The 144,179-nt window shown below is 40.7% G+C and overlaps 1 protein-coding gene across 7 annotated transcripts; it reads left to right on the top strand.

Moving 5' to 3' along the window:
* Window positions 1-49,014: 49,014 nt before the first annotated feature.
* Window positions 49,015-121,762, top strand: AP4E1 (adaptor related protein complex 4 subunit epsilon 1). 7 transcript variants are annotated; one of them, XM_036442134.2, is made up of 21 exons: window positions 49,015-49,223; window positions 52,150-52,221; window positions 54,454-54,577; window positions 59,306-59,379; window positions 61,923-62,044; window positions 66,901-67,060; window positions 69,402-69,568; window positions 72,893-72,966; window positions 82,510-82,632; window positions 82,735-82,844; window positions 84,351-84,490; window positions 86,416-86,528; window positions 86,636-86,754; window positions 94,537-94,839; window positions 96,741-96,855; window positions 100,306-100,429; window positions 108,301-108,556; window positions 110,843-111,397; window positions 112,597-112,787; window positions 116,375-116,532; window positions 118,720-121,762. In XM_036442134.2, exons 1-21 carry the CDS (start codon window positions 49,074-49,076, stop codon window positions 118,878-118,880), a joined length of 3,411 nt encoding a protein of 1,136 aa, XP_036298027.1. In that variant the 5' UTR covers window positions 49,015-49,073; the 3' UTR covers window positions 118,881-121,762. The 7 variants fall into 7 exon arrangements, with proteins under 7 accessions (XP_036298027.1, XP_036298033.1, XP_045438471.1 ...); XM_036442140.2 differs by lacking the exon at window positions 52,150-52,221; XM_045582515.1 differs by lacking the exons at window positions 49,015-49,223; window positions 54,454-54,577 and having other exon boundaries at window positions 52,181-52,221.
* The last annotated feature ends 22,417 nt before the right edge of the window (window positions 121,763-144,179 follow it).

The raw sequence follows: 144,179 nt of genomic DNA, 5'->3' as shown, positions 1-144,179 counted from the left end.
TATGACTATATTTCTGATGTCACTATTGCATAACTAGTCTTTATACAGTCTTTGCGAATTATACTGCTGGATAATGGATTTTAAATTGCATGTCTAAGTAGACTAAGAACTCTGTAGTTAGTGGGTTATATTTAAGTGACCACAGAATAGATAAGGCACACAATTAAAGAGTATATTTCTTCCAAACCCCTAATTTGTGTTGGGATATTCAATTATCACCCTCTATGTGCAGGCATGAATTCTGATCCAGGAGCAATGAAGTCCGGCCCAGAAGTGTGCAGATTCAAAATTATTTATCAGCAAGTATTATTTAACCCACACTTGACACAACTGCTTGCATTCACAGACAATTTGGGGTTATCTGGCTTTAGAAGTTGGCTAATCCTTGAGGTAATGAGTAGAATTTTAGGATAGAAATGTCAGTTTTAGCATCTTAATGGGTCTCATTTGATCACCCTATAAACTGCACCAGCGATTCTCAAACTTTTAAGTCTCAGGATCTTTATACTCTTAAAAAATATTGAGGACCCTAAAGAATTTGTATATGAGAATTTTATCAGCCGCAATTTTCCACATTAGAAATTAAAGTAGAGAAATTTTAAAAATATTTATTAATTCATTTAAGATAATAACTGCATTACATGTTAACATAAATAACACATTTCATGAAAATAATGGAAACTATATTTTCCAAAACAAAACAAAAAAATTCAGGAGAAGGCATTGTTTCACATTTTAAAAAAATATATTTTTATTGATTTTAGAGGGAAAGGGAGAGGGATAGAGAGATGGAAACATCAATGATGAGAGGGAATCATTGATCAGATGCCTCCTGCGTGCCCCAATCTTGGGATGTGCCCTGGCTGAGAATTAAATTGTGATCTCCTGGTTCATAGGTCAATGCTCAACCACTGAGCCATGCTGGCTGGGCTGTTTCACATTTTAAAAGCCTCCTTGCCTTAGCTGGTTTGGCTGAGTGGACAGAGCATCAGCCTGTGGGCCAAAGGGTCCCAGCTTTGATTCCAGTCAGGGGCATGTACCTTGGTTGCAGACTCCTCCCAGGCCTGAGCCCTGGTTGGGGCTGGTGCAGGAGGCAAACAATTCATGTGTTTCTCTCTGTCTTTCCTTCTCTTCCATTCTTCCTAAAAAAAAAGAAAAATCAATGGAAAAATGTCCTCAGGTGAGGTTTACAAAAACAAAACAAAACCCACAAACGAACAAAAACAAGCCTAGCCAGTTTGGCTCAGTGGATAGAGCATTGGCCTTCAGACTGAAGGGTCAGGATATTGATGCCAGTCAAAGGCACATGCTCAGGTTGCTGGATCAATCCCCACTTGGGGGTGTGAAGCCAATCAATGATTTTCTCTCATCTTTGATTTTTTTTTAATTAATGAATTAATTTATTTTTACATATTTTATTAATTTTTTTTTGCCCCCCACCCTTCCTCCCACACATCCCCTCCCTCCCCAGAGTTTTGGGTCCATTGGTTGTACTTATATGCATGTATAGAAGTCCTTCGGTTGATCTATTATCTCCTCCAGATCTTCCTCCCCTCCCCACTGTTATTTGACAGTCTGCCTGTTGCTTTACTTTCTCTATATCTGTCTCTTGGTTCATCAGTTTATAATGATCTTTATCATCCACCAATGAGTGAGGTCATGTGGTGTTTCTCCTTCATTGATTGGCTTATTTCACTCAGCATGATGTTCTCCAATTCCATCCAGGTTGCTGCAAATGATGAGAATTCCTTCTTTTTTATGGCAGCATAGTATTCCATTGTGTAGATGTACCACAGTTTTTGCATCCAATCATCTGCTGACGGGCACCTAGGCTGTTTCCAAATTCTGGCTATTGTAGATTGTGCTGCTATGAACACAGGGATGCAAATATCCTTTCTGATTGGTGTTTCTAGTTTCTCGGGATATATTCCTAGAAGTGGGATTACTGGGTCAAATGGGAGTTCCATTTTCAGTTTTTTGAGGAAACTCCACACTGTTCTCCACAGTGGTTGCACCAGTCTGCATTCCCACCAGCAGTGCACAAGGGTTCCTTTTTATCCGCAACCTCGCCAACACTTGTCGTTTGTTGATTTGTTGATGTTGGCCATTCTGACAGGTGTGAGATGGTACCACATCGTTGTTTTGATTTGCATTTCTCTGACAATTAGTGACTTTGAGCATGTTTTCATGTGCCTTTTGGCCTTCCTTCTGTCTTCTTTTGAAAATATTCTATTTAGGTCCATTGCCCATTTTTAATTCATTCATCTTCCTTTTATTTATTTGTATAAGCTGTCTGTAAATGTTGGAGATTAAACATTTATCATGGGTAACATTTGCAAATATGGTCTCCCACACCGTGGGCTTTCTTGTTGTTTTATTGATGGTTTCTTCATCTTTGATGTTTTTATCTCTCCCTCTCCTTTCCTTTCTGAAATCAATAAAAATATATTTAGAAAATAAAATAAAATAAAAGTCTCCTTAATGTCTTGTCTAATAGAAGACAGATGAATTTTCAGACCTGCTTCTGCATTCAGTCTTTTATGATAATGCACACCATGTGACCTCTGCAGGAGTCCAATATTCACTCATGAGAGAGAGAATGAATGTTTTTTCAAAAAGGCAAATGACATCTTAGTATTATTATGAAAATAATTTGACTTCATGAACTCACTGTAAAGGGTCCCTGGACCACACTTTGAGACTACTGAACTGGCAAAATGGGTTATACTAGTTCAAAGCTACTATTTGTAAAGCTAAAACAATATTAAAGATGATACTTTCTAATGGCCAATATTCTTCAAGTTTTTGTTAACATTTTTTTCAATTATTATTGTGGCAAAATATATATAACAAAAGTTACAATTTTAACCATTTTAAGTGTACAGTTTAGTGGTATTAAATACATTCACATTATTTTGAACCATTACCACCATCCTTCTCCAGAACTTCCTCATCTTTCTAAACTGAAAATTTGTACTCATTAAACTGTAACTCCTCATTCCACCTTTCCCCCAGCCTCTAGAAACCACCATTCTACTTTCTGTCTCTATAAATGTGACTATTTCTCATGTGAGTGGAATCATACAGTATTTGTCTTTTTGTGACTGGCTTAGTTCACTTAGCAGTGACTTCAAGTTGATCAATATCATATAGCAGGTATCAGAATTTCATTCCTTTTTAAAGCTGAACACTGTCCCATTGCATGTATATACCACATTTTTTATCTATTCATCTGTTGGTAGACTTTTAGGTTGCTTTTACCTTTTGACTATTATAAATAATGCTATTATGAACATTGACCTACAAATGTCTGCTCATGTCTCTGCTTTCAATTCTTTTGGATATATACCCAGAAGTGGAATTCCTGGATCATATGGTAATTCGATATTTAAATTTTTTTTTAGAAACTGTCTTATAGTTTTCCTATGTCAAAATTTTAAACACTACTATTTCCTGCTAAAACTTTTAAAATACATTTTTCATAGTACTAATTTTTTTTCTAGCGCTGAAATATTTTTTATTTTCTTTAGATTTTGTCCAATAACTAACAAAGATTCAAGGAGTAGTTGATGGATTTGATATCTACACTACTAAAAGAATAAGATGAAAATTGACCATATCTTTAAAGCATCCACCAGCCAATCAGGAGTGAGTATGCAAATTAACCTAACAAAAATGTCAGGTTAATTTGCATATGCAGGCACAGCTCTGTGCCTCTGGGCAGCATGGGAAGGTGGAAAGGCAGCTCCAGCCGAAACTAGTTTGGCTCAGTGGTAGAGTTCCGTCTGGGGACTGAGGGGTCCCAGGTTCGATTCTGGTCAAGGGCATGTACATTGGTTGCGGGAACATCCCCGGTGGGGGATATGCAGGAGGCAGCTAGTTGATGTTTCTCTCTCATCAACGTTTTTGGTCTCTATCCCTCTCTCCTCCTCTCTGAAAAAATCAATTAAAAAAAAAAAAAAAAAAAAAAAAGGTGGCTCCAGCTGGAGCAAGGCGGTGCTGGCAGCAGGGGAACGAAGGCCTGTTCTTGCACGAATCTTCGTGCTTCGGGCCTCTAGTATAATATAAACAATGATGCGTTTTCTGGAAGATAGCTTTCTTAGAGCCCTAGTTTTCAAGAAGCTCTTAAACTAGAATGTGAGAGTTAAATTCTACTATTAAAAATAATAAAAATAAGAAACAGCCGAAACCGCTTTGGCTCAGTGGTAGGGCGTCGGTCTGCGGACTGAAAGGTCCCGGGTTCCAGACACAATTCTAGGTGTTGGGATTTACCAGTCAACATATAGGAATCCTTGCCCTCAAAGGTGAGCTATAGCTAATTACAAAAGTTCTGAAATAGTGATCCTCAGGCCATGAGTGATCAATGTATCTTCAGGTGAACTGGGGGCTGTCAGAAAAATCAATAGTTTACCATTATGCCAGTGCCAATCCTTCACTAGTAGTACAACATTGGGCAACCTTAGTTGTCCCAGTACCATCCTGTCCAGCCAAGAATTTAAGGAAAGATATCCATGAAATGCTAAATACCTCTGCTTTCCAGGACCAGAGGAGGAGTTTCTAAAGTTTTTTCTAAAAAGAACAGGGGAAAAATAAAGAGAAAGCTTTTCAAAGGGAAGGACTGGGCCGTGGTTCTAGATATGTTCATGCTTCCTCTACCCACCTTCTTTCACCTTCCCTCTGAGGTTCCGCAGTCTGTCTTATGTACTAAATTCTTATTTTATAAAAAACGTGCTAGCACAAAGAACTCTTGCGTCTTTTCTCCATGTTATATTTTCCAGAATGCATTTGGCCTGCCATGTTCCTTTTCATATTACTGTTTTCTTGGCTAACTATATTTGCATAGTTGCTATCTGTTTTATTTTGTTTATGCTTAATGTTTATCTTTTCTTTTCTTCTGCTACACATAACATGAACAGACCTTTTCTAGACATGTTTTTCTCTGATATAGTATAGACAAATCTCTCTCAGCATTCTTTCTGCTTAAGTGAAAAGTGTTATCATTTCTATAGCTATGTTTGAAGATTAATTTCAGGAATAAATTTATTAAGAACCCTGAAATGAGAAATGAATAAATGGAAACCCAAAAATTTCCTAATTTCAGAAGTCTCTCTGCAAATATGGATTATGCTGACAGAGCATAGTCATGTTTTTGTTTTTAAAAATGGACAATTAAGGATAACTTGTATTAAGTATACATATAACTAAGTAATGTTCATTAAAAAAGCTTTTTCTTTATTTTTTAGGTTGCAAAAATAATGCAACCTCAAGAATAAAGAAAAGTGTGTCATACAACCTTGCTCTCCTTACTGCTTCTACTAACTGGACCACAACTATGGAGACTGGACTCTGGTTAGAGATTTATGATATAGTCTGTGTAAAAGCTCTGCCCAGCAAAGACCCCCAATATTGCATAGTGAATGTCCCAAACAATCAGATTCTCTTTTTGAGGGCATTTGAACTTGAGACATAAGAGAAATAGTTTGGTAATATTAGGAATAGTAGAAGCAGAGTTAGAGTATTCCAGTCTCCTTAAAGGCAGAGTACAAATTGGAATGGAAAGTTTAATGTTGCTTTGGTGATGACAATACAATTTAATGTCTTATGCCTTAAGACTTTCTAGTTCTGGGATTATGTCAACCTTATAAGCCATGCTGTTATGTCTCAATAAAACACCATTATAATTGTGGTTTGAAACTTAAGAGTTTAACTTTAAAAAAATTTAACTTGTTTCTGATTTTTCACTACTATATACCTGGTATGAACAACTTCATGCACATAGCTTTAATCTTCTGTAAAATTTTTTTCCTAAGTTATTTCTAATTATAGCCTAAGCTCCCCAAAGTAGACTTAATTTAGATTTCAGAAATAAACATTATGAGTTTTGCTACTTATGTTGCCATGTTACTTTCCAAAAGGATTAAAGGGATTTATCAGCAAGATTTAAATATGGATTTCACTATACTCCCATGTATTATTTTTTCTGTTAATTTTATATATACAATTGTATCTCAAAGCTTTCTTAGTTTGAATTTTATGATTTCTATCAATTATCATTGAGAAAAATTTTTTAAATACTTTATTGATTTCACAGAGGGAGAGAGAATCAAGGATGAGAGATAATCATTGATTGGCTGCCTCCTGCACACCCCACACTGGGGATTGAGCCCACAACTAGGCCATGTGCCCTGACCAGGAATTGAACCGTGACCTCCTGGTCAATGCTCAACCTCTGAGCCACACTGGCTGGGCTCATTGAGAAAATTTTGATGAACTTCGTGCAGACCCAAAAGTACATATAGCTAATTAATTATAATTGAAGAGTAGGGACAAAAGACTTTTTTCAGGTATGCAAATACTAAGATAGTTTATTATCTATAGACATATTATGAAAGAACTACCAAAGAATGTACATCAGCAAAGAGAATGAATCCAAAAGGAGTGAGACATGGAAAGACATTAAATTTAGGAAAAATCACAGCTGCATTTTAAAAAGTGTACAATTGTCAATTTAGCCTCGGGAAATACATTTCTATTTCATGTCAAATACAATGTTGAAAGACAAATTCTTGTCTCTGCAAATGCTTCCAGTAGACACCAAAGTTATAACTGTCATAAGACAGATAAAAAATGTTTGGTTTCCTTCACATAATGCCTGGACTTGTACCACAAGTATCACAAACTCTTAAAAATGAAAATTATATATCCACACAGTCATAATTAAGCCTACAGCTAGGGCTGAGTAAAAAGAAAGGTCAGCTTTTAATTTGGACTTACCTGTTATAAATTCCAGTAAGTGTTAATACCTGAAGTGAGGTGGAATTCTCAGTATTAAGCAAGAATAAATGACTTCAATCTCCAAACATCCTAAATTTGGCCTGAGCTGAGTCTATCCTCATTACCTTTGACTTTTTGTAACCCTTCAACTTTTTTCTTGAATTAAAGGGTTTGAAGAAGGCTACAATACTTATTACTGTAAGCCTATATTTCTGTGGTTGTGATGGGTATATTAGCAGTTCTGAGGTTGACCTCAACTTTTAAATACCTTATCATTTGATATCTCATTTTGAACATGTTATTTTCCACTTGCGCCTGCCATTATAATTTTTCTTTGTATGAGGTCAGGTGGTTACTTCAAGGTGAAAACCGTGGCTCAAATGAACGTTAGTCATTTCAGGCTAAGCACAGAGCATTTACTCAAATAATTTAGAAAATTTTAGTTGACTTAAGAAACACTGCCTGATGCTGCAATTTTTAACCCTGACATCTCCCAGGATGCTGATGAGGCGGTATGAGTGTAAGACCTGGTACCTATCTATGCGGAATCTATAATCTGCTGGGGAGATGAGATGTGGGAACTGTATGGGGCCAGTTTATAGTTGTCCCTACTGACAGGTTTGAGCAGTTTGGACTTGATCTGAAAGTTGGCTTTCCAGAGTAAGCAAGTGATGTGCCAAAAAAATAATGTTTCAGTGAATGATACAAGAATAATCTGAACATTATCTTATGATCTTTGCAATTACTGCCAGTTCTTTATGATCCATATCAAAGGTCTTTACCTATTGTGGGAATTAACTTCAACAGCTATTTAGACTATAAACTGGAGCCAGCCTGTCATTCAGCATGCTTGTGGCCTGCCTTCCCCACCAACTGTTAATACGCTCTTTGAAATGCAAATTTTGATATTTGTCTAACCAAAACATAATTAGAATGATAACATTGTCGTCAAAATCATAAAATCTAATATAAATGATTTCCTCACATTTCTTCCTTTTTGCCTAAAATCTGCACCTTTTTGGCATTATAAACCACGTTCTTTTATGGCTTCTTTATGACATAACACCATCCTGTTTTTCATTTTTAATTATAAAAAATAACACAAGGAAAATATCATTGTGATCTTGTTGTGGGGAAGGGTTTCCTAAACAAGATATACAAGGTGCAGTCCACAAGGCAAAGAGTCAGAGCTGTGTATGGCTGCATATGTCATACACTGCACAACTCCAGGGGTGAGATCTTTTTTTCCTCTAAATATATTTTTATTGATTTCAGAGAGGAAGGGTGAGGGAAGAAAGTGATAGAAACATCAGTGATGAGAGAGAATCATTGACCAACTGCCTCCTGCAAGCCCCCTATTGGGAGGCATGTGCCCTTGATCAGTATCAAACTTGGGACCCTTCAGTCTGCAGACTGATGCTTTATTTCACTGAGCCAAACCAGCTAGGACTACATAGATCTTAATGTGAATGCTTTCCCCAGAGTTTTGTGATGTGATGACACCATCAGCAAACTTAAGACAGAGGACAGAGTGAGAGAAGGTATTTTCAATGTCTAAAACCAGCTAAGAATTAATATCTTTAATAGCATGTCCAATAGTAATATAATATGAGCTACATAAGTAATTTTAAGTTTTCTAATAGCTACATTACAAAAGATAAAAATAAATGGGTAAAATAAATTTTAACAATGTATTGTACACAATACATCTAAAATACTATCATTTCAACATAGCCTATTTAATAAAAGGATAATATGCAAGTTGACCATCACTCCAACACACAAGATGGCTGCCCCTTGTGGTCAAAGATGGCCACCCCCATGTGGACACAAGATGGCCACCACAAGATGGCCAGCAGGGGAGGGCAGTTGGGAGGCACCAGGCCTGCAAGGGAGGGCAGTTAGAAGGTACCAGGCCTGCAGGGGAGGGCAGTTAGAGGTCACAGGGCTGGCAGAGGAGGGTAGTTGTGGGGGACCAGGTCTGCAGGGGAGGGCAGTTGGAGGGATCAGGCCTGCAGGGGAGGGCAGTTGGGAGGGACCAGGTTTGCAGGGGAGGTTCAGTTGGGGCAATTGGGCTGGCAGGGAAGCAGTTAGGCATCGATCAGGTTGACAGGCAGCAAGTGGTTGGAAGCCAGGAGTCCCGGATTGTGAGAAGGATCCCAGATTGGAGAGGGTGCAGGCTGGGCTGAGGGACACATACACTGCCCACCCTCCCCCACAACCCCATGCACAAATTTCATGCTTTGGGTTTCTAGTAATAAATATAAAATTATTAATAATTTACATGGTTTTTGTACTGAGTGTTTGAAATTGGGTATACATTTCACACTTACAGTACATGTCAGTTTGGACTAGCCATATTTCAATGAGATGCAACTTTATATCCATCACATTGGCACCTAACAATAAGTCATTAGCATCACCCTGTGTGTGTTATATAGCTCTATCTCATATTTTTTCAATATGTGCACGGTATTCCTTTGGAAACACTGCAAAAACGCACTCTTGCACGCATGCCTCTTTCTCCACCTGCTTTTCTACATGCCATCCCGTGAGACGAAAGGGGAAGCTACTTAGACAAAATAAGGCAGGAAGGGCTCTGCTGTCCCAAGAACATGGTCTTGCTGTTATCTCCCAACTGGCAATTTACGGTTTATGACGGCTTTCACGTTTCATGTGATCTTCGCACAAGTCTGTGCAGCAGATAGGCGAGACGGTTAAATTATCCCATTTCACAAAGTCTCAGAGATATTAACTGACCTGACTCATGCCTCACAGCTACGTAGGGGAAGAGTGAGGTTAGAATCCCCATCGTCTGTCTGGTAGCCCACCGCTTATTACAGTGCAGACAGCTGCTCCGCTGCCGCAGGGGGGAGGAGAAGAGGACTAACTGAAAAAAACCTGTGCCGTGCATGGTTCCCCAGACCTCGGGATAGTGGTTGTCAGGAATGTGCCCCGTCAGACAGCTAGCTGGTGTCACGGGGAGCAGTGCTGGGAGGGTAGTTTTTTTATATGGTTATGCAAAGAGAACGATAGTCTCTCCACGTGCTTCTAGGTTGATCACTGACTTCTGCCTTTGCAGCAGAGATAGCCATCGTGTGCCTATGCACGGATACTCTTAGAACGCAAGGCTGGGATTCTTAACCCTCTCTGTACATTGCAATCACTTGGAAAGCTTTAAAAAAAAATAGTTACCCTGGGGGCCTCAGACCGCAGGCAGTCTGACTCACCTGTCTGGAAGGGGCAAGCTTCTCAGGTGATCCTAACGTGTGGTCACCTGTGAAGAATCACAGCGGGGAAGGGCAACCTGGATTGTGAGGGAAATGAAGTTTTATTACGTTTCTGGGAAGAAACATTTGCCAGCTTTCCTGCAAGTCTGCCCCATTAGAAGGATTTCGAACTGCCTAGATGTTTGTTGATAACTGGCCTGATAAAGTCTTAGAAGGTTCGGCAGTCGGCAAACAGGAGAGAGAGGAAATAGAACCAGAGCTTCTGTTTGGGGAATTGGAGGCCAGGGTGGAGGAGACCTGTCACAAAGTGGGGAAAATCAAGATTTTCTTCCTAAGGAAAATTCCGTAAAGTAGAGTGGCTTTTTCTTTTGAGTAGACAATAGTCAGGTTGGTGGGCAATCTTTCCCGGGGAGGGGGCACATGTCTTTCCCAGGCCCTCCACAAGTCCTGTTTAACCCCAAGCTCACCTGCAGGGCTCAGCAGTAACTCGTTTCATTTCAGCTTCTGCTTGTGGTTCTGGGGTCTCAGACCCTGGGCCCAACACTATACTCTGAACTTCAGAATAGCCTGTAGCTAACATGGCACCCATTTAGAGAATATTAATCTTTTAACTAGGAGCCAACACTTGAAAGATACAGCTGAAGTGGGCTGAAGTCACCATAAGTAACCCTTAAAGCAAATTCGATATTCTCTTTACGCTAAAAATGTAGGAGAAACTTTCAGGTCCTGATTGTCCTGAGTGAATGGTTACTCAAAGATCCCAAGACAGGCAGTAGTAAGAAAATAACCTAGAACCCTAGCCAGTTTGGCTCAGTGGATAGAGTTTTTGGCTCAGTGGATAGAGCATCAGCTCTCAGACTAAAGGGTCCCAGGTTCAAACACAGCTGATTGATGTTTCTCCCTCATTGATGTTTCTAACTATCTTTCTCCCTTCATCTCTGTAAAAAAAAAAAAAAAATCAATAAAATATCTGTTAAAGAAATAATCTAGATTTTACTTTTAAAGAAATAATGTAGATTTTGCTTCCACAAACATTATAGACTTTAGGAAACATCTTTAAATATTACATGGTTTATATCTCCAGACAGGGACTGTGTATGACTTCTTCCCACTCTGGAAAGAAAATACCATGGGGTATGAATGCAAAACTACAACCAGAAACAAAGGCACTGAATGCAAGTAGATGGAAAGGATCTGACAGAAACCAATAGCTCCCAAGATAAAATCTAAATAGGTAGAGAGGAGCAACCCTTACACAAGCAGCTTAGTAAAAGAGAGATAAGCTGTTGTACCCATGAATTTTTAAAGACAAGCTTGTGGATAAATACCAAAGTAAAGGCAACTTAAAGGGCCGAAACCGGTTTGGCTCAGCGAATAGGGAGTCAGCCTGCGGACTGAAAGGTTCCAGGTTTGATTCCAGTCAAGGGCATGTACCTTGGTTGCGGGCACATCCCCACTGGGGAGTGTGCAGGAGGCAGCTGATCAATGATTCTCTCATCATTGATGTTTCTATCTCTCTTTTCCTCTCCCTTACTCTCTGTAATAAATAAAAATATATTATTTAAAAAAAAAGACACAAACTTAAAAAAAAAAAAAAAAAAAGGCTACTTAAATGGAGGCTAATCAGCCATCTCAGTTTTCTTAAAACTGTCCCGATGGAGCAGGCCAGGGCATAAATGTCCTGATGTCTCTCCTTCCTCCTCTGACCTCTACTAGTGCTTCCCACTGGCCACACCCGCCACGAATGAGAAGGAAGAAAGCCATGGATCAGCCTCCTGAGGTTCAGAGCAGGAGAGAAAAATGTAGAAGTGGATCTGAAGGACAAATGGAAACTATCTGACACAGAAACAAAGAATAAGTGTCTATACTTCTGTTGATCTATGGAAAATAAGGGGGATAGAACAGTAGCTGTCACCCAAACATAAGGCTTTGGGGAGAGAAACATGAATAAAAGCGATAACAGATTTGACCTTGGGGTTCAAAATGCTGAGGAGACAGAAACTCCAAATTCTTTAGGTACATGTTGTCCAATAAAACTTTCTGTGATGTCAGAAATGTTTTATATCAGCCCAGTGCTGTGACTGTTGAGCAATTGAAATCTGAGAATGTAAATTTTAAATTTTTTAACTGAAAGAGACACTGGTGAGGAACTGCCAGGCTCTTTTCCAAAGACACTGATTGGATGATGTAGGGCTATGTGCAGAGGTCATCTATGCCAAAGTACTGTTGCAGCTGGATAGAAGCCAAAATGAATTGTTTTTCACAACACTCTCAGCCTTATCTTAACTGCTATGAAATATTTTTCACTGATGACTATTTCTTCCTTCTTAAACTGTCCTTTGTTTTGGCCTTTTATGATACCACTAGAGGCCTGGTGCATGAATTCATACACTGGTGGGGTCCCTCGGCCTGGCCAGTAATTGGGGCCAATGGAGACCACGGGATGTTGGCCGGCAGCGGGAGGTTGGCTGTGGGAGTGCACTGACCACCAGAGGGCAGCTCCTGCATTGACATTGAGCATCTGTCCCCTGATGGTCAGTGTGTGTCATAGCAGCCTTGTTCGGCCAATAAGTTGTAAAGGTTGCTTAGACTTTTATATATATAGATATCCTCTGTGTGTGTTTTTTCTCTTATTTTTTCTGTCCATTCCTTCTCACTGTCTTTTGTAGGCTGGTCTTCACTTGTTCTTTAAATGTATCTCAGTATGTAAGGATACTTTGGTCTGCAAATATCAGAAAACGCAACTCAAAAAGATTTGAAAAATAAGGAAATTTATCTCACATTATAAAAAGTCCAGAATTCAGGTGACTCAAGGGTTGCTTCACTCAGCAGCTCAACTGAATCACTGAGGTCCCAAGTTCTTTGACATATTTTTTCTCTGGAATCCTTAGTGTGTCAGCTTTGCCCTTGGACTAATTCTTTTCATGGCTATAAGACAGCTGCTTTAATTCCAGACACAATGTTCAAAAGAAGATGTTTCCTTTCCTATAACTCTTGCTAGAAAGCTGTCCTAGAAACCCCAGAAAAACTATTTACATCTTGTTGGCCAGAGTTGCACATATGCCCATGCCTAAACTAATTCCTAGCAAACTAACCATGATTAGCTCAGACTAGTGGTTCTGTAGCTTTGCTGCACATTTGGGTCACCTGAATTTTTTTTAAAATCTTGATGCCCCCATCTAAATAAACTACAATCTTTGGGGATTCACAGAGATTATGCAACCATCACTATGGTCAGTTTTAGAGCATTTTTATCATTCCCCGAAAATGTTTTTTTTCCCCATTTTGTGGGTTGTCTTTTCACTTTCTTGAGGATATTCTTTGAGGCACAAAGGTTTTTAATCCTCATGAAGACCAATTTATTTTTTTCTTTTATCACATGTACTTTGGTGTCATATCTAAGAAACCATTGCCAAATCTGAGGTCATAAAGATTTACCCCTATGTTTTCTTCTAAGAGTTTTATAATTTCAGCTCTTAGATTATGTCTGTGATCCATCTTCAATTAATTTTTGTTTATAGTGTGAAAAAGGGGTCCAATTTAATTATTTGTAGGTGGATATCTAGTTGTCACCACACCTTTTGTTGAAGAGGCTATGCTTTCCCCAATGAATTGCCTTGGCATCCTGTAGGAAATAACTGACTATAGATGTGGGGTTTGTCTCTGAACTTTCAGTTCTATTCCATTGATCTATATGTCTAATATCACCGCAGTATCTCAATTACTATAACTGTAGAGTAAGTTTTGGAATCAGGGTGTGAGTCCTCCAACTTTGTTCTTCTTTAAGATTGTTTTGGTGATTCTGGGTCACTTGCATTTTTATTTAAGGCTTAGCTTATCAATTTCTGCAAAAAAAAAAAAAAAAAAAAAAAAAAAAAAGCCAGACTGGAATTTTGATAGGGACTATATTGAATCTGTAGATTAGTTTGAGAATTGATTACTCTCAACAATAGTGAGTCTTTTGATCCATGAACACAAGAAGTTTTTCCATTTATTTAGATCTTTTAAATTTTCTTTTAACAATGTTTTATAGTTTTCAGAGCTTACAAACTAATGCTGGGGGTTTGGAGAGTGGGTTGTTGTTAGGTGTATGTTTAGCTTCCCCTAATGCACATGAGATTCAAGGGAGAGAGGAAACTCCAAATACAGGCATACCTCGTATTATTGAACTTTGCTTTATTGTGCTTCATAGATGTTGTTGCATTTTTTACAAACTGAAGGCAAGACCCTCCACCAGCAAAAACTTTATTGTTAGTTGTAATCAATATCTCTGAGGTATGCCTCCTGCTACACTTATCAGGCTGTCTCAGGTTTCCTGGGTTTTGCTCTGATAGTAAGTATCCTGGGGCAGGCCTATAGTTCCTATAACTCAACCAGCATTCATTCAGCTAATCTCTCCTATTACAGCTAATCTCAATATCTATAAAGATTCTCTCCGTACTCTAGTACCTGGCTGGGGGGGAGGGTGATGGGGAGAAGGAAAAGGAGCAGCACCTTTAGCCCAATGACCTTGCATGGATTAGAAAAAGGACCTTATGCCATAAACTGATGAACAAAAACAAATCCAGAGAAAGAGAAGCAGAGATCAGACTTTCAAACCTCAGAGGGAAAGTAGGGGAGGGTGGGGGAAAGGGGAAGAGATCAACCAAAGTGCATGCATATGGGCCTAGCCAGTGGCCATGGACAACAGGGGGTTGGGGGCATATGTGGGGAGGGGTTTGGGATGGGAATGGGGGGGATGAGGACAATTATGTGATATCATAATCAATAAAAATTAAAGAGAAAAAAAAGAAAAAGGCCTTACTCCTTAAGATACTTTACTGCCACCTGCTGGAAAATTGTGATAATTCTATAAATGTTCAATGAGTGTGTAGTGAATGGTGCCCCCTGTAGTTGTGCAATGTACATTTAGCTCAGTTGTAAAGAGTATTCCCAAGAAGAAAAAGTCTCAACAGCCTTTGCTTCTGTGAATCCCTTTTAGTGACTCCTTTTCTACCCTCTTTTCTCATATTTTGATTACATGTAGATAAACAAGGGATTTACCTTTTTGTATACCCTGCAAAGATGTATTTAGCACATTTCCTTCCAATGTGGAAATCTTTATCACCCTTTGTCTTAAACTCTGTGGCCTCAGATGAAATTCTCAAATGATGGAAAAATCACATTTTGCATCTTATCATTGCCCTTGGTTAGCTGTTAGGCAGAGTGTCTAAGTCATTTATGAAGAATCCAGAAGATAACAGTTCTTTAGAAGTACAAAATAACTACGTAAACTTTCCTCCACCTACAGAGTTAGGAGTAAACAAACTTACCGTGGATAAGAATGTATCAAAGAATCTAAAAAGTCCCAATCATATTTAAAGCCATGTACATAGTAGATGTTTGATGAATGAATGAATGAATGAGAAAAGGAGTGAATAAATGACCAGATGGAGGCCATCTCAGAATCTGAGAGTCATTTGTTATCATTCATCAAGGTATTTCTGTGAGAGTATGCCTCATACCTGTTGTATTAGTTTTTTAGGCCTGCCATAACAAATTACCACAGACTGGATGTCTTAAAACAACAGAAATGTATTCTCCCACAATTCTTGGGGTCAGAAGTCCAAAATCAAGGTGTTGGCAGGGTTGGTTCTTCCAGGAGGCTCTGAGAGAGAATCCACTCCTATCTTCTGGTGGCAGCTAGCAATCCTTAGCATTCCTTGGCTTGAAGCTGTGTAACTCCAGCCTCTGCTTCCATCTTCATATGGCTTTTCCTCTGGGTCTCTCTTATATCTAAAATCTCCTTCTCTTTTCTCTTTTAAGGACATTGCCATTAGATTTAGGCCACCCTAAATCTAGGATGATCTTACCCTGAGAATCCTAAATATGTCTGCAACGACCTCTTTTCCAGATAAGGTCACATTCATAAGGGTTAGAACTTAGATGATCATTTTGGAGGGCCATCATCCAGCCTGCCATCCCAGTGAAAATCACTCAGACTGTGGTCCATACTTGTGTCCTGCAGTACAAATGAATGACTTCCCCCTAGTTGCTTTCAACAGACAGTAGGATCCTATTTGGCCAGTAAAAGTGTAGCTTTGACTTTCTACCAATGTCACCACTCATCACTGTACCCACACTGATAAGGTCATAGGGACCTTGCATGAGAATAAACTAAAGGAAATCGCAAATAGAAAATCATCTTGTCCCAAACATTCTCAGAGGTACAGTCATCAAACAGATGTAAAAAAAAAAATTGACAGTCTTGCCGAAACTGGTTTGGTTCAGTGGATAGAGAGTTGGCCTGCGGATGGAAAGGTCTAAGGTTCGATTCTGGTCAAGGGCATGTACCTTGGTTGCAGGCACATCCCAGTGGGGGGTGTGCAAGAGGCAGCTGATGGATGATTCTCTCTAATCGATGTTTATAACTCTCTATCCCTCTCTCTTCCTCTCTGAAAGAAAATCAATAAAATATATATATTTTTAAATGACAGTCTTTTTGAAAATACAGAGAAACAAGAGGCACCCTGGAAGATTCCTTCCTTGTTAGCTCAATGTTTTTTCCTGATACAGTATAATTTGGTATTCCTTAATTTTCCCATACCAACAAAAAGATAAACCTCTCTTACCCCCACAGCCTAGAGGGGCACTGTGTACTAGTTATTATGTATTTGAGTACAAGACTGGCTCTCCTAAGACCCTTTCCCCATCTCAAGAACTAGAACATTCCCAATTTATGCAAAGGATCTCTGCCTGACTTCCCTTGTTATAACACATGGCAGGTGGTTATGGAAGATGTTTTCTGCTCAGAATCATTGATTCTATTCAAAGTGAACATTGAACGGTTTTGGCCTGAAGGCAAAAGGTTTTAGTTCTTCCTCTTTGCTTTCCCTTACACAATGACCTGGAAAAATAGAGACTCGAATGGATGTGAATGTAGGATTATATACCTGCAAGTGAGGTCAGACCTCAAAAGTGATCATTTTGAGGTTAATGGGGTATCCTAGGATTTTTTTGTTTTCTCTTTTCCTATGGCCATAAAAACTGCCTACAGGACTGGCTGCAGCAGTATTTATCTGAACCTTTTGGGAAAGAAAGTCCAGTCTTCCATGCCAACAAAAGGGCCCTCTCTTTTCACTGGCATCTGCTCAATCTTAAATTCAGCACCTGTGTTGGAAAAATTGGACAGATATATGAAAGAAAGAAAGAAAGAAAGAAAGAAAGAAAGAAAGAAAGACCACCAACTTATACCATACACAAAAATAAACTCAAAATGGATAAAATACTTAAATGTAAGATGGGAAAGCACCAAAATCTTAGAAGAATCCATAGGCAGCAAAATATCAGACATCTCTCATAGCAATATGTTTATAGGACCTAGAACAATGAAAACTAAGGAGAAAACAGACAAATGGGACTACCTCAAAATAAAAAGTTTCTGCACAGCAAAAGAAACCATCAACAAAATAACAAGAAAGCCCACTGTATGGGAGAACATATTTCCCAATGTTACATTAGATAAGGATTTAATCTCCAAAATGTATAGGGAACTCATACAACATAACAAAAGGAAAATAAGCAATCCAATCAAAAAATGGGCAAAGCCCCTCTCCGGTTTGGCTCAGTGGATAGAGTATCGGTCTGCAGACTGAGGGGTCCCAGGTTCAATTCCAGTTAAGGGCACATGCTTGGGTTGCAGGCTTGATCCCCAGTAGGGTGAGGGGAGGGTTGGGGGAGGGGGCGTGCAGGAGGCAGCCAATCAATGATTCTCTCTCATCATTGATGTTTCTATCTCTCTAACCCTCTTCTTTCCTCTCTGAAATCAATAAAAAATATTTTTTTTAAATGGGCGAAGGACCTAAATAGACACTTTTTGAAAGTGGACATACAGAAGGTCAAAAAGCATATGAAAAAATGCTCAAAGTCACTAATCAGCTGAGAGATGCAGATCAAAACGATGAGATACCATCTCACTCCTGTCTGAAAGGCTATCATCAACAAATCAACAAATGACAAGTGCTGGAGAGAATGTGGAAAAAAGGAACTCTGGTACACTGCTGGAGGGATTCGGACTGCTACAACCACTGTGGAAAACAGTATGAAGTTTCCTAAAAACATTAAAAGTGGAACTCCCATTTGACCCAGTAATCCCACTTCTAGGAATATAGTCCAAGAAATCAGGAACACCAATCAGAAAGAATATATGCACCACTATGTTCATAGCACAATTTACAATAGCTAAGATTTGGAAACAGCCTAAGTCCTCATCAGCAGATGAGTGGATTGAAAAACTGTGGTGCATCTATTGTACATAATGAAATACTACGCTGCTGTAAAAAATAAAGAACTTTTAACATATGCAACAGCATGGATGGACCTGGAGAGCATTATGCTATGCAAAATAAGCCATTCAGAGAAAGATAAGTATCCCATGATCTCACTCATTTGTGGAATATAATTAAGAATATAAACTGATGAACAAAAATAGATTCAGAGACATAGAAGCATTGAACAGATCATCAAACCACAAAGGAAAGACAGGGAAGGTTGGAAGGGGAGTTAAGAAATCAACCAAAGGACTTGTATGCATGAATATAAGCATAACCAGTGGACACAGTAAGGGGATGAGGGCCTGTGCTGGGAGGTGGGGAGGAAGTGGGCTGGGAGAGATCAATGGGGTAAAAAGGAGACATGTGTATTAATAATACTTTCAACAATAAATTTTTTTAATAAATAAAATATAAATAAATAAATACAGCACCTACATTCAATTATGCATAAAGTGGCTAGTTTCAGAGCAGCCAAAGCAGGAATGACATTAACTTGGTGAATCTCAAAACACCACCATATGGGGAATCCATCCTGTGCTCACAGTAGGTAACAAAAGTTAGGTTTGTCTGAGATGGGATGGAAGTGATCAGAAAGAGAAAGACCAGTCAAAAAAAAGGAATGACATGAGTCATAGGATACTTTTGGAACGTGAGACAAATATTTCACCTCTGTGGTTTTGTTCCTTGTGTAATTTGAAGATGCAAAATATAATTCTCTCAACCTTAGCTCACTATCCTGGTTGCTACCCCTAATATTGGTTTCTCTAAATTAGGGGTGTCGAACTCAATCAGAGAAGGGGCCAAAATCTAAAATCCAGCCTAAATCGCGGGCCGAATGGTTTACTGAACAGTCATAAACTGTCATTATGATGGAAACGCAGCGGAGTGCAGTGATGACAGCGTGGTGCGGGCCACATTGCAAGGCCTGGCGGGACGGATTTGGCCCTCGGGCCTTGTGTTTGACACATGTGCTCTAAATGGTCTACTGTCTTTACCCAGGCTGAGAGAGACAGATTATATACAGGTCAGGAGAGAATAAGGATTGGGTGATGATGGGACCCAGGTCTGCAAATGGGCTTGTGAGCTCCCTTTAATTACAAGGTAGACTTGAGCATTAACAGTTTTCTTTCACAAGAAATTCCACTAGAAAGTGTCTCGTCCTTAATAGAACTGCTGCTCCATCTAGGCCACTCCAGTCCTGTGTATCTCAGCTCATTCCTTAGTGGTGATTCCTCCTCCAAGTCCTTCATTCTTCCAATCCCCACACCTGGTGTCCATCACACCTGTCTTCCCATTCCAAATTATTGCAGAGTGCCACCTGATTCCTGGAGGGTGGGAAGCATGCAGAGGGGAATGGGAATTGCTCCAAGCTTATCTCCTACATTCTCTCTATCACATGGATAGAATGTAAAAGCATAAACCCCAACCACATGTTAAGCAAGTCTCTCTTCTATATTTTACTGGCCATAATAGAATTTATCTGCCATACAAATATCACAAGTTGGTTTATACGTTCCTTCTATTATAGTAACGGGCTGTAGGAGTCACACACTCTCATTAAACTATTCTCAGCAGTGTACACAGTAACTTCAGTTTATGGCAGTGCCTACCTGCAACAGCCACCTGATACTCCCCTCTCTGAAAAGAATGTTCTTCTCTTGTGCTTCCTTTGCTGTTTTGTGTACAAACTTCTTTTTATACACGTTCATGGTTTGTCGGAATCATGCTGTCTACGCCCTCCCTTTTCCTCGCTGGGTTCAGAGGCTTGGGGGTGATGCGAGTCCTGGGCTCTTTAGTGGGTTCTTTGGTCCCCCTGTGCTCTCTCTTCTCCCGTCTTCTGCTCTCCTGTCCCTGGCATCTCCCACCTGCCTTTTCTTATCTCTGTCCTCCTTGCCCAGCCTTATAGCACTCCCTCAGAAGTGTGTTTAGCAGGAAGAAGCTGCCTGTATAGTTTCTTCTTTGGCTGTACAGTTGACTCTTGAACAATATGGAGGTTAAGGACACCAGCCCCCATGCAGTTGAAAATCTGTATTTCACTTTTGACTCCCCCTAAACTTAAGACTGTTTTCAGGACTACCACAGATAGTAATAAAATCAGCGGGTGCTCAAGTCCCCTACATAAAATGGCATAGATCAAGGTATATGTCCATCCCCCTGCATCCATGAAGTCTCAAAGGCAGGTCAAAAATCATTCAGATATTTATGTATTTAATTTTTTAATTGGTTTCTTTTTATTTGTTTATTTTATTTATTTTTTAAAATATATTTTATTGATTTTGTACAGAGAGGAAGGGAGAGAGAGAGAGAGAGTCAGAAACATCAATGAGAGAGAGTCATCGATCAGCTGCTTCCTGCACACCCCCTACTGGGGATATGCCCGCAACCAAGGTACATGCCCTTGACTGGAATTGAACCCGGGACCCTTCAGTCCCCAAGCCGACACTCTATCCATTGAGCCAAACTGGTCCTGGCTTTTTTTATTTGTTTAAATATGTTTATTTATTTGGAAGGGAGAGGGAGAGAGAGATAGAAACATCAATGATGAGGGAGAATCATTGATGGGCTGCCAAATGCATGCCCCAAAATGGGATGGAGCCCACAACCCCAGCATGTACCCTTGACCAAAATTAAACCCAGGACCTTTCAGTCTGAAGGCCAATGCTCTATCCATGGAACCAAACCAGCTCGGACCATAAATATACAGATATTTATTGGGAAAAAACATCCACATATAAATGGACTACACAGTTCAGACCTCTATTGTTCAAGGTTCAACTGTAGTTGTAGCTTTTGGGTAGGATCTGACATTTCTGTTGCAGTAACATTTCATGGAGGACAGTTGGGCAGTAAGGAACAGAGAGGGGAAGTTGGGCAAAGAAAGAAGAGTGAAGGGGTGGACCCCAAACAAGCTAACGTGGGGTACTTGGGAGTTAACCCCAAGAATAGACACACTTTTATGCCATTTATCATTGAGAAAATGCTTTTCACATTTGTTACCTGAATTATTTGGAGCATCCGTATGCTTCTTCACATTTTGTAGGTGAGGAAACTGGGCTTTCCATTAAGAATGCTAGAACTGTGGAGATGCAGCTTGTAACAGCAGAATGGGTCTTGGGACCTCAGCTCTGTTCCTCCGTTGGCCATTCCATAGCACCAGGAGAGGTGAGGAGGGAGAATCAAGTCATACAGGCTATGCTCTCCACAAATTTAAAAAACCCAGAAAGTCAAAACTACATTATTGTAATTAGCTTTTCTTATGGTAATCAGGTAATTTAAAAATTAGTCAGGATTGTTAGAGCACCACGCAGTGAATTGTTGCCCAAACTGGGAATATCTCTTAATAGTCAAAAGAATAAATAAAAGTGTGAAAGAGTAAATGTATCTATGTATGAGATAAGTGTGCTTAAATTTTAAAAATTCTTGAGACATTGACAGAGTACTAGACCTAATTTATGGCAGTAAGCTCTCTGTCCAGAACAGCTTTGCTGTAGTCCTGCGTAGAGGCAGAAAGATGGACATGGAGACCACTCAAGGTCGCTTTCAGCAAGTCAGGAATGGTGGACATATTAATGGGTCATTTTTGTAATTTCAAAAATCTTGCAGATCCTAGTCTCCTTCCTTTCTGTGCTGACGGCGTGAACTGCTTGTTCTCCTTTTCAGCGCCTCAGATCCACCAGGGCAAACGCTCTGAGCAAGGAGCTCACTGGACGTAAACAGGCAGCCCTGACACTGCACTTGGAAAGCAATCATTTTAAGAGTTTTCAGGTGGGCGAAAGAACCAGCAGGACAAACTGACAAGGCGGCCTCCGCAGCCAACCTGAGGGGAGTGTGTTCCCGTCAGGAACCTGAGCCGAGGCTCTGGCCCGGAGGCCTCTGTTTTGCTGGAATCCTGCCCAGATTCAAAGGTCAGATTGAATATAATACCAAAAATATTCGGTAATAGGCTGCACTGCGGAACTGAAAATTCCAACAGAGCACCAAAGTGTCTGAGATAAGAGAGCTCTTTGTAAATTAAGGAGAAAAATAAAGGACATCAGCATAATCCTATCTCTCAGCCCAATCTGGATAACGTGGAAGGACTTCCAAATAACTCCTTCTCTGCCAGAAGTACAAGAATCTGCCCCGAAAGGCATATTCCTTTTTTCCCCCTCAGCAAAGCAAGTAGCAACACCTCGTGAACTTACTGTTTAAACTAGAGGTGTCGAACTCAATCAGAGAAGGGGCCAAAATCTAAAATCCAGCCTAAATCACGGGCCGAATGGTTTACTGAACAGTCATAAACTGTCATTGTGATGGAAACGCAGCGGAGTGCAGTGATGACAGCGCAGTGCGGGCCACATTGCAAGGCCTGGCGGGACGGATTTGGCCCGCGGGCCTTGTGTTTGACACATGTGGTTTAAACGGTGGGGGAAATGAAGGAAAAAAGTAGAAATGGAGATAAAGTGGAAAAACAGCAAGGAAGTGACCCACTCTTAAACACCTAAAAAAATTGCAACGCCCATATTGGCTTAAAGCAGTGTTTCCCAACCTTCTCTCATGATGAGAATCACCTGGTGGAGTTGTTAAAACACAGATTCCTGAATCCCAACTAAGAAGTGCTAAACTAGAATTTTTGGGAACATATAGGTAAAATTGTATACTTAACTAGTGCTCTAAGACAGATTTTATATACAGAGCACTAAGTTAGGTATGCAATTTTAACTATATGTTCTCAAAAATTCTAGTTTAGCACTTCTTAGTTGGGATTCAGGAATCTGTGTTTTAACAACTCCACCAGGTGATTCTCATCATGAGAGAAGGTTGGGAAACACTGGCTTAAAGAATCCCCCCCATTGTAGCTTTACTTCCCTCCTTCCCGAGCCCTGCCCAAGGTTTGCAGGTGCATGCCCTGGGGGAAGGTGGGGCCAAAGGACAGCACCTGCTCAGGGCTGCCCGCGGGGAGCTGAGAGCCGCCCCGCTTTCTGGCGCTTCTGATGTCTGCCGGAGAGAGGGGCCATCATAGGACTTGGGAAAACAATATTGGCTATATTCATAATACCTACCACGTACCCGGTATCTGTTATGTGCCAGAGCCTTACGTACATTAGCTTACTTAATTCCCACAATCACATTCCACGGTGAGTTTCATTGTCCTTACTTTCTAGATGGGAACACCCTGTCTTCTCCAGGGCCTCCGTTTCAGATTTCTAGATAGCAGTTTCTCTGGCAAGAATATATATATATTTTTTTGTTTGTTTTTTTTAAAGGTACAAGCCAAGAAGCTGCTCTAATCCGGTTAGATTCATATGGAAAGACAAGAGACATTACCTCCACCTCAGAAGAGACAAAGCAGGCAGAGGGGAAGCACTATCTCAGACGTCAACAACCAGGTTACCAACGAGAACACCTCGTCCAGTTCTCCGCTGAGAACAGCTGCGTTTAGGTTCCTCAAAGTCTCTCCGTGACCCAGGGAGCTATGAGTTTCACTTTTTATAAAGGGTTCATTTCACTAGAACAAATGGACACATCGATGAGTAGTCACATTTTTGCCTCTTTCTGGACTGAAACAATAGCTTTTCCTCACCTTTTAAAAATCTTATAATGTCTGGGCATCCTGTTGAAAAAACTCCATTCCAAAGATTAGAAAACTGAGATTTAGAGGCTTAATATCTTGCTCAAGATCTGCCAGGACATGAGCCCAAATCTTTAGGTATACATATTCCATGAATTCTTCATTGTGGAATGCTGTCAAATTAAACTTCTATAAACTAAAAAAACTGAGAGACATCCTATATAATAGAGAGGTAATATGCAAATTGACCATTACTGTAACACACAAGATGGCCGCCCCCATGTGGTCAAAGGTGGCTGTCCCCATGTGGCCACAAGATGGCTGGCAGGAGAGGACAGTTGGGGGCGATCAGGCCAGCAGGGGAGGGCAGTTGGGGGGGACCAGGTCTGCAGGGAATGCAGTTATGGGTGATCAGGCCGGCAGGAGAGTGCAGTAGGGGATGACCAGGCCTGCAGGAGAGGGCAGTTGGGGGAACCAGGCAGGCAGGGGAGGGCTGTTAGGGGTGACTGAGCTGGCAGGGGAGGGAAGTAGGAGCAATTTGGCTGGCAGGGGAGCAGTTAGATGTCAACCAGGCAGGGGAGTTATTAGGGGGTGATCAGGTTGGCAGGCAGAAGCAGTTAGGGATAATCAGGCAGGCAGTCAGGCTAACGGTTGGGAGCCAACAGTCCTGAATTGTGAGAGGGATGTCCGACTGCCCATTTAGGCCCGATCCCACTGGGCAGTCAGACATCCCTTGAGGGGTCGCAGAATGGAGAGGGTGCAGGCTGTGCTGAGGGATACCCCTGCCCCTTGTACTAATTTTATGCACTGGGCCTCTAATTCCTTAATAAGGCCTCATGTTTGAATATGCCCCTGTGTATTTTTTTTTTTTTTCCTGTAGAAAAGAAACTAGCCCTAAATCTCCACGTGACTATCAGTGGAAAAATAAGTACTGATGAATTCTACACCATTGGAGCTTAGAGGTATAAGCAAATTCTAGTTATTATTTAATACAAATCATCATAAATTTTAAGTATAAGGAAAAACTCAGAATAGCCTTATTTAAATATATTTTATTGATATTTTACAGAGAGGAAGGGAGAGAGATAGAGAGCCAGAAACGTTGATGAGAGAGAAACATCAACCAGCTGCCTCTTGCACACCCCCTACCGGGGATGTGCCCGCAACCAAGGTACATGCCCTTGACCGGAATCGAACCTAGGACCTTTCAGTCCACAGACCGATGCTCTACCACTGAGCCAAACCGGTTTCGGCAGAACAGCCTTATTTAAAACAAAAACATGACTTTAGATAGAGATAATGCTATTTTCATTGACACATTATTGATACATGAATATATTGAGACAAAAATTATATTAGGATAAGATATCTCTGAGGCCATGTCTGGTCCTTTTTATATTAATGGTAAAATGACAGGTTCGAAATATATGTTAGGATGAAGGTGAAAAAAGTTACTTTATGAGGACTGAAAATATAATTAAAGTTTTGGCTTTCATACAAGGTTTGAATTTGTTTTGTAGATTCTTCCTTATACTTAGATTTAGGGTTTAGATGATTCCATGTGACTCTTATAAAAATAGAAGTTTTAGCCAAGCGCTGACAAGCAAAATATAAACAAACATCTTTTTCCTTTAAGAACTAACCTAGCTATAGTTTTAGCTGGAAGTTCAGTAATGCATACACACATAGATGGCAAGGAAATCTAGCTTCTAAGAAACTTAAAGTTAAGTTGTAATGTCCTTTTACAGCTGGATAATAAATAGTATGGGCATGAGTCATAGATGGAGACCTCAGTTTATCAAATGTCAAAAGATAGGACTGTTTCATACACTGCCAAGAAAAGGAGCCTTAGAAATCTTATCTAACTCTGCCCCTGTAGGTCCTTAGCCAAATCATTTAGCTTCTTGGTTTCCTCATTGGTAAAATATGATGGTTACTCTCGGTCATTGTTAACCTCGTAACTAATGTGTGTTTAGTACCTAAGTCTCCAAAGCTCTCCTCTGTGCATGGTTCAACTGAATCCTTTAATTCTGCGAGGTGAGGATGATACTCATGAAACAGATGAAGAGACGGAGGCTCACCGAGGTAAAAATATGCGGCCGAAGTCCTGCAGTATGACAGATGCAGCGCTCCAGGCACAGTTCTGTGCGGGTGAGTGCACACCGCACCAACCACCTCTAAAAGTCCGATATAATAAAACGGTGTTTAGTCATTACTCAATTATAACTGGGCTTTTAAAGCACCTTAAACACCATTCGCCAGGTACAGCATGTTCTCTAGCCTGCAGGACTGAATGCTCTTGTGATTCCACGGTAGGAGCATCCAATTAAGTACCAAGTTAATAGCCAACTTTATAGCCAAGCTAATAAGAAAAGCCACCGTACACTGGCTCCATCTTGTCACATCAGCCACTTGTAACACTTCGTGCTGATTGATGTCCCCTGGTATTTGCTGGAACCTCTACTAGGTTACTGGGGGGGGGGGGGGGGGGGGGAATAAAAGCCTTCTCCCATTGTTTTGTTACTAAGATGTGTTCAGTCACAATGGTAGCCAACTTGTTTAAGAAACTATGCCAGTTAAGCCCTGGCTGGTTGGGTTCAGTGGGTAGAGTGTTGGCCTGTGAACTGGAGGGTCCCTGGTTCGATTCTGGTCAGGGGCACATGCCTGGGTTGTGAGCTTGGTCCCCAGAAGGGGGCGTGCAGGAGGCAGCCAATCAATGGTTCTCTCTCATCATTGATGTTTCTCTCTCTCTCCCTCTCCCTTCCTCTCGGAAATCAATAAAAATATATTGAAAAAAACTATGCTAAATAAGTGTCTCCAAGTTCTTCCTCAGATATTTGACCCCAGGCATTTGTAAATCCTAAGAAGCTATTACTTCAGCAGTTCTTGGTTTCCACTTGAAGGTGAACTAATTATTACATTTGTGTAGCATATCTTTGTATTTTTCAAAGAGCTTGCACATTCACTATTTCCTTTTATACTTACAAAACACCAGTGTGTAGGTTACAGCTGTTCTCTGTGGTCTCCAAATAGCTATTCATTTATTTACTTAGGCTCTGATTTTCTGTCTGCTTTTAACCCATTGGGACATTCTAAATGTTGAAGAATGAATACAAGAGGGCCACGGAACTTCCATGAAGATAATAGAATGAAGAACAGTAAAGTGTGCTATAATCCCCCTAAAGTCTGTAGTGCTTGGAAGCAGCAATGATAAAATAGAGCAACACGTGTTTCAAAAGCTCTAAATCAACTTAAAAAATATAACTGAGGTTCAGCAAATGTGCAATTTGAAAGGATAAGAGAAAGTTGGTAGGGCCCTAGCTGGTTTGGCTCAGTGGATAGAGTGTTGGCCTGCGGACTGAAGAGTTCCCGGTTCGATTCCAACCAAGGGCGCATGTCTGGGTTGTGGGCTCGAACCCCAGTAGGGGGCGTGCAGGAGGCAGCTGATCAATGATTCTCCCTCTCCTTCCTCTCTGAAATCAATATATATATATATATATATATATATATATATATAGAGAGAGAGAGAGAGAGAGAGAGAGAGAGAGAGAGAGAGAGAGAAAGTTGGTAGGAATTGTCAAAGAACATCTTTGCAGAAATGCCAATAACAAAGAGGAGGCCAAAATAAATTTATACTAATTATTTTTAAAAGACAAAATAAATAATTGAACACAACTTTACCAAAATGCATAAATGGTCAAAGAAAGAGAAGAGAATGTGGCGTGAGGTTAATAGTTAGGTATCATGATTTACTCGGTAATCCTTTTTATAATAATGTTTTAAAGATTATTTGCAAGTCTTAGTTTTTACAAAGAAGAAACATGCTTAGGGGGGAAATATCTGAAGGCATACATACCACTTTATTAGCAGTAATTGTTAATTAAGGAGAGAATATTTATTTGTATGGGCTTTCATCTGATCTCACACAGAAGTTTCTAAATGTTCTTGAAATAAGTAAGAGTCTTCTCTTTCATTCATAAGACAGTAGGTTCAGTCTCCTTTAAAAATCCCAGCTGGAGAGCTACTGATCTGCTCGTGAACTTACTGTCCCTTGAGACGTTTTAAAATTCAGTGTGTTTCATTCGTGGGCCCGTCAGAATTTGGCTTTGTGCTTTTCTCATACATTCTAATGAGTGAGGGAAAAGGAAGAGAGGAGAGAATAAGGTCTAGAAGTCACAAAACGGAGGATAAAATATTATGGTCATATTTTAACTTATCCGGGAACAGAGCGAGGAGCATTTTAAATCGAATGTTCATCATAGTGTATTTCAGAATATTCAGGGCTTCCTAGCCATTTTGTATCTGGAAACGCTCCAGAAAAAGCCCAACGTGGTTTATAGCCTTTTGGGGACTATCTGGCTCCGGGTTGGAGTTGTTTTCCTTATCTGTCCTCTCTGAGTGCACCTAAGTGACCATCTAGTGGCTGGGTTAGGAATTGCAGCTTCCCTGTAACCCTGGGCAGTTGGGTCAATTCAAACGTGGAATGAGAGAAATTAGGTTTACAAGCCTCTCCCTAACAAAGATACTTTAATGATCCACTTTGCAAGTCTGTCTCTTTGTCCAGAAGCATCACTCAGAGAGCTTTAAATTCTCACATTGCCTAACAAGGGGATAAGCTGGAATTACATACATTGAACATATAAAAGTAGTTTTTAAAATTACTGCTATTGTTTTTGTTAGTCAAACCCTAGGACAAGGTCACTGAAGAGCCTTGTTAAGTGCAAGTATGTCATAAAATTAGAGATGCTACGGTAGGCAGGTTGAGAAACTGATTTCAAGAATGAGAAAGAGGCCCTAGCTGGTTTGGCTCAGTGGATGGAGCCCTGGCCTGGCCTTCGGTCTAGGTTTGATTTCAGTCTGGGGCACACGCAATCCCCAGTGGTGGATGTGCAGAAGGCAGCCAATCTGTGATTCTCTCATCATTGATGTTTCTGTCTCTCTCCCTTTTCCTTCTTCTCTGATATCAATAAAAAAGTTTAAAAAAAGAAAAAAAGAATGAGGAAGCAGAGGCTCAGAGAGGTAAAGAGGAGGGACCTTCTGGGGCCTTATATATATTTTTTTCTTTTTTAAAAATAAATCTTTATTGTTCATATTATTACAAATGTTCCTCATTTTTACCCCCCTCCATTGCTCCCCTCCACCAGATTCCCACCCCACCCTCTGCCCTTTCCCCACCCCCCATTGTCCTCATCCATAGGTGCACAGTTTTTGTTCAGGCTCCTTCCGCACCCCCAACTCCCCTTTTCTCCGAGAATCGTCAGTTCACTCCCCTTCCATACCTCTGATTCTATTATATTCAACAGTTAATATAGTTCACTAGATTTTTTAATTCCCTTGGTTTTTAGCTTCACTTGTTGATAGTTACATATTTGTTGTTCATAATGCCTTTGCTGCTGGAGTCATATTGCATCTCTAAGTGACTCCCCCTCTAAAGGGTTAGAATGGGCTCTCTCAGGAGATCACACAGTTAAGTTGAATAAACACCGACTTCTGGGCCAACTGTACCTGGCTATGAACCCTGGCTCTGCCACGTGGACTGTGTCACTCTTTGGGTCTCAGATCCACATTTGTGAAATGGGGCTAGTGCCAGCTACCTTGCTGGGTAACTTTCAGGAGTCCTGCCAGTGTCCACAACATGCCTAGCCTGGGCCTTGGCCCATAGGAGGTTCTCTGTAAGTTGTAGAATTTATTTTCAGTAAAAAATTAAATAGAAGGTGGACATCATCTCCATAAGGTGTTAGAATATGTATTCAAGCACTAGTCACTTTCGAGCCCAAGAATTTATGCTTCTTTGTAGCTTTCTTATAACTTTCCCAAGATCACACAGCTACTAAGTGGCAGGCCTTCTGTCCTAAGAGCAGTCTAGGACAGAGTCTAAGAGCAGTTGGGCTGCCTTAGGCAAGAGGATGACTGGCTGTTAATCAGTTAGCTAGTCACATCCACAGCAGGCCCTGAGGAATAGGACCCTGTTCCTTTAAATTTGAGTGTCCTCTGGAAAAGTTCAGAGAGGGGAAAACCTGGGAAGGTGGTTGAAGTGGTGGCTAAGGACACACAGGCTTGAGGATACATGGCTCTGGGGTGGGTGAGTGGGGAAGATGGGAAACTGTTCTTAAAAAGTGAATTGAACAAAAAGTTGGAAGGCAAACAGCCCACTCCACCATTTTTCAAGGGATTAGATTCATAAACCCTAAGGCATAAGTAAGAGATACTATTTGGAAAACCAGTTTCTTCATATTGCCAGGAAAGCAATAGATTCAATCCACATAGACAAGAAAAACCTGGGTTAGTTTTAGCACTTTGGGTTAAGTTTTCCCAAAGCCTCTTTTGTACCCTGGCTCTAGGCTTCTTTTTAAAATATATGTTTTCATTGATTTTAGAGAGGGAGGAAGAGGGATAGATAGATAGAAACATTGAGTAACTGGCTCCAGCATGCCCCATACTGGGGATCAAGCCCACAACCTGGGCATGTGCCCTGATGAGGAATCAAACTGGCAACCTTCTGGTGCAGGAGTCAATGCACAATCCACTGAGCCACACCAACTCTAAACTTTTTAACCTTTGCATTTCCAAAGAAAGACTTGTTGGAGTGGGACTTCTCACTTTTACTCTAGGCTCCCCTCCTGCCCCTGTTGAATACTTACTTCCTGAGGAAACAAACACCTATAAACAGTGTCTCTTTGTTTTAGGCCTTGTACACTGTAGCCAGACTCACTTTTTTTTTTTTAATATATATTTTATTGATTTTGTACAGAGAGGAAGGGAGAGAGATAGAGAGTTAGAAACATCGATGAGAGAGAGTCATCGATCAGCTGCCTCTTGCACACCCCCTACTGGAGATATACCCGCAACCAAGGTACATGCCCTTGACCGGAATCGAACCCGGGACCTTTCAGTCCCCAAGCCGACGCTCTATCCATTGAGCCAAACCGGTCTCGGCCAGACTCACTTTTTGAACTTGCTTATTCTCTACAGCTGCTCAAATGCTCTATCTTGGCCCATACAACTTTCATATTGGATGAAAACCAAACGGTATGAATTTAGCTCACTATAGCTTAGGCCTTAATTAAAGGACAGAAATACCAGCAGCTTCCTTCTGCAAGCAGCAACTTATTTTAGTATTTTCCCCTGTTCAGACTGAAACCTTTGGTAAAAACCAACATTACAGCCCACGCCCACACAAAAACCTCAGATTTTAGTCATATGTCTCACAATGACTAAAGGATGTTACATCATTTCTTTGTTTACTAAACAGAGACGTTTCCTGAAACACAGAGACTCACTGCAAAAGTTTGCCTAAGCCAGTGGTCGGCAAAATCATTAGTCAACAGAGCCAAATATCAACAGTACAACGATTGAAATTTCTTTGGAGAGCCAAATTTTGTAAACTTAAATTCCTTCTAATGCCACTTCTTCAAAATAGACTCGCCCAGGCCGTGGTATTTTGTGGAAGAGCCACACTCAAGGGGCCAAAGAGCCGCATGTGGCTCGAGAGCCACAGTTTGCCTGCCATGGGCCTAAACCACTTGGGGATGATCTGAAGCTGGATCTCCTTACTTAGTTATCCCATTAGCGGATATTTTTCCTCCCTGGGCAGTGGGGCCTGTTTTTTTTTCACAGGCAGAATACGAAGCACTTGACTTATGTTTGTGATCCCAAGAAGCCCGATGTTAGGTGCTGTGGAAACAATGGCACACTCAGCATGAGAAATCTGAGAGACCATACCAAAAGGACTATTTACAACGATAAACAGGGTTTTGGGGGAACATAACAAGGGATTGGACAGCCTCCCAGAGTTAGTAACTGCAAGCAAAGGAAAGGGAGTAGGTAGTGCCAGCAGTGGTTTCAAACTTCACACGCATCAGAATCTGGGCCTCACCCTGGGCCTCCTGCCTCAGTGGGTTTGGGGTAGGACTGGGGTGTTTGTGTTTCTCACAAAGTCCCTGGCGATGGAGAGGGAAAACAGAGTTTGCACCCCCAAAATATGCTTTTTCAGATACTGATTACTTTAAGCTGGTTAATTTTAGGAGACAAAAGACTCAGAAAGGACCTTGGCCCTCTCTCTTACCTGCCTACAGGAATTTAAAGATCCTGTTTCAGGGAACTGTTATCATAGATGAAAAGTACAGTTTAGTAGGGACTGAGTGTGATAGACAGGGAGGGACTTCGCAAGGTTGGTCAAAGTCCTCTGCGTGTCAGATGTTAAAGATGACCCGGCAAACATTTGTTTACCTAACTCATCTGAACTGCCTGCCTGCCCTTTGAAGTCCCAAACTACAACCCCTCCCCCTCCTTTCTTAGCTCAAGGTGGCAATGTAAGCCTCCACTGCCCTATCTGTCCTCTTCCCCCTTAGTCTTGTGGAACCCCTGTATGTACACACATAATAAACTTGGTTATTTTCTCCCGTCAATCTGCCTCCTCTCAATTTGATTATTAGACCAGCAAGAAGAACTTAGAAGGGCAGAAGGAAGATTAATTTTCCTCCTGCACAAGGGCCATGCTGCTGGGCTGGGAGAAAACAGTATGGAGAAGGCAGTGTGACCTGAGCTGTACCCTCTAGAGAGAGGAGCAGCCAAGCTGAGGAGACCCAGCAAGGAAGATGCTGGGGAGATCCAATCCAATCAGAGGAACAGCTGTCCCTCCAATCCCCTCTGTTGCTACTCATCCATTAAAATCAACCAGCAGCCAAAAGACAATGAAAGACCATGAGTTTCAGTTCGGAGAGAGCAGCCTGCAGGACACAGATCAGAGTGGAGAGTGAATCTGGAAGAGCAAATGGCAAATAGCAGCACTTTCACCCAAAATGTCTTCCTGTACCTCCTCCTCACCATTTTTTCATACTGTGTTATCTTTCTGTCATGCTTTCCAGTGTACATGAACATGCACGTACAAGGTATTGTGTGATTCTCACAGTAACCCCATGGGGAAGGTGGAAATGATAATTTATGCTAATAAAAGGGTAATATGCAAATGATCAGGACGCCCTCACGCATAATGACCAATCAGCTGGGGGTTGAGAGGTCAGCAGGCGCAGGTGGGAGGGAACTTGCAGCCTCGGGAGCCAGGGGTGGGGCTGTGGCCTCCTCCGGCTCCAACCTACCTCTTTGGGGCAATCCATTGAGGAGCCTATCTCTTTGGAGTGATGGATTGCAGGGCTCCCACACTGTGACAGGGCACAGGCCAGGCTGTGGGACCCACCCCCCTCGAGTGCATGAATTTCGTGTACTGGGCTACTAGTTTACAAATAAGGAAACTGAGGCAAAAATGCTGCACTTGAACTCAAATTTTCTGGTTCTCAATTTGACAGACTTCACACCTGGGATATGAGGGAGTCTGGTAGTGATGCTGGTCTCTCCACCCTAGGCCCCTGTGAAGCTATCTCTCCATCCCTCGTGTGCAAGCCCCTCAGGCTGCATTGTCTTCTAGAAGAGGTGCCTCCCTTCCTAACCCAGGAGCTCAAGGGCATTGGGTGAATTTCATCTCCGGCTAGATTCATTTCTTTGAGTTATTCTCTGGTTTTCAAACTTTTCTGTGGCAAGGCTACTACTTAAAGTCTTGCTTTGGGGGATTTGAAAAGTCCAATAAACCAAAGCTCTTACCCCTCTGTGCTCAGAACATTGTGAGAAACAGACACAAATCAGACACATGGAGATAAAAATGTCAGCTTTGATGGGGTGAGGCCAAGGTGGAGGAGACAAGCAGACTTTCTAAAACTCACCCCCTAGACCTTCTGGGGAAGCAGCAGTGTACGTGTATGAGGGGATCAGGGCTGGATGCACCTGTCTGGTGGGCAGACTCGTCCCAGGCGAAGGTGCAGAAGGGGCCGCACATGCTCAGCTCCTCTCCCAGTGCCTCCTGGTCCCGCCTTCCTTGGGGAGAACCGAGAAGGGAGAGACAGGAAGGTAAATGCTCTTCACAATTTTAAAATGGAAGTTTCTATTCTATGGTGCGAGGAGAGGGAGACAATGGCTTCCTCCAGCAATACTGCCCCTTGGGGGAACATCTTGCACTTAGCAGTGTGTAAGAACAGTCGACGTGACTGCTTCTGTCAGATGATCTAGGTACCGAATTTTTATTTTTAAAAACTCTTTACTGTTGAAAGTATTACGTATATCTCCTAGGCACTGGATTTTTAAAGACTTGACTCTCTTTAGTACCTTAGTAGAGCTTTGGGCCTCAACAGTACTATCGCCTTTAAAAAAAAAATTAAAAAAAAAAAAAAAAATATATATATATATATATATATATATATATATATATATATATATATAAATTTATTTTTTACAGAGAGGAAGAGATAGGGATTGAGAGTTAGAAACATCGATGAGAGAGAATCGTCAATCAGCTGCCTCTTGCACACCCCCTACTGGGGATGTGCCTGCAACCAAGGTACATGCCCTTGACCAGAATCAAATCTGGGACCTTTCAGTCCGCAGGTCGACGTTCTATCCACTGAGCCAAACCGGTTTCAGCAGTACTATCGCTTTTAACATGATTCATTTCTGGTCCCTCGATCACTTTCCACAATGCTTTGGGATCAGGGCCTATTTGTATATTGAGAAAGTTCCCATGGTTTCCTTCTGAGAAGATTCCCTGCTTATCAAATCTGCAGCATATCTCTTTTTCTTGTCCAGGATTAAGCAGACTATTGGGAAAAGTCCTTACAAAGTCTTCCTGGGAACTGCATTTTTAACACAAGTGTCTGTGGGAAAATACTCTCCAAGCACAGAGGGGGCTCTGCTTTTGCCGCTACTTATTTCCCAGGCTCCTTGGGGAAAAGAAAGTATGACAGGTCAAACCTTTTCACAAGTGAGCACCACCGGACTGTACAAATGCATGGCGTGGATTAGAATTTTGTTTCATTGACTACATAGCTCGAATTAGGTTAGACACAGACCCTGGGCTCTGGAGGGCTCCTCGGTAAAGATTTTCATTGCAAAGGGATTTTTTTGTAGCTCTCTCCCAGCTGATGTGTTTACCAGGCTGATTCAGAGCGGGAGCAGGAGTGGGAAAGCGCTGTGTACACAGTCTGCTGGCCGGCAGTCAGGGCAGAGGAAAGAAAACACAAGCAAAGGTCTGTGTGAAATGTGCATCTGAGTCACAGAGGGAGAGGAAGAAAATAGCATGTGTCATTCTGAAAAAGCTACTCTCGGGGCAGTTTCTTTTGGCTGTACCTGCTGCTTCTCCCCTGGAGAGTCACAAGGCCTCCCTTGGCTCTTCCTGCCGCATTTTCAGACTCAGAAGAAAGCCTCCCTCAGACAAATCCCTTCTCCTGCCCAAGAAAGAAAATAAAAGGAAACCGAGAGTCCTGGTCTCTGAAGAACCTGGGTTGGGTTTTGAATGAACCCAGGAGAGTGCCCTGACTTCAGGGGCTGGGAATGCCTAAGGTCACAACTGGGACCTGCTCCTCTGGTGCCCCCTTGGGCAAGAGAGTGGAACTGCGTTCTTCAATGTTGCCTAAATCTCCACCATTTCAGTCCCTGCAACTCTATCCAGGAAGTCTCCCTTTCTAATTCTTGCCTTTCAGCCTGGATAGTTTCCTCGCCAACTTCTGGCCATTCTCAAGGCTGATCTCTTGAAAGTTTTTTTCTGGTTGTTCTTCTAGACCACATGTGTCAAACACAAGGCCCGCGGGACAAATCCGTCCAGCCAGGCCTTGCAATATGGCCCGCACCGCGCTGTCATCACTGCACTCCGCTGCGTTTCCATCACAATGACAGTTTATGACTGTTCAGTAAACCATTCGGCCCGCGATTTAGGCTGGATTTTAGATTTTGGCCCCTTCTCTGATTGAGTTCGACACCCCTATTCTAGACCCTCCTCAGTATTCTATTTCTAAAAAAATTCTTTCTCTTTCCATTTCTGTAAGCATCTCTGGTCACTAAGTCCCAGAAAAAAGCCTGGAACAACCTGTCAATCAACAATGGACTAGTATTTCTGAAATTCCTTAAAAGTTTTATCATTTTATTAAGATGTAATTTATATACCATAAATTTCACCCATTGTAAGTGCATAGTCAATTATTTTAAAATAAATTTATAGTGCTGTGCAACCATTGCCAACAATCTAGATTTAGAACGTTCCCCAAACCCTATAAAGTTTCCCTCATGAGTATCTGCAACCAATCCTCAATTTCACCTCCAGTTTCAGGCAATTATGACCTGATTCTCTGGTCACAAGAAGCAAACAAAATTATAAAATATTAGTGGCCTGTTGCACGAAATTCATGCATGGGGGAGGGGGGGGCGGTAGGGGAGTGTTCCTCAGCCCCGCCTGCACCCTCTCCAATCTGGGACCCCTTGAAGGATGTCCTACTGCTGGTTTACAGGGATCAGGCCTAAACCGGCAGTCGGACATCCCTCTCACAATCAGGGACTGCTGGCTCCTAATCACTCACTTGCCTGCCTGCCTGATTGTCCCCAACCACTCTGCCTGCCTGCCTGCTCATCCCCAAATACACCCCCTGCCAGCCCAATCACCTCCAACTGCCCCCCCACCCCCCCTGCCAGCCTGCTCATCTCTCCTGCTCCCCCTGCTGGCCTGCTCACCTCCCATCTCCCCTCCCCACTGGCCTGCTCATCTCCTACTGCCCCTGCTGGCCTGCTCACTCCAAACACCCCCCCCTCCCATCCTGATCACTTCCAACTGACCCCCACTGATGACCTGCTCCCCCCCAATGGGCCCCCAGGCTGGTCTGCTTACCTCCAACAGCCCTTGATGTCCCATCCTGGCCTGATCACCCCCTGGGAAATCAAAGTCCCAGCCCCTCCTTTTTTTTCTTTTTCTCCCCCCCCCCCCCCCCCCCCCCCCCCCAGCATTTCCTTAAGTGGAGGCCAGAGCTGCTGGAAGCAAGTATCTAGGATTTATTTATCTTCTATAATTGAAACTTTGTAGCCTTGAACAGAGGCCAGGGCCAGCCAGGGCGGGAAACTTGGCTTCCTCCATTGCCAGGGGCAACCCAAGCCTCCTGCTTGCTTCAGCTCCATGGCCGCCTGCCCTCTTTATTGGGTTAATTTGCATACTCACTCCTGATTGGCTGGTGGGCATGGCTTGTGGGTATAGCAGAGTGATGGTTAATTTGCATGTTTCTCTTTTATTAATGTAGATGAGTTTTTGCAATTGGCTTCTTTCACTTAATGTAATGTTTTAGAGTTTCATTTGTGTTGTAGCATGTATCGATGCTTTATTGGTTTTAGGGCTGAAAGATAGTCAAGTGTATGGGTAAACCACATTTTGTTTATTCATTCATCAGTTGATGGATATTTGGGATGTTTTCAGCTTTTGGCTATTATGAATGGTACTGCATTGAACATTTATGTACAAGTCTTTGTGTGAACATACACTTTAATTTCTCTTGGGTAGATACCTTGTAGTGAAATTTTCAGGTCATATGGGAAGTTTGTTTAAAAAACTACCAAGATTCTTTAAAAAAAAAAAAACAAAAAAACACTGATGACAGAGAAACATCAACCAGCTGCCTCCTGCACATCCCTTACCAGGGATGTGCCCACAACCAATGTACATGCCCTTGACTAGAATCAAACCTGGGACCTTTCAGTTCACAGGCCGACACTCTATCCACTGAGCCAAACTGGTTTTGGCTACCGAGATTCTTTCACAATGTGACTGTTCATTTTGCATTCCTGCCAGCAATATGTGATTTCCCCACATCCTCTCCAACACTTGTTATCATCTGTCATTTTTATTAAAGCCCCAGTGGGTAATAAGATGTAATGCTATCTTATTGTGGTTTTAATTGGCAGTTCCCAAAAGACTAATGATCTTGAGAATCTTTTTAAGTGCTCTTTAGCTATTCATATATCCCCTCTGGTGAAATGTACATTCAAATGTTTCACTCAGTTTTTAATTGGATTGTTAAACTTTTTATGAGTGGTTCTTGGTATATTTTGGATACAAGTCCTTTATCAGATATATAATTTATGAATATTTTCTCTTAGTCTGTCTTTTCTTTGCAACTTATTAACAGTATCTTTTGAAGCACAAACATTTTCATTTTGATGAAGACCAATTTATTATTTTTGTAGGTGTGAACTATGCTTTTGATGTCATATTTAAGAACTCTGCCTAGTCCAAGGTCATAAAGATTTAAAAATATATATATTTTATTGATTTTTAACAGAGAGGAAGGGAGAGGGATAGATAGTTAGAAACACTGATGAGAAAGAAGCATTGATCATCCGCCTCCTGCGCACCCCCAACTGGGGATGTGCCTGCAACTAAGGTACATGCCCTTGACCAGAATCGAACCCGGGACACTTCAGTCGGCCGGCCAATGCTCTATCCACTGAGCAAAACTGGCTTTGGCAAGTCATAAAGATTTTATCCTATGTTTTCTCTTAGAGCTTTTGTAGTTTTACATTTAGGTGTAAGATCCATTTTGATTTAATTTTGTATATGATGTGAGGTTACTTTTTTTGCACATGAATTTCAAATTGTCCTGTTGAAAATAATGTTTTTCTCCAAACTGTAAGCTAGTTCCTTGAAAATCAATTGACCATAAATGTAAGACTCTAATACTGTTCCATTAATTCATATGCCTATCTTTATACCAATACCACACTGTCTTGATTACTGTATGTTTATAGTAAATTTTGAAATTGGCAATTTTAAGCTATCCAGATTTGTTCTTTTTTTTCAAAATTGTTTTGAATATTCTACGTAAAATTTAGAATCAGGTTGTCTGTTTGTGCCAAAAGGCTGCTGCAGCTTTGTTAGAATTTATAGGTCAATCTGGGGGAGATCTGCAATCATAATATTGGTTGTTGTCAATCCATGAACATGGAATATCTATCCAGTCATTTAAGTCTACTAGTATCTACCCTGTTTCCCCGAAAATAAGACAGTGTCTTATATTAATTTTGCTCCCAAAGATGCGCTAGGTCTTATTTTCAGGGGATGTCTTATTTTTCCATGAAGAAGAATACGGTACACATTTATTGTTAAGTGAAAATAAAGGAAATTTATTACCTGTATACAGTACTACGGTAGTATGGTAGTTGGCAACACAAACCAGACAAACTGAATCCTACAGTATCAAGAATTTACTCATTTATTCAATGACAATCATGTCATCATCTTCTGGAACATCATCATAACAATCCAATTCCTGAATTTCCTGGTGAATTTCTTGTGACTCCATTTCTTTCAGAATCAGTGGACCAAATCTCTCATGTTTAGCCTAGGGAGGGCCTTATTTCCGGGGGGATGGCTTATATTTCACTCAGAAGGAAACCTGTAAGTAGGTCTTATTTTCGGAGGATGTCTTATTTTCGGGGAAACACGGTATTCTTATAGAGAATACACTAATTTGTCTCTCTTTCCTGCCCCCTGCTCCCTGGCTGTCCTAGGACCACTGCATCTTCTCTTCTTAAGGAACATGCACCTTATTCACATTCAGAGTCACTTCTCTACCCTATTTTTAGCTCAGTAAAGTTGCCCTCCTGCCTGACTGGAAGATACAGAGAACATCCAGTTCTAGAGGGTTTAATTTACTAGGTGCAATCCCGTGATAGTATGGCTTTCTGAGCAAAATTACCTGGGAGAGAAGGAAAGATGGGAAAAGGAGGAAGAAGAGTCCATATTTACGGGAAAATGGACAGTCCAAAATTATAAGCTTAAAAGAGAACATCCATCCCCCCTTCATTTCAAGACAAGGCTTGGAGCCAAAGTCTCAGAACAGGAAGCCACAGGCAACCACTTACTTCTCTGTCAATAGCCCGAAAGTATGGGGAAAGGAAGTAGGGTAGGGTGTGGACAGAATCTCCGGCTCCAAGTCTACCCCTAAGGTTGTGTGACTTTGGTCAAGTGACTTCCAAAGCCTGAGTACAATATATCTATCTATCTATCTATCTATCTATCTATCTATCTATCTATCTATCTATTTACAAAATTAGGTAATTAGATGGGTTGATAACCTCCAAATTTTCTTTGAATTCCCATATCCCATCTTTCTAAATTATCTGGAAGTCCTGCTATATAATTTTATAGCTTTTCCTACCAAGAATTTCACTTCTGGGCTTTTGACATTTGTTCCTTGGCTTTAAATTTTTTACTTTTAAGGTAGAAGCTTGAGGAGGAATTGCAGGAACTGATGAGAATCCAACGATCTTTGTGTCTGGGTCACAGGGTAGAAAGCTCTGGAAGTTGCTCCAGCAACTTCTTCATAACTTGGTCCATTGGAATAGTTTTGTCTTTTAACCAAATCTCTCTTTTCTAAGAATTCCTTTGTCTTTTCTTGCAACCATTCACCTAACCCCTAAACTCTTTCACTGTTCACTAGCCTATACTCATATATCAATTGATGTGACTGAATGATAAATATAATGATTGTTTAAACAAATAATCGAGCACCTACTATGTACTAGATAAACAGTTTTCAAACTTTGTGATCTCACTGATCCTCCATTTTGTAACTGGACCCTAGCCCTCACCCAACCAATCAGGGTCAGCCAAAGCAGTGACATCACCACCCCTATAAAAACCTCTGTTGAAGCTCGCTCTCTTCTGCCACGCCGCAGTCAGTGTAAGTGGGACAGAGCCCATGCTAACATGGAACAGGCTTTCTGCTATTGCATTGGACTTGGCTCCCTTGTGGTCCTTGGGGATCAGGAAATCTGGCCGAGACTGGTTTGGCTCAGTGGATAGAGCACATGTGTCAAACACAAGGCCCGCGGGCCAAATCCGTCCCGCCAGGCCTTGCAATGTGGCCTGCACCGCGCTGTCATCACTGCACTCCGCTGCGTTTCCATCACAATGACAGTTTATGACTGTTCAGTAAACCATTCGGCCCGCGATTTAGGCTGGATTTTAGATTTTGGCCCCTTCTCTGATTGAGTTCGACACCCCTAGGATAGAGCGTCGGCCTGCGGACTGAAAGGATCTGGGTTTGATTCCGGTCAAGGGCATGTACGTTGGTTGTGGGCACATCCCCAGTAGGGGGCGTGCAAGAGGCAGCTGATCGATAATTCTCTCTCATTGATGTTTCTGACTCTCTATCCCTCTCTGTGAAAAATCAATAAAAAATATTTTTTTAAAAATAAATGCTTAAAAATTATTGAGGGCCTCCAAAAGCTTTTCTTTATATGGGTTATATCTATAGGTATTTATTGAATTAAAAAATAAAATGGAAAAAAATGGAAAAAAATAAATAAAATAATATAAAATGGAAAAAACTCTTGGCCCTGAAAGAAACTCACTACTGACTGATTCATATGCCTTTCAGCATAACGAGTTTTGCTTGTCTCATTTTTTATTCTTGTAAGTATATTTCCAGCAAGAATGATCTCACTCATCTAGGAGAAATGGTGAACAACTTAGACTGATGAACAAGCACAGACCTAGAGATAAGGAGACACGGGTCAGACTTTTGGACCTCAAAGGGAGGGTGGGGATAAAAGGGAGAGGTCAACCAAAGGACTTGTGTACACACATATGAGCCTAACCAGTGGTCAAGGACAGTAGGGGGGTGGGGACATGAGTGAGGAGGGGTGGAGGGATGGAATGGGAAGTTGAGGACAAATATATGATATCTTAATCAATAAAGAAATTAAAAAAATAAAATAAATAAGATAAAATGGAGAGAAATTTAAGTCATTAATTGACTTTAAAATAGCCACAATAAATCCATTATGTTCATGTAAAAAAACTCATTGAAACCTGTAAAGAATTTTTGTGAGTTTATGTGAGCCAAACTGTTGACATCTGCTGGGAAGCAGAACTTCAATGAATTGAGATAATGCTCTGAAGATTGGTGGGTTACATCTGTATTTATACATTGCAATCAAAGGAAAGGGATGTAGGTGGGTTACATGAAACCCATTGGTGATACTAGTGAGGTAGGAGACAGCAAAGCAGGGAAACCCCAGGGATTGGATAAAAAGTAAAATGATGGACACATACTTAGGTGGGTGCAGGAATAATTAACATAATTCAGTGAAAATACTGGCCTACATGTAACTACCCACCATAACTGCTTTTAGTTGAAGTTTAATTTCAGACCATCCTTTGTGGTTACTTCAGGTTTCTGCATTTGCAAGACTGCCATGCAGGCCTTCCCTGAGCTTGTCAGGTTAGCATTGAAACAAGAATTTTAGGGGAACATTGGCAGGTTTAGGGAATTTTTAGAATTGTGGTCCATGGTTTGAGGAAGGGGGGAAACCATAGGACTACAGATGGGGAGAAGTTACATTTCCAAAAAACAAGGAAGCAGCAAGTTTAATACATCTCCATAACATGAGGAAGCCAGGCACAGGGAGCAGCAACAGTTGCATTTACATAAGATCAGGGAGTTGGAAGTAGCCAACAAGGTCTGTATTTACAAAATAAAGAAGAAAGCCCAGAAGGAAAAGAGCAACAAGGGAGGAGGGCGTCACATGCGCCATGTGGTGTTTGACCTTTGAGTTCACAGTTCATGAATTGCTATAGTAACCAGTCTAAGGGAATAGTGACCAATCAGAGGGGACATCAAGGCACCAGGATCTGTAACCTTTATAAACCACTAGGAGCCCGGTGCATGAAATTCATGCATGTGGCAGGTGGGGGAGAGGACCTCAGCCTCACCTGCACCCTCTCCAATCTGGGAGCCCTTAGGGCATGTCCTACTGATAGCCTGCTCCCCATGATTCTCTGCCCTCTGCAGACCTGCCTGCTTGACGCCACCACAGGCCCTGATGTCTGCTCTCTGTGGGGGCCCTGCTGTCTGTTTGCTTGATGAGGGGGACTGCTTGCCCCTCGCTGCCACGGCCAGGGGCAAGCAGGGCCCTGCTGTCTTTCGCTTGCTGGGGTGTCTTACCTTGCCCCCAGCTGCTCGTTGCCTGCACATGTGCACACCGCCATGTTTATTGGGTTAATTTGCATACTCCTGATAGGCTGTGGGTGTTGCAGAGGTGTGGTCAATTTACATATTTGTCTATTATTAGTATAGATGGAAACAGGAAGTCGGCGGGACCTTTTCCCCCTCTCCACATGGGAGTCCCTTCTGTGGGACTCTTTCTCTCTCCCTACATGGGGGTCTGCATTTGTTCTTCAATAAGTTTCTACCTTTGCTGTACTCTCCTCTGTCCATGGATTCATTCTTTGATTCCAACTGCCAAAGAATCTGGGTTCCAGTCCAAAAATTCTGTTTAAGCATGTGGCTCCTTCTGACCACAATTACATGCCAACAACTTAAAGGAAAAAAAGGGGTATATATTCAAAACAGAAAAAACTTCAGTGAGAGGAGTGGCATTGTTCTTCAGTTTTGCAAAACTCTTTACTGTTAGTCTTTATATAAGACAGCTGGATTCTCATGCCTCATTCTGCATTTAATCTTTTGCTTTAGGGTTTGTATGTTTCCCGGGGCTGCTGTAAAAAAAATTGGCTCAAATTAAGAACACAAGATGCTTTAGCTAGTTTGGATCAGTGTTAGAGCATTGGCCTATGGACTGAAGGGTCCAGCGTTTGATTCCAGTCAAGGACACGAGCCCAGGTTGTGGGCTTGATGCCCAGTAGGGGGTGTGCTGGAGGCAGCAGATCAATGATTCTCTATCATCATTGATGTTTCTATATCTCTTTCCCTCTCCTTGCCTCTCTAAAATAGAGAAAGAATACTATCTAATAAAAAAGCAATATGCAAATTTACCATGTACAAGCCATGCCCACCAGCCAATCAGGAGCAAGTATGCAAATTAACCCAACCAAGATGGCAGCCAGCCATGGAGCTGGAGCAAACAGGAGGCTTGGGTTGCTCCCGGCGATGGAGGAAGCCAAGGTTTCCCTGGCAGGCCCTGGACTCCGCTCAAGGCTACAAAGTTTCAATTATAGAAGATAAGTAAATCCCAGATAGCAGGGCCTCCATTTGGGTTGCTGGGGGGCATGGCCAACCTGCAAACCACCACAGGTCCCTCACTCAGGCCATCCTACACCCCAAGGGTACCCTACCCTGAACAGGGACACCCTTCAGGGCAAATCAGCTGGTCTCAACCATGCACCAGGCCTTTATTCTATATAATAAAAGAGTAATATGCAAATTGACCATCACTCCAACACACAAGATGGCTGCCCCTATATGGACACAAGATGGCTGCCACAAGATGGCCAGCAGGGTAGGGCAGTTGGGGGCGAACTGGCCGACAGGTGAGGGCAGTTAGGGGTGACCAGGCCGACAGAGGAGGGCAGTTAGGGGCAATCAGGCTGGCAGGGGAGTGATTAGGAGCTGATCAGTCTGGCAGGCAGAAGCGGTTAGGGGCAATCAGGAAGGCAGGCAGGCGAGCAGTTGGGAGACAGTAGTCCTGGATTGTGAGAGGGATGACAGACATCCCTCGAGGGGTCCAGATTGGAAAGGGTGCAGGCTGGGTTGAGGGACACCCCCACCCTGCACAAATTTCATGCACCGGACCTCTAGTACTATCTAATAAAAGAGTAATATGCAAAGTAACCATCACTCCACGACATAAACGGCAGTGCCCATAGCCACAAGATGGCGGCATCCAGTCCTCTTAGCCGGGCCGGAGTCCCTAAGTCTGCCCAACGGGAACAGTGTCTAGCTAGGAGGTGCCTGCCCCCCAAGCAGTGATCCCTGTCCAGTGGTGGCAACTCGGGGTGTCCCTGGCACAATCCTAGCCGATCCCAGCAGCCTGGGCTGGGGTCTCAGACCTGCTGGTTGGCACCCCCAATGTGCGATCACCTGACCAGAGGCGGCAGCCTGGGCTGAGGTCTCAGGCCTGCAGAGCCACGCATCCCCGGGGGGCAATCTTCAGGCCAGCGGCAGCAGCCTGGGTGGGGGCCGTGCACTAGCACCGTGCTATCCCTTGGCCGAGGTGACAGCTTGGGCTGGGTCTCACACCAGCAGGGCCTCGCACCCAAGCTGCACTATCCCCTGGCCTCAGAGGCAGCCTGGGCTGGGGTCTCAGCCTGGCAGGGGCACGATCCCCTTCAGTGGTGGCAGCCTGGGGTCACACCAGCCAGCCAGATATGGAGGAATTTTAAATGTTTCTTTTTAAAAATATATATTTTTATTAGTTTTTTTTACAGAGAGGAAGGGAAAGGGATAGAGAGCTAAAAACATCTATGAAAGAGAAACATTGATTAGCTGCTTTCTGCACACTCCCCACTGGGTATGTGCCCCCAACCAAGGTACATGCCCTTGTCCAGAATCAAACCTGGGACCCTTGAGTCTGCAGGCCAATGCTCTATCCACTGAGCCAAACCAGTTAGGATTGTCCAATATGTTAAAGAAAAACCCCTATTTAATAAAGAGAGAATATACGAGGGAGGGCATTTGGGTTGATCAGAGTATCAGGGGAGGGCAATTGGGGTCGATCAGGCTGGTAAGGGAGTAGTTGGGAAAGATCAGGCTAACAGGGGAGCAGTAGGGGGTGATCAGGCTGGCAGGCAGAAGTGATTAGGGGCAATCAGGAAGGCAGGCAGGCAAGTAGTTGGGAGCCAGCAGTTCTAGATTGTGAAAGGGATGTCTGACTGCCTGTTTAGATCCTAAAGGGATCCCAGATTGGAGAGGGTACAGGTTGGGCTGAGGGACACCCCCCACCCCCCCAACTCCTGTGCATGGATTTTGTGCACCGGGCCTCTGGTTTAAAACATAAACACAAAAAATAAGAACACAATAAATGTTCTCTTACAGTTCAGGAGGCCATAGGTCCCATGTCAGTTTCACTGCGCAGAAACCAAGGGATAGGCAGAAAAGCGCTCCCTCTGGAGGTTCTAGAGGGAAATTCGTTCCTTGCTTCTGGTGGCTGATGCTCGTCTAATGACTGAGAACACTGGCCAGGGCAAAATTGGATTAAAAAAAAAAAAGTGAGTGTGTGGTGGTAAAGAGTACAGTCCAGAGCTTCTGCCTTGATTTGTGTTAAGCTGCCAGTGGTTTTTTTTTTTCTTTTTCTTTTAAAAAAATATATTTTATTGATTTTTTACAGAGAGAAAGGGAGAGGGATAGTAAGCTAGAAACATTGATGATGAGAGAAACATCAACCAGTTGCCTCCTGCACAACCCCCACTGGGGATGTGCCCGCAACCAATGTACATGCCCTTGACCGGAATCAAACCCGGGACCTTTCAGTCCGCAGACCGATGCTCTATCCACTGAGTCAAACCGGTTTCGGCAAGTTGCCAGTGGTTTTTAAATACCATTAGTGCAAATACCATAGTTCTTTCAAGATAAACTATGATATTTAAAAAAAAAATTGACCAACACTTATTTCTGCACCCGTGTCTAGTGCCAAACATTTATATAAAAGCTCTTCTTCAGGGATTTGTTGTTGCTTGTATTTGATAGATACAAACAAAGCAACAAGTCTAGCTACATCTATAATTATATAATTGTTGTCTGTCTGAAAGGCAGTATAATTCTGCAGATGAGATATTAATCCAGTCTTTGTGTTTGAAACAAATTTCCTAATTTGGTGCATTACTGCATCTTTGGAGAATAGTACTGCCACAATTTCTTTGACTTTTCATGTCCCAAACAATCATTGAATAATGTACAAACTTAAAAAAAAAAATTTTTTTTTATTGATTTTTTTACAGAGAGGAAGGGAAAGGGATAGAGAGTGAGAAACATTGATGAGAGAGAAACATCAATCAGCTGCCCCCTGCACACCGCCCACTGGGGATGTGCCCACAACCAAGGTACATGTTCTTGACTGGAATCAAACCTGGGACCCTTGAGTCCACAGGCCGACACTCTATCCACTGAGCCAAACCGGTCAGAGCAATGTACAGGCTTTATTAGTGTCTCAGTTACTGTGTGCTCCTCTCTAGCCGGTGCAATACAATCTTTTAACCTGAGAGAAGCTTCCGGTGTTTTTTTTTTCCTTTCTAGTTTGAAAAGTGGAAACACAAAAGTTTTGGCATTTAAAGATCTTGTCATGTTTAAAATCTTAAATTCCTTTTCCTTTAAATTGAATTATTGGTCGCAAAATCATGCCTCAACTTAACTGGAACCATAATACCCTGTTTCCCTGAAAATAAGACAGTGTCTTATATTAATTTTTGTTCCCAAAGATGCTCTAGGTCTTATTTTCAGGGGATGTCTTATTTTTCCATGAAGAAGAATACGGTACACATTTATTGTTAAATGAAAACAAAGGAAATTTATTACCTGTATACGGTACGGTAGTACGGTAGTTGGCAACACAAACCAGACAAACTGTGAATCCTACAGTATCAAGAATTTACTCATTTATTCAATGACAATCATGTCATCATCTTCTGGAACATCATCATAACAATCCAATTCCTGAATTTCCTGGTGAATTTCTTGTGACTCCATTTCTTTCAGAATCAGTGGACCAAATCTCTCATGTTTAGCCTAGGGGGGGCCTTATTTCCGGGGGGATGGCTTATATTTCACTCAGAAGGAAACCTGTAAGTAGGTCTTGTTTTCGGAGGATGTCTTATTTTCGGGGAAACATGGTAGTATTTGAAACTCTCTTGTTGAATAAGACAAGATAAGTTGTGAGCACTCCTAAGGCCAAGGAAAAGAAAGAAGCTTTTGTTATGCTTTCCTTACTTATTTGCAGTTTCCCTCAGATTCTACCCTTTACCCAAGTGAGGGAATTCTCTGGTACTGATGTCAAGGTAATCTTTTCAGCATCTTTAGATGTGGGAGGGTTGAGAAAGCAAGTCTTCTAATCTCCCTTTTGTAAGCCAATGAAATCCTAAAAACAAAACAAACAAAATTTTATTTTAGAATAAGACATTCATGTCTAAAAGGAGAACAATTTCAGGTAAAATTTAAATATTTAGAAAAGTTTTCAATAAATTTAAAAATATTCTTCTAAAACAAGTCAACAAAACAGACCTTTTTTCTTGTGTTTCTGTTTAGGTACTAGGACAATTTAGGGATTTCAAAAAAACATTTGTTGGAGATCTAAGGAGGTTACAGAGATTAGGAATAAGTGAAGATAGTGCATAAGATCACACTAGAAGTACTGAGGACAAACTGGGTTAGTTTCTGAAAACTAACATTACATAGATACTAGAGGCCCAGTGCACCGATAGGGTCCCTTGGCCTGGCCTGTGTGGATTGGCCGAAACTGGCTCTCCAATATCCCCTGAGGGGTCTTGGATTGAGAGAGGGTCAGGGAGGAACCACTGGAGGGTTCCAAGGCTTGTCGGAGGTCTTGCTCAGTCTCGATTGGCCGGACCCCAGCAGCAAGCTAATCTACTGGTCAGAGCGTATGCCCCTTGGTGGTCAGTGCCCTTCATAGCAACTGGTCCAATGGTTGGACATTTTGCATATTAGGCTTTTATTCATATAGGATATACATATATGATGTTAACCTTAGAAAATTCTACAAAACACGACTCAAGGACACATTTCACTTGCCAATAGAGTGATTGTATGTTAGCTATTCTCTTGAAAACTTCTCTGGACGCTCGGGAGAGGATGAAAGTAAAAACAACAAATAACATTTAAGTAAGATAAATATAGTTGTGATTTCACGGAACCCCAGGAAGGGTCTTAGGGACCCTCAGAAGTCATCAGACCGCACTTAAGAACCTCCCTGTGGGGAGATACATATTCATGCACAGCAGTGGTGGCTGCGATCACTGGGAAAGAGCTGGGACAAGGACACCCATCCCGGCTTGCCTGCGGGGCCAGGTCCACTCCAGGAGGCTGACCATGACCCTGCAACCCGCCAGCAGGAGTAGTCGCGGCGGGGCTGGCCTTCGATCCCTCGCTCGTCCTGGTTTCCTAAATCCCGGAGGAGAGAGGGATGGACTCGCAGGGCAGCCTGCCGTCTGTCACTCAGCACCGCAGGGGACCCGCATAGCCCGGCCCCTCGAGGTGCGGTGCAGGGAGTGAGCGGTGGCGCCCCTTGAGGCGGCCTCGGCGGCGCGAGGCTGCGAACCGGAGAGGGAAGCCGAGGAGGACGCGGTGTAGGAGGACCGGGTCCGAGCGGCCACCGGGGAGGACCACCAGGCACGGGACCCCGGCGCTGCCGCTGAAACCGCCCTTTCCTTCCTGGCCGGGAGTCAAACCTCGCGCGCAGGCGGTGCGAGCGCCTCTCCCCGCGGCCTCTCGCGCCCCCACGCGGCCGCTGCCGGGAACTGCACTGCGCTTGTCTGCGCGGAGCACCAATAAAGATTTCTTCTTCAAACAAACAGGAAGTGCCTACGGAGGCCGGGCGGGCGGCGGGCCGGGCCGGGCATGAAGCCGGGCGGCGGCCGGGGCGCGGGCGGCGGCGGCGATGAGCGACATCGTGGAGAAGACGCTGACGGCACTGCCCGGGCTGTTCCTGCAGACGCCGGGGGCGGGCGGGCCGGCGGCCGCCAGGGCGCCCTTCTCCTCGCGGCTGGGCGGCCTCATCCGCGGCATCACCGCGCTCACCTCCAAGCACGTAAGCGCGGGCCGGGCCGGAGGTCGGGGCGCCGGGAGGCCCCGCGCGGGGAGGCCGGTGCCCGCCCGCCGCGAGCCCGGGGCTGGCCCTCCGCGGGGCTCGGGCGGCGGGTGTCGGTCCATCCCTGCGTCCGTCCGTCCGTCCGGACGCGGCACGTTCCTGCCGGGACTGGGACCTGGGAGGCCGGTTTCCATGGGCCCTGACTGACACCGACTCCTGATCGGCGGGCGGATCTCTAAATTCTTGAACCTGCTTGTGTCTCCTGAACGTGGAGGTGGGAAAATACCAATGCGTGTTCCATAGGCTGTTGATGGGGTGGGACGACAAGCGAGTGGAAATCTGTAACAAGCGCAGAACAAGTGTCAGCACTCACCGCCTGCAGAATGCCTTCCCTCCCCAGTTCCTTCTCTGCCCCGGTTCCTCCGTCGCCAGATGTCACCCACTGGAGCAGCCCTGCTGTCGAATATCTGTGGGGAGTTAGACCGATGCGTAGGGCGAAGAAAAAAAGCATAATTCTTCCAAATTGTACACATTGCTGCGGGAGTCGCTGCCTCAGATGGGCTTGGAAGATGAGCAGTTTTTTTTTTTTTTTTTTTTTTTTTTTACAGGCGATTAACTTCCCGCAACTTTGGGTAGTTGCACAGGTTGTGTGAGATAGCTTCAAGGAGCTTATATCTTGACAAAACCACTGTTACTGTGTGAAAAGTAACTTACTGAGCTTATGTCTTAACAAAATATGTTACTGTGTCATAACTTGTTCGGATGTATTTATGAAAGAGGTTATGTGGAGGACACTTTCTCTTCCCAAGGAATGGGCCATTCATTTAGGCTTGGACCAGGGTAAGGGTACACAATGATATAAGTGCAGGAGAGAGAAAAAGGCAAAGAGGGAAGGCTTTTCTTCAGAGTGCTCTGCGTGTTTAAAAAGTTCTTTTAAAACTGAAATAAAATGCTGCTGAACTGGGGAGGGTCTGCTTCACATTAAAAGTTCATCATTTGTGGACTTAATGTTGTCTTAACTTTTTTGTCCTTTGCTAATTTTTATAAGATTCTGAATGAATGAAATAAAAAATTTTGGTCCCAAACTGAGGTTTGAAACTACAAGTATATGTAAAGTATCTATATGAGGTAGTGCTACCAGTAGTTCTTGGTTAGCCACCAAATGGATACCTGCTAATTCAATGTGTAATTTAAAGATAGCATTATATTAGCCAAAAGTGGGGCCAGTTTTCAGGTGCCTTTAAGAAGGTAAAATACAGCCAAAACCGGTTTGGCTCAGTGGGTAGGGCGTCTGCCTGCGGATTGAAAGGTCCCGGGTTCGATTCCGGTCAAGGGCATGTGCTTTGGTTGCAGGCACATCCCCGGTGGGGGTGTGCAGGAGGCAGCTGATTGATGTTTCTCTCTCATCGATGTTTTTAACTCTCTATCCCTCTCCCTTCCTCTCTGTAAAAAAAAAAAAAAAATTAATAAAATATATTTAAAAAAAGAAGGTAAAATACAATGCAGAGAATAGAAGTGAACACATTGATATATTTATTGCGTGTTAGAGATGAGAAGTGAGGGAAAAGGTATGAGAAATGAGGGAAAGATAGAGAAGAAAATAGTAAGGGAAACAGACTCATTTTGTTTCTGCCTTCCCCTGTTTCTCTATTCCATGAAGGCCTTTTAATTTTAAGGGAAAGATGTGAGAACTTTTTCATTGGCCAATACATGAAGAATTTTTTCTTTTTCTTCACTTTAAGAAAAAAATTTTTTTTTTCTACTAAACTGTCTTTAAGGGGTCAGAAACTGAGTGAAGAAAAGAGAGAGATTGGTTAGACTTGGAAATATTTCTTTCCAATAATGAGTCTAAGGACTGGATAAAAACCTTTAAGCAAATTCTTATAACGCTCCTTTAAAATAATGTTTATTTTTATTGAAAGCATTATAAATTATATTTTCCCTTTAAAAATACTGTTACAGCTCGGCCAATGTTGCTCAGTGGTTGAGTGGTTGAGATTTGACCCATGCACCAAGAGGATGCCTATTCTTTTCCCGGTCAGGGCTCAGATGGAGACCCCTTTCACGTCCCACGTGGCTCAGGGTTCCTGTTCAGGGTTTGGGTTCTGGTGAAGGGCCACACGCAAATTAAAGAGAGACTAGAAGAATTGGTGATATGGGGACCACGTGGAGCCACCTCTAGTGGAGGATTGTCACTGGGCTCTGGCCTTGCTATCCCTTTTATTGAGACAATGGGATACACCCATTACCCTTTAAAAAAAAAAAAATATATATATATATATATATATATATATATATAAATATATATTTTATTGATTTTTTTACAGAGAGGAAGAGACAAGAATAGAAAGTTAGAAAAATCAATGAAAGAGAATCATTGATCAGCTGCCTCTTGCACACCCCCTACTGGGGATGTGCCTGCAACCAAGGTACATGCCCTTGACCGGAATCGAACCTGGGACCCTTCAGTCCGCAGGCTGATGCTCTATCCAATGAGCCAAACGGGCTTCGGCTACACCCATTGCCCTTAAGCAGGTTTAGGATACCCCCATAGCTCTTAAGCAGGTAATAAGTGGATTATCATATTAGTAAGGATTTACATGATTACAAGATGGGGAAGTTGCCTCAGGAACCATTGTCTCAAATAGATAGGGAATGGTTGGCTCTGACCTTTCAGAGCTTCAAGGTTGACCAGCCTTTTATTTCTTTCTATTAGTGAGGCAAGGGTTGGTTTCTGGCAGGCACATGCCCGGGATTCAGGCTTGATCCCAGTAGGGGGCCTGTAGGAGGCAGCTGATTGATGTTTTTCTCTCTATCCCTTTCTCTAAAATCAGTAAAAACATATTAAAAATAAACAAAGTTTTAAAAATACTGTGCAATTTAAAAAGACAGTTGTTCATGCATTTAAATATTCTCATTTTTTCAGGAGGAAGAGAAATTAATCCAGCAGGAACTAAGTAATCTGAAAGCAGCGGTTTCTGCTCCCACAACAACACTGGTAAGTTTGCAGTCAGTGCCAGCACATTTGGAATTTGAAATCTGGTCCACTGTGGACTCCATAGTGACATCTAATTGATCACTTGCGAAAATCTAATTTATCACTGTTAGTTATGGATGGTAGCAAGTCAAATATTAAGTTTAGCCTTTTATTATTGACTGACTGCATGGAGCAAGACTTGGTTGACTAATGTCAATTTAGTGCCAGTGTGATGATACTATCTGATAAAGAGTGAATATGCTAATTGACCAGCACACCCTCGCAAAGATGGTGGCACCCACAGTCAATAAAGATGGAATATGCTAATTGACCGCAATGCCCTCAAATATGCCAGTGCCCACAGCCATAAGATGGCGGTGCCCAGTCCTTTTAGCTCCGCTGGGGTGGCAGGCATGTGGCACGGCCGAACCCGCCCCCAGGTGGGTCCGGCCGCTTCCTGCGGTTGTCTTAGGAGTCCCCCAATCCCCTTAGCCACCCAGAGCCGGCCTGAGGTGCAGGCAAGCCTCAGATGGTGGCTGCCCAGCCAATACCCGAGGTGCAGGCCAGCCTTGGATGGTGGCGGCCCACTCGACGCCCAAAACACAGGCAAGACTCAGATGTCGGCTGCCCAGCCAATGCTCAAGACGCAAGCAAGCCTCGGATGGTGGCTGCCCAGCCACCCAAGACCACCTGAGGTTCAGGTAACCAGGCCAGCCAACGCTTACACTGCTGGCAGTGGCAGCAGCAGAGGTGTGATGGGGCCTTGCCTTCCCCTAATTGCCAGGTCCCATCCTGCCCAGGAGGGCTCCCAGACTGTGAGAGGGGGCAGGTGGGACTGAGAGACTCCCTCCTCCAGGGCATGAATTTTCATGCACTTGGCATCTAGTAATTATATACCGTAAATGTGGCAATACTCCTGGGACCTCAGTGCTGATCTTGCTGTTTTAATGTTGTGCTCTGGGAAAAGGTGAGTATATATCATTTAAAATAATATTTTCAGATCCAAAGTGACATATTGTAGATCTCATTTTACTGTTATATATCTTGGATTGTAGGTTTATAGATCTTGTAGTATAGATTGACTGACTGACAAGGTTAGAAAATGGTTTTCTTGCTATAAAACTAAGTATATTGCCTAGCAGCTAAATCACAATCCAGTTGTTTTTAAACTTGGTTCCACATAGTTAGACTTTTCTTTTTTTTTTTTTTTAAATATATTTTATTGATTTTTCACAGAGAGGAAGAGAGAGAGAGAGAGAGAGAGAGAGAGGGGGAGAGAGTTAGAAACATCGATGAGAGAGAGCCATCCATCAGCTGCCTCTTGCACACCCCTACTGGGGATGTGCCCGCAACCAAGGTACATGCCCTTGACCGGATTCGAACCTGGGACCTTTCAGTCCGCAGGCCGACGCTCTATCCACTGAGCCAAACTGGTTTCTGCCATAGTTAGACTTTTCAAACAGCATTAATTTCATCAACTTTTTTTTGGTGATTCTCACCAGAGAAAATGCAATCATTTATTTATTTTAATTCTCACCCAAGGATATTTTTCTTTTCTTTTTTTTTAGAGAGAGTGGAAGGGAGAGGGAAAAACAGAAATATTGATGTGAGAGAAATATATTGATTGGTTGCCTCTTGCATAAGCCCTGACCAAGGCCTGCGTCGAGGAGGAGCCTGCAATTGTGCCTTTGACTGGAATTGAACCCAGGACCCTTCGGTCCACAGGCCAACCTTATCCACTGAGCCAAACTGGCTAGGGTACAATTTTGTTTTTAAATGTGAAAAATATTTTGTTACAGAAATTATTACCAACTTGTGGGAATTTTATGAACACTTTCAGTTGATAAAATATATTAAAATAATTGGCATTATAGAAGCCAACTCACATTACTATGGGCAATATTTTGTCTGAGGATCGATCATATATCTCACATTATGCCCAAGTTTTACATGAAGGTCATCTAGAATTATAAATAGCTACAGTTGATTTATTTTATAGTATTGCAACTAACAAAATATTGAAATTATTCATTTTACTAAAATGAATACTGTTGGTAGTTAAGTTAGGGAGCAACTTTTATTTATAAAGTCTGACTTAAGGTGATTAATTTATATCACACACACACACACACACACTCACACACACTTTTCAATGCCAAGATTAAAGGATTTCCTTGTTAATTGATTACAACATAATAAAAAAAATAAAATATTCTATTTATTTACACAGTTACTGGATATTTTTCTTTTCAGAAAATGATGAAGGAATGTATGGTGAGACTTATATATTGTGAAATGCTTGGATATGATGCTTCCTTTGGCTACATACATGCAATCAAGTTGGCACAACAAGGAAACCTTTTAGAAAAAAGAGTAGGTATGTATGTGTTCAAGACTTAATGTTGTCCTTAAAGTTCCAATTACTATATAAAATGAATGATGGCAGGTATCATTCATATATATATATATTTGAAAGCCTAAGCAACCATCATGACCAAACAACCGGTCGACCTGTTGATATGATGTGCACTGACCACCAGGGGACAGACGCTTAACACAGGAGCTACCCCTTGATGGTCAGTGCGTTACCACAGTCAACCTCCTGTGGCCCCTCCCCCCGGCCGGCCAGCTCTGATCACCCCAATCGGAACCTCCTGATTGTCCCTGATTGTCCCTATTGGTCCTGATCAGGACTGGGCGAGTTGTCCCAATCAGCCCCAATTGCCTGCTAGTTCAAGGGACCCCCCACCTGTGCACGAGTTCATGCACTGGGCCTCTAGTATAGTATGTTTTTAGAACATTGCCTTGTAGTTTCCAAGACTTTATACATGTAATAGTACTTTAAAACTCAGAGCCAATAAATAAAGTCAGTTTTCCTGATTCATAGCATTTTGGAGTTATAGAGATTAAAAAATGCCTATTGTTGCGATGGTGGTTGGATGACTATATATATATATATATATATATATATATAGCCATATACACATATATAATACACACACACATATATATATGTATATGACACATACATACATATACATATGTATGTATATATGTATTTGTCAAAACTATTAAAGTAGGCGTGGCTCAGTGGTTGAATGTCGACCTATGAACCGGGAGGTTATGGTTCAGTTCCCAGTCAGGTCACATGTCCGGGTTGTAGACTTGATCCCCAGCAGTTGGTGTGCAGGAGACAGCTGATCAATGATTCTCTCTCATCATTGATGTTTCTTTCTCTTTCTCCCTCTCCCTTCCTCTCTCTGAAGTCAATCCTATCTGATAGAAGAGTAATATGCAAATTAATCATTACTCTGCCACATCCACCAGCCAATCAGGAGTGAGTATGCAAATTAATCCCAACCAAGATGGGTGTGGCCACTGAGCAAGCAGGAAGCTTGGGTTTCCCAGGCAGTGGAGGAAGACAAGCTTTCCACACACTCTGGACTTAGGCTTCCACTTAAGGCTACAAAGTTTCAATTATAGAAGATAAATAAATCCCAACAAAAATGATGCAGCCACGGAGCTGGAGAGAGCAGGAGGCTTGAGTTGCCCCCTGCAATGGAGGAAGCCAAGCTTTTCCCACACCCTGGTGGGCCCAGGCCTCTATTCAAGGCTGCAAAGTTTCAATTATAGAAGATACATAAATCCCAACAAAATTGGCGGCAGCCACAGCAGCCATGGAGCAAGTAGGAGGTTTGGCTCCACTCAAGGCTACAAAGTTTCAATTATATTGGGTCTAGTAATAATTAATGTCGTTTTAAAACATTCGTTTAAAAATCTTGCTTGGCGTTGACTTGTATTGACATAACCTTCAAACACGTGGTATCTACAGAACGTGTGAAGTGCAATTAACAAGTTTTGCTTGAAAAAGTTTGTGTTTGATTTGGTTTTTGTTGCAAAACTAGGGCTTAGAAGATGGCGGATGAAGAGCATATTCGGCACTGCATGCTTTACGAGTTCCAATTAGGAAGAAAAGCAAGTGAGGCTGCAAAAAACATCTGTAGTGCTCTTGGTCAAGATGCAGTTAGCGCCAGAAAATGCCAGCGTTGGTTTGAGAAATTTCGCGAGGGAAATTTTTCGTTAGATGACAAGAGTGGTCAAGGCCGTGGGTCCAATTTTGATCAAGAAGCTCTTCAAGCTCTTTTGGTGCAAAATCCTCAAATTACCCAACAAGAGCTTGCGACAACTTTAAATTGTTCACAAAAAACAATTTCCAATCAATTGCGTGCACTTGACAAAGTCCAAAAGTTTGGACAATGGGTTCCTCATGAGTTGACCGACAACAACCGTAATCAAAGAGTCACAATTTGCAGTTCGCTCCTTTCTTGTCAAAACCGTTTGCCGTTTTTAGAGCAAATTGTTACCGGAGATGAAGAATGGGTGCTGTATGTTAATTTGAAAAGGCGGCCTCAATGGTTGGACAAAAATGAGGCTCCGCAGCCCACGCCAAAATCTGACTTGCATGCGAAAAAAGTGATGTTGTGTGTTTGGTGGAATTTTAAAGGAATTCTTCATTATGAACTTTTGCCATCTAACCAAACCATTACAAGTGCAGTGTATAGTGCCCAATTGGAAAGGTTAGCCCAAGCTTTAAGACAAAAAGAACCCGCGCTGATTAATCGGAAGGGCGTAATTCTTCACCACGATAACGCACGACCGCATACTGCAAGAATCGCTGCTGAAAAACTGCGCCAGTTGGAATGGGAAGTTCTCCCTCAACCTGCATATTCTCCTGATATTGCCCCTTCCGATTACCATTTGTTTCGTTCTTTGCAAAACTTTCTTCTTGGAAAAAAATTTAATAATGAAGAATGCCTCAAAAATGCATTGACCGAATTTTTTGCATCAAAATCACAAGAATTTTACAACAGAGGGATTAAAATGCTTCCTGAGCGTTGGGCACAAGTAGTAGAAAACAACAGCAACTATATTGTTGATTAAATTTTGTTGTATTGTTTAAATAAATTCGATTTAAAAAAGTATTAGAAAACGACATTAATTATTACTAGACCTAATAGAAGATAAATAAATCCCAGGACCTCTGCTTGTGTCACTGGGAGGCACGGTGAGGCTACAAACCACCACAGGCCCCTTGCCCAGGCCTCTCCATGCCCCAAGGGAACCCCAACCCGGACCTGGGACACCCTTCAGGGCAAAGCAGCTAGCCCCCACCTGTGCACCAGGCCTCTATCCTATCTAATAAAAGAGTAATATGCAGATTGACTGTCACTCCAATATACAAGATGGCTGCCCCCATGTGGTCAAGATCCTGCCCCCATGTGGACACAAGTTGGCCACCACAAGATAGTCAGCAGGGAAGGGCAGTTGGGAGGGACCAGGCCTGCAAAGGAAGGCAGTTGTGGGCAATCAGGTCAGCAGGGGAGGGCAGTTGGAAGGGACCAGACAGGCAAAAGAGGGCAGTTGGAGGCCATCAGGCTTGCAGGGGAGGGCAGTTAGGGGTGACCAGGACGGCGAGGATGGAAATTGGGGGGCGACCAGGCCTGCAGGGAAGGGCAATTGTGGGGTACCCAGGCCTATAGGGGAGAGCAGTTGGGGGGGGGACCAGGCCTGCAGGGGAGGACAGTTAGGCGCAAACAGGCTGGCAGGGGAGCAGTTAGGCATCAATCAGGCTGGAAGGGGAGTGGTTAGCGGGTGATCAAGCTGGCAGGCAGAATTGGTTAGGGGCAATCAGGAAGGCAAGCAGGCAAGCAGTTGGGAGCCAGCAGTCCTGGATTATGAGAGGGATCGGACCTAAACGGGCAGTTAGACACCCCTTGAGGGGTCCCAGAGTAGAGAGGGTGCAGGTTGGGCTGAGGGACACCCCATTCCCGTATGTACAAATTTTGTGTACCGGGCCCCTACTTTGTAATAATAAAAGTGTAATATGCTAATTAGACCAGATAGCTAAATAACCTTCTGGGCAACTTTCTGGATGAAGCTGGGACTGTGAGGGCCACCCCCCTTGCATGAATTTCCTTTTGTCCATTGGACCTCTAGTAAAAATATATTTTAAAAAAAACATCATTAAACAAAAATGGGTAAATTTTCTTGTGTGCAAATTAAATACACCTTAGTAAAGCTAATTTTTATTTATTTATTTATTTATTTTTTTAAAATAGATTTTATTGATTTTGTACAGAGAAGAAGGGAGAGAGATACAGAGTTAGAAACATCGATGAGAGAGAGTCATTGATCAGCTGCCTCCTTCACACCCCCTACTGGGGATATGTCCACAACCAAGGCACATGTCCTTGACCGGAATCGAACCCGGGACCTTTCAGTCCCCAAGCTGACGCTCTATCCATTGAGCCAAACCGGTTTCGTCAGTCAGTAAAGCTAATTTTTAAAAGTCAGTTTAACCTTATGAGCTTAATGATCAGAAACGTTTCTTTATAGTATAAAACTGAAATTGACTTGAATAATTTTAAATATCCTGTTCTTAGTTTCACATGTTAGCTATGAGGATTATTAAAAATTTTTATCTATTGATTTGAGAGAGAGAGAGAGAGAGAGAGAGCGTTTTGTGTGTTTTACTTATTTATGCATTTATTGATTAAGTGTATGTGCCCTGATGGGTATCAAAGCTACAACGTTGTAGTATGGGGACGATGCTCTAACTAACTGAGCTACCCAGCCAAGGCCTAGAGGCATTTAAAAATTTTTTTTGTCTGTAATCAACCTTTAGGGCTATTAGGAAAAATTCTTTCAAGGACAACACAGATAGCCAGTAACACACTATTAACTCTAGTAGCTCTTACTTTTTGAGTAACTCTGTGTTTGGCTACAGGACAGAAAATGTTTTGATAGATTGTGTAGAGATATGCACAAAACATAGTTTATATTTCTAGTGTCTACACAACTTTAAGTTGGTATACAGTTTTTTTTCCACTTTAGATATATCCTGTGAAATAGTAATTCTGAAAGATTTCAGGATGAAGAACTCATGAAATCTTCCTTACTAGAGGTTTTGACCTTCATATTTTACAACTTGTTTTCATATTTACCTACAACTGGTATCTTTGACACTTAATTTTAGAATATATGATTGCTTTGTTTCAATTCTTGGGAAACATTGTGATGAGACTTTTCCTTTCAAATTTTGTAGGTTATTTGGCAGTGTCTTTATTTCTACATGAAAGTCATGAACTGTTACTTCTCCTTGTGAATACAGTTGTAAAGGTACTGTATTGTATGTTGGTTATTATGAAGTTGGTAATTATTTCTGCAGGCATCTGACATTTTTCCTTAGTCATATTGAATTAGATATTTTTGGAAGAAGGTAGGTTTACAGAATGGGCATAGAAAAATATTTTTATTATTTATTTTAGAAAGATCTTTTAGATCAGTGTCTGTAACTGTAAGATGGAGATAATAATAGAACTTAACTAAGTTGTGAAGGTTGGATGAAACACTATGTAAAGTAGTAGTAGCTACTGCTGCTGTTATTGTAAACTTATAACTCACATCTCCAGACTCTTAGTTCTGGGTATTTACATGTTGTTGTCTCTTTCTCTGGGATCTGTTCTAAAGGGATGGAGATGTAAACTGAATAATTATTTTAAAGTTTAAAAGTAATCCTCCTTCTATATAATAAAAACCTAACATGCTAAGTGTCCAACTGTTTGATGGACAGTTCAACCAGTCATTGTTACGTGCACTGACCACCAGGGGCAGATGCTCTGACTGGTAGGTTAGCTTGCTGCTGGGCAAGATGGGCTGGACACGCCCTGGAGCCCTCCTGCAGTCCTTCCCCTGCTCCAATCATGCACCAATGGGGTCCCTCAGCCTGGCCTGCATCCTCTCACAATCCAGGACCCCTTGGGGGATGTCAGAGAGTTGGTTTCGGCCTGCTCCCTGCAGGCCAGGCCGAGGGACCCCATTGGTGCCTCTAGTAGAATATAATTGGAACTGGAATATACAGATACTAAAAACATAATTTAATCCATACACAATATTTTTTCTTATTAAATTAAAAAAATTATTTCTTTAGAAAATATTTTTATTGATTTCAGAGAGGGAGGGAAGGGGAGAGAGAGATAGAAACATAAATGCTGAGAGAAAATAATTGATTGGCTGCCTCCTGCATGCCCCCTACTGGGCATTTGTCCTTGACCCGAATTGAACCCAGGAACTTTCTTTCCACTGAGCCAAACTGGCTAGGGCTCCTGTTTAAATTTTTAATCAAAATTGGTAATGAAGGCCGAAACCAGTTTGGCTCAATGGATAGAGCGTCGGCTTGGGGACTGAAGGGACCCAGGTTCGATTCCGGTCAAGGGCATGTACCTTGGTTGCGGGCATATCCCCAGTAGAGGGTGTGCAAGAGGCAGCTGGTCAATGACTCTCTCTCATTGATGTTTCTAGCTCTTTATCTCTCTCCCTTCCTCTCTGTACAAAATCAATAAAATATATTAAAAAAAATTGGTAATGAAGGATAATTGAATTGTTGAGCATTTTAAAAAAATATATATTTTATTGATTTTTTACAGATAGGAAGGGAGAGAGATAGAGAGCTAGAAACATCTATGAGAGAGAAACATCGACTAGCTGCCTCTTGCGCACCCCTGCCAGGGATGTGCCCGCAACCAATGTACATGCCCTTGACCGGAATCTAACCTGGGACCTTTCAGTCCGCAGACCGATGCTCTACCACTGAGCCAAACTGGCTTCGGCTTGTTGAGCATTTTCATGTTTACTTTGTGTCAGTCTTTTGATGTGTGGGTCTGTGTGTGTGTAGTACTTTCTGAACTTTAAGTTTTATACTCTATTAAGATTACTAGTAGCTTAAGTTTTTCCAAGCTTTTAAAAATAGTTTTTAATTTTCTCTTAGAATGATTAATAAAAAATTTGTGCATATTTAAGTATGTATAAATTCATGCCTTTTATTGTATACTAGAGGCCTGGTGCACAAAATTGTGCACTGTGGGGGAGGGTGTCCCTTAGCCTGGCCTGCGGCTTCTTGCAGTTCACCTGGTCCTCCCCCAAGGATTGGGCCCAAGCCGGCAGTCAGATATCCCTCACAATCTGAGACCCCTTGCTCCTTACTGCCTACCTGCAGCAGAGGTGGGAAAGGCTCTCGCTACAGCTACTCTGCTCGCCAGCCGTGAGCCCGGTTTCTGACTGAGTGGTGCTCCCCCTCTGGAAGTGCACTCACCACCAGGGGGCAGCTCCTGCATTGAATGTCTGCCCCCCCTGGTGGTGAGTGCATGTCAAGGCAACTGGTTGTTCCACCGGTCGTTCTGCCGTTTGGTCGATTTGCATATTAGGGTTTTATTATATAGGATATTTGAGAATTACTTCCTTTTAAACTTTCACTCATTGTTTAACAAGGACAATTTATAAAGTTGGCTTGCTATTAGTTTAGAAAAGTTTTAAAAGCAGTTCTAAAGGAGACTACTTGGGCCAGTGTCAGAACAGAAATACAATTTCCTTTTGGATCAATTGCTTTTTCGCTGTGTTTATTTGTTGACTATTCAAGCAAATAAAACAGGCATATATATATATTTATGTGTATACATATATATATATTTTTTATATATATATATATATAAATAAATATATATATATATATATATATATATTTATAAAAGATGAGCTAAATATACAACTTAATTATAAAGTTAGGAGAAAACTATTAAGTAAGTGGCACCATTGCAATGTTGTGCTCGCTATACCTAATTTTGAACTTTGGACTGAATATTTTCTTTGCTTAATGATTGTGTCAGGACTTGCAGAGCACTAACCTGGTGGAAGTATGTATGGCACTTACTATCGTTAGCCAGATTTTCCCTCAAGAAATGATTCCAGCCGTTCTTCCATTAATAGAAGATAAACTTCAACATTCTAAGTAAGTAAATCCTTTTTGGATAGGTGTATATACTATATATTTCAAAACAAAAATTTGCACTAAAATTTATTATAACTTACTTAGTTTTACCAAGATAGAGGATATCCTTTGTCAGATAAAATACAAAAATCCCTGATAGTGTTGTCCTTTATTTTTATGTGGGTTTAGAAAAATACCAGGCAGCTTTCTGAAGTTAAACTGAGAGGCAGTGTCAGGAGTCCTTGGCTTTCCTTCCACTTCTACCGCTAGCCAGCTGTGGGCCTGGTTTTCCTTTGGTTGTGTGGGGTTGCTTGAAGCTCCTTAATTCTCACAAAGTTGTTTGAGGATAAAGTCAACTAATGGAAAACGTTTAGAAATGGTTGACTTACAGTTTTTTTAATTTTTTTAATCTTCATCCGAGCATATTTTTTCCATTGATTTTTATTTTTATTTTTATTTTATCTATCTATCTATCTATTTTTTTTTTAAGAAAGTATCTATATTTTTAAGTATATTTTATTGATTTTTTACAGAGAGGAAGGGAGAGAGATAGAGAGCTAAAAACGTCAATGAGAGAGAAACATCGACCAGCTGCCTCTTGTACACCCCTGACCGGGAATGTGCCCGCAACCAATGTACATGCCCTTGATCGGAATCGAACCCGGGACCTTTCAGTCCGCAGACCAACGCTCTACCACTGAGCCAAACCGTTTTGGCTCCATTGATTTTTAGAGAGAATGGAAGGGAGAGGCAGAGAGAAACACTGATGTGAGAGAAACACATCGATTGGTTGCCTCTCGCACACCCCCGACCAGGGCTGGAACCCTGCAACTGAGGTACATACCCTTGACCAGAATCAAACCCTGGACCCTTAGCCCGCAGGCCTACACTCTATCCACTGAGCAAAACCATCAAGGGCTGTTTGTTTTTTTAAAATATATTATTATTGATTTCAGAGTGGAAGGGAGAGAAAAAGAGAGTTAGAAACATCAATAATGAGATAGAATCATTGGTCAGCTGCCTCCTGCACGCCTCCTGCTGGGGATTGAGCCCGCAGCCTGGGCATGTGCCCTGACCAGAATCAAATCATGACCTCTTGGTTCATAGGTTGATGCTCCACCACTTAGTTACACCAGCTGAGCCTGGTTTTTATTTATTTTTTAATTAAAAAAATATTTTATTGATGTTTTACAGAGAGGAAGGGAGAGGGATAGATAGTTAGAAACATTGATGAGAGAGAATCATCAATCAGCTGCCTTTTGCCCACCCCCTAGAACCAAGGTACATGCCCTTGACTGGAATCAAACCTGGGATGCTTCAGTCTGAAGGCTGACACCCTACCCACTGAGCCAAACTGGCCAGGGCCTGGTCTTTATTTATTTATTTATTTATTTATTTATTTATTTATTTATTCCTGGTATGTATGTATGTATGTATGTATGTATTTATTTATTTATTTTTATATATTTTATTGATTTTTTACAGAGAGGAAGGGAGAGAGATAGAGAGCTAGAAACGTCAATGAGAGAGAAACATCGACCAGTTGCCTCTTGCACACCCCCTACCGGGGATGTGCCCCCAACCAAGGTACATGCCCTTGATCGGAATTGAACCCGGACCTTTCAGTCCACAGACAGATAGATGCTCTACCACTGAGCCAAACCAGTTTCAGCTGGTTTTTATTTTTAAAGAAATAGCTAAAATGATAGTTTCACTATGAATGGTAGAATAACTTCATAGGTTTTTCAGACTTGTTATAATGTTTTTTTCAATGTCAGACCAGTGTTAGAACAAATGCTGGGTAATGACAATTAATTACTGGAAATATATTAGCTTTTCTTAGATAATTATAGGTTGATCTGATCATAGCAGAACATATTTTTATATACAACTTTCATGCCACCACTCTTGGGGTAATCATACATATTGATTCTTTATATGAAACTAGAGGCCTGGTGCACAAAATTCATGCATGGGTAGGGTCCGTAGGCCTGGCTGGTGATCAGAGCCGATTGGGGCCTTTTGGCTGCCAGCTGTGACCTTCCTTCCCTGGCTGCTGGCCGGGGCCTGCCTTCATCCCGCACTGCCCACCTAATGGTCAGTATGGATCATAGTGAGCGACTGAATTCCTGGTCCCCGGTCAAACTCCTAAGGGGACACTTTGCATATTAGCCTTTTACATACATAGAGTCTTCTGAGAATTGATTTTTTTTTTTTACTTATCGCTTCCCATTTACCCTTTTAATTTTTTTCTTACTGTTTCCCATCTCTAATTTCAAATCCTGGACTTCTGTCTTCTACTAGTTAAAGTTTAGACTTGAAACTGATTCTGCAGTTATGGCTATATCTATTCCATGTTATGGAGTGAAGCTAAAAAATATGGGACAGAGCTACAGGTAGGCTAGTGGATGTCACAAAGAAGATGTGAGACAGGGTTTGGACTTGACTTTGAATCCCTGATGAGTTTTGCATGCCAGACTTAGAGCTTGAATCCAGGTCTTTTGAGGTCTTGTGTTAGTCCTATCATAAGGGCCAGGCTTAGGCATTCCTGAGCCTGTTCAGAGTTTTGTTTTTTTCTGATCTCATTTACCTATCAGATTAATATTGATTAATACCCACTAGCAATACATTGGGATGTTGTTTACAGTCACCATAGTATTAATACTAATGACAAGTATGTTGTTCATTTTTTCTACGTGAAAATAATTTTTCAACATGGCATAGTTTGGCAAAGTAAGTTGCTTGTTAATGGAATTAAGCAGAAGCTAGATGACCATTTGCTAGGAATCTTATGAAAGGAATTATTGAATAGAACAGAGGAGTGCTTTGAATAATCTCAATTTTGATATTCTCTGATTTTAAGTAATAGTAGTATATAAAAGTAAAAGCAAGTATTTTCTTTTTTTTTGTGCCAGTTGCTGCCGCTGTGAGCAGTGTCAGCAAAGTCAGTGGCTATGAGCTATGTAGACATGGCATGAGAGAATATAAGGAATATAGTACTCTCTTGGAAACTGCATTATGGACATAGAGTAGGAGCTCTAGTTTTACTTCTTGTGTGCTAGACATTATCTGTGACAAACAAAGTGTAAGACTTGTGTATATTTTCTTTTTCATTGTAAAGAGATTTTTGAAATATGAACTGAGCAAGGAGGGGAGTAACATCATTTACTGTGAATCCTTTCCTCCCTTGCCCCCTTAAAATATTTGGGTTATGCTTGCTCATAATATAAAAAAAGAAAAATAAAAAGCTAGAATGTTAAAGAGACTTAATATTAATAAAGATTTGCATATTACTAGCTGTAGTTACCTCTTACTGATTTAAACTTACTGTTGCTTCTTTTCCCAATTCCTAGAGATACGGCTTTTAAAAGTGGAATAAAGGAATTTATTTATTTATCTTTCTTTTTTTTTTTAAATATATATTTTATTGATTTTGTACAGAGAGGAAGAGAGAGGGATAGAGAGTTAGAAACATCGATGAGAGAGAAACATCGACCAGCTGCTTCTTGCCCACCCCCCACTGGGGATGTATCTGCAACCAATGTACATGCCCCTGACCGGAATCGAACCTGGGACCTTTCAGTCCCGCAGACCAATGCTCTACCACTGAGCCAAACCGGTTTCGGCTATTTATCTTTCTTGTTGTTCTGGTTTTCAAAGTAATATGTGCTTGTTATCCCAAAATTCCATTCTATATAAAGGAGAGGAATATGCTAATTATCTGTTACATCTTGAGGCATATTGACCTACCACATAATGACCATATCACTGATCTACAGGAGGGTGGGGCAGTGAACTATAATACAAGCAGGCTGCAAAAAGCTACAGGAGGGGGCAGGGCAGAAAGCTATGAGAGGGGGAGGGAGGAGGGAGGAGCTCCAGGAGGGCGGGGCAGTGGGCGGAGGGCTACAGGAGGATAGCAGAGAGATACTGGTGCACACATGTGTGCACAGGGATAGTAGTAATTAGATAATTATATAATATGGGTAGTTAAAGTCTCAGCATCTAACCTAGAGAGAACCACTTTTTATAGTTTAGTGGATTAGAATAAAGAAATTAATAATAGCCCTGGCTGGGGAGTTCAGTTGGTTAGAGTGTTATCCCCATAAGCCAAGTTTGCAGGTTTGACACCTAGTCAAGGCACATACAAGAATCAACCAATGAATGTAAAAAGAAGTGGAACAAACAAATCAATGTTTCACTTTCTCTCTCTTTTTTAAAAAATATATATTTTTATTGATTTTTTACAGAGAGGAAGGGAGAGGGATAGAGAGTTAGAAACATCAATGAGAGAGAAACATCAATCAGCTGCCTCTTGCACACCCCCTACTGGGGATGTGCCTGCAACCAAGGTACATGCCCTTGACTGGAATCAAACCTGGGACCTTTCAGTCCGAAGACCGACGTTCTATCCACTGAGCCAAACTGGTTTCCGTTGTTTCCTTTAAAAAAAAAAAAATATATATATTTTATTGATTTTTTTACAGAGAGTAAGAGAGAGGGATAGAGAGTTAGAAACATCGATGAGAGAGAAACATCCATCAGCTGCCTCTTGTGCACCCCCTACTGGGGATGTGCCCGCAACTAAGGAACATGCCCCTGGCTGTAATAGAACCTGGGACCCTTCAGTCTGCAGGCCGACACTCTATTCACTGAGCCAAACCTGTTAGGGCTCTCTCTCGTTACCTCTACTTCTCCCTCCCTTTATCTCTAAAGTCAATAAAAATAAATTTTACGAAAGGAAATTAATGAATGTATAATTCTCTTTTTAGATTAAGGGGATAGCTAATATATTGAAATCATTTCGTCTGTAATCTTTTCAAATTAAATGCCTGAAAATTCAGATTGTTTGTTCAGATTTCATTTTTTATCTATAGGGAGATTATACGAAGAAAAGCTGTTCTGGCATTATACAAATTCCATCTCATTGCTCCTAATCAAGTACAACATATCCATGTTAAGTTTCGTAAAGCACTTTGTGACAGAGATGTTGGGGTCATGGCCGCTTCCTTGCACATATACCATAGGATGATTAAGGTAAGTTGAAAATTTCAGTAGTTGACATTAGAAATATATAATTATGGCATAAAAAAATCCCTTCAGATTTTTCAGTCAAATGCTTAATTTGAAGTTTTTATTATTGACTTTTAAATAGTAATCTTTGCAAGTTGTTGATAACTTTAATAGTAGGCACATCATAGAATTAGGTTTTTGTTTTTTTTAAATTCTCACTTGAGAATATGCTTTTTTCATTGATTCTAGAGAGGGAGAGACAGAGAGAAACATCCATGTGATTGGCTGCCTCCCTTATGCACCCTGACCAGGGATTGAACCTGTGACCTGGGTATGTGCCCTGACTGGGAATTCAACCTGAGAGCCATCAGTGATCCAACCATTGAGCACACCTGCCATGGCAGACTTTTTAAAAAATATATATTTTATTGATTTTTTACAGAGAGGAAGAGAGAGGGATAGAGAGTTAGAAACATCAATGAGAGAGAATCATCCATCAGCTGCCTCTTGCACACCCCCTAATGGGGAATTGCCCGCAACCAAGGTACATACATGCCCTTGACCGGAATCGAACCTGGGACCTTTCAGTTTGCAGGCTGATGCTCTATCCACTGAGCCAAACCCGTTTCGGCTCTTTTTTAAAAATTTTTTTTATTAAGCCAGCAAGAATTTATTGCAGATTTGAATCCGGGCTCAAACCGTGGCTGACGCAGCAGCCGGCAGACACCCAGATAGCCCCGATGGAGGGGCAGTCCCTCCAGAGCGCTCACACAAAAACGCAGGCAAACACACACCTACCGCGGCCAGTCAGGCTCTCCGGATCGGGGTCCTTCTTGGTCCTGGCTGGGGATCCCAGACGAATTCGTGATCCCCAAGGACCACCAGGGTTTTTTTTTTTTTTTTTTTTTTTTTTTTTTTTTCAACATTTTTTTCATGTTACTGAAGAAGCATAGAAAAATGATAAGGAAGTGTTTGAAATGTTCAGATTTGTGGCTTTTTAAGTATTGATTGTGTTTCATACAACTTTATGGGATGCATAGCAGCTTATAGAAATGAGGAGAGCCTATTGGGGTTGCGCAAGGTAGAGACTAGTGTTGATGCCATACAATGGTACTGTATCAGAAAAGCAAGGAGGGTTGAATGGTGTGGTAAAAACATTTTCTAATTGATTACATGGATTTCTACTAATTCAACCCTAGAGAATTGCCTGAAACACTGTATATCTGAAAGTATGTATTTGTGAGAGATTTCTTGAGTAGTATCTCATAATGAAATGGAATATGCTATTGAATTTAATTTAAAATTATAGAATTGAAAGTATCTTTAATGCATTGTGTTCTAGAACATTATGATATAAATAGATATTTGATATTGAATCTTATTTTTCCTCTAACATTTACTAAACTTTGCAAGAGCTATTATTTCCTTTCAAAAAAATGTGTCCTTGACATATAATAAAATTATGATGACGAATCTAGTGTTCATTTTGAGGAATATGTATTTAATTGCCCCAGGCCAAGAGATTAGTCAGATATATAATCAAGGTACACTCATTCAGAACCCCAACATACTTAAGTATTATATATATGGCTGATTAGTTTTTTAATAGACAGATTCTCTGACTTTGGAGGGTTTAAATGTTTGAGTAATCTTAGCTGTGCTCATTGCTCTTCCACCCAGAACACATTTAGCTAATTTACATAAGACATTTGCAAAGTTTAGAGATTGAAAACAGGTCTTAATTTTTCTCAAAAGTAGAACTATTACATTCCTTTTTCAGTATTCCAGTTCTTTTTACCTTTAAAAAAATATATATATTTTATTGATATTTTACAGAGAGGAAGGGGGAGAGAGAGAGAGAGCTAGAAACGTCGATGAGAGAGAAACATCCACCAGCCGCCTCCTGAACACCCCCTACTGGAGATGTGCCCGCAACCAATGTACATGCCCGGGACTGGAATCGAACCCGGGACCTTTCAGTCCGCAGACCGACGCTCTACCACTGAGCCAAACCAGTTTCTGCTCTTTTTACCTTTTTACTTATTGCTGGTATTGACTATTAAAGCTTCTATATAAGATGTAATTATAAGAACTTTTGAAATATGATTATACTGTGTGTGGGAACAAGTAGGGAGTGGTGGAAGCTTTTTGGGGGATGATTCAGCTTTGGATCGGTAGCCAGAGGAGTTTCATCATGGAAGAAGTTAAGCAGATTAGAACACTTTCATTAAATGTGAACATGGAACTTTTAAGTCAAAATGTATTAAGTTAGATTCCCATATGGCATTTCAACCAAGTCTATTTTATATGTATTAAGACATTATTATTAATGGAAGGTTTTTGGTTTTATTTTTTTTGGATGTAGGAGAATTCATCTGGATATAAAGATTTGACTGGAAGTTTTGTAACAATTTTGAAGCAAGTAGTTGGAGGAAAGCTCCCAGTAGATTTCAATTACCACAGTGTTCCAGCACCATGGTTACAAATCCAGCTCTTGAGAATACTGAGACTTCTAGGAAAAGATGATCAAAGGTAAATTTATGTAAATTTGTTAGTTACTTAGAGGTTTCAAGATAAGCCAGATTCTCCTAATGCTTTGGGTTTGCTTACTAGTGATAAATAAACCACTTTATAAGAAGTATATAATTCAGGTTGCTGGGATAATCCTGGCTCTCTGCTTATCTAAATCCTATTCTTAGTGAAAGGTACCAGTGAAGCGTTATGTCTTCTCTGAAGCTTTCTTAGTCATTCTACTACAGAGGCTGGGAAACTTTTTTTGTCAAGGACCAGATAATAAATGTTTAGGCTTTGTGAGCTATCTGTTGCCTGTTGCAACCATTCAACTTTGCTGTTGCATAGCTCAAAAGCAGTCACAGACAGTACACAAACAAATGAACACAATTAATAAAAAAAATCTTTTTATGGACATTAAAACTTGAATCTCATACATTTTATGTGTTGTGAAATGTTATTATTTTGACCCATCACCCCCATTTAAAAATGTAAAAACCATTCTTAGCCAGCAGCCGTACAAAATTAGATGACCAGCTAAGTGAGCCTGCAGACTATAGCTTGCTGACCCTCAGCTATAATTGGATGTGAGTGTTTCACCTTAATTTGTTTGTCTGAATACTCTTTTAACCAGTAATTTATATTTTATGGGTATCTTTCCTATTAAATATATTTCAAACTTACAGAAAAATTCCAAGAATAGTAAAAGGAGCTATTTTATGTCCTTTATCTAGATTTATTCATTGTTTGCGTTTTCTCTCTTTCTGTATGTGCATATGTGCACACATTATTATTTTAAAAATCACTATTTTAATTTTTTTATTTTATTTTTTTTTAAGAGAGAGTGGAAGGGAGGGCAGAGGAGGGGGAGAGATAGATAGATAGAGAAACATCAATGTGAGAGAGACATCGATTGGTTGCCTCTCACATGCACCCTGACCCAGGCTTGGGACTGAGCTTGCAACTGTAGTTCATGCCCTTGACCAGAATCAAACCCCAGGGCCAATGCTCTAACTGCTGAGCCAGTCCAGGTAGGGCACACATTCTTTTTATTTTTTTCTGAACTATTTGACGGCAAGTCCAACTAGATTTTATTTCCCTTGAGACCATGGCTTGAGTCCCTGAAGAGTTTCAATGTTCTGACTTTATAAGATTCAGTTCTCTTTCATGCAGTAGGATTCATTTACATTCTGATTCTTAGCCTATCTTTACGAAGGGATTATCCTTGAGGCTGTCACTTCTGGTAATGCCTTGTCAGCAACTTGTCAGGATCCATTTGCCCTTTGCACTCCTAATAAGTACTAACTTGGCTGTGTCACTCTGGGTGTATTGCTAGTTTATTTTTTTCTGTGTTTATGAATCTCAATCCTGATTGAAATATAGGGATCTGATGGAGCAGACACACATGAAAAATGTTTGTCCTAAATACATTTTATTTTATGTAACCCAGCCTATCTTGTTGTGGAGCTCTAGTTAGAGTTCACTGGAATTCTCTTTTAAAACCGCTAATTTCCTAGTAATGCACCCAGGCCTTACTGGTCAAAAAAAAGATTTAATGCCATCAGATGTTTTCAGGAAGGAACTTTGAGGCTTTTAGTGAATTTACTAAATGTAAATTTACTCATCATCTTCCCTTTCTTTCATGGATGAATTTGGAGAATACATACAAAGATGACTAAAAGCGCTTACCTTCAAAGGGCTCAGTTGAATGGAAACTAGGCACAATTAAAGTGAATAAAGATTGGAACTCTTACAATGTTGTGGAACATTAAAATGTTTTCTCCTTTGTTGTCCCAACTCTAATGAGATTTTATGTTAACATAAACCGTATATTTCTTTAGAAATGATTAATTCAATGTGGCAAAGAAAAATGTTATTTTATAACATATTCTAATGTATTTAGTTGAAAGAAATAATTTACTAATTTATCATTTATTGAAGGATCTTTATATAAATATCTATTTGAATATTTTCTTGTTTTTTACAGCATCTTGCTTCTTAGATTATTTATATTTAGCTTGATCATGTCTGCAAATGTTTCTACGTTTCAAGTGGTTAAATATGATTTATGCCAGATATTGGCTTTTATAATTAAGAAACTAGATTGTAATCCAGGTGTAGAATTACTAAATTGGGCGGGGGAGGGAAAATTTGTAACATCTACTATATGGTTATTGTCTGTGGAAGAAATGCTTACACAGTAAAATGAAGGATTTCAGAATATGGTTATGGATTCCCACTGGGTATTTATACTTTGGTCAAGATGGAATCAAAGTATACACTCCAGATTGAATTTGATCGCTGTGTATTTGGAGAAAAAGAAGACATTTTTGATAAAGATATACATGATTTTTGTGTAGCCCCAGATTATTTTGATGTTTTTGCTTGTTTGCTTTACTTTCTCTGTAAGACTACTATGTGCATGCTAGGTTAAAGTAGCTTTTATTTCTGCTAGTAGTTTTTGAATTTGTAAAACATTTAAAAATACCAGCTGAGAAGCCATAGTTTTCACATTGGCATCTTGTAGGGGACTTTTGTAGGCAGGAGGATGAGTGCTAGGACTCTGTAAAGCACTGCCTTTCTTACAGCATCTCCTTCAACCCAGTTAAAGCATCAGTAATAAGTGATCATAATGGCTTAGGAATGGACAGATTTCTTAATTCTCTTTATATTTAACACAAATGGAAGCTAAAGTTTTCTTTCTGAAGAAGTGCATGTTGCTCATAGACTAGTGTTGTTTTTTTAAAAATATATTGATTTTTTACAGAGAGGAAGAGAGAGGGATAGTTAGAAACATCGATGAGAGAGAATCATCGACCAGCTGCCTCTTGCACATCCCCTACTGGGGATGTGCCTGCAACCAAGGAACATGCCCTTGACCAGAATCGAACCTGGGACCTTTCAGTTTGCAGGCCGACACCCTATCCACTGAGCCAAACTGGTTTCGGCTAGACTAGTGTTTGAATATTTTTAAAAAAATTATGTGGTTTAAATACAGATAATGTGCTGTCTGGAATAATCTGGATCTGGGAGGTATTACTGTAATAACTTGGAACAAGTAGAAATATCTTATAAAGAAAACTATAAAAGATAGTGTGTTCAACCAAGCAAAAGCCTGACTTGTAAACTAGTACAAGTTTAGGAAAGAGTTGATTGACATGTTTAGTTAAACTCATGAGAAAGAACAAATGGGACTTTTAAAAAGTGAAATTCCCATATCTTCGTAAAATGAATTTTTTCACTTTTCTGTAGATCCTTAGTTTTAAAGAGAGAGAAGTTTGACAATCTATGTTTATTGGGTTTTAATACTATAATTTTACTGCAAATAAAATATCTTTTAAACAGGACAAGTGAATTAATGTATGATGTTCTTGATGAATCCTTACGAAGAGCCGAGTTAAATCACAATGTCACATATGGTAGGTAACATGTGAATGCTACTCTAACGACTAATAGTATTTTTCAGTATTATAGCTGAATCTGTGTAGAATACTACAAATTCCAATAGAACTTTATGTCAATTTTTAAGGTGATTCTTTGGGTTATTATTTTTATTTCTTTAAAAAAATATTTTTATTGATTTCAGAGAGGAAGGGTGAGGGAGAGAGAGATAGAAACATCAATGATGAGAGGGAATCATTGATTGGCTGCCTCCTGCATGCCCCACACTGAGGATCAAGCCCCCAATCCAGGCATGTGCTCCTGGCTGGGAATCAAACTGTAACTTCCTGGTTCATAGGTCAGTGCTCAACCACTGAGCAACACTAGCTGGGCGGGTTATTATTTTTCAATGGGAGTATTGAATAACTAGTGGAAATAATTTGAAATTATGGCATTATTTTTTAAAATATATCTTTATTGATTTCAGAGAAGAAGGGAGAGAGATAGAAAAATGACGAGAGAGAGTATCCTTGATCAGCAACCCTTTCACATCCCCCCACTAGGAATTGAGCCCGCAACCCGGGCATGTGCCCTTGGCTGGAATCGAACCTGGGACCCTTCAGTCCACAGGCTGATGCTCTGTCCACTGAGCAAAACCAGCTAGGACTATGTCATTACTTTAAATGTTGACCTAAATTCATTTTTATTTGTCTCTCTTTAAAGACTTTATTTTTTAAGAGAAATTATCTTTTTATTGAAAATATTCATCAACTTAGTAGACCTGTTCCAGATTTAATAGAATAATTCTTTTTTTTTTTTTTTTTAATATATTTTATTGATTTTTTACAGAGAGGAAAGGAGAGAGCTAGAGAGCTAGAAACGTTGATGAGAGAGAAACATCGACCAGCTGCCCCCTGCACAACCCCCACCGGGGATGCGCCCGCAACCAAGGCACATGCCCCTGACCGGAATCGAACCCGGGACCTTTCAGTCCACAGGCCGACGCTCTACCACTGAGCCAAACCGGTTTCGGCAATAGAATAGTTCTTAAATACATCAATTAGTCAACTAGTTGTGAAATATTTAAAACATTTCTGTTGTCAGGCCTTGTGCAAGATACTTGGAATACAGCTGTGAATAAAATAGTGTTATCATTTAGCTCACTGATTAGACAGGGCCAGTGCTGTAAATGTTATAAAGGAGAATTACAGGGTGCTGTGGGGAATACAGCAGCTAGTCTTAGGTGAGGGGGAGAACAGGGAAGGTTTTTATGAAAAAACGATATTTAAGAACACAACTGAAGGATAAGTAGGATATAGATGATATATATATGGAATAATAACAGTATTTTGTGAAGAGACAGTAGTTCTTTATATACATTTTATGTAATTTGAAAAAGTGATTTAGTGATAGGAGACAAGTTTGAGGGGAGAAAGGGGGAGAATTCAGAAAAGTAACCAGAAACACTTCCAATCATAATAGCCAGAGGGAGGAACTATTAGTTCTTTATTGATCAATGTGAGAAAGCTGGGTGAAGAAATTTAAGAAATAGATATAAAATAGTGTGAATTTTGCATACTATGCAGAAGGGTAGTAGAAGAGGCATTGAGAGATATAACTCAAATGAGAAGTCATTTCTTAGATCCGGTGAAGTACCATGAAGATGGGGGTGAAGAGTGTTGCTGTTTCTTTCAGACAGTGATAAACTGTAGATCTTTAAGAATAATAGTTGTAGAAATGTAGGGTAGAGAGCAGAAATTGAACTAGTTTAATTGAAATAAAAGAGCTTGACAAAGATGCAGTAGGAATAAGGAGAGAGGTTTGTGTGCCTAAGCCTCATACAGGAAAAATAATGCAAATGGTAGTGAATTGGGATAGTGAATTTAAAAGGATAGAGTTAGGTTTTGCATGTATAAATGGTGATTAAAGTCAGTAAGAGTGGTTTATTCACTTGCTCAACCTATGTTTATTGAATGCCTATAAAACAAAAACCTTGATTTGTAAACTAGGTACAGATTAAGGAAAGAATTGATTTATGTTTCTCCATGTTCAGAATGGGAGATTAAAGGAAGAATAAGGTAGACACAGCCCCTGCCCTTATGAGTATCTATCTCTATAAAAGCCTAAGCGACCATCGCAACTGAATGGAGGACTGAACAGGCTGTGTGAGGCGACCCGGCTGGCAAGAGGGTTAGTGAGGGTCGACCACACGACCGAGCAGCAGGCTGCATGGGTGACCAGGCCAGTGGGGGTGGGAGGCAGTTGGGGGCAATCAGGCCGGCAGGCAGATGAGTGGTTAGGAGCTAGGTGAGTGGACAGGTCCAGGATTGTGAGAGGGATGTCCGATCCTGGGGATCAGGCCTAAATTGGCAGTCAGACATTCCCCGAGTGGTCCCGGATTGGAGAGGGTGCAGGCTGGGCTGAGGGGACCCTCCTCCCCATGCATGAATTTTGTGCACGGGGCTTCTAGTATAGTATAATGAACAGTTGACATTGTCTAGGATCCTGCTATGTAATGAGAAGACTCAGGGCCCAGAGGTAAGGATGACCCTTACTAAGGCAGGTGGTTTGTCAGAAGATCCAGAGAAGTGTCAGTGTCTTTGCAGGCAGCCAAGGGAAGCTAAAAAGTTTCCCTGGAGATATAATCATTGTCTAGGGTAAAAATTTTAAAGACTCTCCAGGAATTCTGTTTATAATTAGTTAAGAATTTGTTTTTCTTGAAGAAAGCCCCCCCCCTTTTTTTTATAATTGCATTTCAGCTTCAATGTTTTTATAAGTAATATATGCACATGGTTCAAAATTCAAAAAGTACAAAAGGGTATTCAGTGAACAGTAAGTGTCCCTTCAATCCTTATCACCCACCACCCAGTTCCCTTTTCTGGAGATAACCGCTGTTACCTGTTCCTTTTGATTTGCAGAATACTGTATACCTGATGAGATAGTTTTTAATGTTTTTCACTGGGACACCCTTCTCTTACAGCCAACACCAACAGTTTGCCTCTTTGTAGGCTGTCAGTCCAGCATATCACCTTCTACAGAAACTTTACAGTTTGGTTCTGTTTATTTCTATCATTATGCTTTTTATTCCATATTTATATTAATATTGTTTATAGCTAACATGGGTTTTAACAATAGTACTCTCTAGTAATCGTAATATAAATATTTGATTGTTTAAGAATATGAATTTTAAATTATAAACTTCATAGGGGAAGGGACTGTGTCTGTCTTATTCATCAGCATATCCCAGTATCTGGCACTGGATTAATCAATGAGTAGTAATATGTTTTACTTGAGTGGAAGGAAGGGAAAGTTATACTTTATTGGTTATCTATTTGATTGAGTTTCAGCCTTAATATTTTCTAAACCACATTTTTATGTAAGTTTTATTATTATAATTTACCTTAGTGTCAAATCTGTCAGATATGTCAGAAGTATAAAATATAATTTTTGCCTTTAAGAAATTTATAATATAATGGAAGATATAACTTATTTATGAAAGCACAATATCAGTATAAAACAGAATGTAGAGGAATGGTACAGGGAGTCAGTACTGCAGGAATTCAGAGTTGATGTAGATCACGGAGCTTTATTATTATTTATTTATTTATTTAAAATACATTTTTTAAAAAAAGTATTTTTTATTGATTTTTCACAGAGAGGAAGGGAGAGAGATAGAGAGCTAGAAACGTCGATGAGAGAGAAACATCGACCAGAGCTGCCTCCTGCACACCCCTCCCCAATGCCTGCAATCAATGTACATGCCCTTGACCAGAATTGAATCTGGGACCCTTCAGTCCACAGACCGACGCTCTATCCACTGAGCCAAACTTGTTTCAGCTACGGGGCTTTATCAATGTAACTAGAGGCCCGATGCATGTTAGGGCCTTGCCCAGCCCTTGCCCGCTGCGGCTGTGGCTCCTGCCCGCTGCAGCTTTGTCCGGAAGGATGTCCAGAAGGATGTCTGGTCTAATTAGCATATTACGCTTTTATTATTATAGATAGGACCCTGAAAGGTAGGTAGGATTTAGGTAGCCAGAAGGGATGTTGAAGAGCGTTTTAGGAAGAGAGAACATGAGAAATGGTGCAGAACTGGAGATATTTCATACACTTTCAGAGAACACTGACTCACTGGCCTGGACAGCTCATGGTGGGAACAGGGGAAAGGCCATGTTGTGGAGGTCTCTTCATGGTAGCCAAACGAGTTTGGACTTCATACTGAATAAATCTGGAGGTATGGGAGATTTTTGGGCAGGGTACTGATAAGATGAGAATGACATTTTTAGTAGACTGTTTAATTGGGAGAATTACATAAAATGGATATAAATACCTTTTCCTGTTTTTCACCCTAAGTATACCTAAAAACCCTGGACATTATATGTAAAATAAATGTAAGACTGAAAGGTGGAGAAATGAAGGTAGACATTTAGGGACCTTGGTACACAAGAAATGACACCTTAGTGAATATTGGGTTTTCTTTTTGCCTCTCATACCCCAGACAGCAACCTGGAAATGCCAACAGGTACAGACAGAATACCCCAAGAATAAAGATCATGTTTTATGAATGGACTCCAAGAAGAAAAGGGCAAGCTAGCAAGAAAAGTTTAGAGAATAGCCCCTCTATCTGTGGGTCCACCAACTGCAGCAAAGGCTTACAGGAGAGCTGAGATTTCTACCTTCCCTAGGTGTAAGGAGGTGCCCCAACCCTCCGGCTGGGCTGGTGGTGGGGAAGCCCAGGCCGGAGTAGGAATTTCATTCCTGCCAGATGTTAATGGGGGCACGCCCCCTTCATTATCAGTGTAGATAATGTGGGAAGCCTGGATTTCGCTTTATCCAGGAGTGGAGAGGAGCAGTGTACCGCTCCCTCCCTTGCTGGGCTGGTGTTAGAGGAAGCTAGTGAAGGCCACCCCCTCAATGTCAGTGGAGACAACATAGGGAGCAGTAATGAAGTATCCCTTCCTCTCCCAAAAGTGTTAGCAACTACTCGTACCTCCCACCCAGAATGAATTCCCTCCTCAGAAAGTGTCATAGAGACAGCGTGGAAAACCTGGGCTCCATTGGGTGGTACCCCATCTCTCTGTCAGAGTGGTGTCAGTAGACAGACGTAACTTATTTAAAATGAAAGTAATGTCATCTGAAGGATAAGGTACCAGTAGAACTTCTTCAAATGTTGTGCATATTTCAAACCAATATATCTATGACAAATTCACAATGTTGTAGATGTTAGAAAGCTATTAATTTTTAATCTGGTAATTTTTACTTGATGATATTTTGGTTAGGACCTGGGTTGTTCTGGAAGAGCAAATAAAGCTCCAAGCTATTCTATCTAGTGAAGAGGGAATATGCTAATTGACCATCACTCCATCACAAAGATGGCTGCACCCACAGCTGAGGCCAAGTTCCCATAAGAAGCCTTAACGAGCAATCAGTAGGGACCTGAGGCTGCCCCCTCCCCCGCCCCCGTGGGGTTTGACAGGGGACCTAAGGCCATGCCCCCACCTGGCAAGGCTTGAGGGATTTCAAGGTGCACTTCCCATCCTGGTGCTGGGCTAGGGGACCTCAGGCTGCTTCCCTGTCCCCCCGCCAGGCCAGGGGACTCAGACCATATCCCCCTCCCGAGTGGGGCTTGACAGGGGACCTCAGGCCATCTGCCCACCTAGCAGGGCTTGACCGGGACCTCAGGCTGTGACCCCTTCCCTCGTGCCAGGCCTGGGGACCTCAGGCTGTGACCCCTGCCCTGGTGCCAGGCCAGGGAACCTGAGGCCATGCCCCTCACTCGGCAGGGCTTGATGGGGGTCCTCAAGGTATGCTTCCCGGCCTGGTGCTGGGCTAGGGGACCTCAGGCCGCACCCCCACCCCAGCTCCGGGCCAAGGGACCTGAGGCTGCACTCCCCTTCCTGACCGGGCTTGACAGGGGACCTCAGGCTGTGCCCCCCACCCAGCGGGGCTTGACAGGGGACTTCAAGGTGCAACGCCAGTGCTAGGTCGGGGGATCTCAGGCCGAGCCTCCCGCCCAGTGGGGCTTGACGGGTACCTGAGGCTATGCCCCTCTCCTGGTGCTGCACAGGGAGACCTGAGGCTATGCCTCCCCTCCTGCCTGGTGGGGCTTGATTGGGGACCTGAAGGCATGCTTCCCATCCTGGTCTGGGCTGGGGGGCCTCAGGCCACACACCCCGTCCTGGCAGGGCTTGGCAAGGGTGGAACTGGCTGGGTCTGGATCTAGCCCAAAGGCTGGGTGGCGGCCAGGTCTGGGTCTCATGCCATTTTGAGGTGCATGTGGGTGGGTGGACACTTGACTGGGTCCTGTGGTGTGCCCCAGACTCTGATAAGAGGAAGGTTTTTATATACATTTTACTAATTTTTTTTTCATCCCTGACACTTCTATTATAAAGGGCAAATAGCGATATTAAATTATTTCCTCTAATTAATCCCCTTTTAATGTGCATGAATTTCATGCACCGGGCCATTAGTGTTTTTATGTTTAGAAATCTTCAGAAACACATTTTTCTCAAACATTGTGGAAAGAAGACCACTTTTATGAACTTACATTCAGATTTTGTAGAGTGGAGAATAAAAGGATTTAGTTCTAGGTGAGAAAATAATTTAAACATTTAAATTCATTTTCAGCTCATTTATGCCAAAGCTGACTAGTAAATGCAGTTTTTGAATTACTAATTTTACCTATACTAGCTTTCCAGAAATCTTACAAGCATCTATATATAAAAGTTTAGATTTCAGATGAGTAGTAAGAAGTTTTTGTAATAAAATAGAAGAGTTCTGAATGGCAGGAATCCATAAGGAAGAAATGTCAATTATGATAGAAAATGGAGCATCACAATTTTTAATCTTGCTCAGGGCTGTCACATTATTAGTTCGGGGTTTGGCAAACTTTTTCTGAAAAGGGAACCGGATAGTAAATATTTTAGGCTTCGTAAGTCACATATGTTTCTGTCATGTATTTTCCTCTGTGTGTGTGTGTGTGTGTGTGTTTACAACCTTTGAAAGTCTAATTAGAGCCAGGCCCTATGGCTCAATGGTTGAGCTTTGACCTGTGAACCAGGAGGTTTCTGGTCAGGGCACATGCCTGGGTTGCAGGCTCCATCCCCAGTGTGGGGTGTGCGGAAGGCAGCTGATCTGTGATGCTTCTCTCTCATCATTGATGTTTCTATCTTTCTTCCTCTCCCTTCCTCTCTGAAATAAATAAAAATATTAAAAATAAATTGTAATTATACACTTGAAAATAATATAATGTTTTATGTCAATTATATCTCAATTAAAAATGTAAAAACAATTCTTCGTTCACAGGCTTGCAAAAATAGGCTGAGGGTAGCTGGTTAAGGTTCACTTTAGTTCATAATGTTGTAAAGTCAACTTTTTCATAGCACAGAATAGATATTTTATAGTGAGGCAGCCGAATATACAAAGTGTCTTTTTTTAATAAGTTCAGTTAACTAACTTTGTAGGTTTTTCTTAAAAAAAAAGTTTGTCCTTTTTTTCCTCCTCTTTTTTTTTTTTTAATCCTTACCTGAGAATATATTTATTGATTTTAGAGTCAGAGATAGAGACAGGCATCAATGTGAGAGAGAAACGTTGATTGGTTGCTTCTCCTATGCAGCCCGATCTGGGATTGAACCTGCAATCTAGGTATGTGCCCTTCCCGGAATCGAACCCACCTTTTTGGTGTATGGGATGACACTCCAACCAGCTGAGCCACCTGGCCAGGGCAAGTGGCTATTCTTTATACTTGCCTATCAATTGAGGCACACATATATACTGTGTAAGAAAAACTTTATATAAATCCTTCTTTTTTTTTTAAAGTCAGTTCCATCCTTAATTAGCACTTTATATTTCTGATTTCTCTATCAAAAGGGTTTATATAAAGTGGTTTTTTTTTACACAGTATTTATGTGTGCCTCAATTGATAGGCAAGTATAAAAAATAGCTAGTTGAATATTCAGAATCTATTATGCATGCAAAGAAGTGTTCGATTGTTACGGTTTTTTAAACGTTTGGAAATAGAGAAGTGATTCTGTCAGGGACATTTGATATGCTTCAGCTTGCGCTAGAAATGTTTTTAAGGCTGCAGAGTCTGCCTCAGTTCTCATGCTATGATTGCATAGGCCATGCCGGACTTAGTAGTGCCTACCTGATTCTTCTTTACTGTGGCAAAGCTCCAGCTCCACGACTGATGCTCTTGAAAAGAGTTTGAAAAATACGTTAGTGTCACTTTGATCATCTGTCATAGTTATCAGATCTTTGACTATATAAGAAAATCATATTGAACACTATCAAGGTGTTCAATAAATTGTTTTATATTCTTTGTGGTTAATTTTTAAAGAGGTGATTTTGAAGATTTTTGAGCAGTGGCTCTACTTTGAAATAAATGCTTAAGTATCCCAAAATGATTATATTGAAAAAATCACATATAGAGTTTTTTTTCTTTTAAATATATTTTATTGATTTTTTACAGAGAGCAAGGGAGAGGGATAGAGAGCTAGAAACATCGATGAGAAGAGAAACATCGATCAGCTGCCTCTTACACACCTATTACTGGGATGTGCCTGCAACCAAGGTACATGCCCTTGACCGGAATCGAACCTGGGACCTTTCAGTCCGCAGGCCGATACTCTATCCACTGAGCCAAACTGGTCAGGACTAGAGTTTTTGTATACAAGTGGTAGAAATGGCCAGAAAAGAAATTATTTTAAATAAATTGTATTAAAATAAATTATTTTAGAGTAGGGGTGTCGAACTCAATCAGAGAAGGGGCCAAAATCTAAAATCCAGCCTAAATCGCGGGCCGAATGGTTTACTGAACAGTCATAAACTGTCATTGTGATGGAAACGCAGTGGAGTGCAGTGATGATAGCGCTGTGCGGGCCACATTGCAAGGCCTGGCGGGACGGATTTGGCCCGCGGACCTTGTATTTGACACGTGTTTTAGAGCATTGAAATAGAAGTATCTACTTATATAGGAATAATGAAAATGTTACCTATGGCTGAAACTGGTTTGGCTCAGTAGATAGAGCATTGGCCTGCAGACTGAAGGGTCCTGGGTTCGATTCCGGTCAAGGGCATGTACCTTGGTTGCGGGCACATCCCCAGTAGGGAGTGTGCAGGAGGCAGCTGATCGATGTTTCTCTCTCATTGATGTTTCTAACACTCTATCCCTTTCTATTCAACTCTATAAATAAATCAATAAAGTATATTTTAAAAAGAGAGAGAGAAAATGTTACCTATGTGTCATTGGACTGTGAGCTCCTTGAGGGGGGGGAAGGGTTTCTGTTTTGTTCACTGCTGTATCCCTACTACTAGAACAATGTCAGTAAATAGTTGTTGCATTAATGCATTATTTTTATCTGTTACTATTCAAAATTCTCTTTAAATCGTACTGTTAACATATATAATCGTAAAAACTGTATAAGTCTGAAAACAACGTTTATATCTTTGAAAATTTTCCAAAATGAGATTTTTTACTACAACTGGCCTTCTAAGCAGTTTGCTTTGTTATGAGTTCCACACAAATATTTTTTTTCATTATGCCTTAACATGATCCCTGACATTTTTATGTTTTCTTTCTCTAGCCATTCTGTTTGAATGTGTGCATACAGTCTATTCTATTTATCCTAAGTCAGAATTACTTGAGAAGGCTGCCAAGTGCATTGGGAAATTTGTCCTGTCACCTAAAATAAATCTCAAATATTTAGGTAAGATGATTGGTTCTTTTGAGAAAAATTACAAAGAGAGCTTTTGAAATTTGCTGGATATTTGTTGCAAGTCACTTCATATAATGTGATTTTTGCTTTTAGGACTGAAGGCTCTTACCTATGTTATCCAACAGGATCCCACTCTGGCTCTTCAACACCAGATGACAATAATTGAATGCTTAGACCATCCTGATCCCATTATTAAAAGAGAGGTAAGCTGATGTTTTGAATTATGTATTACAGTTTTAAAACTTTTTGTTGCCATTATGGAGAGAAATTAAAGTTGTGGGCAGTGTGTGTGTGTGTGTGTTTTAACTTTTGAGAGCATTTTATTCTTTCTGCTAAATTTAAGAAACTTCTAAAAACTTTTGTCAGTATCCACAGGAATGGTTTTAAATTATGAGTTGGAGGAATTAGGTCCAATTTCCTGTATAGATTCATTAATATCTTTTTGGTCCAAGATATATTAATAGAAGACCTGCATTTTATTCCTAGTTTTTATTAGTACCATTTTAAGATATATTATATGATGATTAATAATCTTTCATTGTTCTCTATAATATTTTTAAAATGGGATAATACATTCCCTGTTACATATGTAGGAATGTATGAAAACATTCCTAAAATGATTTTAACTTCTTGGAAGGAAAGGTGTATTATTTGCTTAATCTTTTTCAACTTTTTCCTTTTATAAAATTGGTTGGGTGTCTATATAAATATTTTTGTTAATTCTCATGTAGAGATATCACTCTATATCTTCATTTAAATTGGTACATAGGAAGTTAAGAAGAATGGATAGTTTTATTTCTGATTTTAAAAGTACTAAAGATAGCCGAAAACGGTTTGGCTCAATGGATAGAGCGTCGGCTTGGGGACTGAAGGGTCCCGGGTTCGATTCCGGCCGGGGGCATGTGCCTTGGTGCCTTGGTTGCGGGCATATCTTCAGTGGGGGGTGTGCAACAGGCAGCTGATCGATGACTCTCTCTCATTGATGTTTCTGGCTCTCTATCCCTCTCTCTTCCTCTCTGTACAAAATCAATAAAATATATTTAAAAAAAAAAGTACTAAAGATAAAAGGGGCCACTAAACATGTAACTTACTTAGAAGCAATGAGTTTTAGTTATTGAGAGAACATTGTATTGCATTAAACAATTGTAATTTTTAAAACATTATGAATTTTAAAAGGTACTTTGTTTGAATTAAAACTATTCTTATTATTTATGTATTTATTCTTACCTGAGGATATATTTTTTTTCCCATTGATCTTCAGAGAGAGAGTGGAAGGGAGGGAGGAGGAGAGAGAAAGAGAAAGAAAGAGAAACGTCTGTGTGAGAGAGACACATCAATTGGTTGCCTCTCACACATATCCCGAACCAGACCAAGGATCAAGCTGGCAATCGAGGAACGTTCCCTCGACTGGAATTGAATCCGAGACCCTTCAATCTGTGTGTCAACGCTCTATTCACTGAACCAAACGAGCTACAGCCATAATTAATTTTTTAAACAATAGTTTTATTTTTCTTAAGTTCTTTTTATTTCTAACGGTTACCATTATTAAGTCCTGTGCATTTTTTGCATACCTATTAAATGGCCTGTTCAGGAGATCTACATACCAGTAAAAATGAAATAATCAACTGTGTTATAAACATGTTACTGAATTCATTGGTGTTATCATGTATAGTTTTATAATACTGTTTTTATTTCTCTCCCTTAAATAGACACTGGAACTTCTTTACAGAATTACTAATGCACAGAATATAACAGTGATTGTCCAGAAAATGCTTGAATATTTACATCAGAGCAAAGAAGAGTATATTATCGTCAATTTGGTTGGCAAAATAGCTGAGCTGGCTGAAAAATATCCTTTGTTTGAACCATAATCAGACAATGCCTTTAGTTACACAGTGATTTAAAATGATTGGTATGGACATGTTCACTTGCAAGTTGAGTTCAGAGACCCAGCATAATTTCCATTCCTGATATTCAAGCCTCTCTTGTCAAAAATAGGAAATTGTGTAGACTTCTTAGGGGATGGCTTTTTTCCTGGCTCTTTTCATTCATTTGGTCAGTATTTTGAGCAAGAAGATATAGGAATGTCTACCTGATTTCTCTATCAGTCCCTCCTTGTCTTTGACTTTACTTTCTGCTCAGTTTCTTTTCTGAGTTTTTTGTTTTGTTTTTAGGGGTGTGTGGGTTGGATGGAGAAATCAGGATGCTAACATCTATCCTTTACACTGCAGAGGTTGGCAAAAGTAGTTTTGCATTGTATGGAAAATAATACAATCCTATATATTATAATAAAGAAGTAATATGCAAATTGATCATCACTCCAACACATAAGATGGCCACCCCCATGTGGTCAAAGATGGCTGTCCCCATGTGGACACAAGATGTCCGGCAGGGGAGGGAAGTTGTAGGTGATCAGGCCAGCAGGGGAGGGCAGTTAGGGGCAATCAGGCTGGCAGGGGAGCAGTTAGGTGTGATCAGGCTGGCAGGGGAGTGATTAGGGGTGATCAGGCTGGCAGGTAGAATTGGTTAGGGGCAATGAGGCAGGCAGTCAGGCGAGCAGTTGGGAGCCAGCAGTCCTGGGTTGTATGTCTGACTGCCCGTTTAGGTGGGATCGGGCGTAAATGGGCAGTCAGACATCCCTCGAGGGGTCCCAGATTGGACAGGGACCCATCCCCCCTTCACGAATTTTGCCCACCTTGCCTCTAGTAATTAATAATAATAATAATAATAATAATAATAATACCAGAATAAACTGTTTTGCATAGATTTACAACTATAAATATATTTTTGCTTACCCCTGTATTGTTTATATTAGAATTTATCACAGTAAAGTAGTTGGGAACTCCATTCACATGATACTTTTCTTCACATTCATGTTTTGTTTTTTATTTAATATATTTTATTGATTTTTTACAGAGGAAGGGAGAGGGATAGAGAGCTAGAAACATCAATGAGAGAGAAACATCGACTAGCTGCCTCCTGCACACCCCCTACTGGGGATGTGCCCACAATCAATGTACATGCCCTTGACCGGAATTAAACCTGGGACCTTTCAATCCGCAGACCGATGCTCTATCCACTGAGCCAAACTGGTTTTGGCCATATTAGTTTTTTAAAAGTCAGAGGAACTTCTGGTTAAGACTCAATGCTTAAGACAACATAAATTTATTATCTCATAGTTTCTGTGGGTCAGGCATATAGGCATGGCTTAGCTGAATTCTCTGCTTAGGACCTCTTAAGGTTGTATTCTCATTAAGATGTCTGTTGTTAAAGCTAAGGAAGAATGAAAGAATAATGTTAATTAAATTATCTTGGAAATTGCTTAAATCCTAGGCAGTGCTCTAGGTTTGGCCAGATAAATGATAAAATATTAGAACTGAAGAGTAGCAGATTTGATAGGAGGTTAAATAACTTGTTCAAGTAGACAAATCACAACATTCAGTCTCTCTGAAGTGTATATTATTTCCCAATATCTATTGTCTGTAATTTGCTGAAACATTTCTTTCATTTACTTGCCATTTATTATTGGATGCCTGTTATGTACAAGGCAGAGTGCTAGAAAAATTGACCTGAACTGGTTTTTAAAGTTTATTCAATAAGATTTATTGAACACCTATTTTATATAAAACTGGAATATAGGACAATTTATTGGCAGAGGTTAAAGGTAAAAATGCCAAACTAGGATGAATTGGTTGTTTTTAAAAGGTTGATGCAGAAAGGATAATTTTAGTAAGTGGCATTTGGAAGTGTACTTATTCTTAACACTGTGGACACATATGCTCCTGATAATGCATGGTTTATTCAGACAATGAATGCTGTGTTTTCAGTAGGAGGAGATGTGATGCATCCTGATATTCCCAATAACTTCCTGAGACTGCTAGCGGAAGGTTAGTAAACTATTGCATTCTGTAAAGTAAAAGACTTTTAAATTAAAAGTTTTTACTACAGAGTCCTTAGAGAGTTTAATGAATATGATATATCAATTTCTTTGTAGGTTTTGATGATGAAACAGAAAATCAACAATTAAGGCTTTATGCAGTTCAGTCTTATCTCACTTTACTAGATGTGGAAAATGTGTTCTATCCACAGAGATTTCTTCAAGTTATGAGTTGGGTGAGCAAAGTACATTCAATCATAAATGTTTGTAAAATTAAATTTTTATAAAAACATGCTAACAATATATTTCCTTCAGAAATTGTTCAGTTCTATTCAGCTGACTCCTTCAGCTGTCATTTCCCCACAAGCCCCAGAGGCCAGCTCCCTTCTATCACTTAACTGTTTACTTGTCTGCTCATTTTCCCTGCTACCTCACTGTCTAGTCTTTTAAACATGGGTATTTGTTTAGATTTCTCTGTCTACAACACGTTTGTTGTGTTTCCTTTGTGAATCTATATTTGAATGTGTGAATACTCATGTAACCATGACATATTAGTTAACAATGGCTGTAAAATAATGTTACCACAGACTTACTGCTTAAAACAACATAAATCTATTATCTCATGGTTTCTGTGGGTTAGGAGTATAGACATGGCTTCCTGGGTTCTCTGCTTAGGGCCTCGTAGAGTTACAGTCACCGTATTGGCTGGGACTGCTGTCTCATCTGACATTTGACTGGTAAAGAGTCTACTTCCAAGCTCAGAAATCAGCTTCTTCAGCTGTAAAATTGTAGGTTCCTAGAATGACCTTTAGTTTCCTGCCACGTGGGCTTCCCAATATGGGTGTTTGCTTCATCAAAGCAGCAAGGGAAATCATCTCTTTGTAAGATGTAAGTCACAATTTTATGTAATTTAATCATATATAATCACATATATCCCATCATCTTTGTGTATTCCTTCTTATGCATGTGGGTATTTATAGCGGAGATTTGGAGAAGTACAACTTTTGGGTCAAAGGATATGCACATTTTAATATTTTATAGTTTTGCCAAAGCTTAGCATGTTAACTTAAATTTTATCCAGACTTTTATTTAAGAATTTTAATTTTCTTATCTATGGGAAAGTTGAAAGACTAGTTATAACAGTACCACTATACTTTTCTTCTAGATTCCCAGTTATTATTTATTTATAGAAGAAGGGAGAGGGGGATAGAAACATCAGCAATGAGAGAGAATCATTGATCAGCTGCTTCCTGCTCGACCCCTACTGGGGATTGAACCTGAAACCCAGGCATTTGCCCTGACGGGGAATTGAATTATGATCTGGTTCATGGGTTGATGCTCATCCACTGAGCCATCCTGGGCGGGCATCCAACTTATTATTTTTAATCATCTTTGCTTTATTTTATCAACACTTATACCTATATCTAGATCTACCTCTATATAGTTTGTTTTACTAGAGCATTTAAAATTGAGTTGTAGACATCATGACACTTGACCCATAAAAAATTGAACATGGATCTCGTAAGAATGACATTATTCTAGATAATGATAAAACCGTTATTATACCTAAAGAAATATTAATTTATTAATATCACCCAAGATACAGTTTTTATTCACAATCCAAAAAAAAGTCTCCTTAAGGCTGTTTTTCTGCTTCCAATCCTACATTCAGTAATAGCTTGCAAATTCTATTTTTTTATATCCTTTTAGCCTTTTATAATGAGCCTCAGTTACTTTTTTATTTCATGACATTGATTTTTTTGGATGAATACTATTGAGTTGTAGAATGTCCACATTTTTTAATTTCTCGGATTATTTCTGGTTTTGTTAATCATTTTTAGCAAGACTTCTACATTGGCAATCATATGTACTTTCTACTGCATCATATCAGGATGCATGTAATTCCAGTTCCTTCAATTATCGGTGATTGTAAGTTTGTTTGGTGAAGACATTGACTTTCAGACTTCTCCATTGTCAGGGAGTGCTTTCTCTAGTAATTTATAACTAATGTGAGGTGATTCTGTGAGGCTCTGTGAACATCTTTTCCTCAGCTCTCTTTCTCCAGTGCTTTTAGCATTGATAATCCTTACACTAAATTGGTTATTATATTTGGTGGCCATTTGTTTTTTTCCTCCATCAACGTGACATGTCAGTTTATTTATTTATTTATTTATTTATTCATTCATTCATTCATTCATTCCATATATTTAGAGTGTTTTTATTTCTTTCTACAGCATACAAATCCTGTACATGTTTTGTTAGATTTATACTTAAGTAATTCATTTTCTTTAGAGCAGTAGTAAATGTATTTTTAATTTTGGTTTCTATACGTTTGCTGCCTAGCAATCTAGAATTGTTTTTTAGATTTCTTGAAACATTGTTAAGAATTTTTTCATTTCTGTTCATGAGGGATATTGGCCTGTAGTTTTCATATTTTTCTTCTCTGGTTTGGTATCAAGATTATGCTGACTTCATAAAATGAGTTGAGGGTTTTCTTTTCTATTTTTTGGAAAGATTGTGTAGAAGAGAGTTGTTCAGTTTTTTAGTGTTTGGAAAATTTCCTGTTATCTTTTCTGTTACCGATTTCTAGTTTGATTCTATTGTCAGAGAAAATACTGTGTGATTTCAGTTCCTTTTAAATTTTTTGAGGTTTGTTTTACAGCCTGTGATATTGTCTGGGTTCTCTGGGTGTTTGAAAAGAATGGGCATTCTGCTGCTGTTGGGTGGTGTGTTCCATGAATGATGACTCAATTCTTTTGAAGATGATGTTGCGACAAGGGTGTTAAGATTGAACTAGTGGCCTCTGCTGACATTGTGAAGGGGGGGCCTTGTTATTGCTGAGCAATGGAAAGTGCTGGCTCTCGGGTGGGAACCTGGTGGAGGGGAGCAATGGAGGGAGAAAAAAAAAATGAGGAACATTTGTAATAATATGAACAATGAAGATTTATTTAAGAAAATAAAGTAAATGAAACAGTAAAAAAAAAAAAAAAAAAAAGAAAGTGCTGGCTCTCCATAGGCTTCCCCTGACCGCCTCAGCAGAGAGGGGAAGGGCGCCTCTTTATACCTGGGTGGAGGTGATGTAGGCTTCCTGTGGGGCCTTCACGGACACAGCCACGGAGTGGGCCTCTGCAGCTTGGTGGGATGAAAGTCCTGAGCCCCCACTTGGCCTTCTCTGTCACCATCCTCGTGGAGGAGATGTACCTCTTACAGCCTGGCAGGGGTTGAAGTCTTGGCCCTCTACTCTGCCCTTGCTGGTATGGGTAGGGCTGCAGTTTATTTTTTGTTTGTTTGTTTTTAAAGGCTTTAATTTTTAGCTCTAATTTTTATTTTTTATTTTTTTAAATATATTTTATTGATTTTGTACAGAGAGGAAGGGAGAGAGATAGAGCTTTAGAAACATCAATGAGAGAGAGTCATCGATCAGCTGCCTCTTGCACACCCCCTACTGGGGATATGCCTGCAACCAATGTACATGCCCTTGACCGGAATCGAACCCAGGACCCTTCAGTCCCCAAGCCTATGCTCTATCCATTGAGCCAAACTGGTTTCGGCATGGGCTGCAGTTTTTTTGTGTGTGTGGTGCTTAGCTGGAGTCCAAATTTTTTGTCTTCCTGGCTATTTGGCTAGAAGGCAGTCTTTTCCTGGGACTTTTTTGTTTGAGCCCATTGGTTTTCCAGGTTGTTAGTTCTCTAGTATCCAGTCTGGGGTGTATAAGGCAACAGATAACTCACTGTATTGTTCCTTAGGTCCCAAGGTCCTTAGCGATTTGCCTTTTCTTCACCTTTCAGAGTCTTTTTACTTGTGTTTTATTTGTAACATCCAGGGTTTTTAGGTGTATTTCATGGGAAGAATATGGGAAAAATGCTTCTACTCCATCTTCCTAGAAATATAAATTCACCAATTTTTGAACTGGTATTTATGTTACCTGCTCTTCTAGAGAGATAACCACTTTTATTAAAGCACTCAAAAAATTACATTACTATTTAAGGATTGAACTTAATGAGTCGTATTTCTTTTCTTTTCTTTTCTTTTCTTTTGTTTTCTTTTTTCTTTTCTTTCTTTCTTTCTTTCTTTCTTTTTTTCTTTTTTTTCTTTTTAATATTTTTTATTTCAGAGAGTAAGAGAGAGGTAGAAACATCAGTGATGAGAGAGATCCATTGATTGACTGCCTCCTGCACTCCTCCTATTGGGGATCGAGCCTGCAACCTAGGCATGTGCCCTTGACCGGAACGGCACCCAGGACCTTTCAGTCCACAGGCTGACGCTCTATCCACTGAGTAAACTGGTCAGAGCAATGAATTGTATTTCTTCTTCCTCCTCTTGTTACTAAGCGATACATCTTCCTTTGACTGTCACCTCACCTCCTTCTTATTTCTTGCTAGTGCCAATATTACACCAATGACATGAAGATACTTAATAAAAGCTATTTAGGAAAGGTCTCACACTTCATGAGTTGTCAGTTTATTAGTGATTTTTAGACCAGTAGGATTATATATCTCCTGGATAAGTTAGATGTAAGAAAAATGATGTGTAACATAGATCAGTGTTCTTCAAAGTTCTGTGGATCATCTTCATCAGAATCAGCTGATGCTTGTTCCAAATGTGCAGTGCACATTATCACCACAGGCATACTATAGTGTTTGTAGGTTGGAATTTTTTTCACATTAGAGAGAGAATTTGAGAGCTTTCAGTAGTGTTCCTAATCAGGAATTTAAGAGTGTCTTCTGGAGAACTGGAATGAAGGGATTTGTACTCTTCCCCCCCACCCCCCCTTATTTTTTTTTATTTTTTTTTTTAATTTATTTTAAATCAATCTTTATTGTTCATATTACAATCTTTATTGTTCATATTGTACAAAGGTTCCTCATTTCTTCCCCCCTCCACCAGGTTCCCACCCCACCCTCCGCCCCCTCCCCATCCCCCATTGTCCTCATCCATAAGTGCACAGTTTATGTTCAGTCTCTTCCTCCCTCCCTTTCCCCGATAAAATCCCTTTTCAGATAGTAAATCTGTTACTTAGCATTTTCTCATATCAATAATACCTCCACATGCCCAATGATACACTTCACACAAAAGACATTTCCAAATAGGTCAACCAGCCTCATCCAGGCCCCACCCAAGGCACTCACAGATCAACACCCCAGCGCTATACTAACTCAACACATCCAGATCTAAGCCTTCATCACTTGATTCAGCAGACCCTCAAGTTCCCGCAAAAGTTTCCAGCCATGTCTGAGAGGCAGCCGTGGGGCAGGGGCAGGCGAGGAGTGAGCTGTTCCGGGCCTGGCTGCTCCGGGCCTGGCCTCTGTTGCTCTGGTTCGTTCCACAACCATCTGCTCCGGGTCTGGTCACTGCCGCTCCCGACCTAGTTGCTCTGGACTTGGCTGCTGCTGCTTCGGGCCTGGCCGCACCCGACCCGGCTGCTCTGGGCCCAGCCGCTCCCAGCCTGGCAGCTGCTGCTCTGGGCCTGGCCACTCCCAGCCTGGCAACCGCTGTTCCGGGCCTGGCCGCACCCGACCCGGCTGCTCTGGGCCCAGCTGCCCCGGGCCCGGCTGCTCCGAGTCTGGCCGCTCCCGGCCTGGATGCTTCGGGCTTGGCTACTGCTGTTCTGGGCCTGGCTGTTCCCAACTCGGCTGCTCTGGGCCCGGCTTCTCTGGGCCCGGCCACTCCGGGTCTGGGTGTTCCTGGACTGGCCACCCTGGGCTTGGCTGCCTCCGCCTCAGGCCTGGTTGCCACTGCCCCAGGTCTGGCTGCTCCAGTGCTGGCTTTTGATGCTCTGGTTCTGGCTGCTGCTGCTCTGGGGCCTGGCCGTTGCTGCTCCGGGCCCGGCTGCCATTGCCTTGTGCCTGGCCACTCTAGGCCTGGCCGCCACTGTTCCAACATTCTGTCCTTTTTTTTTTTTTAAACGCATTTATGTTGCATTGTTGGCTGGTGAGTTGAGTTCTGACTTAGTCTTTGATTTTTCAAGATCTTCTTTGTATTCTTTCTTAAGTAATTTTACTATCTTTTGCTCTCACTTGATTTCTTCACATTGAGAACTTCTTTGGTTTCTTCCTTGTCCTGGGAGCTCAGCAGGTTGGCCTGTGGGACCCCTTTGTTCTCCGCGGGCTCCTGCGCCGCTTCAGCCTGTTGCCAGGGTCGGCGCCGCCCAGGAAGCAGCCCCCGGCCTTGGCTCCATTCCCTGCGCTCAGCTGTCGAAGGCTCAGGGGCACCACCACCACCACCCCCCCCCCCCCCAGTTGCCCGGCTCCTTGCTGGTGCCTGGCTGACCGGTGTCTGGCAGGGGCTCCTGATCCTTGTCGCATTCCTCTAGTCTGGAGCTTTTTTTTTCTCCTTCCCACTAGGGGAGTCTTGGATCAGAATCAACAGACTGTCCTCTGCGTGCAGTGTGCGCGACTCTGGGGGCTCCGCTTTTCGCCGCTCCCCTGGGATTCCGCCTCACAGCCCCGTCTCCCCCTGCCGGAGCCTGGGTCCCCAGGGTCTGGCCCATAACGGGCTCAGCGCTGCCGGTTCGGGGGTTCAGCCCAGGCTGGGGGTTTTATTTCCTTCCTGCTAGGGAACGCCAGGCAGCACCCAGCCCTCTCCTCCTCTCCGGCTGAGACCTCTCCGCGTGCGCGTGCGTGTGCGTGCGGGCGCGCAGCATGTCTCCGTACCTTAGGCTTTTTTTCAGCTCCTCTGATTTTCCTGCTGGTTTTCTCTTTGCTTCTTGTTGTAGAATTTTCAGTCAGTCGACTACCCGTAGCTCTGGGCGATGTCCACACTACATTTTAGTTGTATTCCATTGAAATTGTTGTGTGCTGCTGCGGTTAGGTGTCCTCCCAAGCAGCCATCTTGGATCCTCCCACCTTGTGTACATATCTTACCATTGCCCTCCCCCCCCTTATACAATCTCCTCCCTCCCTAGAGTTTTATGTCCATTGGTTGTACTTATATGCATGTATACAAGTCCTTTGGTTGACCTGTTGTCTCCCCCAGATCTCCCTACCCTCCCCCCTGTAATTTGACAGTCTGCTTGTTGCTTTACTGTCTCTATATCTTTTGGTTCATCAGTTTATAATGTTCTTTATTATCCATAAATGAGTGAGGTCATGTGGTGTTTCTCTTTCACTGACTGGCTTATTTCACTCAGCATGATGGTCTCCAATTCCATCCAGGTTGCTGCAAATGATGAGAATTCCTTCTTTTTTATGGCAGCATAGTATTCCATTGTGTAGATGTACCATAGTTTTTGGATCCAATCATCTGCTGACGAACACTTAGGCTGTTTCCAAATCCTAGCTATTGTAGATTGTGCTGCTATGAACATAGGGGTGCATATATCCTTTCTGATCGGTGTTTCTAGTTTCTTGGGATATAATCCTAGGAGTGGAATTACTGGGTCAAATGGGAGTTCCATTTTCAGTTTTTTGAGGAAACTCCATACTGTTCTCCACAATGGTTGCAGCAGTCTGCATTCCCACCAGCAGTGCACGAGGGTTCCTTTTTCTCCGCAACCTCGCCAACACTTGTCGTTTGTTGATGTTGGCCATTCTGACAGGTGTGAGATGGTACCGCATTGTTGTTTTGAGGGATTTGTACTCTTTGACAATCTCTTTTAATATATCTGTGGATAGAAATCTGTATTGTAATGAAACACTTCAGGTGACTCTTATGTATGCTAGCATTTAAATACTTTATTGGAAAGTAATAACAGAATGTGAAAAATGCTTGGAAAAACCAACAACCAAATGTGGAAGTTCAGAATAAGGCTAATCGGTAAAGATATCTATTTTGTATATTGTTAATGATCAAGATGTAGAAAACATTTTTGTATTGAGTTCCAATCTTGGTATAATTTTGAACAAATATGGACAATTTAATCTTTATCTAATGTCTTTTTTTTTTTTTTTTTTTTACTATTAGAATGTTTAATCTAGATTAAATTCACTTCAGCAATAGGCACTTTGTTTAGATTTCCAAGTATAGTTTGCTGTATAACGTGCTATTTGTATATAAACATCTCCTTGTTTTACTCATAGGTATTAGGGGAGTATTCCTACCTCATAGATAAGGAAACACCAGAAGAAGTTATAACCAAGCTCTACAAGTTACTTATGAATGACTCCATTTCTTCAGAAACAAAAGCCTGGCTAATTGCTGCTGTGACCAAGTTGACACCTCAAGCACAATCTTCTAACATTGTTGAGAGATTAATCCAGGAATTTACAGTATCTTTGGATACTTGCCTGAGACAGCATGCATTTGAACTAAAGCATTTGCATGAGAATGCAGAACTTATGAAGAGTTTGCTTCCAGTTAATAAGAGTTGTGAAGACATGGTGGTAAGACATTTGTGTTCCACCTTTTTAAAAAATACATAATATTTAAACAATAATTTTTGCATTTGTGATATGTCAGGAATATATCAAAATATAGTTTCTGTAGGTTGGAATTTTTCTCACCCTAGTATAAGAGAACTTGAGAGCTTCTGTGCAGTAGTGCTCCTAAGTCAGGAATTGAAGAGTGTCTCTTCTGAAGAACTGCAGTGAAGGGATTTATATTCTGACAATCTCTTTGAATATATAACAATTCAAGAATTTTGATCTCCTTTGAACTCTAATATATTGTTTTATTATTCCTATCTTTTCTTTGAGAATGTAAAAGATAGTGCTCCATTTTATTTCGTCCACCCACTGTCTAAATTCTTTACCACTTTGGAACCTGCCACCAACCTTTCTCTCTCTCGTCTTCTTTTAGCCACCACCCCTTTTAACCCAATGCACTCAGTTACTGCTCCCCCTCTGAATTTGTACCAGTCTGTCCCTCAGATTGGTGTAAATCAGAAAACTTCCAAAAGGAAACCAGATTTGCTCAAATTTTTATATGTTAGATGTCATATAGTTGATAAAGAGAAGAGGATGGGCAGTATTCCCACTAATTCTGATTCAGGTTTTCATGACTTGTATTAATTTTGAAGCTTTGTTCCTTTGTTCTCTCAATAGGTCCTCAGAGGCAGAGGCCTTGCTTTAATATTTGGTAGACATTTCAGAGACATTCATTGAGATGATCAATAAATATGCTGCATATAAAATTAAACTCGGAAATAACCTCACTTCCTCTTTTCTCTAAGAATCTTAGTGAAACTAAACCTTTCCAAATTCAGAGTGTGACAAGCCACTTAAATGTTTGAGACTTATTTGCTGTTCTAAATTATCAGCTGTTTGCATACATTTGGCTAAATCAGGAGAAGCTAGTTTTTTATTTCTGAGGTTATCAATACTATCCTCTTGTGTATATCTCATTTTTTTTTCTCTTCTTACTTTTTCTCTTCTCCTTTTTCCCTTACTCACTCTCTCTCTCTCTCTCTCTCTCTCTCTCTCTCTCTCTCTCTCTCTCTCTCTCTCTCTCTTTTTATTTAATCATTCTCTTATACTTTTCTAGTCCTGTTGAAATTAGTTAAGTAATTTTCCATAGATTTTTGAAAAAGCATTTTCAGATAGAAAGGAATTGGATAGTTAAATCAGTTAAATCAGAGGCCGCAGGAGGTTCACATCTGTTTCTGGATCCTGTGTGTATGTTATCTTACACGGTAAAAGGGACTTTGTAGATGTAATTAAGTTAAGGATTTTGTGATGGGGGAATTATCCTGGATTGTTCAAGTAGGCATGAGATAATCACAAGGGCTCTTAGAAAAGTGAGGCAAGAGTTCAGTGTAGAGAAGGCAGAGTAGCTATAGAAACAGAGATCGAGGGATGTGGCCACAGCCAAGGAATGCTGGCAGCCCTCTAGAAGCTGGAGGAGACAAGGAACTTATTCTCCCCCAAAGCCTACGAAAGGAACGAGTGTTGTCAGCACCTTGTTTTTATCCCTCAACAGCTGGAAACTAATACAGATTATTGCTCTAGTATATGATGTGTCTTATCCTCTGGTAAGTTACAAGTCTCATGAGGGCAGGAACTGTGTTTTCTTTTGTCTCTATCATGATGCCCTAATATACTGGGTACTCAAAAATGTATTCCTCAGTGCAGTGAAATTAGTAATCACGGCACATGACTTAGCTAAGTGTTTTGATTATAGATGTTTCAGAAAGCTACAGAGTTAGGTAGTACTTTTGGAATTGAATCTCTGCTTTTCACCTAAAAATGTTTTTAGGATATATGGGCTGAAAGTACTTATGTGAATGTACAGTATACTGTTTTAGGGTAAATTTTTAATTCCTGATTTTTGCTTCAATTTAATATAGGTAGATGCTTCCTTGTCTTTTCTGGATAGTCATGTGGCTGAAGAACTCAGTCAGGGGGCAGCACCTTACAAACCTCACCACCAGCGGCAGGAGGAAAAGCTTTCCCAGGAAAAAGGTAATTTTTTATGAGTTTGTAGGCTAGGTTATAGGGGTGTCTTTTTTTTTTTTTTTTTCCTTAATGGAAAAAATATCCAAGGGTAAGGATTGATTTTGAGAGAGAGGGGAAGGGGATGGGAGGGAAAGAGAAAGAGAGAAATATCAGTGTGAGAGAGATACATCCATGTGTTGCCTCTTGCATGCGCCCATTCTGAGGCTGGGGAACAAACCTGCAATCAGGTAATGCCCTTGACAAGGAGTTGAACCCGAGACTCTGTTGTGCAGGCCACCACTCTACCATTGAGCCAAACTGGCCAGGGTGGGACATCTTTTTTTATGCATGTAAGTAAATAATTGAGGGTATTTACTTCTATTTTTCCTCTTTAAATCTGTTGTGACTTGTTTACCCTGACTAGGTCTTTGGAAATCTAGGAAAAAACAGCCTAGAGCAGTGGTCAGCAAACTGCGGCTCGAGAGCCACATGCTGCTCTTTGGCCCCTTGAGTGTTGCTTTTCCACAAAATATCACGGCCTGGGCGAGTCTATTTTAAAGAAGTGGTGTTAGAAGTTTAAGTTTAAAAAATTTGTCTTTCAAAAGAAATTTCAATCGTCGTACTGTTGATATTTGGCTCTGTTGACTAATGAGTTTGCCGACACTGGCCTACAGGTATTCCTAAAGTCATAGGCTTTGTATACAGCAGTGCCTAAGATATGTCAGCCACCCAGGAATTTCAAAAGACCTGGCAGGTGGAATTATCATGTTGGTCACTGTGATAGAGGGCTGACAGATAGTAGTGTGAGCATACCTGTGAAACAGTTTCAGGAAAAAACTGGTTCTGTGGACTAGTGAGTTTCATTTTCATTCTGTGCAGTCTTGTATATCTTAAGTGTGTTAGAACACTTCCTCTAACAAAATATGGGATGAGTGATGTTAGTAACAGCTAAGACAGGAAAGAATAACTTAAACTACATATAAGAAATGTAGCCTGTCAAGGAAAGATTTCTGTCATGATTTCAGTAAGGAGGAAATTATTTAATGATTTAAATCATTTAATGATTTTGTTGAGTACTTAATATTTTCCAGGCTCTGTGCTAAGGCATAGGAGTACAACTAAAGGGTTGATCCTAAAATGAGACCCAAAAGTACAAACACTAATAATAGGCATGATGTTATCTTTTTTTAGAAGTATTTGTTCTTTTAAAATTTTTGTTTAGCACAGTGATACCCTGTATTGATGGAGTGTGTGTGTGTGTGTGTATGTGTGTGTGGGTGTGTGTGTGTGGGTGTGGGTGTGTGGGTGTGGAGGGGTGGTAAATAAAATTTTGAGTTCTAATTGCCCGACCTGTGACTATAGTACATATAGCCTTATGACATCCAGGGCAAGGAGTGAAAATCTGGTGTTCCAGAGTGGGAGATGTGGTCCATTTGCCATAATCCTTATTTTCAGTGTGTCTGGGCCATCAGCCTGCTATTACTACAATTCAGGGGTGGGTTAGGGAAGGAGAGATAGGACGAAGAGCCTAGTTCCCTGCACTGCCTGTCTCTATTCTTAAAATAAGCTAAGTGGCTATATAAATGTAATAGATGGTCCTGGAATTCCCCAAACCAATGAATTCCTTTGCCAAGTACTTTTCCCCCCCATAGAACATCATTATAAATGGGTTAAGTTCTCAAATTAGGCTTTTCCCTTCTCTTCCAAAATCTAATATTTTTCAAAAATTTTCTAAGGTAAAATAAAAATTTCATGAGCTTAGGCTATCTGTTACATTATGGGGAGAGAAATCAGGTATAAGACAGGAAATAGCCCTCTCCCTATACCTTCTGTATCTAAATCTCTGAAAGCTTGGCTGTGTGTATACAAAGGCCTGTGGGTGTTCGGTGAAGTCAGCTTGATTCTGGTTATCACATCAGCATTTGGAAACTGCTGACCTCGTCTGAACGCTTCACTTTATAAAGAAATAAAGGTCTAGTTCATATACCTATTTAATACCTGACTACATCAAGAACTCAGCTCTCCTGATTATCAATTTGCCCATTACTTTTTTCTACTGTACATTGATTCCTCTTCTATATCATTCATTTAGCTAACGAACAAACATTTATTTGGCACTCTTTCGGTCAGGTACTTTGTCAGTAAGGGAGATTTCATACTGAGGGCTATGCTTCTTTGGAGGAGGCAATGTAATATAGTAGTTGAGAGTGAAACTCTGGAACCAAAGTGCCTGATTTATCTCCTCCCCCCCCCTTTCTTATCTGTCTGTATCATTTCCTATCTTTGTAATCATGGTAAGTCCATGGCAACCTCTTTGCCACAATTTCTTCATTTATAAAATGAGGATGTCCACATTAATATATTCTTAGGTACTTTTTATGATTTAAGAAGAAAAAAGATAAATGTGGCAGTTAGGAAATCAAATATACAATACATAGTGGGACTTTGTACAAAGCAGAAGGGTATTGCTCTTTCCCATTAAAGAAATAAATAGCCAAGACTGTGGACTGAAAGGTCCCAGGTTCGATTCCGGTCAAGGGCATGTACCTTAGTTGCGGGCACATCCCCAGTAAGGGGTGTGCAAGAGGCAGCTGATCGATGATTCTAACTCTCGATCCCTCTCTCTTCCTCTCTGTAAAAAATCAATAAAAATATATTTAAAAAAAAAAAAAAAGATGTTTCTAACTATCCCTCTCTCTTCCTCTCTGAAAAAAAAAAAGAAAAAAAGAAAAAAAAAGAAAAAAAGAAATAGCCAGTGTAGGATTAATGTTGGCTTCATGAATATAGAAGAGGAAGGGAGGGAAGAAAGATGTCAAAGGAGTCTGGAAATGTTATCTCTTTTCTGAGTGGCCATGTACCTTGCTAAGAATTAAGGATGCTGTTTCTTAGAAAGAAGAGAATGTATTTTGGCATCTGCTCTACCACAATAACAGTATGAATTTTTATAGCTCTGATTGAATTCATTTGGGTATACAGGCTCAATGGAATGTGAATCTGAGTAAATCTGTTCTTCATCAGTAAGGGAGATTTCACATTGAGGGCTATGTCAGTATGTTTGGTACGGGAATGTGCCATTTTGTTAAGCAAAGTACACTCATCTCTTCATTCATAGCTGCTTAAACATTTTTGCTTGAGAGCAGCAACTTTTCAGAAGATCTGGTTTATTAGCTGTCTTTCCTAATTGAATTTTAGGTTCTAAGGGAGTTAAAATGATAAAAATGAAGTACTGTCTTTGATTAGTTAATAGTATGAAGACTGTAGTAGTATTAAATAAATCATAGCTGCTTTGTTGTTATTATTATAAATATTTGGTTAGATCATCTTCAAATTCCCTTCCAGTTTAAAAATTATCACTTTATTCTAGTCTTCAAGTATTTTATTTCAGTAATGATGGTGACTTTGATAATTTTTGCCTTTTTAAAAATAATTTTGGCTTTGTTTTAAATATGAACCATTCTTATTGTTTTAAATTTCTAGTTCTCAATTTTGAACCATATGGACTCTCCTCTTCTTCATCTGGCTTTACTGGACGACAGTCTCCTGCTGGCATTTCTCTGGGTTCAGATATATCTGGAAACAGTGCAGAGACAGGGCTGAAAGAGTAAGTTCCTTTCTTATTAAACATGAGAACATAGGAATATCTAAATGTCTTTAAATGTAGAGGGGTTCCTGAAAGCTAAATTCTGCTTGGGCTTTTGTTTCTACTTGCTCTCAAAGTGTTGATACGATACTTTAAGAGAGTTTGCGCCCTGCCCTCGCTGGTTTGGCTCAGTGGATGGAGCATCAGCCCATGGACTGAAGAGTCCCAGGTTCGATTCTGGCGAAGGGCACACACCTTGGTTGCAGGCTCTATCCTCGGCCTGGGTCAGGGCGCATGCGGGAGGCAGTCAATCGACGTGTCTCTCACATAGATGTTTCTTTCTCTCTGTCTCTCTCCCTTTCTTCCATTCTCTCTCTCTTTTTTGAAAATATATTTTTAATGATTCCAGAGATAAAGGGAGAGGGAAAGAGATGGAAACATCAATGATGCCCTAGCTGGTTTGGCTCAGTGGATAGAGCGTCAGCCTGCAGACTAAAGAGTCCCAGGTTTGATTCCTGTCAAGGGCACATGCCCTGGTTGTGGGCTCGATCCCTAGGTATAGGAGGCAGCGAATCAGTGATTATCTCTTATCATTGATATTTCTATCTCTTTCTCCCTTCCTCTCTGAAATCAATACAAATATATTTTTAAAAAAAGAAAGAAACATCAATGATGAGAATTATTGATCAGCTACCTCTTGCACACCCCTCTACTGGGGATAAAGCCCATATCCCTGGCATGTGCCCTTGATCGAACTTGAATCTGAGACCCTTTAGTCTGTAGGCTGGTGCTCTGTCCACTGAGCCATATCGGCTAGGCTCTTCCACTCTCTTTAAAAATCAATGGAAAAATATCATTGAGTGAGGATTAACAGAAAAATAAATAAATAAAAGAGAGAGAGAGTTTGCTTATTTCCAAGACAGCATAGGATGTATACAACCTTTACACATAGTAATGATGTGTGTGTTATTACTACATATTGTATATATGTGTGTGTATAATATACTTAAAGAATTATATCACAACTTATATACCCAGGTGAATAGTGAGGATATAATTCTACATTTCTCATAATCAACTTTTCCTAACAATCTCATTGGAAGATTCACAGATATAGAGATGAACATAAAATAAGGTGATTGACTTTACCTGAGGAAGCTGTGTGCTTTACTCAAAATGCTTTTAGACTTTCTTTCCTTAAAAATTGGTGATACAGATGTCTAAACGTCTTATGGTAACCTTTTAAAATAGGTTTTGATTTTGGAAATACAAATAAATTACTCTCAGAAAGATGATTAAATTAAATGAGATAATTATGTAAAGTGCCTCATATAGCTGAGTACATAGTGATTAATAAATGGTAGCTGTCATTATGATTATCCAAAAGCTGAGTTTATCAAATAAAATTTCTGATCAATCTGGATGACTTTGATCGGTATTCTGTTGTGATATGAAGTAAATGAAAATGGCTTTCTTGTTTGTGTAGGAACTTTTTCTAAAAGAGTTCAAGTGTTTTGAGTAATGGCAGCATTGTTGGAATAAATGTGATAAAATCTCAAAGGTGACAACTTTCAAAGATGATATTTGAATTCTTAGTTTTCACATATTCATTAAGGAGTCATTCATCCTATGTAGTGTTCATCTTTGCATTTGCGGTCTTCCAGGGAGATGGTTATAAGAAGTATTTCTCAGAACAAAGACACATAGATCATGAGGAACATAGAATGATATGCTGAATGAAGTGGCATAAGTTCAAATTCTCTTCCTTAGTCTTTTTTCCCATTCTGTGGACACCCATTTTTCCCCCCAGACATTTAATTTTGGTATTCCAAGCATGGGAAGCAGGTATGGTTTGTAGGCATCTGATAGTGGGGGTGATTGCAATTAAGTACCTCAGACAGGGCACTGAGGGGCAAGGGAAGGAGAGACAGTAACGCTCCAAACCCAGGGAGGAGACATGGTCCCTTTTACCTGCATAACAATTGACAGCATCTGCTGTTTAGTATTGAACTAAATACTAATTTAGTATTTAATTCATAATTACCATAAAATGGAACACAAGGGTACATTTACAATGCTTTTCCAAAGAGGTCCACAGCTCACTCATTTCAGACTAGTGGCCCGGTCTGAAATTAAAAGGGAATTAGAGGGGGAAATTTTTTTTAAAAAATTTTTATTTATTTTAATTTTTTAAAATATATTTTATTGATTTTTTACAGAGAGGAAGGAAGAGGGATAGAGAGCTAGAAACATTGATGAGAGAGAAACATCGACCAGCTGCCTCTGCACACCCCCCCATCGGGGATGCGCCCACAACCAAGGCACATGCCCCTGACTGGAACTGAGCCTGGGACCCTTCAGTCCACAGGCCGACGCCCTATCCACTGAGCTAAACTGGTTTCGGCTAGAGGAAAAATTTTAATTAATTAATTAATTAATTAATTATTATTTTAAAATATATTCTATTGATTTTTTACAGAGAGGAAGAGAGAAGGATAGAGAGTTAGAAACATCGATGAGAGAGAATCATTGATCGGCTGCCTCTTGCATCACCCCTACTAGGGATGTGCCCGCAACCAAGGTACATGCCCTCGACCGGAATCAAACCTGGGTCCTTTCAGTCCGCAGGCCAATGCTCTATCCACTGAGCCAAACGGGTCTCGGCTAGAGGAAATATTTTAATATTGCTATTTGCCCTTTTTGTATAATAGAAGTGTCAGAGATGAAAGAAAATTAGTAAAATGTTTATGAAAATCTCCCTTCTGTGGTAATTGGCCAGGTGAATCAGCTTTAGGGAGGAGACAGTCACTCTTCCGTATTCTCTGGCAAGCTGATAGTGAAGCAGTTGCCAGCCCAGTTTAGAATTTCTTACCCTAAGTCCTATTATAGGCAGCACCATACCTCAAAGGGGAATTCCTAGAGCTGAGTTTAAAATATGTCCCTAATTTTTTGAAGGTTTCTTGGCCAGAATTTACTTCTGAGTTCGAATGGTCTGAGCCCAAAATAATACCATTTGTATTAGTTTTTTTTATTATCAAAATCCAGACCAAGATGACTCATGTTTAAAAATATTTTTTATATGTTTTATATCATATTTTGTATATGCAGGCTTTATGTTGCGCTCTTATTTGCTTGTCTGCTTTTTACACTGTACAGATGAAATGAGCCAGAAAAACCTTTAAAATAGCTCAAGGCTACTTTTAGGCTTATTTTTCTTCTTTTTTCTCATTTTGCCCTTTATTGGGCATTGGGTTTCCTGAGAAGCACACGGAGTGGTGGAATTTAGCATGTAGAATATTAAGGAGTACCCTTGAGTTCTACCTATGGAGGGAAGGGGAAAGAAGCAGGTTTGGGCAGAGGAAGTAGTTAAGATGCCATGCAGTGCAATGGCAGATTTTACTGACCCCATGGGGAGCTCTGAAGCTAGAATGGCCCTTCAGAGTTATCCTCAGGTGGGACAAAATGGGTGGACAGGGCTCCGCTTAAGTTTATCAGTCACTGCGTGTGAGTTGCTCTGGAAGCAGCGTTATATTGGGTCGGCAACTAAGTAATTGCGGGTTTTTTAAAGAAAAAGACAATTTTTTTATGGAACTAAATAACTTTATTCTGTAATGTATTGCCCATTTTGATCAATGACCTTTTGCCATCTTTCAGGCAGCATCATAATCCCACGTTCAAAAAACTTCTGGTTTTTATTAGCAAAAAACTGAATCAGGTACGATTTGACATCATCATCATTATTGAAATTTTTACCATTCAAGGAGTTTTGTAAAGATCGAAACAAAAAGTAATCAGATGGTGCAAGGTCAGGACTATATGGTGGATGTGGCAAAACATCCCAACCAAGCTCCATTAATTTTTGCCGAGTGACCAAAGATGTGTGTGGCCTTGCATTGTCATGATGGAATACAACACCTTTTCGATTTGTCAATTCGGGCCACTTTTCTTTAACTGCATTGTTTAATTTCGTTAGTTGTTCAATGTAGACATCAGAATTGATCGTTTGGTTGGGTGGTAAGAGTTCAAAGTAGACAATTCCTTTGTAATCCCACCAAACTGATAACAAAACCTTCTTTTGATGAATATCAGCTTTTGATGTTGTTTGAGTTGGTTCACCTGGCCTGCTCCACGATCTTTTCCGCTTGATATTGTTGTAAACAACCCATTTTTCATCGCCAGTTATCAGTCGTTTTAAAAATGGATCATTTTCATTACGTTTCTTTAGCAAATCGCAGCTGCTAATGCGTTGCGTTAACTGTGATTCTTTCAGTTCGTGAGGAACCCATGTATCGAGTTTTTGAACATAGCCAAGTTGTTTTAAGTGATTTTCAATGCATGTATGTGATACATGAAGCTTCTCTGCAATCTCACGTGTTGTACTGTGACAGTCCGAATTGATTATTGCTTTGATTAGGGCGTCATCAACTTCAACTGGACGACCAGAGCGTTTTTCATCTTTGAGTGAAAAATCACCAGAACGAAATTTGGCAAACCAATTTTGACACTGCCGTTCTTTTAACGCTTCGTCACCATAAACAGCACATAACTTTTTATGAGCTTGGGATACGTTTTTCCCTTTGTGGAAATAAAAAAGCAAAATATGACAAAAATGTTCCTTTTGATTTTCCATTTTTCAACGAACGCCAAACAAAAACTACAAAACAGATCAAAAAACTTTTTTTACTGATTAACAGCTGAATAGCCAACTATCAAATAACAAAATGTGTTTTACATTTGTACTACGTCTGCAAACCTAAAAATTCAACTGAAGCCATATATGTGTGAAACCCGCAATTACTTAGCTGCCGACCCAATATTTGGTGAGGTGGTCCTGGCCCCTGAGGCAGTGAGGGGGTACACTGCCAACAGCAGGGACAATACAGTCTTGCATTGAAAAGAGATCTGTATGGAGCTTACTGATGCCCAACATACCTGCCTTTTTTTTTTTTTTTTTAAACTAGCATTTGAGCTGAAGCCGGTTTGGCTCAGTGGTAGAGCATCGGTCTGCGGACTGAAAGGTCCCAGGTTCGATTCCGGTCAAGGGCATGTACATTGGTTGCGGGCACATCCCCAGTAGGGGGTGTGCAAGAGGCAGCTGATCGATATTTCTCACGTCGACATTTCTAGCTCTCTATCTCTCTCCCTTCCTCTCTATAAAAAATCAATAAAATAGATTTAAAAAAAAAAAGTTAAACTAGCATTTGAATCATTTATTAGTAAAACTTGGGGACTTGCTTTTTAAAAAAAAATCATTAAAGGATATGTCTTGGCAAACTGGGTTATAGAAACTCTGTAATCCTGCTGTGAACAGTATGAATCCCTTTGAATTGCTGCTGGTGAGCACCCGAGAGATCCTGGGGGTCGTTTTTTCCCCTTTTTTTCTTTTTCTTTTTAAATGTAATAAATCTTTATTGTTCATATTATTACAATTGTTCCTCTTTTTTCCCTCCATAGCTCCCCTCCACCAGGTTCCTACCGCACCCTGTGGGCCCCCCCCCACTGTCCTCATCCATAGGTGTATGATTTTTGTTCAGTCTCTTTCCGCACCCCCCATTCACCTTTTCCTCCAGATAATCGTCAGTTCATTTTATTTCTATACCCCTGATTTTATTATATTTACCAGTTAATACTGTTCATCAGATTTTTTATTCCCTTGGTTTTTAGATTCACTTGTTGATATTTACATATTTGTTGTTCATAATTTTTATCTTTATCATCTTCTTCCTCTTTTTAAAGAATACCTTTCAGCATTTTACATAATTCTGGTTTGGCAGTGATGAACTCCTTTATTTTTTTTATTTTTTTATATGTGAAGCTCTTTATCTGGCCTTCAATTCTGAATGATAGTTTTGCTGGTAGAGTAATCTTGGTCCTGGGGGTCGTTTTAGTGGCTGCCATGAGCATTTCTGGATCTGCTCATGCAAGGACAACCAGTTTTCTTATAAGAGTTGATAGATAATAGTTTTTTTATTTTATTTTTTAAATAGCTTTTATTTTATTTTACTTTCTTAAATATACTTTTATTGATTTCAGAGAGGAAAGAAGAGGGAGAGAGAGAGAAACATCAGTGATGAGAATCACTGATAGGCTGCCTCTTACAGGCCCCCCATTGAGGATTGAGCCTGCAACCCGGCCTGGGCATATGTCCTGATCAAGAATTGAACCATGACCTCTTGGTTCCTAGGTTGACACTAAACCGCCGAGCCATGCTGACCGGGCTATTTTTATTTTTTTAAATACATTTTTATGGATTTCAGAGTCAAAGGGAGAGGGAGAGAGAGAGAGAAATATCAGTGATGAAAGAGAATCATCTATCGGCTGCGGCTGCCTCCTGCATTCCACCTCCCCCCCCCGCCCCCCCTTGCCCTTCCCCAGGAATTGTGCCCTCAACTTGGGCATGTGCTCTGACCGGGAATTGAATTGAACTTTGACCTCCTGGTTCATAGGTTGACACTCAACCACTGAGCAAACTTTTTAGAAAATTATTTGGTACCTGAAAGAAAGAGAGAAATGAAGATAATTGTAAAGGACCATTTAGAGCAAAATTTATCGAGGAGGAATGGACTGATTCCCTGAAGATGATTCTTTATTAACATTCAGATTTTCTTTCAGCCAATTAGTACTTAATAGCTATTAGTTCTTTGTTCAATTTGAAATATAAATACTTATTTTTGTTTCTGGCATTGTACAGAAAATCAAAGTGATCACGATTTTAACAAATTAGAAGGGAATAATAATCAGTAAAAACATTTCTGAATTTTTTTTTTTAATGATTTGCCTGTCTTGTAGTACAAATTTCCAAAATGTTATTTTGGACCACAGCAGGGCTACTTAAATGAGCCAAGTGCCAAGGACACACATAGTTCTTATATAAACATAATAGAGACAAACTTTGGCTATTTCAGCCTGTACTTATGGTTATATTAGACACTGCAGATTCATAACTGTCACTTTGGGGACAGCAGTAAGTGAGCCCAAATTCTAATCACTACTTTAATTCTTCTTCAACTCAGATATAAAAACTTCCTAATGTTCATGCTTTTTAAAAAAATCTTACTTTTTTTTTTTTTAAAGTATATTTTATTGATTTTTTTTACAGAGAGGAAGGGAGAGAGATAGAGAGCTAGAATCGTCAATGAGAGAGAAACATCAACCAACTGCCTCTTGCACACCCCCTATCGGGGATGTGCCCGCAACCAATGTACATGCCCTTGACCGGAATCGAACCTGGGACCCTTCAGTCTGCAGACCGATGCTCTATTGCTGAGCCAAACTGGTTTCAGCTTACTTTTTTTTTTTTTTTTAAATGAATCAAACCTCACTTCATTTTTATAAAGGTGCATTGTAATAGTTGAAAATGTAGCCAGTGTTTATATCAAGAAAACCTTTTGGATTAAAGGTAAAGTTACACATTGGATTGGATTTGAATGATTTTTTTTTGCAACAGGATTTTATTTGATGAATTTATGTATGGTTAATTCTCTCATTGAGTAATTATAGCTAAAAAAGTTAAAGAGTCATTTCTCATCTTTGACTCATCAGAATTGAAGATATTTTGCAAAGTCATTGGGGTTAAGGAACTGATTTACAGTAGTTCTATTTGTGGACACCTTATGTAAGCAATTAAATGAAAATTAAATGATCTAAATTTTGAACTATGTCTAGAGTTCTGTTGTCCTAAATCCTTTGTCTGAAGGATGGTGGAAGGAGGGGTGCTTGGCTGTAAATAAAATAAAATCTAGAGATCTAGGTTTTTCTTTGTGCATACAAAATAAAATATAAAAGCGGTTCCTAAAAGGCCATGGCAATGAGAGGTTTTTTAAAAATGCCTCAGGAAAGTAATGGCTTAGCAGTTACTTAAATTGACTTGATTTCTTTATCGATCTTCTTAGGACAAGTAGCTTGAAGCTGGAAGGTATACAGAAATTGTGGGGGAAAGAGGGCTATCTTCCCAAGAAGGAAAGCAAAACTGGTGAGGAAACTGAAGCTCCGCCTATTCCTCAAGAGAGCGTAATAGAGAATGTAGATCAAACTATAACAAAGAAGGACCCATCTCAACTCCTTACCCAATCTAAAGAGGAGAAAGAAAAGCAGCTGCTGGCATCATCATTGTTTGTTGGGCTAGGATCAGAAAGTACAGTCAATTTGGTAAGTAGCCAGTTATATTCCTCTGAGAGTCTGTGTCCCTGTTTCACATAAAAAACCTTGTTCTATGAAAGCTCTAGGCCACTATCTATATATATATAGTGGGAAATGGCTTTCCCAACTTCAGAGCCACCAATGGCACACCTTTGTATTCCTGAAAGAGAACATCTCATTGGCTCAGCTTGAGTAAAGTGTTCTCTCTAGTCTGTCTAGTCAGCTAGGACAAGGGGCAGGGCCCAAATAAAGTTATAACTATAACTAAGAATATTCTCATCCCAGTGAGTGAAGGATAGTTCTCAGTGGGAGAGGGAGTCAATAATAGTTCAACAATATTGATTTGTATGGAAAAAGTACTTGTCAAAATTGTTTTTTGTTTTTTGTTTTGTTTTTACAGAGAGGAAGAGAGAGGGATAGAGAGTTAGAAACATTGATGAGAAAGAATCATTGATCAGCTGCCTCTTGCACACCTCCTACTGGGGATGTGCCCGCAACCAAGGTACATGCCCTTGACCGGAATCGAATCTGGGACTTTTCAGTCCACAGGTCAACGCTGTATCCACTGAGCCAAACCGGTGTTGGCCAAAATTATGTTTTTAATAGTGAAAAATAGGAGTCAAATTAGGTGTCTAACAGGAGAAAGGGTACATAAATTATATTAGCTCAGCATATTACTCAGCCATTAAAAATGATAAGTACTGCATTATAAAATAAAAAATACTTAGGATATATTAAAATAATATAAAATTCTATTTACACCTTGCTTATGACTTTTAAGAAGATAAAAGTGTTTTGAGATTTAATGATTTATAGAAAAATGGAAACTACATTCAGGCATTAAGATTCTGGTGATTTTCAAAAGTTTTTATCCTAATGTATTATTCTCATAGTAAAAGAATGAAAAATATATTTTATTGATTTCAGGGAGGAAGAGAGAGAAAGCTAAAAACATCACTGATGAGAGAGAATAATTGATTGGCTGCCTCTTGCACAATCCCTACTGGGAATTGATCCTGAAACCTGGGCATGTACCCTGATTGGGAATCAAACTATGATCTCCTGGTTCATAGGTTGTCACTCAACCGCTGAGCCACACCTGCTGGGCAAGGTACTATTTTTGAGCGGCTGAAAATTCCATGTCATTTTCCATTTGGTAGTCTGATGAACGTATACTAGTGCAAAATTGTGATTAGAGCTACATTTTCTTCAGTTTTACATTATTCCAGGTCTTTCATCCTCTTTCTTCCTCAGTGGAATTTTCTCTCCATCCCTGTTGACACTAGGCCAGACTCCAGGCTACATTGTTTACCTGTATCTCTGTGTTTTACAGATCCCATTTCTGTCAGACTTGATACTCATTCCCTCCTAAGAGAAAACAAATGCAGCCTAACAGTATTGCTTGCAGTAAATGGCGTAGTGTCACTCATTTTAGGAGATCCTTGGCTGAAGTCTTTGAGTAGGCTCAGAGCTTTCTGGAGCAACACATTACCTTCATTTAAAACATGTTTCTTGTTCATGTCTCTCAGCCACAAATTTAATGTATTTTCTATCTTAACTAAGTACTTTTCACTGACTGTAGCTGTAACTTTCGCTGTTTGAGTTGCTACCGCAGACTAGTACACATTTATTTTTTCTTCCCCACAGTTTCACAGATAAAGATTTGTTCCTAGCAACCTCAGCATATGATTTTTTTGGTTTTTTATTAAGTTAAGAACTTTCACCTTGTCATTTAAAGGAAGCACTGTATTGCTTCTCTTTGGCATATCTAATAAATAATAAATAATACAAGAATAAACTCTGTGTTACATTGAGCTTTTTAACATTTCTTTTATTTTGTGTGTTATTTATTTTTATTTTAAAATATCTTTTTATTGATTTCAGAGAGGAGGGGAGAGGGAGAGAGAGAAACATCAATGATGACAGAGATCATTGATCAGCTGCTCCCTGCACACCCCCTGCTGGGATTGAGCCCACAACCTGGCATGTGCCCTCACTGGGAATGAAACCATGATGTCCTGGTTCATGGTTGATGCTCAAACATCCAGCCATGGCTGGGCTGATTTTATGTGTTATTAAATGAGAAATAAGATTTAGCTAGTAGTTCAATGTTATATAGCTGTCAGAATTTCAGGGCTTAAGATTTTATTTTTCTCTGATGTCTTTTTTAATCTGTGCTTTATAGATAGAACTTTAGCAAGCTATTAAATTGCTCATTTGAAATTAAGAAAAATGTTTAAAACTAATGACTAGAAAGATGGTTTCTTTTTATATTATTATGTTTCATTTTCACAGCTAGGAAAAGCAGATACCACCTCTCATAAGTTCAGAAGGAAATCAAAAGTCAAAGAAACCAAAAGTGGAGAAACAGCCATTGCTCATAATATGACCCGTTCTTCCTTTAGTTCTCCTACAAATGTGACTTATGAAGAAGATTATTATTTGGATAATTTGCGGGATAGAAGAGACAAAGAATTAAATGATTTTACTCTCAGTGCAGAACTTCTGGATTCTGAGTCACTCACAGACCTGCCCTTGGTTGAGAAACTCTCAAATTGCAGACCGTCTACACCTTCTTTGTTTGCTGATGACAACATGGAAGTTTTTCACCCTCCTCAATCCACCACAGCCTCACTTGCCAATGAAATCTCCTTAGCTTCTTTGTTGGAAGAAACTACCGAACACATGCATTCAGATCTTATGGAGGTCTGCAATAATGACACCATGTCATTGTCTTCTTACAAAATTTGGAAAGATGATTGTTTATTGATGGTGTGGTTAGTTTCTAATAAGAGTGGTTTGGAGTTGGAAGGTGTTAACTTAGAAATTGCTCCTGCAGAAAATTTCAAGGTATGACAATGCATGGTTTGTTATTTCTTGCCTTAGTGTTTGTTTAGTGTTTCTGCTGTTGGCTCTTCTGATGGTTTATGCATTTTTTTTTTCACATTCTTCCTTCCTCTTCAGCAAAAAAAGTACGAGATATGACAGATTATCTAATTAATTTGTGTAGGGATGAATTATCCAAAAGATTCAAGGGAACATAATAAAGGTTGTATTGGAGAAGGCCACAAATACAGGGTGGGCAAAAGTAGGTTTACAATTGTGAGTATGTGAAACACAGAGTTTATTCTTGTATTATTTATTAATTATTGCATTATTTTCCATGTGAACAACTGTAAACCTACTTTTGCTCCACCCTATATAAAATGAGTATTGATAGAGCACAGCAGTTATAAATATAGACTCTTGACTCAGACTGCTTATCTTGGAATCTTGCTTCTGCTGCTTATTAGCTGTGTTCCATGGTCAAGTTATATGCCTGCTTTGTGCCGTAGTTTCCTGGCATTTAAAGTGAAAATATTAGTAGTGCCTTTGCATTATAGAGCATCAGGCTTCAGTTGTTTCTTGCCTGGCTCCAAGATACTGCCACTGTAATTTCTGGAAATCATGCTATTTGTGTTATTGTGTGGCTGTTCTTGCTGGAGTTACAATATTTGACCAGTAGATCAGTATTCCACAAAACTGACCTAATTTCTTCTGTGAGCTAGATTGTGTTGAATAGGGTATTACCTGGGCCTGACCAGGGCAGAAGTTCTAGATTTGCATAAGAATCACCTGTGGAACTTAGAACAAAACAAAACCAAACCCAATTCAGTTGCCTGAGTTCTACCACCAGAAGTTGAGTAAGGGTGGAGAGTGGAAAGGGAAGGCACCTGTATATATCTTTTAACTCTCCTAGCTTTAAAGATCTGGTGCTAGCCAGGATTGAGTGCCACAAGACTAGAGTTTAATACATATTTTTTGGTTCTTAAATTATACAGAGGCTTTCTTGTAATGACATTTGTTACATATTTATTTTTCTCTGCACTATTCTTGATTATCTGTGCTAGTGAATTTTTTCTCAAGTGAAGTTGTTATTCATCTTCATAATGTAGTAATTATTAACATCTCACAGTAATGTGCTTTACTTCAATTAAATAGAAATTTGGTATTCATACGATAGTCTATATTGATCCCTTCTTTAATTCTTGTATCACTTTTATCTACAGATCACTGAGCAACCCGGATGCTGCTTGCCTATAACAGAAGCAGAGAACACAAAAAACTTTCAATATCGTGTGCAGATGGAAAAGCCTTTTACAGAAGGGACTCTTTCTGGTTTTATAAATTATCAAGTGATGAACACTCATGCTGTTCAGCTAGAATTTTCAGTAAACTTATCCCTGTTAGATTTCATTAGGTAAGTATTTTCTGGAATGTTAACTCGGGTTATTCAGTCATTCAGCAAATGTTCATTGGGCCTATTTTCTGGACAGCAGTACTATGCTAGGTGTGCTAGGGAGTATAACAATTCAAAACTAGACACAGCCCCTACTGTCCAGCCTAGGGAGGAGGCATTTGAACAATCATATCAATACATATGTAATTGTGAATTTTAGAGGAAATAAATGGTACAGTGACCAATTACATTATGGGACTCGATTTAGGTTGGGGTTGGTTGGTGATTCTGGATAACTTCTGAGAGAAACTAGTATTAAAGTAATGTTTAAACTGAAATAACTTTAAAGATTCCACATGGGTTTTCTTAAAGTTTTTCAAATTTCTCATTTGTATTTCATTTATTTGATTCTCTTTATTAAGCTTTAGAGATCTGCAAGAAAATTATTCAGCAAAGTTATTATTCTTGTATTAGACACTAGTGGCCGAGTGCTTGAAATCATGCCCTCGGGGCAGGGGGTGTCCCTCATCCCGCTCTGCACCCTCTTCAGTCTGGGATTCCTCAGGGGATATCCAACTGCCAGTTTAGGCCTGATCCCATAAATTGGCAGTTGGACATCCCTCTTGTAATCTGGGACCACTGGCTCCTAATCGCTCTCCTGCCTGATCGCCCCAATCCCTTTGCCTAACTGCCTGATTGCCTCTAACCTCTCTGCTGGCCTGATTGACCTTAACTTGCCCCCCTGCTGGCCTGATTGACCCTAACTTGTCCACCTGCTGGCCTGATGGACTCTAACTTTCTCCCCTGCTGGCCTGATCACCCCTAACCACCTCTGCCTTGTCCCCTGGCCCAAGCTGCAGTCTGACCTCCCTCTGCGGGAGGCGACTTGGCAGATCAGGGGAAGGCGCTGCCCCCATTACCCTGCTGCTGCTGCCACTGCCGGCCTGAGCCTGGGCCCTTCGCAGCCACTGCGGCTTTGTCCGGAAGGATGTCCAGAAGACACCTGCCCTAATTAGCATATTATCCTTTTATTATATTGATGATTATATTAGTATTTAGCATTATGTAGCACCATTCAGTTACCAAAATAATTGAAAACAACCGCCTAACTTTTCTCTCATTTAGTGTTACGAATATATTATACTGTATTCAAACATTTTTTTATTTTATTTATTGGGTCGGCAACTAAGTAATTGCGTATTCTTTAAAGAAAATCAAAGACAATTTTTTCATGGAACTAAATAACTTTATTCTGTAATGTATTGCCCATTTTGATCAATGACCTTTTGCCATCTTTCAGGCAGCATCATAATCCCACGTTCAAAAAACTTCTGGTTTTTATTAGCAAAAAACTGAATCAGGTACGATTTGACGTCATCATCATTATTGAAATTTTTACCATTCAAGGAGTTTTGTAAAGATCGAAACAAAAAGTAATCAGATGGTGCAAGGTCAGGACTATATGGTGGATGTGGCAAAACATCCCAACCAAGCTCCATTAATTTTTGCCGAGTGACCAAAGATGTGTGTGGCCTTGCATTGTCATGATGGAATACAACACCTTTTCGATTTGTCAATTCGGGCCGCTTTTCTTCAACTGCATTGTTTAATTTTGTTAGTTGTTCAATGTAGACATCAGAATTGATCGTTCGGTTGGGTGGTAAGAGTTCAAAGTAGACAATTCCTTTGTAATCCCACCAAACTGATAACAAAACCTTCTTTTGATGAATATCAGCTTTTGATGTTGTTTGAGTTGGTTCACCTGGCCTGCTCCACGATCTTTTCCGCTTGATATTGTTGTAAACAACCCATTTTTCATCGCCAGTTATCAGTCGTTTTAAAAATGGATCATTTTCATTACGTTTCTTTAGCAAATCGCAGCTGCTAATGCGTTGCGTTAACTGTGATTCTTTCAGTTCGTGAGGAACCCATGTATCGAGTTTTTGAACATAGCCAAGTTGTTTTAAGTGATTTTCAATGCATGTATGTGATACATGAAGCTTCTCTGCAATCTCACGTGTTGTACTGTGACAGTCCGAATTGATTATTGCTTTGATTAGGGCGTCATCAACTTCAACTGGACGACCAGAGCGTTTTTCAACTTTGAGTGAAAAATCACCAGAACGAAATTTGGCAAACCAATTTTGACACTGCTGTTCTTTTAAGGCTTCGTCACCATAAACAGCACATAACTTTTTATGAGCTTGCGATGTGTTTTTCCCTTTGCGGAAATAAAAAAGCAAAATATGACGAAAATGTTCCTTTTGATTTTCCGTTTTTCAACGAACGCCAAACAAAAACTACAAAACAGATCAAAAAACTTTTTTTACTGATTAACAGCTGAATAGCCAACTATCAAATAACAAAATGTGTTTTACATTTGTACTACGTCTGCAAACCTAAAAATTCAACTGAAGCCATATATGTGTGAAACCCGCAATTACTTAGCTGCCGACCCAATATTTTTTAATCCTCACCTGAAAATATTTTTTCCATTGACTTTTAGAAAGGGTGGAAGGGAGAGAGTGAGAAAAAAAGAGAGACATACACATCAACCTGAGAGAGACACATTGATTGCCTCCTGCACGTGCCCCAAATGGGAGCAGGGATGAACCTGCAACTGAGGTACATTACCTTGACCAGGTATTGAACCCAGGACCCTTCAGTCCATGGGCTGATGCTCTCACCATTAAGCAATCCAGCCAGGGCTGTATTCAAACATTTTTTTAAATGAAGACTGCTTGAACTAAGAATGCAAAATACCTGGGATTGTCTGTAAAACTTTTAAACTCTCCACACTCCAGTTGTGTTAAACTACAGTTTTTGCCTACTCTTTGAAGTCTTTTAGTATGAACATGTCTATTTATCTGTCAGTATTTATACTCAGGTTGCTATATAAGAACTTATATTCTTTGACTGTGAGGTGTCTCCAAGGGTGAGCATTCATAACCCGAAGAAGCACAATATATATAACAATTCTTTTGTATATATTAATAAAATCCTCTGTCTTTAAAAATATTTTCCTAATTATAAATATATACATATTATAAAAATGTAAATGCTGTAGAAAAACATAAGTAGAATGTAAAAGTCCTCTATAATTCCACTTCAATATACCACAGTATTAGCTATTTGATCTTCAGTCTCATGGATCATTTTAAAATATGTACACTTGCTAAAATCTTTTCTCTTGGTTTAATTTACTTAAGGTGCTGGGTCTTTATATTTGCACTCCTGTGTATGACTTTTATAGCGTGCCTTCTTATCCCCCAACCCAGAGTGTATATGAAAGAAAAGTTTTTGTTATATTTGATTCATGAAATTACTTGGTAACATTTTACTGAAATCACTAATACTCAGAAAAAGAACTAGGTGACTTATTGAAAAAACATTTGCACTTTAATAACATTTCTTGCTTTCTTCAGGTTGGAGGATGAAAAAATAGTTAGCATTCCAATCACGTTTTTAGTTTAAAAACATGATTTTTTTGTGGGACCCAGATTTACAGTAATTGTTTTATTCTCAGGAATCGTTTAAAATGTATGTTTTTTTGTTTAGAATCATTTCATTCTTTTGGACATCAATCTAATTTTAAACATTATTTTCAGACCATTAAACATCTCAACTGAAGACTTTGGCAAACTCTGGTTATCCTTCGCAAATGATGTGAAGCAAAATGTAAAAATGTCAGAATCTCAAGCTGCTCTGCCTTCTGCCCTGAAGACACTGCAACAGAAACTGAGACTTCATGTTGTTGACATTATAGGTTCGTAGAGTTACGAAAAGGCAATCCTGTGTTTATAAGGCTTTCTCACAATCAGAACACAGATCAGCTCTTATAAGTATCAGATTTCTTAGAGCCATATTTCATATTATTAGTATCTTTTAGAGGAGTGTGTTCTTCAGATTTTATTAAAGAATTTTTGTGGTAAAATACACATAACAAAATTTGCAACTTTAACCATTTTTAAGTGTACAGTGTAGTGGCTTCAAATACTAGGTATATCGGTTAATAATGGCGGATTTTGTAATTAAAGAAAACACGATAATTTCAAGAGAAAGGTCAAAAATGCTTATTCAAAGTAATGTCCATCGCTAGCTACACATTTCCCCCATCTTTCAGGTAATTTGTGGATACTGTCTCAATAGAAGTTTTCTGTTTTGAGGCAAACCATTCAGAGACCAAATTTTGCACTTCATTTGTTTTAAAGTGCTGCTCAGAAAGTGCACACCCATCGATTGGGACAAGTGGTAATCTGAAGGAGTAAGGTCTGGTGAATATGGGATGTGGGTTAATACTTCCCAGGCAAGATTTTTTATAGTGTCTTTAATTGGTTTCGAGGTATGTGATGGTGCTTTGTCATGAAGCAAAATTACTTTGCCGTGTCTTCTGGCCTATTCTGGTCATTTCACGATCAAAGCATGGTTCAGATTCATTATTTGTTGTCGGTAGTGATTAATATTAATGTGTTCATCTGGTTTTAGAAGCTCATAATACACCACACCCTCTTAACCCCACCAAACGCAGAGCATTATCTTCTTTCTGAAGCGATTTGGCCTTGCAGTCGATGTTCATGGTTGACCTGGATCAACCCATGATTTTGTGCATTTTGGATTCTCAAAATAAATCCACTTTTTAAAGTATATAAACCAGTCTTCACAAATATATTGAGATGGAGCATGTTCACAATAAGCTTCCTAAAGTATACAATAACTTTTCCTTCAAAATAAAGTAATGACTTAAAACTTCCTGCAAATGCTCTTTTCTTTGGCACTTAATTTGATATTTTTAAGCGTAAAAATATCTATGATGTTAACACCTTCAGCAAATTTGACATGAAGTTTTGAAGCTTGCTGTCAATGCAATAAAATAGCATATATATCAAATCGCATATATATCAATGTATGTGTAACCCCATCTATTGAAAAAAAATCTGCATTATTAACTGGTACACGTAGTATATTCATATTGTTATGTAACTATTGTCACCATCATCTCCTGAGCTTTTCCTTCTCTCCTCACTAAAACTGTACCCATTAAACAATAGCTCCCATCATCTCCCTCTCCAGTCCCTGACACCTACCATCATCCTATTTTCTGTCTCTATGAATTTTACAATTTTAGATACCTCATAGAAGTGGAATCATATAATAGTTTCCCTTTTGTGATTGGCTTATTTCACATAACATAATATCTTCAAGGTTCATCCATGTTGTGGCATGTGTCAAACTTTCCTAATGAATACTTTTCCATTGTATAAATATATCACATTTTGTTTATCCATTCATCTGTCAAACACTTGAGTTGCTTCCACTTTTTGACTACTGTGAATAATGCTGCTGTGAACAGAGGTATACAAATATCAGTGTTCAAGTCCCAGAAGTAGAATTGCTGGATCATATGGTAATTCTACATGTAATTTTTGGAAAAATAGTATTTATTATTTTTAAAAATGCTTTTTTGTTGATTTTAGAGAGAGAAATGAAGGGAGAGAGAGAGAGAGAAACATCGATGAGAGAGAAATATCAATCTGTTGCTTCCTGTACACCCCTTACTGGGGATTGCATCTGCAACTCGGGCATGTGCCTTGACTGGGAATTGAACCAGTATCCTGGTTGATGGGTCAGTGCTCAACTACTGAACCACACCAGCCAGGCTATCATATTGTTTTTCACAACAGTGGCATCATTTACATTTCCATCAGCAATGTACAAGGGTTCAAATTTCTCCAGGTCCTCACTAACCCTTGTATTTATTTATTGTGATAATTGCCATCTTCATGGGTGTGAAGTGGTAAGTGGTATTTCATTGTGGGTTTGATTAGCATTTCCTTAATGAGCAGTGATGTTGAATATCTTTTCATGTGTTTATTGGCCATTGTGTATCTTCTTTGTAGAAATGTCTCCTGAAGTTCCTTTGTATTAAAGAATTTTTAATTTTTGTTGTTTGTAGGCAGTGAAGGGCTGTTGGCCTGTCAGCTGCTCCCATCCATTCCCTGTTTGCTGCATTTCCGAGTTCATGGTGACGTATTGGTCCTATGGTTTAGATCCTCCTGCTCTACACTTCCCGACTATTTATTGTATCAGTGTCAAAAGGTGATGGAGGGATCCTAGCAGAAGCTCTTATGTTTTACTCCATCGAAACAAATGGTTTACATACATAAACTTATTTACCAAAGTAAATAATTCATGGTACTTCTAATGAAAGTGGGGATAATTGCAAATTGTGGTATTGTGTGTTTCCTTTATGATTCCTGATCAAGAAAGATCCCCAAGAAACTGTATTCTTAACCTTTTACTCAGGATTGTACAGTGTGTTTGGGTCCTGAAGAGTGACCCGAGCTAATGTTATAAACTGCTAATGCTTCATATATCACTTAGTGTAGAGGGACTGAAAATATTTATTTTGTTATAAGTAATTTTATAGCAAATTTACTCTAGTGCTAGTCGATTTGTAGTCAAGTCAAGTTTGAATTCTGCATTTATGTGGGAGAGACATGGAATTGATAACCCCAGACCTGATTCACATTAGGCTTTAGAATGCAGTGTGTGCTTTCTGGTAGGCAAGTCATTACTTTCAATTATATTTTGCTTAGATCAGTGTTGTACAAAGTTGGCACAGCACACACTTAGTTCAAAAGATCCATGAGCATGCTGGGTATTGGGGATCCAATCTCTGATACAGTTATTATGGATAACTTGCTATACATAATTGCAGATAATTTGGCTACAAAGTTTGTTTTCCATTTGTGTTTATTTTTAATATTAAAAATGAATCACTGTATTTTTATGTTAAAAACTCAGAGCCATTTACAAAAATATTATCATAGAGAAACAAAACCCATAAGAGCACACAGTACTACAGCAAACATATAAAAGGACTTTTTAGTTATGGCAAATCTTTTAGTTAGTTACCACTTTGGTTCTTTTAGCAAGTTGAAATTTGTGATTAGAGTATAAATGGTAAAACCATTTTCCTGGCCTTTAAATCCACTAGTACTCAGTGGATGCAACCGAAACAGTGACTAAGTATATCATACAGGTCTTCAGTAAAATACATAATTTTCATGTCATAGTTGTGCCTTTGTGGACTCTGTCAGAACTATTATCAGTCTAATATGGACCAGAATCTTGAAAATGTGCATTAAGGTTAAAAACGGAAATAATATTTTATAAAACCTTATGGTGCTGTGGAGATATTTATTATTTCTCTTTCTGACACTTCACCATGGAGACTATTCGGGTAATATAGTTTTAAGTTACTGAGGCTAGTGCTCTGGTCACTTGGTACTGTTTTTCGCCCAGGCGTGGAATTCTGGTTTTAGTTTATCTCATTAATCATAGCTGATCTGAAAGATGCTAAGGGGATTTCCCAGAGCTGATAGATTTCATTAGTTATTTGTGTCTAGCATATTCCTTCCTAAAAGCAAAACAGTATTTTTTGAAAATTAAGTTTTAAGTTATTCATTTAAAAAAATGGCATACCTTGTTACTTTCTTGCTTTTAAAAACACAGCAAAATCTTGTTATAAAAGCAATGTAAAGTGACTGGAATTTCTGGTGTAGGTTTCTCCTTTTAAATAGAAGGTGAGATTCATCCTCAAGCTCCTAGCAGTGTCACAGGGAAGGGAACATGTCTGTGGAGGTGTGGTGGACACTGGTGGCTTCATCATCAACTTCCTCTTTATTCCTGCCTCTGTCAGCAGCACCCCCACCTGATTCTGCTGTTGCTCTGACAAAGAGATAGGAAGTGCCCTCTCACTTAGCAGAGGGATGCAGTTTGTGGGACAGGTGATGCCCCGATTTTTGTGCCCTTACTTCCATGTGTTTGCCTGGTCACTGAGGCTGGGTTGAGTGCAGAGCAGTGGATGTAAGGTGCCCAGCAAACCTGAGGACAGCTGAGCTGCTGCTTTGTTACAAGAGTGCAGCAGCAGTTGTCATGAGGGACATGCTTGGCCTATAGATTGTCTAGTGGTGAGAGACGTGCGGTGGTAGGTGAGGGCTGGGAATGCGATTTTGGGTCTTCCAAAGGGAGCGTGGTGTTATTTTGTTCTTTCTGAACCCACTAAATAAAAAGTAGGGTTACAGGATTTCTACTGAAATGTTTAGTAGAATGTTTACAATTTTTATATTTTTATGGTTTTAAAAACAATGTAGAAAAGAGTAGATTTTAAAAAACTTCAGAGCACTATATTTTCTGTCTAAACTAATTCAGTGTTTTAAGTTCTAAATCAGACATCACTAAGTTTTTTTTATATTATAGATATGACTACAAAGTAAGGAGAATGATTGCTGTTGTTAGCTCATCTCCTCACCGTATAGTCATAATTTAGTCAAGTGAAGGGGCATCATCTGGAATAAAAGCGAGGGGTGGGGTTACTCACCTGTGTGAATTTTGTGCCAGGCATCTTTGCTGAGAATGCAGGTCGCAGCAAGTGTGAATCTGGAGGGAATGAAGGGAAGACAGCAAAGTCTTAAGAGCAGGTGGAAGGATCAAGCTCCCACCAGAATAGTCCCTGCGGAGGAGGGCAGAGCAGGCTCAGGGAATGTGGGTCTGAGTAAGGATCCTTCTGAAAAACTGCAGATGGGAGCTGAGCGGGTACCAAGTGCTTAAGTGCCAAGCGTGCCAACCACAACCTATGCTCTGCAGAGGAGCATTGTTTTAAACAATATTCTGTCATCTACCAAAATAGTTGTGGTAAAAATGCAGTATTTTATTTTTTCCTTTATTTTATTTCATGTCAATAATATTTAAAAATATTGAGCTATTTGTCTTAATTTTTATCGATAAATGTGGTCTTTGTCTCATGATAGTGAGCCACTAAAGTGCACTGAACCTATTCATATGTCTTTAAGGTGTTTTGCTGTGTTAAAATTTTAGGAGGGAAAAATGCAACGGAATAACATCTTAGAACCATTAATTGCCTTGTCTTGGAGTTGAATTCTGTAATTTGAGATAATTCAGTTAAACATCTAATAAATACAAAGTGATCTATACTGTTCTTTGGTCTGTGCATTTTTTACCCAAATATCTGAATAATAAGTGGTATTATTCAGTAGTTTGATAAGCATTAGCTAAAAAAAAAAAAAGTAGAAACAAATGGAATGGGATAAAAAGAGTAAGTTACTCATTAAGGCCCATAAGAATCTGCCCTAATTAGTTATTAAAAATAAAGATATTGCTGTTTTTATGTTATGTTCTGAGAGAACTTTGTGGGCTTCCAACAGGTTAGAGTGTGGATGATCTTCAGGTGCCTGTCCAGACCCCTTGCTTTCAGTCTGCCTGGCCAGAGATCCCAGAGTTCTCTTTCATTCATGCCCTCTCCTTACAGCTGCCTCCAGATGGATGAACCACAGCAAGTCAGATAAGATTCTGGATCTTTGGGCCATCTTGTTATATGCATATTGTAAAACACAAAGCTAGATCAGAAGTGGCTTTTAAATCTCACTGATTTATGCCTCCTATTGGCTAAATGTAGGGCAGGAAAACATACTAGTACTAAGATTTGAAGCTCCATCTTTGGGGCACTGAGGAGTTTAAACGCCGACAGTAGTAATTGAAAGGAAAAGGGCTCTTGAAGGGCAGAGTGGCTTACAGCCAAATGGACCAGGGTTAATGGTTGAAAGTTATTGGTTTGTATGCATAATAAGAGACTGAGCTTTTTACGTTGGAACTACCTGTGTGTGTGTGTGTTGATATTTTTACAGAGAGGAAGAGAGAAGGATAGAGAGTTAGAAACATCGATGAGAGAGAATCATCGATCAGTTGCCTCTTGCACACCCCTTACTGGGGATATGCCTGCAACCAAGGTACATGCCCTTGACAGGAATTGAACCCGGGACCCTTCAGCCCCCGGCCGACACTCTATCCACTGAGCCAAACCGGCTTCGGCTATCTGTATATTTTTACGTCCTTTTTTGTCTGGCACATAATAGGCACTCAGTAGTAGGCAATTGGTTTATGGAATGAATGACCCCCTCAAAATAAGTAATCTGAAACCAAATAATGTCCAGGGATTGATTTAATAATACTGTGGCTCTCTCAGAAATAAAGTGATCTGATGTGGTTTACAGATACAAATCACAGTGAAAATAACTTGTGCCAATTTGGAGAGAAGAAACATAACTGCTGGATGAGATTCTTGCCAGTCTGAAGTCTAAGTCCTGTGAAAACTTGCACGGCATTAAAGAGATCTCTTAGAAATTATGACTTGATCCTGGCCGGCTTGGCTCAGTGGTTGAGCATCGACCTATGAACCAGGAGGTCATGGTTCGATTCCAGGTCGGGGCCCATGCCCGGGTTGTAGGCTCCATCCCCAGGGTGGGACGTGCGGGAGGCAGCCCATCGATGACTCTCTCTCATCACTGATGTTTCTGTCTCTCTCTCCTTCCTTCCTCTCTGAAATTCTGAAATCAATAATATATATAAAGAAATTATGATTTGGAGGAGGGGGACCTGTCTGAATTATGGCAGATGTCCATAAAGTTTTACCGGTCTAAAAGAACTTGTGCTGGGACAGAAAGCAGTAGATATTTGATCAGTGAAGTTAAAGTTAAATATAGGGAGCTAGTGACACTGACAAGGCAGATTTACCAGCTAAGTTAGCATCACCTATTTAGAAAAGCACAATGATAATGGAAGAGACAACCGCATTAGCATTAATAGCATGAGGAAAGTAGGGAAGGAACAGGCCCTCTGGGATAAAGCATCAGGAAAAGGAGATACTTAAAAGGAAATGTGTTTATTTGTACCACATGGGAAAATTTATGCTAGGTGCATGAATCTAAGATAGGACCTAGGGTACCCAAAAAATGAGGCCCGGAGGACCTTGAGCACATGAAGATGGGCCTGGATGTGAGGAAAGCACAGATGATGTCGAACTCGGGAGCTGCTTGGAGCAGCTGTAATGCTGAAAAAGCAGTGGGTTGCAGCTTGTTTGTAGGCTTTGTTCCAAGGGAAGGAATCAATTTCCTTTAGTTATTTTAAACTATTTTCCTAAGTGGATGAGTACTTTTACTTCCCTAAAACATTAAATTGCCAATGTGACTAAATGGCTGACCTCAGGAAGTTTTTCCCTAATGGCGTCTGGCAGGACATGTGCCAAATGGTTAGAGGCTGGAGCCCAGAGATTATTTGTATTTCAGTGAGAGAAAAGTAATTAGAAAGCTATTTAATTGTACATTTCTCCACCCCTTATGTGACAAGTAGGAACAGAGGGCAAGGCAGGGGTGTTCTTAGAGAGAGACATTTGGTCTGAATTGTTACCATGTCTTTGAATGAAGTTAAGGGCTAAACCAGTGATTAGAAGAAGCTGGTGATATCATGGCATAAGAATTTATATTTTTTTCATCTAGTTGACTGATTAATGGTTGATGGGGTTGAATAGAAGAGTTATTGTGAGCTATGGGAAAAATGAAATGATTCGAACCCAAACTTGGGCCAGTCTTCACCTACAGAAGTGATGAGTATCTTGTTACTCCTACAGAGCCTTTTTGAGCACACCTGGGATTATGCTAATGAGCTGACAGAGTGGGGTCTGAATTTAGCCTCAGAATGAGGTTGGTCACTGGAAGGACCAAATGATTAGAGAGTTGGAACTTTTAGCCCACCCACTGACCTCAGGAAAGGGGAGGTTTGGAGCTGGAGATTAAGCTCTATAAACACAATGGGACTTAATGAGTTTCCATGTTGGTGAAAGTGTCCACATCCTAGGAGGGTGATACCCCCTGGCCCCATGGGGACAGAAGTTCCTGCACTTAGGAGCTTTCTGTCTCTCACTGTGTGTACCTCTTCAGCTGTAACCTTTATAATATCCTTTGTAATAAACGGTAAACCGAAGTAAATGTTTTTCTGAATTCCCTGGGCCACTCTAGCAAATTAATTGAGAAGAGGGTTGTGGGAGCCTCCAATTTATAGTCAGTTGGTCAAAAGCACAGGTGACAGCCTGGACTTGCGATTGGCATCTGAAGTGGGGCAGTCTGTGGGATTGAGCCTTTAACTTATGATACTGTCTCCAGGTAGATAGTGTCACAATTGAGTTTATTTGTGGGATACCTGGTGTATGTCTGCTAAGAACTAGAGAATTGCTTCATGGTGTGGAAGAAAAGCGTCATTTAACAAAAATGATTTATATTTAGGTTGTACAATGTGGTTTTTTAAAGACGTATAACATGATTTAATTAATGTACATACATTGTGAAATGATTGCCACAATCAAATTAATTAAACGCTCATTACCTCATAGTGACTTGTTTTGTGTGTGTGGTAAAAACACAAGATCTTAGAAGATTTTAAGCATATAATACAGTATTATTAACTATTAGAGGCCCAATGAATGAAATCCATGCAGGAGGTGTTCCTCAGCCCAGCCTGTGCCCTCTCATAGTCTGGGAGCCCTGGGGGCTGGGGGAAAGGGTGTCCAATCGAGGAGTGGGCTTAAGCTGGCAGTCAGACATCCTTAGCACTAGTGCAGCGGCAGGAGAGGCTCCCACCACTGTCGCTGTGCTTGCCAGCTGTGAGCCCGGCTTCTGGTTGAGCAGTGCTCCCACACGGGGGCAGCTCCTGTGTTGAGCATCTTCCCCTGATGGTCAGTGAATGTCATAGCAACTGGTGGTTCCACCATTCAGTCGATTTGCATATTAGCCTTTTATTATATATGATAATCACCATGCTATTCATTAAACTGGGGACCTTTTAAAAATTCCATACCCTAAGCCATTAAATCAGTCTCTGAGGTGTGGGACTCAGACTTCAGTAATTATTAAACTGAACAGGTAATTATAATGCACAGCCAAGTATGAGAACTTCTGTTTTAGATGCTATCTCACCCTCCTCTTCCTCAATGGGATTGTTTGTGATTGTGTTTTCCCCATACCTATTCATGCAATTGAGATTGATTACAAGTAATTCGCTATTGAGTGTTTGGGAGGTAAGGGAATTATTTGGAAAGATTGGGCAAGTGTGGGAGAGGAATCTTGTGTGAGTGTATAAAATGTTGTAGTTCCTGGGAAGATGGTGGCAGTAGTAGTTAGGGTTTGAATTTTCCTAAATCTCCACACAAAAATGGTCAGAGGAACTAGATAGCAAAACCAGAAACCCACATATAATTTTTGTAGCAAAACTGAGTGACAGGGTCTCAAAATGCAAGAAGGTGGTAACGAGTCATCAAAGCCAAAATATGTGCATCTTATTAGAATCTTTGCAGGAGGAAGCAAAGGGAAGCAATGGTTGTGTAATAGACCCAAGAACAGGACAACTCCACAATAGTCAACTGGAAGAGAGTGAATCAAATTGAGTTTAGCATCTGAAATGGACAGGGCCTTGCACAATTCATAGGGAGTGAGTGCAAGTCACAGTAAAGTCTGAAGCATTCTAGACTGTATGAACCCTTGAAACTGACTAGTTATAGTTCTTTTCCAGAAAAGGACAACATGCTGAGTAGAAACTGCTTGGAGAGGTATCAAAATTGAGCAGGATACATAGTTGCTGGTATATTGTCAAATTTTATTCCTGGATCCACTTATTATTAATTTATACCTTTGAAATGAGTTAATGCACATGGTGGTTCCTGTGATCATGATCTGTCAGTTTCTGTATCAGTTTCTTAGAATCATTATGAGAAAAGAAAGAAAGAGAAGGCAATAAAGATACAGGAAAGAGAAGGTCCAGATAAAAGTGGTAAAAGTTAACAGAGTCAAGAAAGCATGTTACCATTTTACTAGTATTTTAACATTATAAACACACACACAAAATGCTTTGTAAAGTCAGAAAAGTTACTCTGAAACATGCCTCCTAAATATTTATGATAACTAATTTTGTAGAGATATAAACAACAGAAAAGGTTACAATTGTCAAATCCCATATAAACTCTGTAGGGGTAGGGGTGGGGAGGGAGAAAGAGAGAAAGAAAGGAAGAACAACATAAATTAGAGCTATATAAACTCAAATGAAGTGAAATGGTGGTAAATAGTCAAAGTGTTAAATATTGAAGCTAGGCAAAGAAGGTCCAACATATGGATTCTAAGAGCTCCTATAGAAGACATTCAAAGCACAGGACCAAAACTTATATGAAACAATAATTCCAGGAAACATTCCTGAAAGTACAATAAAATAAATTATTTGAAACTAAAAAGAAACTGCATACCCGAGTATCTCATCTGGCAAACACCAAGACAACATTCTGGTAAGATTACTAAACCATTTTAAAAATAGAAAAAATTCATTGGCCATCTAAGAAAAAAGAGCCAATGACTTATAAGGAAAAGGAGTTAGATTATTATCAGACTTTCTGACACTTTTACACCAGAAGAAAATAGAATAATACATTTTAAATATTCCAGGAAAGATGTAAACAAAGAATTTTATGTTTAGTAAAATTGATCTTCAAGTACTAGTATAAAGAGCACAAACTGACCGAAACCGGTTTGGCTCAGTGGATAGAGCGTCAACCTGCAGACTGAAAGGTCCTGGGTTCAGTTCCAGTCAAGGGCATGTACCTTGGTTGCGGGCACATCCCTAGTAGGAGGTGTGCAAGAGGCAGCCGATCGATGACTCTCTCTCATCGATGTTTCTAACTCTCTATCCCTCTCTCTTCCTCTCTGTAAAAAAACCAATAAAATATATTAAAAAAAAACAAAAAACAAAAGAGCACAAACTGTTGTCAACATATAAGAAGTCACAGAGCCGAGGCTGGTTTGGCTCAGTGGATAGAGCGTCAGCCTGCGGACTGAGGGGTCCCCGGTTCAATTCCAGTCCAGGGCATGTACCTTGGTTGTGGGCACATCCCCAGTGGGGGGGTGTGCAGAAGGCAGCTAATTGATGATTCTCTCTCATTGATGTTTCTAACTCTATCTCTCTCTCTTCCTCTCTGTAAAAAAATCAATAAAATATATTTTTTTAAAAAGTCACAGAATATTGTTCCTATGAACCCTTCCTAAGGAACTTCCTAGAGAATGAGGTTCATAAGGGCTGGTTGTAAGCATAAAACACATGCAGAACTAGGAATAGAGAAAATTAAAAGGAAGAAAGTACAGTATGTAATGGCTCTGTGCACTGACAATGTAGATACAGTACAACTGACAAAAAAAAGCATATGCAAAATTTAAAAAGCACCTTTAGTAATTGGCAGTGGTAGTATCTAAGATTCTAATGTGGGATAAAACAAATGATTGATTATAAGTTATATTAATTTTGTCATAATCTGTATCTTTGGATTCTCAGTGGAAGAAAGTAAACAGTTGTAGAAGAGGGTGAGTAAACTCTAATTTTCATTTTGTGTTAAGGATATACACACATACCCCTAGTATCCACATTATGGGTATGTGTGTATATCCGTATATACACACATACCCATAATACTATAACACCATTTCCCACTGAAAGAAACTAAGGCTTCTTACAGAAATGGTTCATTCCGTGTTTGGGACAGAAATTGTACAAAATGAGCCTAGAGTGCCTTTTATTTTATTATTTTTAAAATATATATTTATTGATTTTTTTTTTACAAAGAGGAAGGGAGTTAGAGAGATAGAAACATCGATCAGCTTCCTCCTACACCCCCCCACCCCCCCCACTGAGGATGTGTCCACAACCAAGGCACATCCCCCTGACTGGAATCAAACCCAGGATCCCTGAGTCCTCAGGCCAGTGCTTTATCCACTGAGCAAACCGGTTTTGGCTAGAATGCCTTTTATACCATGTAGTGAATAATCTATCAAAAACTGCTAAGTCATTACAAAAGACACAGTAGCTAACTTGAAGAGACTCCCAAGGGCCAAACATTACACAATTTGAGCTTCAGTACGGTATGCATTGAAATCCAAATATGCTTAAATCCTTGAATTTATAACGCTTACTATGGAATAAATTCATTTTCTTGAAAACTACCAAATAACAGAAATTAGACCACCGGGTAGCAAAATAGATGAAGAGAAGCATCTTTTAAGTATTCCTGCTAATAAATGAAAACAAATTATGGAATACTTAGTTTGCAATGTTCAGTGTATTAATAGATCTAGGCAGTGGACACCAATTAATGACTGCTAATATTGAAAAGAAAGGCAACCAGATGTTTTGTGCCTCCTGATGAAAGAATACAAATCACCCATGATCTTATAAAAAAAAAAAAAGATAGAATAATGTGAGTTTAAGTCTTTAGATTGAATTGCTAACTTGCAAATCAAAACACAGAGGACAGAGAAGTAAGTTTAACTGCACCACAAGTTTACAATCAGCAAAATTCAGACTAGAAAATCCTAGAGGCCAAATTGCCTGGGTTCTTCAACAGATGAGGAAAAGAAAGGTATGAAGAGGAAGCTTCGGATTAAAAGGGACATATCAAATTTCTTAAAAATGGGCAAAACTATAGTGTCTAGGGATGCACAGCTGGGTATTAAAACTAAAAGAAATATAAGAAAGTGATTGAAATAACAGCCTGGATAGTATTACTTTGGGGGCAGGAAATTATGATTGGAATGGGGTTTTTTTGTGTGACTGGCAAAGTATTATTATTATTTTTTAATCTAAGTGGTATAGCAATAGTTTCCCCCTTATTGATAGTTTATTAAGTTACTCATTTGTAGAAGGCAATTTTCTGTGTCTAGGGCTTATTTTACAGTTTAAAAAAGGGTTTTCTAAAATGTAGGTTTAAAAAAAAAAGTCATAGGCTATTAAGATGCCCCTAGTATGAAGTTTGTCAATTCCTGTAATGATCATTGTTTTCAGCCCAAATTACTATTTACTAGAGGCCCAGTACACAAAATTTGTGCACTTGGGGGCAGAAGGGGCCGTCTCCCTCAGCCTAGCCTTCACCCTCTCGCCCTTGGGGAGCCATCAGTCAGACATCCTTATGGCTCCTGCGTTGAGCATCTGCCCCCTGGTGATCAATGCACATCATAGTGACTGGTCATTCCACTGTTTGGTCGATTTGCATGTTAGCCTTTTATTATATAGGATTATCTATAATAATTAAAATATGTTAATCTATGTTAATCTTCTTTGGAGAAATGGAGACAGCAAGACTACCACTGCTTGTGGAGAAGGAAACACATCATTTGCTCAGTTTTAGTTTCTCTCCTTCCCAAAGACTTCACATTGAACCATCCACAAGATGTGACATTTCATTCTTCTTCTCCTTTCACTGGTGATGTAATAGGAGAGAACAGAGGTCTTACGTGGGCAGGTGGTTTGGCTGGGCTCTTGTATAGTTGTGATTAGCCCCGAGGAGATTGTGAGCTGGTAGCTGCTACTCCTTCAGTGGCATCCTTACCCTGGGCTCATCAGGTGGTGGATGAAGAAAGTCCAGTGACAGTCTCCATGGAGAAATATCAGTAATCCTTTACCCACTTTTAAATTCGGTTACTTGTTTTATCGTTCAGCTCTAAGTTCTTTAGATATTCTGGATACTAGACCCTTATCAGATGTATGATTTGTAAATATTTCCCCCATTCTGTGGGTTGTCTTCCCAGTTTCTTAATAGTATCTTTTGAAAGCATAAAGGTTTTTAATTTTGATGAATTTCAGTTTTACTTTTTTGTTCAGTTGCTTGTGCATTTATTATATAGGATTATCTATAATAATTATAATATGTTAATCTATGTTATATATTTTTTGGAGGAGATGTGCATTTGGTGTCATACCCAAAAAATGTTGCTGAATCCAAGGTCACACAGATTTTTCACCTATATTTCCTTTATAGAATTTTTAAGTTTTCTTCAAAAAGATGAAAATTCTAGGACACATACTAAAAAATTGGGATATCAGGACATTAAGTGTATTATAGTTGTCCCTGACAAACCATGACATCTGGTCTCCGTACTTCTGATGGACTGTGGGAGAGAGCCAGCTTGGGGTAGGGGAGGACAGGGGCAAGGGTAGATAAAATCTTTTACGTTTTTACTAAAGGCCCGGTGCACAAATTTGTGCACAGGTGGGGTCCATCAGCCTGGCCACCAACAATTGGGGATAATAGGGCCGTCTCGCCTAGTCCGGGGTGGGGTGGGGGGAGGAGGGAGAGGTTGCGGGAGGTTGGCCAGTTGCAGGAGATTGGCTGTGGAAGCACACTGACCACCAGGGGGAAGCTCCTGTATTGAGCATCTGCCACCTGGTGGTCAGTGCACAACATAGCAACTGGTTGATCAGTCATTCAGTTGCTTAGGCTTTTATATAGAGAGATTATTACTAGAGACCTGGTGTATGAAATTTGTGCACTCAGGGGAGGGGTGGTCCCTCAGCCTGGCCTGTACCCTCTCTCAGTATGGGAGCCCTCGCTCCTTACTGCCTGCTGCTTGCTGCTCCTTACTGCTGAGCTTGCTGCTCCTTAGCGTAGCTGCAGAGGTGGGAGAGGCTCATCAGCCATGTGCCTGGCTCTGGCTGAGCGATGCTCCCCCTGTAGGAGTGCACTGTCCAGCAGGGGACAACTCCTGCATTGAGCATCTTACCACTGGTGGTCAGTGTGTGTCACAGTGACTGGTCATTCCACCTTTCAGTCGATTTGCATATTAGCCTTTTATTCTATAGGATAAATGATTATTATGTTAATAACAATATATACAGGGTGAGACAAAAGTAGATTTATAGTTCATATGCAAAATAATGCAAGAATAAACTGTTTCAGCCCAGCAGGTCATGGTTCAATTCCCAGTCAGGACACATGCCCGGGTTGTGGGCTTGATCCCTAGAGTGGTACATGCAGAAGGCAGCCGGTCAATGATTCTCTCTTATCATTGATGTTTCTCCCTCTCTCTGAAATTAATAAAAATTTATTTTAATAAAAGAATAAACTGTTTCACATACAACTGTAAACCTCCTTTTGCCACACTTATTTTTGTTACTCTCCTTTATGTTTATTCAAAGACCTGAGAGGACCCGGCATTTCTTTGTTACCTAATGGGATTCAGACTGAGCACCATGAAGTTCATGGCTTTCTTTAACCTTTTAAGTACTCTATAAAGAAAGCTTTGCCCCCCCCCAGACTGGGACTCCTGAAAAAGGGGTGGAAATGGAGGTTGGAATGTGCCCAAAATCTACTTCACATTTTTATCCAAACTGGATGCCCTTGCTCCTGAGAGCAAGTAACATTGCCTCCCTTGCTTGGTATCGCCAGCCCTAAAGATTGGTGGAATTAGGGTTTACGGTTATTGCCGATCACTGGGGTGCATTACTATATCCTGTTAGGCTTCTTAGCTCTTTCGTCAACTTGGCAGTCAATTTCCTGCACTAAATTCTCTCTGTTTGAAATGTCTGGAGTGCTTTTTGTTTTCCTGACTGAATGTTGGTTGGTTCAGGCAGCTCCCTATTTTCTTTTGGTCATAATTCTTGGGTGCTTAATGTTGCTCACTTCACCCCATGGTAGTAATCTAGGGACACTGAGCCATCCCTTACTGGATTTTCTGTATTTCTAGAATTGTGTTTGAGTTCCAGAGCAATGAGGTACTACTAGCTCTTGCGGGGATAACTAGCACAAGGATAGAAGCAGAAGCGAGTGCACAGTGTGACTCCCCACCTACCGCAAGGCAGCCGAGGTCGGACAGCAGAAACCACTCTTTACCTGGGCAGGTGACAATGACTGTACCCCTTTGCATGTAGCCTGGGCTGCCTCCCTCCAAGATCAGCCTGCTCTTAAACTGCCATCCCGAAATTCTCTATAGCAGAGCGTCATGTCGAAGTGACCTACAGCATCCATTACCAAAAATAGGCATCCACCTTTTCATTTATGACTTGCCATAAACACCAGCACTAGCAATATTATCTTTGTATGAGGAGTTGACTTCACAGCATTTTAGAAAGTTACAACATCATAAATATCCGTGAATATGTTATTTCATCTGCTCACATAACTTGTCTGCTCCGTCAGCGTTCTGGCCAATTTTAGAAATTTCTATGTAAATATCTGAATAAGATGGAAACAGAAAAAAATGAAAACAGAACAAAATGAGGTCAAGTATCCCATTTAATCCACAAATATTATGATAGAGTATGAAGTTGTTTTATGGGTGGTTAAAGTAAACCCTTTTTGGGGGTGGCGGGAAGATCATGTGATAATCACCACATCTGAAAAGAAAAAGGATGCCTAAATAGGGAATGCGAGGAGCAGGCATCTTTGGAAGCTCCTCTTTTTTCTGGTGATGGTGTCCATTTTGTAAATGATTTTCGTGGTGTCCTGAAATACTAGGCCCAGCACATTTATGTACATACTAGAGGCCCAGTGCATGAATTCGGCCTGCCCCGATTGGGGCCAATCAGGCCGGGCTGGCCAAGGGGAAGGGCCAATTGGGGGGAGGGGTCAGCTGGGGGGAGGGGCCATGCGTGGTTGGTGGGCCAGTCCCACCCCCTGGTCAAACTCCTGATTAAATTCCTGATGGAACTCCCAGTCAAGGGGACAATTTGTATATTAGCATTTTATTATATAGGGTTATTAATATATTTTAAAAATATATTTTATTGAATTTTTACAGAGAGGAAGGGAGAGGGATAGAGAGTTAGAAACATTGATGAGAGAGAAACATCAATCTAGTGCCTCCTGCACACTCCCTACTGGGGATGTGCCCACAACCAAGATACATGCCCTTGACCGGAATTGAACCTGGGACCCTGCAGTCCGCAGGCCAATGCTCTATCCACTGAGCCAAACCGGTTAGGGCTATATGGGATTATTAACTATGTTTCTTATACTGTACTTGAATTTGCTTTTGCTAAAAAGATCATTACTGGACAATGAAGGAAATCTGAATAGTGTCTGAGATCAGATGATAGAATATCAATGATAATTTCCTAATCTTCATAACTGTACTGAGATTAAGTTAGAAAATGTCTTTGTTTTTAGGAAATATCCACTGGAGTGGGATAAAGGAACATAATGCATACAACTTACTTTCAGTTAAGTAAAAAATATCTGTAATAATAAAAGCGTAATATACAAATAGACCAAATGGCCAAACAGCAGAATGACCGTCTGGACAACCACGCTATGACACGCACTGGCACCAGACTAGCCAAGGCGGGTGCAATGCGATTGGTCAGGGGGGCCCTGCCATTGCCCCACGATTGCCCTGCAGAGTGAGGCCCAGGCAACCAGCCAGCGATGCTGTGGTGGGTGAGCAGGGCTGGCCAGCAATCACCCTGCAGGATGAGGCCCAAGCCAGCCAAGCAATTGCACTCCACACCTGTTGCCTGCAGAGGGAGGTGACCAGTAGGGATGAGGAATGGGGGTGGTGCAGCATAGATGACAAGCAGTGGCAGGAGCGGGGATGGGGCCAGCTGCCAGCAGCTGGGGGAAGGAAAGCTCTTATAGGCCCTGATCAGGCCTAGGGACCATACCTGTGCACTGTGGAGTCTAACCGGCTGGATTCAGGCTGATCTGCTTCCCCAACCTCCCGCAGCTCCTCTGCCCGGCTGACCCTGCCCCAGTTGGCCCTCCCCACTCCTGACCCTGACAGGAGGGAGGAGGGAGCCTGATTCCTCATGGAGTCAGGCATTGATTAGCTTTCTGCCGGCGCCCTATCAGCCCTGAATCCTGTTCACCCGCACCCCGGACCCTGACAGGAGGGAGAAGGGAGCCCAATTCCTTGTGGTCCCTTCCCCCAGCCAGTGTCAGTGACAGAATATGTCTGAAAGCCAGCTATCTCCTCTAATTAATTCCCTTTCAATGTGCACGAATCCATGCACTGGGCCACTAGTGTATAAAATAAATATGTACAGTAGTGCCTCTTATCCATGGGGGAAACATTCCAAGGCCCTAGTGAATGCCTGAAACCTTGGATAGCACCAAACCCTATATATATTATTTCTATGCATATAAAGCTACAATAAAGTTTAATTTGTAAATTAGGCCCAATAAGAGAATAATAGTAACTACTAATAAAACAGAACAATTATAATAATACTAGAGGCCCGGTGCACAGGATTTGTGCACTAATGGGGGGCGTGGCCTGTGAGGATCATCCCACTGTGAGAGAGCACTGACCACTTTGCATAGTGAATACCCTTCTGCCTTGAGCATCTGCCCCCTGGTGGTCAATGCACGTCATAGTGACTTGTCGACTGATAGTTCTGGTTGTTCTGCCATTTGGTCACTGGGCTTTTATTATATAAGATAAGTTTAAGCTGACACTTTAAGAGGAACAAAGAATGTTACTTCACAACACTCAATGCCCTATGACATGCTGGAAGTGTGCAGTAAAGAAAACTAATTCTGAAATGGAGTCTGTTTCCAGCTATGGTCACTAAAAGTCACTCAGATGAAAATGAACAGCTCAGGCCTAACTCTATGGAGGTGTTGATTAAGAGAGCAGTTATGGAAATGGGTTAACATTTTGTTGTTAATCCTCACCTGACGATATTTTCCCATTGTTTTTTTAAAGAGAGTGGAAGGAAGGGAGAGACACAGAGAGAAATATTGATATGAGAGAGACACATTGATTGGTTGCTTCCCACATGTGCCCTGATCCCAGTGGGGGATGGAGCCCTTGACCAGAATTGAACCTGGGACTCTTCACTCCAAGAACTAATTGCTCTGTTCACAGCCACACCAGCTAGGGTGGGTTAACAATTATTGATCACTCCAACTTTCTTTAAAAAGACGCCTAGGGTGTTATCTGTGATTTTCTCTTCCTAGAGTCTGGAATCCTCCTTTGCTCCCAATTACATTTCAAACTATGTAGGGCTCTTTGGGGGAACTGGCTTGATGCCTCTCATCCCCAGATCTGCTATAGGTCTGGAGCAGGCAGGTTTCAGGTTGAGGAGGTCTCAAATTTAGTACTCAAGGAGACCCCTGGGGAGGATTTGGTTGCTGTTGGAATATCCATGCTGTATAGGTTAACTGGTGGGAGGAGAGATAAAAACAAATAAAACAACAACAAACAAACCCTGCTTAGTGTTTCACTGGCAACTGGCTTTCTTTCCGTCTCATAGTGAACTCAATAATAGTATTTCCAGGAGGGAGTGGGAGTGAAAGTGGGGAGGGTATTGTTTTGGGACTCAGGAATGCCTGGTCCAGAACACTTGGTTCTCTCTTGAGACTTGTTTATAAGAGCAGGAGATGTGGCTTAGGAGAACAGGTATCTGCCATATAATCTGCTTTGAAACTAAGCAACAAAGAGAATGAAAACAACAACAACAACTAATGTACCATTTAGTCTAAAAGAAAAAAACTGTACCTTCTACCTCCCCAATTTCTCAAAACCATTAAAAAAATATTTTATTGATTTTGTACAGAGAGGAAGGGAGAGAGATAGAGAGTTAGAAACATCGATGGGAGAGAGTCATCGATCAGCTGCCTCTTGCACACCTCCTACTGGGGATGTGCCCGCAATCAAGGTACATGCCCTTGACCGGAATCGAACCCGGGACCCTTCAGTCCCCAAGCCGACGCTCTAGCCATTGAGCCAAACCGGTTTCGGCAAAAACATTTTTTTTGTAACAGTGGTAGCTCCACAGCCACTCTGCATAGTGAATACCCACGGCCAATACCTTCCAAACGCTCGTTTGTTCTCTCTCATCCTGGTTTCAGTGAAAATTCAGCAACCTCTGGGCCCTTTTACAAAGCACAATTGGGGGCTTACAAAGAAAGAAGACAAGAGTTAGGAACATTCACAAGTAAATACAGCCAACAGCCGAGGGGAAGGGTGTAAGTGAACAAACTAGATATTCAGGAAGGCTTGAAGGTGGAAGGTGAGGCACAGTGAGCTCATTGTGCAATCCGGTAGAACTCAAGGAACCATTTTTAGATAAACACCCTTATTCAAATGCCACAGACACACTGTTTCCCTACACAGAGAGACTTGAGGCCCAGCAGTTTTTATGTTGGAGCAAAAGATTTGGGTCAGAACCAAACTTTTAAAGACTTATTGAAGAAGTTCAAAGATTCACTGGCCAGCAGCCAAGTGTAGTCCGATTTGTTTGCATTTCCTCTGGGAACTCACAGGCAAGTGAGGAATTGGCCAGCCACAACTGTGAGGGCCACCCACTCCCCTGTAAGCCTTTTCTGCCAGGGCAGTTACAAAGTGGGGGAGGAGAGTCAGGAGGAACCAGTCTCTCACAAAGACCTGGTTCAGCAGCCCAGTAAGTTCCCTGCTGAGTGAAGGGGTCTTCAGTCTCCCCTCACATCAACCCAGTGTTAATTGGTCGACAATGAGACCAACGTCATACAGAGGGTGAGAGGCAGAGAGGGGAGAGGGAGGTGGAATGTCACCACTTCTCTCCACTACTGATGGTCAGAGAACCTGCTCCAAGTTCAGAGGCATCAAGCAAGCACATGTGCTCATGGGCTGGCTTTCCTTGTTCAAGTTCTTGGAGATGTTAAGTTTTGCCAAGAAAATTTTAAGCAATCCTGTTTGTAGTTAACTTGGAGAGGTTGGGGGAATTTCTCAGTAGGATTTTACTCTAACGTGTATATATATATATATATATATATATATATATATATATATATATATATATAAATATATATATTTATTTTCATGGTTTTGGGAACTAGAAAAGAAGTTTTTGTACATCAACATATATGTGTACACATACACAAACACAGCATGAAGATCCTCTTTTTTTCTTGGGATTTTGATCACATTGGTAGAAAATGTGAAATGATGCATGATTGAGGAGCTGAGAGATTTAAAGAGGTGGGACCTTAGTCCTCCTAGACTGACAAATCCTGCATTTGGCCAATGACCATTGCTGAGCAGAATTCATGATCTCTTCAATGGTTTGAACACCTAAGTGGCAGGAGGTATCACCAGCGGAGGCATTCTTCATTGAGGTCATGGATATATACATGTGATAGGGCATGAGAGAATAGGCAGGAGACTCTAGAGTAAATGTGCCAAGGAGGATTCTGGGAAGATGGGAGAGTAAGAGGCAACAGGAAATGTCTCTCCACATAGACAACAATTTCATTGGCAGAAGTTGTCTGATGTAAACTATTTTGAAACTCTGGATTCTATTAAGGCTTACAACTTTTTATGAGAAGGCTTGGATGGTTAATTTTGGTCAATTTCAGCTCTTAGCACAGTAGCAGCTACTTACTCCCTATTTCCAGTCATGTGGCAGGCAGTTGTGCGCATGTTCAGTTTTGAGCAGCTTGCACACAATTGCAAGAATCAGGTTGGTCAAAAAGGTCCTTTCTTCCAAATATGGGTTCTGATCACTGATTGTCACTTCTGATCACAGAGATGCAAAGAGGCAGGTGGTCATTATTGCTGCACCTCCTATAATTTTAAGTATTTTACCTTCCAGCTGTTGTGACTTCCAGGGGACTTAAAGAGCTGGTGGTATTAGTTTTTCTGTAGGGGTCTCAGTTTGTTGCTTATGAAGTTGAACAATGAATTCATGGACATGGAGGTAAGTGGAAATAAAATTTTATTGAGAGAGACTCCCCACAGTGGGAAGGGGTCCCGAGTTGGTTGCCGGTAAAGCTTCTTTGTCCAGGAGTAGATATTTGTTTTTCTAGCTTCTGATTGATCATTCAAAGAATTCTGCTTTAGTAACATCCATACATTTTAAAGCTCAAGTTCACACCAGTGGGACGGACCTGATTGAGGATTGCCATGTCAGGTCTGAGGTGATGTCACTGTCTTTTCCTCGCTCAACTGGGTTTGGCCCTGGGTCATCTTGTTTATTTCTGCGGTTTTTCTCAGATCAGGGCATAACCAGCAAACTCTATCCTGCCATGTCTGCAATCTTCTGATATTCTTGGATTTCTCTATTTAGTTTCCCTTCTCCAGGACCCGTCCCTAACTGCCTAGCTACCTTCTATGTCCTCACCGGCCCCTTTTCCCCTTCATTTTTTCTTTTCTGGGAGTCAGATATTAAAGACCAGGACATTTGAAAACAACTTCATATATGGGGATAATTAGAAAGTGACTGTGCATGCCCAGGGAAAGGCGAAGGCTCAGAAAAGACCTGAAAAGACCTTTCATTTATATCTTAGGTTGATCCTTATCATAGGAACAGCCTACAACAATAAAGCAAGAACAACAACAACCAAAAACATAAACAAAAAAACAAAACAAACAAACAAAAATACCTAGAAAACCCTGAGAAAGAGAAGCTGATATCCAGAGTTACCACATTTTTAGATCCAAATGTCCAGTTTTTAACAACAACAAAAATTGTCAACCAAGAATCCTATGTCTAGCAAAACTGACTTTCAAAAGTGAGGGAGAAATTAAGACATTCTCAGAAAAACAACAGTTGAGAGAGTTTGGTATCACTAGGCCTAGCCTGTAAAAACAAAAGCTCAAGGGAGTCTGATAAGATGAAATGAAAGGATGAAGAAATAAAGATCACAATAAAGGTAAATACACAGGCTAGCATTATTGTAATAACTCCACTTTTTGTTTTGTACATGATTTACAGGACAAACACATTTATTTATTTACTTATTTTTTTAGGCATCACTGCCACCAGCATTTAACTTTTATTACGCTTATGAGCCAGTGTCTGAGTATTTTATCTGCATATTTCTAATAATCTTTCCAATAATTCTGTAAGGGAGATGATATTATGGTGCCCATTTTACAGATTAGGAAACTGAGGCATTGAGAGGCCAGTTGACTTGCTCAGCTTCTCACAACCAAGTGCTAGAATCAGAATCCAAACACAAATTATCTGTGCTGCTCACCAGGTCACTCTACTTTCTGTCTGGGCTCTATGACCAGTGCCAGCTCCCAAGGTAACAGCAGAGACTGTGGAGGGTGTGGGCATCGACATTTCTAATGTCCATTATCACACTTGGAGGACAAATACATTTAAATAATTATTAATTTATGTTTTTGGACCACAACATAGAAGGATATACTATGTGACAGCAACAGAAAGGGTGGGACAGAGCTGTAAAGGAGCAGTTTTTGTATGCTATTGAAGTTACACTGGTATAAATTCAAATGAGAGTGTTTAACTTGGGGACATTAAATGTATTCCACATGGTAACCACAAAGGAAACAACTGTAGAATACACACAAAAGGAAATGAGATTTTAGCATTTCACTTCAAAATATCTACACAAAATTAGGAAGAAATGCAGGAACAACAAGCTATAGGCAGGTAGAGAACAAATAGTAAAATGACAGAAGTCCTTTCTTATCAGTAATTACTTCAAATGTAAATGGATTAAACTATCCAATCAAAACACAGAGATTGGCAAAATGGAAAGAACACACATGCTCCAACTATATGCCATTGACAGGAAACTCACTCTACAAATAGATTGAAAGTGAAAGGATGGAAAAAGATATTTTATGCAAATAGTAACCAAAAGAGGGCAGGATTGGCTGTACTAATATTAGACAAAATAGACTTTAAATCCAAAAAAGGTCACAAGAGGCAAAGAAGAATACTACATAATGAAAGGCTAATATGCAAATGACCAAATGGTGGAATGAGTGGTCACTATGATTCACACTGACCGCCAGGAGGCAGACACTCAATGCAGGAGCTGCCCCCTGGTGGTCAGTGTGCCCCCACAAGGGGAGCGTGGCTCAGCCAGAAGCCAGGCTCACAGCTGGCGAGCACAGTGGCAGTGGCGGGAGCCTCTCCTGTCTCCGTGGCGATGCTAAAGATGTCCGACTGACAGCTTAGCCCCACTAAACTGTCAGTTGGACATCCCCCCAGGGCTCCTGCACTGCCAGAGGGCACAGGCCAGGCTGAGGTGCCACCATCCCCCCAACGCACGAATTTCGTGCACTGGGCCTCTAGTGTTACATATTAATAAAAGGTTCAACACAACAAGTTGACACGACAATTATAAACATGTATGCACTTAATGATAGGAAGCAAAAACTGATAGAAGTAAAGAGAGAACTAGATGATTCTATAATAATAATTGGATACTTCAACATCCTGTCATCCTTAGATCAATCCACCTCCTTGCAGAGCCACCCTTTAAGAGGGTGGTGAGGCTTGTCCCCCCAGGAATGATGCAGAGGACGCTTAAGACTCAACCTGAATCCACACAATGAGTCTTAGTTGTGCATGTCATTGGGATTTGTTTGTTCTGAATCTACAATTCCGTAGTGCAATTCCAATATTGAAAAATTATTATGTGTGATGTACAGCAATATAAAAGAACAACTTTTATATTGCTAGTAAGGTATGAATGGGCAGAGGGAAATGATAGCTAAAGGGTACTAGGTTTCTTTTTGAGGTGATAAAAATATTCTAAAACTGTGGTTATGGTTGCACATATCTGTGTATATACCAAAAGCTGCTGAATTGCATGCTTTTAAATGGGTGGATTGTATGCTATGTGAGTTATATTTCAATAAAAGTGTTCATTAAAAAAGGTGCGTTCACAACACTGGGGTACATGGAATGCAGCATAAAGATGCATGTTAGAGATATTTCAAAGAACACTAGTTGTATATATGAATAAGGATAGTGTTATTTCAATGAGAGAATGAGTTTCCCATACTGGGTGCATGGAATACACTGGGGTGCATGTCATTGGCATAGAGAGAATGCTGAATGTTTTAGGGTTATGTTAGGAGGGAAAGTGCACTCTTCCACCCCCTGGCTTGTGAAGGAAGAGCTTTTGGGCTGTAATGACATGGAATAAAAATGTTTCAAACAGTGGGGAGAGAAGTTCTGAGAACTTCATAAAAGTTCCATTTATTGGGAGAATGGCCTTATTAATATACTAGAGGCCCAGTGTACAAAATTTGTGCACTCAGGGGGTCCCTTAACTCAGCCTGTGCCCGCTCATAGTCTGGAGTCCTTGGGGGGTGTCTGACTGCTAGCTTAGGCCCACTCCCCCCAGAGAGCGGGCCTAAGACGGCACTTGGATATCCTTAGCACTGCTCCCACCACCACTGCTGTGCTCGCCAGCCATGGGCCTGGCTCAAGGCTTCTGGCTGAGTAGCACTCTCCTTGTGGGAGCACACTGACCACCAGGGGGCAGCTTCTGAGTTGAGCATCTGCCCCCAGGTGGTCAGTGCACATCATAGTGACTGGTTGTTCTGCCGTTCGGTCAATTTGCATATTAGTCTTTTATTTAATAGGATTTAAACCTAATTCTGATAATTTACTATGGTATTTGACTCAAATCAGTAATGACTTATTCATGACTTGGCTTCTCATCATCCTATTATCTCTACAAAGATTTGTGTTGCTGGAGTCTGACACATTTTGATTTGAAATGTGTATCTCGGTAGAGGGTCAGTCTTAAAGTTGGATCCCAGCGAGCACCTGCTAAGCTGGTGCCTGGCTGACTATCTGGGCCCACATTGCAGCTCACTGTCTTCATGGATTGATTTTATCCTGCATTTTCTGGCTTAAAGCTTTTCCCTTTTGAAATCATGAACTTAGACCTATGGTCAGAAGTTCTGGCGGGGATCATCGAGGAGTCATTCTTCAGTCTGTTTGGAAGCTATTTCTCCATTTAAACAATGACTAGCTCCCCTCTAAGCAACCTGCAATGAAGAAACGTCCAAAGCCGCTCTCCTGTGATGCGCAGAATACGGAGCATGGAACTGGCCGTGTTCTTAGGGATCTTGTGCAACTTTCTGTCTCCCAAACCCAGCGATCAATTTCTAAGGTCAAGTAGTAGCTGCTTCTTACACAGACCAGGGCAGCCCATTCCCATCCCTAAGGAAATACGACCCTCTTGGCAGGGAAGACATTGCTCTGACAGAAGAGCCCAGTCACCCTTGGGACCTAGCCCGCAAGCTCTTCCTTCACCAGCCAGAGGCTGGAAGAGCGCTCTTTCCCTCCTAACATAACCTAATTGCTGCGGCCTCACGAGCCTGGGCATTCAGCATTCGCTTTGTGCCAAGCCCTGGCTCCCACCCAGCCCCTCCTTGAGGTGGAGCCAATCCCCAGACTCCCTTTTCCCAGGAACTGGTCCAGAAAGGCCTTAGCAGTCAGCAAGGAAGAGTCCTATACCACGGCCTGGGGGGTCTGGTGGCCCAAACTCCAGCTGTCTGGGTGGGCGGCCAGCACGCCTCCTCTGTAGAGACCTGCCCCAACTCAGGAAAAAAAAAAAAAGACAGAAAGGGAAAGGACAGGTTAGTGTGGCACTGAGATGCTAATCAGGGTGGGGTGTGAGAGTGGCTTGCTCTGGCTAACCCCCTCCTCCTCCGGGGACTGGGAGGCATTCTGAGTGCCACCTGCCTTCTTCTTCCATTCAACCAAAGATTAAGCTGTTGGGATCCTTGATCCACACACACTCCCGACACCTGGGAATCTGCATGCTGCAGGTGCAGCTGGGACTGGGACGGTGTTGGCAGGTGCAGGTCACTTCTCTTTGCAAGGAAGCTTTGCAAGCTTTCTCCACTATTCCCCTCGTTGGGAGCAGCAGTGCCTGGCATGTCTGGCAATGGGCTCTCTTGTATCTTTGAGATTTCTTGTTAGGATTGCCAGGACAGGTTTGTCAGTCCTTTGATTTATATGTGGTAGCTCTGCCTGGCCCGTTTTCATGTGGGAGCCTGTCCCTTCTGCAGCAGGCCTCTGTGTCCCTCAGACACAGGCTTACCCTTCAACCTGTGAGGCCCACAAGCGAGTCACCATCAAGGGCAGGGTGACACACATTCTCTACCAGCCTATACTTCCATATTTAGTAGCAATATTTCTCAAAATTGAGAACTCAGAGATGTGCAACTAGGCCTACAAACCCTTAGGGGATGCCCAGGTCTTGGTAGAGAAACATATTAAGTTAAATAATTTCCTCTCATTTGAGTTGATCAATCAGCATGAATGACATTGTAAACACAAAGAGTAACTCAAATCCTGAAGCCAGATGGCACCAACTGGTTATAAGATAATCATTTCCACATGATTCAAAAGCTACTGATGTTGATCTTGATTTTTTTTTTTTTTTTAAGTTAGGATGAAACAAAAATCTTAAAACTCCTTTCAGAACTCATGGACTCTTGCACCTTCCAGCTCACCCACCACAGGATTCCTAGGTGCCATTTTGAGGAGCGATTATAGAAAAGTCTTATCTCTAACAAGCAAGGCAACTTTCTACAGAAAGAGCAGGAGGTGGGCGTGGCCTGCTTGAAGCCCCTAGAGCAGGGTCGGATTAAGTAAGGGAAACCCACTGACCACAGAGTTCTGGGTTGGGCGAGCCTTGCAACCCTCTCCTTCCCGGCTATCTGACTCATGACTCTTGTCAATGTCCCAGCCCATTACTGGACATTGCAGTGTCCTGCTAATGCAGTGTCTTGGCAGCCAGTTGGCTGCTCTAGAATTTTTACTGACTGGTTTTGCTCTTGACATCGGGGACCATATAATAATAATAATAATATTAATAATAAATAAATAAATAAATAAATAAATAATTCCCAAAGGCATTGGGATGGAGGACATGGAAGCCTGATTTGAGTTTTCTTCTTTTATATAAATGAAATACAAGAAGTTCATTGGAGCAGCCAGTGAGTGTACCAATTTGCTTCTGAGAAATGTACAGATGGGGGAGATGGGAGT

This window comes from Pipistrellus kuhlii, unplaced genomic scaffold (assembly GCF_014108245.1).
Source record: "Pipistrellus kuhlii isolate mPipKuh1 unplaced genomic scaffold, mPipKuh1.p scaffold_m20_p_1, whole genome shotgun sequence".
NCBI classification, from domain to species: domain Eukaryota; kingdom Metazoa; phylum Chordata; class Mammalia; order Chiroptera; family Vespertilionidae; genus Pipistrellus; species Pipistrellus kuhlii.
Note: the sequence above shows the minus strand (reverse complement) of the source record. Positions and strands in the feature narration are given on the sequence as shown.

Bases quoted from the DNA above. Each gene is read 5' to 3' on its own strand.
- AP4E1 (XM_036442134.2), top strand. From the start codon at position 49,074: ATGAGCGACATCGTGGAGAAGACGCTGACGGCACTGCCCGGGCTGTTC. The intron at 69,569-72,892 runs GTAAATTTATGT...TCTTTTAAACAG, and splicing joins CTAGGAAAAGATGATCAAAG to GACAAGTGAATTAATGTATG. The intron at 96,856-100,305 runs GTAATTTTTTAT...TTAAATTTCTAG, and splicing joins AAAGCTTTCCCAGGAAAAAG to TTCTCAATTTTGAACCATAT.